A 144,179-nucleotide genomic window follows, 5' to 3' on the forward strand; every position below is an offset into this window, starting at 1 on the left:
TAATGTAAATCAATGTACTAAGTATGCCCTATATGGACATACATAGCATAAAACATAATGAAATCATGTATTCATAGTGTACTAATGAACATAGCAAGTATATGATTTGAAAACATGAAAATCACGAAAGTAACAAGTAGGCACATGTGTTTCACCCCAAAACATTTGAAAAACAGTAAAAGAAGGGACTATGTACTCATTTGAGGGTGCTTAAAAGCCTTGAACAACAACCAAGCAACGCTAGAGGGATCACGGAATCAAAGGACACCTAATATAGGTAACTATGTAATAACCGACCTAAATCGGGAGATTGGATAGAATGAGGTCTCGTAAACCAAATGAGTGTGGGGACAAACATGATAAGGTTTAACAAGGCCTACATACTAAAAGGAAACCTAACCTAAGTGCTTACGACCCATTACGACTGGTTTAGGTAGCTTATGCTACTTTAACGCGCCGTTCGCGTAAAACGCGTTCGGACCGCTTAACTAGTCCTATGACAAGTAAAATATGCCTTAACATGTCTACTATAGTTACCTAATCAGTTTAGATGTAAAAATTTTGGTTACATATGCTTAAAATGAATTTATGTATAAAAAGGGTATTTTGGTAATTTTCCTAAGGCATATAAACTACCTATCATACAACTACTTAAACAACATGACCATAAGGTATAACCTTGGAAGGTTATTCCCTATATAACTATGGTCACCTAATGTGTTTGGTCGGAACCTAATGATCGACCAAATGGGGTTGGTTCGAAAGTATAAGCGATTGATTAGATCGCTTACCTTTACGACCCTATATAAGCACAAATCTAAAAGTGACAAGTTAAACATGTTAAAAACATGTTTAACGAGATTTGAAAACAAGTTTGGTATCAAGACAAAGGGTCTTGATACCCAAAAGTAGTTTGGTTACAAAATACGCAAGAATACGCAGTCTGGCCGAAACTACGACTCGTCACTAAGCCTAGATAACGTGGTAATCAGTAGGTATAGTCACTAGGGACTATAACCATTGCGATTACGCTCACGTTACGAAGTTAAAAAGAACTTCACGTTGACCATAAACTGGTCAATGTAGAAAGTCAAATGCAGTTTGACTTAAAAACACATAAAAAGAACGAAGGAATACTTACAAAGGGTCCCCGCAAGTTTTGATCCGATTTACCCTCAGGTATGAAGTGTATACTCCAACTTAGAGGGGCAAAATCAGATCAAATGTGGGTTTGAAAATGAAAGGGGTGGGGTTTATATAGGAAAGCCAAGACCGTCAGGATCGTTCCTTGGAAACCGTGCTTATATCTTAGCCATACATGTGCACCCCTTGTTTTATTAAACCATAGGAGCCCCTAATATGAGCCCATGGTATTGAAAATACCATTAAATACCAGCCCATGGTTTTGCAAAACCATGGGTTAAAACCATTAACACTTTAAAATTTGACTAGGCTCATTGAATCTGGTCAGAAATTTCAAAAATGGTCCATGCACTTGTAAAACTTGATTTTTGGCACTTTTAAGCCCCGTTTGTCACACCCCCAAAATTCACACGCGGAGTATCACCGCTTGGGAGCGTGACTGACCAGGATCAAGCCACCAATCATATTGAACATGTAATTAATATTAAGTAAAATAAATGTAAACCATCCATTCAATACGATAGGTGTTCAAAACATAACTATAGTTTCAAAGTGTAGCGGAAGCATAGTAAATAAACCAACAATAGTTAATAGTTTTAAATGTCATAATAGTTCAACGTAGAAACCACGATCCTTGCCCACAACAACCCGCTTCTCCAGTGCAAGCTCCATGTACCTAACGATCTGCAAGGCATGTAACAGAATGATCAACAAACTAGTTGAGCGAGTTCACAGTAAGTAAATGCGTAACAGTAAGTAACGGGTGGCTCTACAGGGCCAATAGTAAGTTATACAGGTGGGGGCTTCCCATGTTATGTGACCACTAGACTATTCGTATTATCCCTGTTCTTCGTCCGAGAACAGTAGCGCGTATGGGGTGTGCGTAGGTTTTACGCACGTATCCTTCATAACCGAGGATAGAAGTAAGTAATGCGTACACGTAGGTTTTACGTGCGTGCCTGACATCCGAGGCAGTAATTGGCATGTGACCACGTAGGTGTTATCCCAACCTACGGAACCGTCCTGACATCCGAGGACCATGATAGGTGATAGTCTAGGAAAAGCATATATACGTTCTCAGTCAATGATAACCTTTAACCCATTCCCACGACCCGGGAATCCCATGCCTTAGTAGGAGTGTGAACTCACCTTGGTTTGCTCGGTATGCTAGGTTATGCACTCACAAGTAATTAATCACGTCCTATTGTATGCACGTATAACAAATCAGTTCATGTTCGCAATGATACGCATGCAATCTAATGTCACATAGTGCTTGATAGCCAATATCATGCGTCAATCATGTATCACATAACAGTCAGTTTGCATATCGGCACAACACGTATCATTTCACATTTAATCATCAGCTAGTGTACACGAATACAAATGTTAACATTCATCACCAAGTATGGCATGCCAAATAAATCAAGCATACATTCCATCATTCAAAGTATGTTTATAACCCCCGATTATCTTTCGACCCAACTGTTATCTTTCGACACAACAGTTATCTTTCGACATATTAGTTATCACAGTTATCTTTCGGACCAATTGTTATGTTTCGAACCAAATGTCATCTTTCGACCACGCTGTTATCTTTCGGTCAACATAACTATGTTTCGGTCAATGCTATCCTTCGGTCAACACTACTATGGTTCGGTCAATGCTATCCTTCGGTCAACACTACTATGGTTCGAAGGACAAGTATCTTTCGGTCACAACTATGTTTCGAATAACTAATATCTTTCGATCAATATCAGTTACGTTTACTCAAAGTTTCCAAGTTTATCCGTGATTATCAATTAACACAAATTCAAGTATTCGGTTACCTCAGAATCGATCAAACAGGGAGTTTCATATGAAACCTCATGAACCCTAATTTAACCACATGAACAATAATAACACTTAATCATATTATGTTCCGGTTCCATGAACAATAAAAATTCCGAATTGCATAATATCACAGCCGATCCACAAAACATTATCATTAAACATCATCACAACAGATCCGATTAACATACATATCCGATTAACATCCATATCCGATTAACATACATATCCGGTTAACATACAAACAACATATTGCAAGCATAACATCAAGGAATATTGCACACGATGTCATTGAACCAAAAAGAATACAATGGCCGAATACTATGATGTCAATAATTATCAAATACCAATAATCATCACAGACGACACGCAAGAACAATATTCAAATAAATGTTTTAAAACACATAATCGGATAATGATTTGCACTAACCACAATGAACAAGGAAGTAATTTCGATCGATCTTTGAGGGTCACGAAGTCACAGGGCTGCCGTCAATAGGTGAGGGGTTCTAGGGTTTTTGAGGTAACTGTCGACTTACATGCATTCACGTATATAAACGTATCACCGGAATGGGCCAAGCCCATTAGAAAGACTGGGCCGAAAGATGTCGAAGGATAGAGTCCTTGGTCGAAGGATATGTTTCGTGATCCTTCGAACCGAAAGTTGATCCTTCGAACCGAAGGTTATCTTTCGTGATCCTTCGATCTGTAAGTCATGTTTCGTGATCTAGACTAAGCGTTTTAATAATAATTCTAATATTATTTTCTACCACAGCAAGTAATCACATATAGGCAAAACGACAATACGTTTCATTAAAACACAACGCGTACAATTTCAAGTCCACAATCCAAACAACTAAACAGTCAAAGTCAACGCGCATCTAATGCGAAAGTGAAAGTCAGAAACTCGAGTTGTCACATTATCCCCAACTTAAAAGAAATTTCGTCCCGAAATTTGGTACGCACTCACTGAGGAAGCTAGGTAAGTTACATCGTTCACTGGTTTTCCTGGGGTGTCACATCATCCCCCCGTTGATTTGGAATTTCGTCCCGAAATTCAGTAGTAGTAGCTTCAGCCTCAGAAGTGGATGCATTGGTTTCGAATAGCTGGGGGTACTTTTCTTTCATCTGGTCTTCGCGTTCCCAGGTATACTCTGGGCCACGCTGGGAGTTCCAACGAACTCGAACAAGAGGGATTCTCTTGTGTTTGAGGACCTTAACATCCCGGTCCGTGATTTCAACTGGTTCCTCGACGAACTGCAACCGCTCGTCGATAGTGAGTTCCTTAAAAGGAACTATAAGGGTCTCATCTGATAGGCATTTCTTTAAGTTCGACACATGAAAGACATTGTGAACTGCTCCGAGTTCAGCTGGTAAGTTCAACTTGTAGGCTACTTTGCCAATCTTTTCTAAGATTTCGAATGGTCCGACGTACCGCGGATTCAGTTTGCCCCTTTTGCCAAAACGTACCACACCCTTCCAGGGTGAGACTTTCAATAATACCCGATCCCCGACCTCAAATTCCAATGGCTTTCTACGCTTGTCCGCGTAGGCTTTTTGACGGTCGCGTGCTGCCGCCATGCGTTGTCGTATCTGCGCAATCTTTTCTGTGGCGTCCACTACAATCTCTGGACCCGTAATTTGACTATCCCCCACCTCTGCCCAACAGAGAGGTGACCGGCATTTACGTCCGTACAATGCCTCGAATGGAGCGGCTTGAATGCTGGTATGATAGCTGTTATTGTATGAAAACTCCACTAAAGGAAGGTGCTTTTCCCAGCCGTTGCCGAAATCGATAACGCACGCTCGAAGCATGTCTTCTAGAGTTTGGATAGTTCGCTCAGACTGCCCATCCGTCTGAGGATGATATGCTGTGCTCATGTCTAATCGTGAGCCGAAGGATTTGTGCATCGCTTGCCAAAGCTCTGACGTGAATCGTGCATCGCGATCCGAAATAATAGAGGTGGGCACTCCGTGCCTCGAAACAACTTCTTTGAGATAGACGTCTGCGAGAGTGGAGAACTTGTCCGTTTCCTTGATCGGCAGGAAGTGTGCAGACTTGGTGAGTCGATCAACTATGACCCATATTGTATCGTTCCCACGCTGAGATCTAGGTAGACCTGTAACAAAATCCATGGAAATTTCTTCCCATTTCCATTGTGGTATCCTGGGCTGTTGAAGTAGGCCTGCTGGTTTCTGATATTCAACCTTGACTCTCGCACAGGTTAAGCATTTTCCAACGTACGTAGCGATGTGAGCCTTCATACTAGGCCACCAATAAGTAGTGCTGATGTCGTGGTACATTTTATCCGACCCTGGATGTACCGAATAACGAGACTTGTGAGCTTCATCCATTACAAGTTCGCGTAAACCGCCATAAAGTGGGACCCAAATACGCCCCGTTACATAGTAGGCGCCGTCTTCCTTTTGTTCCATGCGTTGCCTTGAGCCGCGTAAGGCTTCAGCTTTGACGTTTTCGGGTTTCAGTGCTTCTAACTGAGCAGCTCGTATCTGTGCAGGAAGACTGGACTGAATCGTAAGCTGTAGCGCTCGCACGCACTTAGGTAGAGTGTCTTTCCGACTGAGGGCATCAGCCACAACATTGGCCTTGCCTGGATGATACTTGATGGCGCATTCATAGTCGTTTAGAAGTTCAACCCATCTCCGTTGACGCATATTCAAATCCTTTTGCTTAAGAATATGCTCGAGACTCCTGTGATCGGTGTAAATCGTGCACTTGGTACCGTACAGGTAGTGTCGCCATATCTTAAGCGCGAAAACAACAGCTCCCAGCTCTAAATCGTGCGTCGTGTAATTCCGTTCATGAACCTTGAGTTGCCGCGAAGCGTAGGCAATAACTTTATCCCGCTGCATCAATACACAACCAAGCCCCTGTATCGATGCGTCACAATAAACCACGAAGTCATCCGTGCCCTCTGGCAATGAGAGAATAGGTGCGCTGCAAAGCCTATCCTTTAAGTACTGAAAAGCGGTCTCTTGCGTATTACCCCATCTGTAAACGACACCTTTCTGTGTTAGCATAGTAAGTGGTTGCGCGATCTTTGAGAAGTCTTTAATAAATCGCCTGTAGTAACCCGCCAAACCCAAGAATTGGCGTATTTCTGTCGGTGTACGTGGTGCTGGCCAGTTTCTGATCGAATCAACCTTGGATGGATCGACATGAATCCCATCCTTGTTCACCACATGGCCTAAGAAGTGGACTTCACGAAGCCAGAAGTCGCATTTTGAAAACTTTGCGTACAATTGCTCTTTTCGAAGAAGTTCCAAGATAAGACGTAAGTGCTGCTCGTGCTCCTCCTGACTCTTGGAGTAAATCAAAATGTCGTCGATGAATACGATAACAAACTTATCAAGATAAGGTTTGCACACCCTGTTCATAAGATCCATGAAGACTGCAGGCGCGTTCGTAAGCCCGAACGGCATGACAAGAAACTCGTAATGACCGTAGCGAGTTCTGAATGCTGTCTTAGAGACGTCCTCCTCGCGGACTCTCAGCTGATGATAACCTGACAGTAGGTCGATCTTGGAATAGTAACACGACCCTTGCAACTGGTCAAATAAGTCGTCTATGCGCGGAAGGGGATAACGGTTCTTCACCGTCACCTTATTGAGTTCGCGGTAGTCGATGCACATTCTGAACGTACCGTCTTTCTTCTTCACAAATAACACTGGAGCTCCCCAAGGCGAAGAGCTTGGACGAATAAAGCCCTTCTCCAAGAGCTCTTGTAGCTGCTTCGACAGTTCTTCCAGTTCGGTTGGAGCTAAACGATACGGTGCGCGGGCTATTGGTGCTGCTCCAGGAGCTAACTCAATCTGAAACTCGACTTGACGATGAGGAGGTAAACCAGGTAAATCTTCAGGAAACACTTGAGGAAAATCACGCACAACTGGTATATCCTCCAGCTTCTTTTCCTTTGCTGATGCGTCAGTGACAAGTGCCAGAATGGCAGTATGTCCCTTTCGTAAACATTTCTGCGCCTTTAAGAAAGAGATGATGCCAACCACAGCACCACTCTTGTCACCTTGTACTTCGAGAGGTTCTTGACTGGAGCGAGGAATACGAATAACTTTTTCTTTGCATAAGATCTCCGCGTGATGTTGGGATAACCAATCCATACCGATGACGACGTCGAAACTACCCAAAACTATGGGTATGAGATCAATCGAGAAAGTCTGACCCGCTAGAACAATACTACAACCCTTGACTACCTGTGCAGCTTCTACACTTTTACCATTGGCTAGTTCTACGACGTGTTTGGTGTCTAGGGGTGTTGGTGTACGTTTTAATAGTTTACTCATTTTCAATGACATATAGCTTGTATCAGCACCCGAATCAAATAAGACAGTAACATAAATATCGTCGAGAAGAAACTTACCCATAACCACATTGGGATCATTCACTGCGTCACCCCGACCTAGCACAAAAGCACGACCCCGAGCTTCGTTGCCATTGTTGTTGTTGTTTCCCCCGTTATTGTTGTTATTGTTCCCGTTGCCCTGATTGTTGTTGTTGTTCTGGTTCCTGTTTAGCTGAGGGCAGTGTCTCTTGATGTGACCTTCAGCACCACAATTATAGCACCCCTTGTTGCCCTGTTGCTGATTCTGCTGTGCCGGTGGCTGCTGCTGATCCTGATTCGCAGGACGAGGGCTTCTACAGTCTTTGGCCTCGTGACCCATCTTGAGGCATCTTTGACAACGGCCCTTGTTACACTGGCCGTTGTGGTGCCTGTTGCAGTTGTTACACTTTGGAAGGTTTCCTCGGTATCCACCCTGCCTGTGGCTACCTGACGACTGCTGGTTAGGGCTTTGATAGTTGCCAGTCTTTCGCTGCTGATTCTGGGACTGAACCGAAATTGATGCTTTGCTTGAATCCCCCTCCCATTTCCTCTTGTTGTCACTGAGGGTAACGGGAGTAGCTGAAGGAGTGACTGTAGCAGTAGCGCTGACGCGCTTAGGCAGTTTATTCTGATCCACTGCCTGATCGGTGATGCGATGAGCGAGACGCTGGATTTCCTGGATGTTGTTGAGGTTAGCCGAGGTAACGTGGCTCTGTATTTCTGGTGCCAAACCTTTGAGATACAACTCAATACGCTTGTATGGAGGGTCCACCATAGTTGGACATAGCACAGCCAACTCATTCGATCTCTTGGTGTAAGCTTCGATTTCCGAACCAACCATTTTCAAGTTATACAACTCGTCCTCCAACTTGTGAATGTCTTCTCTAGTGCAGTATTCCCTCTTGATCAGTTCTTTGAAATCATTCCAGGGTGTGGCGTTAGCAGCTGCCAACCCTAAGATCTGCACTTGTGCGTTCCACCAAGTGAGCGCAATCCCTTCAAGTGTGCCAGTGGCGAACTTCACCCTGCGAGCCTCAGGGCATTCACACATTTCGAAAACCGACTCGAGCTTTTCAAACCAGTGGAGGAGTCCAACTGCTCCCTCCGTGCCACTGAACGAGCTAGGACGACAATCCATGAAATTCTTGAAGGTGCACCCAGGTTGTTGCTGAGCGGGTTGACCTATTGTGTACGAATAGGGCAAAGTTAAGTACGAGAATTAATGTAGGATCTAAAGATCCTAGTGTCTATACTGCAGGGTATACTACCTGCTTGGGCGGCTGCAACTGCCGCAGCAACGAGAGCCTCTAGCTGGGCTTGAGTCATGTTAATTCGTGCGGCCATTGATCTTCACATCAAAGGCAACATAAGTGAGAAAGGTTCGCGAATAGTGCGATGACAGAAGAGTGTAAGCACATAAGTATTCTCATGCAATGACAAGTTGTGAGCAAGGTAATGTAAGCATACTACGAGCAAAGTTCTATGCAAATTCTAGCATGTAGGCAATAAACATAAACCTTATTACCTAGGAAGTTGAGTCTTGCACGTGGAGCGAAGCGTCGTTGTGGATCGTTGAGAGCACTGTTCTGGTTATAGTCTGGTTTTAATAAAAACGCTTTTCCATATTAAAACCAAGTTCTCTATAACCAATGGCTCTGATACCAATCTGTCACACCCCCAAAATTCACACGCGGAGTATCACCGCTTGGGAGCGTGACTGACCAGGATCAAGCCACCAATCATATTGAACATGTAATTAATATTAAGTAAAATAAATGTAAACCATCCATTCAATACGATAGGTGTTCAAAACATAACCATAGTTTCAAAGTGTAGCGGAAGCATAGTAAATAAACCAACAATAGTTAATAGTTTTAAATGTCATAATAGTTCAACGTAGAAACCACGATCCTTGCCCACAACAACCCGCTTCTCCAGTGCAAGCTCCATGTACCTAACGATCTGCAAGGCATGTAACAGAATGATCAACAAACTAGTTGAGCGAGTTCACAGTAAGTAAATGCGTAACAGTAAGTAACGGGTGGCTCTACAGGGCCAATAGTAAGTTATACAGGTGGGGGCTTCCCATGTTATGTGACCACTAGACTATTCGTATTATCCCTGTTCTTCGTCCGAGAACAGTAGCGCGTATGGGGTGTGCGTAGGTTTTACGCACGTATCCTTCATAACCGAGGATAGAAGTAAGTAATGCGTACACGTAGGTTTTACGTGCGTGCCTGACATCCGAGGCAGTAATTGGCATGTGACCACGTAGGTGTTATCCCAACCTACGGAACCGTCCTGACATCCGAGGACCATGATAGGTGATAGTCTAGGAAAAGCATATATACGTTCTCAGTCAATGATAACCTTTAACCCATTCCCACGACCCGGGAATCCCATGCCTTAGTAGGAGTGTGAACTCACCTTGGTTTGCTCGGTATGCTAGGTTATGCACTCACAAGTAATTAATCACGTCCTATTGTATGCACGTATAACAAATCAGTTCATGTTCGCAATGATACGCATGCAATCTAATGTCACATAGTGCTTGATAGCCAATATCATGCGTCAATCATGTATCACATAACAGTCAGTTTGCATATCGGCACAACACGTATCATTTCACATTTAATCATCAGCTAGTGTACACGAATACAAATGTTAACATTCATCACCAAGTATGGCATGCCAAATAAATCAAGCATACATTCCATCATTCAAAGTATGTTTATAACCCCCCATTATCTTTCGACCCAACTGTTATCTTTCGACACAACAGTTATCTTTCGACATATTAGTTATCACAGTTATCTTTCGGACCAATTGTTATGTTTCGAACCAAATGTCATCTTTCGACCACGCTGTTATCTTTCGGTCAACATAACTATGTTTCGGTCAATGCTATCCTTCGGTCAACACTACTATGGTTCGGTCAATGCTATCCTTCGGTCAACACTACTATGGTTCGAAGGACAAGTATCTTTCGGTCACAACTATGTTTCGAATAACTAATATCTTTCGATCAATATCAGTTACGTTTACTCAAAGTTTCCAAGTTTATCCGTGATTATCAATTAACACAAATTCAAGTATTCGGTTACCTCAGAATCGATCAAACAGGGAGTTTCATATGAAACCTCATGAACCCTAATTTAACCACATGAACAATAATAACACTTAATCATATTATGTTCCGGTTCCATGAACAATAAAAATTCCGAATTGCATAATATCACAGCCGATCCACAAAACATTATCATTAAACATCATCACAACAGATCCGATTAACATACACATCCGATTAACATCCATATCCGATTAACATACATATCCGGTTAACATACAAACAACATATTGCAAGCATAACATCAAGGAATATTGCACACGATGTCATTGAACCAAAAAGAATACAATGGCCGAATACTATGATGTCAATAATTATCAAATACCAATAATCATCACAGACGACACGCAAGAACAATATTCAAATAAATGTTTTAAAACACATAATCGGATAATGATTTGCACTAACCACAATGAACAAGGAAGTAATTTCGATCGATCTTTGAGGGTCACGAAGTCACAGGGCTGCCGTCAATAGGTGAGGGGTTCTAGGGTTTTTGAGGTAACTGTCGACTTACATGCATTCACGTATATAAACGTATCACCGGAATGGGCCAAGCCCATTAGAAAGACTGGGCCGAAAGATGTCGAAGGATAGAGTCCTTGGTCGAAGGATATGTTTCGTGATCCTTCGAACCGAAAGTTGATCCTTCGAACCGAAGGTTATCTTTCGTGATCCTTCGATCTGTAAGTCATGTTTCGTGATCTAGACTAAGCGTTTTAATAATAATTCTAATATTATTTTCTACCACAGCAAGTAATCACATATAGGCAAAACGACAATACGTTTCATTAAAACACAACGCGTACAATTTCAAGTCCACAATCCAAACAACTAAACAGTCAAAGTCAACGCGCATCTAATGCGAAAGTGAAAGTCAGAAACTCGAGTTGTCACACCGTTAAACCCATTTCAAAGCTTTAAAATGATGTTAAAGTATAGGGAACTTAAAATATGCTCAAAACATCTCGGATGTCGGTTCGTTTGGTCGTACGGATGCGTTGTTCGGTTAATTACGACGGAAGTCGTAACGAACGCAAAAACGATCCAAATTAAGCGACAAATGGAATTTTATCATGCCAATCACTAAAATAAAATATTTTAATGATTACATAAATTTTTGGATGTCCGGATGTATTCAGAACGTAAGATATGCGCGAAAATGCAAACTTATGCACTTTTTGACGCTTTTAATCCCTGAATGAGCATAAAGTTTATTTTAGCACACCGAACCCCTTAAAGCCTATTTCTAAGCTATGTGAAGGATATTTAGGGTGTATTTAACTTATGATCGTGTTCCGGAATGTCCGTTACAGTACAAATTGGCATACTTTCGCAGTTTGTCGAATTTAGTCCCTGTAAGCGAACAAACTTGATTTCGGCATACCAAACCATCCAAAACTTATTTCTAAGTTATGTAAAGGTTATTTAAGTTATGTTAAGCCTATGTCACTGTTCTGGAGTGTTTGTTGCATTAAACTGGTTATATTTACGCATCAGATCGCGTATAACCTTCCAGAAAGCGATTTAAAGCCCGAAATCGAACAAGAATTGATATGTGCAATTAATACACATATTTATACAAATCCCAAGTATGAAACACAATATTTCATTGGTTTGGTATTTGTTTGATAGCGAGGAGGCACATGTGGCACAGTCTCCCCTACTTCAGGAAATTTCGTCCCGAAATTTATTTAGAGGAAACTTGTGAGGGCTTGAAACATGAAGTTGAAAAGATCAAACAACACTGGTTAGGGTTCTGAACTTCTAGTGACTTTTAAATAACATCACGCTTTCAATGCGAGAGGGACACTTATATACAGGTATATAAAGCGTTATTGGTGCGTCCACCGTACCTTCATTGCATTGTTCACGTTCTGTCACTGTTGCCACTATAGGTTCTTACACATGATAAATCTTACTTGGGTTTCCGGGCACTGAATTTCATATTTATGTATGCATCCATAATCACGTAATTCCTTGCACCGTCCATACAGTTGATCTTATACTGTGTAGGGGAAGAAAATTAAACGAGTAATCCTGTGGTGATTTAACTAGACTACAATAGAGTCTCTTTAACTAGGTCACCAAAGGATCTTTTTAACTAGATCAACGAACAATCTCTTGAACTAGACCACCCGAGGGCCTCTTTAACTATATCAACACATGATATCTTTAACTAGATTGTCGAACCAATCTCTTTAACTAGATCAACGAATGATCTCTTTAACTAGACCACCAGAGGGCCTCTTTAACTATATCAACGCATGATATCTTTAACTAGATTGCCGAACCAATCTCTTTAACTAGATCAACGATTGATCTCTTTAACTAGACCACCAGAGGGCCTCTTTAACTATATCAACGCATGATATCTTTAACTAGATTGCCGAACCAATCTCTTTAACTTAGATCAACGAATGATCTCTTTAAGTAAACTACCCAAGAGGAATCTTTAACTACATCAACGGAGGATGTCTTTAACTAGATTGACGAATCAATCTCTTTAACTAAACTACCCAAGAGGAATCTTCAACTACATCAACACATGATGTCTTTAAACTTTGGAATAGTACTTTATAATCCAAGGGACTTAACTACAACGTAGAAGTCCATTAAGGATTTAAGATAGTACCTTTGGATATCCTACTACGAATCCCTTATACGAAGATATGGAAGATTCTACGAGGATTTGGATAACAAAAATTTGGATTACACAAAAACATAAAAGGGAACATATAATCACATAATTGTTTAATTTGACCTTTAATTTGTTATCTTTGGACACGGATATTTAAAGCACACCAGGAATCCAATCCGTGGATTTCATTTGGCACTTTAATCATTTTCAAGAATCTATCTATGAAGATAGGAATATCTTAATAGGAATTCGGCTTTGTCCTTATTGAATTATAATGTACGTATTGAATTATACAAAGAATTCAATTAAGGACTCCGATGAACGTTACCCATCCACAAGGATCTAACTATGAGGATAGAAAGATCCTATATGGATTTTGGAATTTGTGTAATGAGAGGTGTTCCGACACCTTGCACTAGGCGTGCTTAAGTCGATACACAAGGTAGAAAGTTCATGAGGTTGAGGCGCTAGATAGGCCAAGGCGACATATGAAGCAGAATTTGAAGGTTGAGCAGCAGCAGGATTTGTAACATCTTTGCTTTGGATTGCAAAGCGGCACATGTTAACCAAATGTTCCCATCGTCCACCGTGGGTACATTTGAAACAGGGTATTTGATTCGGATGATGACGATGGCATTGATTACACCAAGGAGCAGTTCCCTTATACAACTTCATCCCTGAGGCGAGTCATGGTGATAGCTAAATCAACGGTCCTCTGGAGTACGACACCTATTCGCTGGGTAATTTGCAGCACCTGGTAAGGACATTTGAGTGTTGTTGCGATGAAGAGGTATCTTGAAGACAGTGGAAGGCATAGGAGGAAACAAGCGAAAGATAATCAAAAGAGAATGACAACGTGTGAAGATTGTGACGATTTGTTTGTTACCAAAGGCAAACAAATGAGACGATGACTAATCAAAGTAAGCGGGTCAATATAATGTATCGGGAAGACATGCTCGCCTATAAGTAGACACTCACCCTAAGAGTTCCCAGGTAAGAGTGACTGGTCCGATACTACGGATTTGTACGAACACTCTAGCCTTAGACAGAAGACCCAGGGTACAGGCACCCACCCTTCCAGTTTGCACGTGTTCACATTAATGAGACCCATACTTTGACGACATCTTGAAAACTTTGAAGGTTCAAAACCTTATAATAAATCATCCTAGAACAGATGATTAGTTTTCAAAGCAGATTCAAAATTTATGTTCTTGTTGTGGTTGTCACCTAAGGATAAGTGACGGTATTGTTTTATGAATAAACGCAAGTAAACTTGCGTTAGGGTCCTAGGAAGGTTATAGACTAGGTCAAAGCATTACTAATAACCTAATTCCCTATAACCATTAGCTCTGATACCAACTTTTCTGTCACACCCCGGCCACGTAAAACAACAAAACGTGGCGGAAACGTCGGGGAGTGTTGTAACAGAATCATTGTTTCACAACCATGGATTTAACAGTTTCGTTTTATTGAATTAAATGAGTTACAATGTCTTAACAACAAAGAAACATAACATAATTAACTAGTCTTGCATCTTTTAATGTCACTAAGGCCTCGTCCATCCCTATGTGAGCATACACCAATATCATCATCATATATCACCAACTATTGTACCTGAAACACATGTGAAAATACGTCAGCATAAAAATGCCGGCGAGTGCATGGGTTTTATGTGAGTGTCAGATTCATGGCTCGTTTTACATGGTGCAAAACTTATTTAAAAACCTTATTTTGAAAAGTATAGTATTGCGACATAATTAACCAACTCAAATCAAGTTGATTATAATTTATAAAATCTCGTAGCCATGATTCTTAACTCCAAAACATTTGTTTAATTTAACCCAGATTGGAAATCGTTTTTGAAATAAAAACTCGAATAGTATAAATATATATCGTTAGGAAAACCTTGTAATATAACTTTGTTTTGATAACAATTGCCCAAGTGATCTAGATAACGCAATGACATATAATGTGTTAAAAGTACTTATATATAGGAAGTACCAGCGGCGTATCCACCATGCTTTTAACACATTACACCCGCCCTGTTACCTAATCACTTCCCTTAATCCCAATGGTTCAAATAGTTACAAATGGTTCACATAAATCAAAAGGTTACAAATGGTTCACATAGATCAAAGGTTACAAATGGTTCACATAAACCAGTCAGCTTCAAATGGTTCAAAATGTATAAAACAATGTGCTAGCATGCTCAGTTAACATACATAGCAGAAATGTAATGTAAATAAATGTACTAAGTATGCCCTATATGGACATACATAGCATAAAACATAATGAAATCATGTATTAATAGTGTACTAATGAACATAGCAAGTATATGACATGAAAACATGAAAAGCACGAAAGTAACAAGTAAAAGAGGGGACTATGTACTCACTTGAGGGTGCTTAGAAGTCTTGAACAACAACCAAGTAACGCTAGAGGGATCACGGAATCAAACGGCACCTAATACAGGTAACTATGTAAATAACCGGACCTAAATCGGGAGATTGGATAGAATGAGGTCTCGTAAACCAAATGAGTGTGGGGACTCACATGATATGGTTTAACAAGGCCTACATACTAAAAGGAAACCTAACCTAAGTGCTTATGACCCATTACGACCGGTTTAGGTAGCTTATGCTACTTTAACGCGCCGTTCGCGTAAAACGCGTTCGGACCGCTTAACTAGTCCTATGACAAGTAAAATACGCCTTAACATGTCTACTATAGTTACCTAATCAGTTTAGATGTAAAAATTTTGGTTACATATGCTTAAAATGAATTTATGTATAAAAAGGGTATTTTGGTAATTTTCCTAAGGCATATAAACTACCTATCATACAACTACTTAAACAACGTGACCATAAGGTATAACCTCGGAAGGTTATTCCCTATATAACTATGGTCACCTAATGTGTTTGGTCGGAACCTAATGATCGACCAAATGGGGTTGGTTCGAAAGTATAAGCGATTGATTAGATCGCTTACCTTTACGACCCTATATAAGCACAAATCTAAAAGTGACGAGTTAAACATGTTAAAAACATGTTTAACGAGGTTTGAAAACAAGTTTGGTATCAAGACAAAGGGTCTTGATACCAAAAAGTAGTTTGGTTACAAAATACGCAAGAATACGCAGTTTGGCTGAAACTACGACTCGTCACTAAGCCTAGATAACGTGGTAATCAGTAGGTATAGTCACTAGGGACTATAACCATTGTGATTACGCTCCCGTTACGAAGTTAAAGAACTTCACGTTGACCATAAACTGGTCAATGCAGAAAGTCAAATGCAGTTTGACTTAAAAACGCATAAAAAGAACGAAGGAATACTTACAAAGGGTCCCCGCAAGTTTTGATCCGATTTACCCTCAGGTATGAAGTGTATACTCTAACTTAGAGGGGCAAAATCAGATCAAATGTGGGTTTGAAAATGAAAGGGGTGGGGTTTATATAGGAAAGCCAAGACCGTCAGGATCGTTCCTTGGAAACCGTGCTTAAATCTTAGCCATACATGTGCACCCCTTGTTTTATTAAACCATAGGAGCCCCTAATATGAGCCCATGGTATTGAAAATACCATTAAATACCAGCCCATGGTTTTTCAAAACCATGGGTTAAAACCATTAACACTTTAAAATTTGACTAGGCTCATTGAATCTGGTCAGAAATTTCAAAAATGGTCCATGCACTTGTAAAACTTGATTTTTGGCACTTTTAAGCCCCGTTAAACCCATTTCAAAGCTTTAAAATGATGTTAAAGTATAGGGAACTTAAAATATGCTCAAAAACATCTCGGATGTCAGTTCGTTTGGTCGTACGGATGCGTTGTTCGGTTAATTACGACGGAAGTCGTAACGAACGCAAAAACGATCCAAATTAAGCGACAAATGGAATTTTATCATGCCAATCACTAAAATAAAATATTATAATGATTATATAAATTTTTGGATGTCCGGATGTATTCAGAACGTAAGATATGCGCCAAAATGCAAACTTATGCACTTTTTGACGCTTTTAATCCCTGAATGAGCATAAAGTTTATTTTAGTACACCGAACCCCTTAAAGCCTATTTCTAAGCTATGTAAAGGATATTTAGGGTGTATTTAACTTATGATCATGTTCCGGAATGTCCGTTACAGTACAAATTGGCATACTTTCGCAGTTTGTCGAATTTAGTCCCTGTAAGCGAACAAACTTGATTTCGGCATACCAAACCATCCAAAACTTATTTCTAAGTTATGTAAAGGTTATTTAACTTATGTTAAGCCTATGTCACTGTTCCGGAGTGTTTGTTGCATTAAACTGGTTATATTTATGCATCAGATCGCGTATAACCTTCCAGAAAGCGATTTAAATCCCGAAATCGAACAAGAATTGATATGTGCAATCAATACACATATTTATACAAATCCCAAGTTTGAAACACAATATTTCATTTATTTGGTATTTGTTTGATGGCCATGGAGACACAGGTGTCACAAAAAACATGGTTATTTGTTTGTAAATCACTTCATTAGAAGATTTAGTCATTTACAACTTGTAAGATGATTTTTCTAAAAATATTTATTTTGTATTTTTCTTGTTACTCACATGTTTCTAGTCTTGTTTAAACACTAAAAATATGGTTAGTTTATTTAGAAATCATGACTTTGTAAATCTTGTAAATAAACTTGGTTTCTTGGAAAAATTATTCTTGTAATCATCTATTTACAAGATTGGTATTTTGTTTAAATCATCTTTACATATGAAGATCACTTTCATTATTCAAGTTCATGAAGACATATAGTATGATGATCTTGGTCTTTCACAAGATCACCACCTTAACTTACTAGATCATGTGTTTAATCACAATCTAGTAGGCTCCATATGTTGTCTAACATTACTAACACTAATAACCAATCAACAAGAAGCAAATCAATACATTTAATATGTATTCTTATATTTTTAAGCTTATGTTAAAGTATCATGATCATGTTCTTTAGTGTTCTTGTGTTTAACAATATATATCATCTTTTAACCAACAACATATGAAGTAATAAGAGATCATGAGGGCCTCACCACTAGCAACAAGGCTAGGGAAGAATACTAGAAGTTGAAGATGACAAAAGTGTTGGATAAAAGCAATCGGGAGAGGTCCTTGAAGTTCCAAGACCACCAAGCTTGCTTGAAGACCTTCTAACACCTTGAGATGAACTTGGAATTGGATGAACTTGAGTTGAAGATGGTGGTGGTGTTGATGGTGATCTCGGTCGAAGTGGAGGGAAGAGGGAGGGGGAGTGTGGTGTTGAGTGGTGTGATCACTCATGCTTACTTATAAGTCCATGTTTAACATTTATCCTTTGTGTATTATGTCTTGAAAGTACATGACAAATCTCCAAATCAAATCTAGGGAAATCAAGGAAGATTATGGGAGATCAAGTGAGATTATGGAAGATCAATTGAGGATCTTGGTGGGGGCCACTTGGTGACCGTCCCAACCCAAACGGGGGGGGGGGGGGGGAGTGTAAGTTTCATTTACTAATTTCATAGATAAGTTAGGTTTCAAGTATAAAGTTTAGGGATTTAATGTGTTATTTCATTATAAGAGGTGTTATGGTGTTCGGGGATCATAACTAGCTCAGAAACATTAAAACAATGCTTCTAGTAATATTTTGATGTGCCGGGGAATGTCCGGTTGTTCGGTTAGATACCGGTTCGTTAAAGTGCTAAATTTCACCGTTTAGTGTCCTTTATGTATCCTTCTGTGAAGCTTTCAATTCCCGACACTTACGAAAGCATTCTGGACCAATTAGTCATATTTATATATGTTACAAACTTGTTACAATGCTGAATTTTGCTGAATTATATGAAATTCAGCATTTAAAGTGTGCTTCGGGTACTTTTTAGTGCGTATTTTAGCTTCTGGAAAGTCTATATGTTAACCCTTGTATGTACTCTTGGGTTTTTTTGTATTCTTGACGTTGACCTACACCTTGGCCCCAATTCTATTGTCTGACTGCTTTCTGTAGATTTGTTGACACTATGTGTCTTACGGTGAGTTTACTAGTATTTCTGACGCAACGCTATCATTAATGCAATAAGCAATATTTTGTAGTATAAAACGTGCATAAATTCACTTGTATAGTATGTAATCAGACAATGTTGACATTTAAGCACATAGTTGCAGTCATTAAATAATAATTAAAGTGTACGGAAATTACCGATTGGGTGCCAGTTGTCACAGTCTCCCCCCGTTAAAAGAATTTCGTCCCGAAATTCAGGCTGAACTAACTCTCGCAGGAGTCTTCTTGAACAGGTGGGGGTACTTTTCTTTAAACTGGTCTTCACGTTCTCACGTGTATCCGGGTCCGTGCTTAGAGTTCCAACATACTTTGACAAGTTTGACACTGCTCCTCCTAGTCTTGTTGACTTTCAAGTCTGTAACCTCAACGGGTCGTTCTGTAAATCAGAGGGTGTCGTAAATATGCACTTCATCCGCAGCGATGATCATTGTTTCTTGGTTTGGACTCTTCTTGAGATTGGACACATGAAATGTATCATGTACTCCGTTAAGTTCTTCCGGTAATTCCAACTTGTAAGCCACGGTACCAATTCTTTCCAAAATCTTGAATGGTCCGATGTATCGTGGATTCAGCTTTCCACGTTTTCCGAATCTTACTACTCCCTTCCAAGGTGAGACCTTCAACAAAACCTTGTCTCCCACCTCGAATTCTAATGGTTTTCGTCTTCGATCAGCGTAGCTCTTTTGTCGATCTTGACCCGCCTTAATGCGCTCTCGGATCTGCATAATCTTGTCGGTTGTCTCTTGCACAAGTTCAAGACCAACCATACGTTTGTCTCCAGCGTATGCCCAACATAAAGGCGAGCGGCACTTGCGGCCACACGAAGCTTCGAACGGTGCGGCCTTTATGCTCGAATGATAACTGTTATTGTAGGAAAACTCAACTAAAGGTAGGTGAGTATCCCAGCTGCCACCTAGGTCCATAACACATGCGCGGAGCATATCTTCCAGTGTTTGTATGGTTCATTCGCTCTGGCCGTTTGTTTGCGGATGGAAGGCCGTGCTTAGATCTAGCTGAGATCCAAAGGCTTCCTGAAAGGATTGCCAGATTCTTGAGACAAAGCATCCATCTCTGTCTGAAATAATTGAGATAGGCACTCCATGACGTGCCACGATTTCTTTTAAGTATATCTTAGCAAGCTTTCCAGTGCTATCCTTCTCTCGGATCGGTAGGAAATGCACAGATTTCGTCAATCGATCAACTATCACCCATATCATATCGTGCCCTCTAGGGGTCTTGGTAATTTCGTTATGAAGTCCATCGAGATTTGCTCCCACTTCCACATGGGTATCTTTGGTTGTTGTAGTAGCCCGGACGGTTTTTGATATTCAGCCTTAACCTTAGCACAGGTTAGGCACTTTCCCACGTAAATAGCAACATCGCTTTTAAGCCTCGGCCACCAATAATATTCCTTTAAGTCTTGATACATTTTGTCCGATCCTGGATGGATCGAGTATCTCGACTTGTGAGCTTCATTAAGGATGACTTCTCGAATGCCGCCATAGAGCGGAACCCAAATGCGCTTCTTAAAGTATAAGGTTCCCTCTTCATTTGGTACCATATATTTCAACACACCCTAGAGGTATTCAGCTCTACGATTCTCTCCCTTAAGGGCTTCTTGTTGTGCGTCACAAATGCGTGTAGTGAGGTTCGTTCGAATAGTCATTTCCAATGCTCGAACCCTTAGGGTCTTAACCCTTTCCTTTCAGCTCAACGCGTCTGCTACAACGTTAGCCTTTCCAGGATGGTACTTAATTTCACAGTCATAATCGGTCAGCAACTCAACCCATCGTCGCTGACGCATGTTTAATTCCTTCTGATCAAATATGTGTTACAGACTTTTGTGATCAGTGAAGATTGTACATCGAGTACCATATAAGTAGTGTCGCCAGATCTTCAAGGCGAATACCACTGCACCTAGCTCTAGGTCGTGGGTGGTATAATTTCTTTCATGCACCTTCAACTGTCTTGAAGCCTAAGCGATGACTTTTTGGTGTTGAATGAGCACGCAGCCCAAACCTTGACGTGAAGCGTCGCAGTATACCACGAAGTCTTCAGTGCCTTCGGGTAAAGATGGTATCGGCGCATCACACAGCTTATTTTTGAGCAGTTGGAAGGCTTCTTCCTCCTTATCACCCCAGTCGTACTTCTTGTCCTTCTGCGTAAGGTTTGTCAGCGGTTGAGCTATTTTTGAGAAATTCTACCGTCGGTAATAGCCCGCTAAGCCCAAAAATTGTCGAACTTCAGTTGGGGTTTTGGGGGCTTCCCAATTCTTTATTGCTTCAATCTTGGATGGGTCTATATAAATGCCCTTATCATTCACAACGTGACCAAGAAACTGTACTTCGCGAATCCAGAATTCGCACTTTGAAAACTTTGCATAAAGTTTCTCTTTCTTCAGTAGTTCCAAAATGGTTCTGAGGTGTTGCTCGTGCTCTTCTCTCATTCGCGAGTAAATCAGGATATCATCGATAAATACAATCACGAATTTATCGAGATATGGTTTGCAGATGCGGTTCATCAGATCCATAAATACCGCTGGCGCGTTCGTCAGTCCGAATGGCATCACAAGGAACTCGTAATGCCCATAGCGTGTTCTGAATGCAGTCTTTGGTACGCTTTCCTCTTGAATCCTTAACTGGTGGTATCCAGATCGAAGATCGATCTTGGAATAGTAGCTTGATCCTTGCAACTGATCAAATAAGTCATTAATCCTCGGTAGTGGGTACCGATTCTTGACAGTGAGCTTGTTCAGCTCTCTATAGTCGATACACATCCGCAGTGTTCCATCCTTCTTTTTCACGAACAATACTGGAGCTCCCCAAGGCGAGAAGCTTGGCCTTATGAATCCTTTATCCAACAACTCTTGGAGTTGTGTAGATAATTCTTGCATTTCGGATGGTGCAAGCCGATAGGGTGCCTTGGCTACAGGAGCGGCTCCTGGAACCAAGTCTATATGAAATTCGACTTGTCGTTGCGGAGGTAGTCCTGGCAGATCTTCGGGAAAAACATCAGGGAATTCCACCACAGGAATATCTTCGAGTTTCAGCTCCTCAGCCTTCTTATCTACAACTTGTGCTAGGAAAGCAACGCATCCTTTCCTTAAGCACTTCTGTGCCTTCATACAACTGATGATTCGCAGAGGCGCGTCTCGTTTTTCTCCATGTACGATGAGAGTTTCATCATTCACCAAAGGGATGCGAATGATTTTCTCATGACAAATAACTTCAGCTTTGTTCTTGGACAACCAGTCCATTCCGACCACTACATCGAAGCTACCCAATTGAATAGGTAAGAGATCAATGCTAAATCTTCGTTCACCAAGTTCTAATGTGCAGCCTCTAACAACTTCGCCCGATTCAACAAGTTTACCATTGGCTAGTTCTATGGAATAAGGAATATCTAATCTACTAGATTCTACTCCAAGCATACATTTAAATTCCACATACATGAAGCTATAATCGGCACCAGTGCCAAATAATATGGATGCAAAGTGATTGTTAACGAGAAACATACCGGTGACCACATTAGGGTCCTCACGTGCGTTCCTTGCTCCAATCACAAATGCTCGAGCCTCAGCGTTGTTCCCCTTTGGGCAGTCTTTTATGAAATGATCCTTGCTTCCACAACTAAAGCATCCTTGGTTCTGCCCAGCTCCATTACCATTCTGGTTACCATTGCCATTGCCATTCCCACCACCGTTTCTATTACCAGCACCGTTGCGGTTTCCATTCCCGTTTCTATTTCCTTTTCCCCAACAATCCTCAGTATGGTGACCCAATTTTCCACACTTGTCGTATTTTGGGATGCGACAAACCCCTTCGTGATGACGCTTGCACTGGTTGCACATGGGCAGAGCGCCCAGGTATTTTTTGGTAGGAGCGTCATTCATGGTTGCAAGAGTTTTCGCCTCCTGAGGCGGGTTGGGGTCGCGCTTCTTGTTGTTGGAACCCTTGTTGTTACGAGTCGCTTGATTCATGTTCGAATGCTTCCTTTTCTTGTCACCAGATGACTCAGTATGCGTCTCGGTCTTTTCAGTTGGGTTCAGTGATAACTCCTTCATATGAACAACATCTTCAGTAAGACTGACAGCCAGAGTTACAGCCTGAGTGATTGTTTTAGGTTTTGCTGCAGTCACCAAGCTGCGAAATTCTGGAGCCAATCCCCAGATGTAGCGTTCAATGCGCTTAAATTCGGGAGTCACCATATAGGGGATCACTCTCAACAAATCCTAGAATCTTCAGGTATAACCAGTAATGTCAGCACCTTCCATGGTTAAGTGCAAGAACTCAGTCTCCAACCTTTGGAGTTCAGCACGAGAGCAATACTTCTCTCTCATTTTCTCCTTCAGCTCATCCCAAGACATGCCATACACAGCATCATCACCCAGAGTCTGGACTTGCAAATTCCACCAAGTTAAAGCTTCATCAACAAACAACCCCGTAGAAAAAGTGACTCGCTGATCCGCGGTACACTTGCTCATACGGATAGTGGCATCAGTCTTTTCCGTCCATCGTACATAAGCCACTGCACCTCCAGTGCCGTCGTAGTTCAGTGGTTTGCAGTCGAGAAACTGCTTGAAAGTGCAGCCTTGAGCTGTGTTTCCTCCAGACGAATCTCCATTCCCATTACGCCTGGCATTGCTTGGTCCTCCACTTTGTTCTGTGCGGTTTGCCTCGTATTGGGCGATAGCTGCGGAGATTCTTTCTTCCAGTAGGGCGTTCAGTTCTTAAGTAGTCCTTGGCAGTGGGGGAGGAGGGGGTTGATCACGGGCGTTCACAGCTCTCCTAGGTGCCATGTTCTGTCGGAACATAACACAACAGGGTTAGACATTTGTTTGATATCGTCCTACGAGATAGTAGTAGTATATAAACAGACATATACCCACATAAGTGACATCAAACAATCCGCCAAACGTATAAATCAATTCATACAGTAACAAGCATGCATAAATAGATAAATATTGATGTGTCATAAGATATTCACCATGTCTTCACACATATCAGGGCAACTTGTTACGTTATTGTTTGCGAAGTAAACAAATACATAGGGGTTACATCTCCCCAAGGTACAAGTTTAATATATGTAAAAGACAAAATATCTTTCTTCAGATTGGCGGTTCTTGTCTTTATACCCTAAATCATTACTCCAAAAGAGTATTTAATAGGCTGGGGGAGGGGTGAGGGTATTTACGTTTGACCTTCTCTTGTATTGAAGGAATTCTTATGGTACGTGACAAGACTTGCTGTGGTTTCTGTGCACTGAATTCCATAAATATGTATGCATCCATAATTACGTAAGTCCTTGCAGAGTACGCATAGTTCGTTTCATCCTCGTATCACTTCCTTCAGATAGGCCACCATTTTCAGGTAAAGTCACGAGTACCTGAGATGTTCTATTTCTAGTATATGTATATATTAATTATGACACATAGTTGCAAGTAATTTCTAGTCAAAGACAAGTGCTACTCCAGTGCACCCTAAGTCTCGTAGTGTCTTTTCTTGACTCTTTGTAAACAGTTTCAGGTAGTGGATGTCGTGGAAAGTTTTATGCAATGAAAACTTTTTGGAAAAATTGTTTTCATGAAAGGATCCTACAGATTGTAGACTAGACTCGAGAAGGAATCCTGGTTCTCTACAATCGCAGCTCTGATACCAATCTGTCACACCCCTTTCTTAGGCGGAAGCACGAGGTGTGATCATGAAAGGTTCTCATTGCATACGAATGGTAAACATACTACATGCTCGTAAAAATTACTTCAAAGACCAATAACATTACATAACTGGGAACATAGTTTAAGTTGGAGTTTATATCGCATCATAAAACGTTGTTTGAAAAGTTTACAACATTATTCAAAGACAACCATAGACGACATCCATGAGCAAGAGTAAGACCGCGTGCACATCCACTTTAGTTACCTGAAATACATGTGAGTTTTTGCAAAAACGTCAACATAATGTTGGTGTGAATTCATGCAGTTTTTGTATTAAACGTTTGTATACTTTGTATGAAAACATGGTATGTATCTTGTATAAATCAACTATTCATGTAAGTATCGAGATTGTTAATGGGTTGCAAGGCCATTAACATGTGACACGACATAGGAAGCATCCAAACCATAGGCATTTTTCTTGTTGTCGATTCACGGCTGAGATACAAAAGCACCACTTGGTACTAGTTATCACCAAGAGTGTGGCTGCCCGAAAACCCATTAGATCTAACCTTTTGTTCTGCGTTCTTAGTATGTACACGATTAATGGTGCTTCTGGTACCCTATTCGTGACACGATTTCAAGTATCATTCCTTAGTTCTTGTATCCATCATACCATAACACATGTATTTTCCCCAAGTTTAAAAAGTATGTAAAAGTTTAAAAGTGGGGACACGAACACACTTTTCTGTAAACATTTAGTAACATGTACTTCACCCCCGAAGTTATAAAACTGAAAACAGTTAAAAGAAAAGGGGGAGCATGAACTCACAACTTTGCGTTTCTTGCGCCGTAAACTTCACTGGGTTTGCTTATATAGCGCCGTGACCTATATGTGTTTTATTAACGTTAGTCACTAGACTTGTATCGCACAAGTACAAGTCACCATCTTTTATGTATGTATTCTTTGTGTGTTAAAAATAACTTATATTTTTAACTATGTATCTTACTTATATTATTTTCTCCAAAAATAAATATAAGTATCTTGTATTTTTCACCCGAGTTATATATTTTTTCCAAAAGGCGTTTTAAGTTCGTAACTTGTTCAAGTTACATAATCTTTTAAGAAATATATTTTCATAAATATATTTTCTTGTATTTGTCTATGCATGTTGTATGTGTATTTTTGTATTTTTACTCCTTGGGAGTACTTAGTGTATTTTCAAGTCCTAATACACTATCACGCATAATACATACTACATACACTTAGCACAAATTTAGTGATCAATAAATATATATATTTTTCTCAAAAAATACATATTTAATATCAATTTTTATCTTGAAGAAATCATCATTTCTTAACTTGAAGTTTACACAAAAATTAGGGAAACCTTGGTAAATATTTTAAGGTGAATTTTTAGGTAATAAGTTTCACCAAAACTTATATTTTTCTAAGTGTCAAAATTCTATAGAAATTTTGACATGGTTTCCCCTATAAATGGAGGTTTCCCATGTTTTCAAAAAATGTGTTTATTTTCTTTTAAATCATCATCAAACATCAAAACTCATTGAACACTTACCGAGTGTCAAAATCAAGTAAATTACACTACATCATGAACTTGAAGTTTTTGTAAAAACTTGTAGTAACTTACTATGTTATTTAGTAGGTTTAGTTACCCTTAAAAACATGGTTATTTGTTTGTAAGTCATTTTATTAGAAGATTTAGTCTTTACAACTTGTAAGATGATTTTTCTAAAAATATTTCTTTTGTATTTTTCTTGTTACTCACATGTTTCTAGTCTTGTTTAAACACTAAAAATATGGTTAGTTTATTTAGAAATCATGACTTTGTAAATCTTGTAAATAAACTTGGTTTCTTGGAAAAATTATTCTTGTAATCATCTATTTACAAGATTGGAATTTTCTTTAAATCATCTTTACATATGAAGATCACTTTCATTATTCAAGTTCATGAAGACATATAGTATGATGATCTTGGTCTTTCACAAGATCACCACCTTAACTTACTAGATCATGTGTTTAATCACAATCTAGTAGGCTCCATATGTTGTCTAACATTACTAACACTAATAACCAATCAACAAGAAGCAAATCAATATATTCAACATGTATTCTTATATTTTTAAGCTTATGTTAAAGTATCATGATCATGTTCTTTAGTGTTCTTGTGTTTAACAATATATATCATCTTTTAACCAACAACATATGAAGTAATAAGAGATCATGAGGGCCTCACCACTAGCAAAAAGGCTAGGGAAGAATACTAGAAGTTGAACATGACAAAAGTGTTGGATAAAAGCAATCGGGAGAGGTCCTTGAAGTTCCAAGACCACCAAGCTTGCTTGAAGACCTTCTAACACCTTGAGATGAACTTGGAATTGGATGAACTTGAGTTGAAGATGGTGGTGGTGTTGATGGTGATCTCGACCGAAGTGGAGGGAAGAGGGAGGAAGAGTGTGGTGTTTAGTGGTGTGATCACTCATGCTTACTTATAAGTCCATGTTTAACATTTACCCTTTGTGTATTATGTCTTGAAAGTACATGACAAATCTCCAAATCAAATCTAGGGAAATCAAGGAAGATTATGGGAGATCAAGTGAGATTATGGAAGATCAAATGAGGATCTTGGTGGGGGCCACTTGGTGACCGTCCCAATCCAAACGGGGGGGGGGGGGGGTAAAGTGTAAGTTTCATTTACTAATTTCATAGATAAGTTAGTTTTCAAGTATAAAGTTTAGGGATTTAATGTGTTATTTCGTTATAAGAGGTGTTATGGTGTTCGGGAATCATAACTAGCTCAGAAACATTAAAACAATGCTTCTAGTAATATTTTGATATTCCGGGTAATGTCCGGTTGTTCGGTTAGATACCGGTTCATTAAAGTGCTAAATTGCACCGTTTAGTGTCCTTTATGTATCCTTTTGTGACCCTTTCAATTCCCGACACTTAGGAAAGCATTCTGGACCAATTAGTCATATTTTTATATGTTACAAACTTGTTACAATGCTGAATTTTGTTGAAATATATGAAATTCAGCATTTAAAGTGTGCTTCGGGTGCTTTTTAGTGCGTATTCTAGCTTCCGGAAAGTCTATACGTTAACCCTTGTATGTTCTCTTGGGTTTTAATGTATTCTTGACGTTGGACCTACACCTAGGCCCCAATTCTATTGTCTGACTGCTTTCTGCAGATTTGTTGACACAACGTGTCTTACCGGTGAGTTTACTAGTATTTCTGACGCAACGCTATCATTAATGCAATAAGCAATATTTTGTAGTATAAAATGTGCATGAATTCACTTGTATAGTATGTAATCAGATAATGTTGACATTTAAGCACATAATAGCAGTCATTAAATAATAATTAAAGTGTACGGTAATTACCGGTTGGGTGCCAGTTGTCACACTAGCAACTCTTGAAGTTGTGTAGATAATTCTTGCATCTCGGATGGCGCAACTCGATATGGTGCCTTGGCCATAGGAGCGGCGCTTGGAACTAAGTCAATATGGAATTCGAATTGTCTTTGCGGAGGTAATCCTAGCAGATCTTCGGGAAAAACATCAGGAAATTCCTTCACCACAGGAATGTCTTGGAGTTTCGGCTCCTCAGCCTTCTTATCTACTATGTGCGCCAGGAATGCAAGACATCCTTTTCTTAAGCACTTCTGCGCCTTCATACAGTTGATGATTGGCAGAGGCATGTCTCGTTTCTCTCCATGCAGGATGAGTGTTTCATCATTCGCAAGAGGGATGCGAATGATTTTCTCGTGACAAACAACTTCAGCCTTATGCTTGGACAGCCAGTCCATTCCGACCACCACATCGAAGCTACCCAATTGAACAAGTAAGAGGCCGATACTAACCTTCGCTCACCAAGTTCTAATGTACAACCCTTAACAACTTCGCTCGATTCAACAAGTTTACCATCAGCTAGTTCTATGGAATAAGGAATATCTAATCTACTATATTCTATTCCAAGCTAAGCATACGTTTAAATTCCACAGATATGAAACTATAATCGGCACCAGTGTCAAATAGTATGGATGCAAAGTGATTGTTAACGAGAAACGTACCGGTGACCACATTAGGGTCCTCGCGTGCGTTCCTTGCTCCAATCACAAATGCTCGAGCTTGAGCGTTGTTTTCCCTTGGGCAATCTTTCTTGAAATGCTCTTTGCTACCACATCCAAAGCATCCTTGGTTCTGCCAGTTCCATTACCATTTCTGTTACCATTACCATTGCCATTTCCATTACCGTTTCCATTACCAGCACCGTTTTGGCTTCCATTTCCGTTTCTGTTACCACCTCCATTTCCTTTTCCCCAACAGTTCTCGATACGGTGACCCAGTTTTCCACACTTGTCACATTTTGGGATGCGACAAACTCCTTCATGGTGACGCTTGCACTGATTGCATTTGGGCAGAGTGCCTTGGTATCCTCTGGTAGGAGCGTCATTCATAGCTGCAAGAGCTTTCGTTTCCTTGGGCGGGATGGGGTCACGTTTCTTGTTGCTGGAGCCCTTGTTGTTGTTACGCGTTGCTTGGCTCAGATTCGAATGTTTCCTCTTCTTGTCACCAGACGACTCAGCATGCGTCTTGGTTTTCTCAGTTGGTTTCAGCGATAACTTCTTCATACGAACAACATCCTCAGTAAGGCTGATAGCTAGAGTTACAGCCCGAGTGATCGTTGTGGGTTTAGCCGCAGTTACCATGCTGCGAAATTCCGGAGCCAATCCCCAGATGTAGTGCAATGCGCTTAAATTCGGGAGTCACCAGATAGGGGATCACTCTCGACAGATCATGGAACCTTTGAGTATAACCAACAATGTCCACACCTCCATTGACAAGTTCCAGAACTTAGTCTCCAACCTTTGGAGTTCAGCACGAGAGCAATACTTCTCTCTCATTCTTTCCTTCAACTTATCCCAAGTCATACCATACACTGCATCATCTCCCAGGGTTTGGACTTGCAAATTCCACCAAGTCAAAGCCTCATCAACAAACAGCCCAGTAACAAAAGTGACTTGCTGGTCAGCGGTACACTTGCTCATGCGGATAGTGGAATCGGTCTTCTTCGTCTGGGGCACAAAAGCCACTGCACCTCCAGTGCCGTCGTAATTCAGTGGCTTGCAGTCGAGGAACTGCTTGAAGGTGCAGCCTGGAATTGATCCAACCAATTCACACGTGAGGAATCAATGAAATAATGAAACAAAGACCGTTCATAAATTTCATCATGTTTTAGCAAATCAGCTTAAGGTTACCTTGGGTTGTGTTTCCTCCAGATGAATCTCCATGTCCATTACGTCTAGTACCGCTTGGTCCTCCACTGTGCGATAGCTTCAGAGATTCTTTCTTCTAGCAGGGAGTTCAGTTCCTCAGCAGTCCTCGGCATCGGAGGATAAGGAGGTTGATCACGAGCATTCACAGCTCTCCTGGGTGCCATGTTCTTCCAAAATATAACACAACAGAGTTAGACATTTGTTTGATATCATCACACAAGACAGTGGTAGTACATATATGTATAAACATACACATAAGCAATATTAAACAATTCGCCAACATATAAATCAATTCATACAGCAACAAGCATGCATAAACAGATAAATACTGATGTGTCATATGATATTTCACCGAGTCTTTATACATATCAGGACAACTTGTTACATTATTGTTTGTGAAGAAAACAAAATGCATAAGGGTTACATCACCCCATAGTACAAGTTTAATACATATAAAAGACAAAATATCTTTCTTCACATTGGCGGTTCTTGTCTTCAAGTTGTACCCAAGCGCTGTTGCAGTCTTCATACCCAAAAACACTGCTCCATCAAAGAACCTGCAACGAAAACCTAATAGGCTGGGAGAGGGGGTGGGGATGTTGGGAAGATCAAACTATGAAGATGAGTCACTTCATCCTCAAGCTCACGAACTCGATGGATGAAGGAGCTGATCTGAGCAGGAGTGTGGGGAGGTGTTGAGACACGGGTAGGAGTGGATGGTACAACAGGCATTGTGTCATCATCATCACCAGTCAGATAAACTCTCAGTCCAGTAGCAAAAAGATCCGCATATACCACCGAATCGAAGGAATCGGCGTCAGACACAAGATCAGAATCGGAAGGGTCATCGGCAATGGGCACAATAGGAGTCGCCACATCATTATCCAGATCATCAACGAAAGACTAGTCCTCGTCAAGGATGGCGGTAAAAGGAATAGCATGAATGGGAATTGGCTCAACGAGATGTTCACCATCAGGGTGTCCTATGATAAGCTAGCCACGTAGGGGTAAAGGTAAGGCTAAGACATCGTCGAGATCATCATCATCCGCTATCATCTCAGGGTCAGTCTTGAAGTAAGACGTGAAAATCTCCGGAGGTGAAGCAATCTCGTCGTCGGAGACATCCGTCATCGGGTCACGTTCTTCGGATAGGTTGCTGCTTTCAGACGAAGTCATGTGTACCTGTAATATTCTATTCATAGTATATGTATATATTAACTATTACTTAATTAATATACAAATAATTATACACCTTGTTGCAAATAATTCTCAGTTATAGATAAGTGCTACTCCAGTGCACCCTAAGTCTCGTAGTGTCCTTACTTGACTCTTTGAAAACAGTTTCAGGTAGTGGATGTCGCGGAAAGATTTATGCAATGAAAACTTTTGAAAAATTGTTTTTGTGAGAGGATCCTAAAGATTGTAGTCTAGACTCGAGAAGGAATCCTGTTTCACTACAATTGCAGCTCTGATACCAATCTGTCACACCCCTTTCTAAGGTGGAAGCACGAGGTGGGATCTTGAAAGGTTCTCATTGCATACGAATGGTAAACATACTACATGATCATAAAATAACTCCAAATGCCATTACATTACATAATTAAAAAACATAACATAAGTCAAGCATTTACATCACAAGATAACATTTTGTCTGAAAAGTTTACAACTTTATTTAAAAGACGAACATCAAGGTTTTGATTCTTATATCACCACACAAGATGGAATATAATAACCAAATCCCACAAAAACAAGCATCGGAGTCTTGACACAACATAGTTAAAAACATAACGACATCCCGGAGCAAGAGTAAGACTGCACGTACATCCACTTTAGTTACCTAAAATACATGTGAGTTTTGGAAAATCATGAACATAATGTTGGTGTGAATTCATGCAGTTTTGTGTAAAACATTTTAGTATTCGTTGTAGAAAACATGGTATGTAATTGAATGAAACGAGTAATTCTGTAAATGTAAGGAATACGAGATCGCTCATGGTAAGCTAGGCCATCAATATCTGTAACGACATAGGAAGCATCCAAACCATAGGCATTTTTACTTGTCGATTCACGACTAGAGACACAAAAGCACTTCTTGGTAAAAGAGTGGCCAAGAGTGTGGTTGCCTGAAACCCATTAGATCTAACCTTTTGTTCCACGGTCTTGGTATGTAACTGATTAATGGTGCTTATGGCACTCTATACGTCACATGATCTATAGTATCATTCCTTTGTTTTTGTAATCAACATACCATAGTACATGTATTTTCCCCAAGTTTAGAAAACAAGTAAAAGTTTAAAAGTAGGGACATGAACTCACAACTTTGTATATCCTGCACCGTAAACTTCACCGGTTAGTTTTGTAGCGTCATGACCTATACGTGTTCTATTAATGTTAGACACCAGACTTGTATCATACAAGTACAAGTCACCATCTTTAGTTTATGTATATGTTCTTTGTATGTTCATTCTTAGTGAGGGCCGTGCCCTTGTTTGTCGGGTCTTGCCCGATGAGTATATATTGTTTATTTGTAAATATATATTTCCGTTCTCAAATATATATTCATTTATAAAGTCTTTTGGTCAAGGTAATAAGTTGTTAAAAATAATTTATATTTTTAACTTTTCAAGTATGTTACTTATATTATTTTCCCAAAAATAAATATAAGTATTTTTTGAAATAATATTTTCAATATTATTTTTGTACAAGTATTCTTAGGAAAGTATACTTGTATTTTATGTAAATACTTATGCATTTTGTACTTTTCTCCAAAAATCAATACTTTGATTTTTATTACTTTCCGGAATTATATTTCTTAAAAATAATATATTTTTAAGACTTGTATGAAATATATATATATATATATATATATAGGTCATGCTATAAAATATATATATGGTTATTCTTGTTATCCACCCAATTTTTGTATAATTTCCAATACTTGGTATAGGTTATATATTTTTGTCCAAAAATATATATATTTAAGTCCACAACTTGTCCAAGTTTAATAATATGCTAAGAAATATATTTTCATAAATATATTTTCTTGTATTAGTCCATGTATTTCGTTGTGAGGAATTTTTGTATACTTGTATACTTATGTATTCTCATGAATTTGTATGTGTATTTTTGTATTCATACTCCTTGGGAGTATTTAGTGTATTTTCAAGTCCCTAATACACTACTACATATATTACACATAATATACACTTAGCACACAATTTGGTGTTTACTAAATATATATATTTTCCCTAAAAATATAAATACTTAATATCAATTTTAACTTGAAGAAATCATCATTCTTAACTTGTAATTTTACACAAAAATTAGGGAAAACTTGGTAAAAATTTTGACATAGTTTCCCCTAAAAATGGAGGTTTCCCATGTTTTCAAAACATGTGTTTATTTTCTTTTCAATCACCAAAACAATTCTCAACAATAATCATCAACAACATACACCAATATTTCATGGTGAACTTGTTTCTTGTTAAAAATGTGTAGTCTTTTAGATCTACACTTAACATATTGTGATCTTTCCAAAAATAAGTGTTCTTGAGTATTTTAAACAAACTTATGTGAAACTTTAATCCACTAACTCAATCATCCATGAGTTTTATGGTTTCAAAACTATGTAAATCATGTTCTAAAATCACTTTTATGTCCATTAGAAAGATCATTATTTTTATCATCATGTTTGACCATGGATCTTTCAAGATCCATGCTTAATAACTTTAGATCTTTCAAAAATAAGCTTTATGTTAAATTTTTAACAAACATTCCATGAGTTTTAGCTTCAAAAATTAGTTCTAAACACACTTTATTACTTCAAGATTACAAGATTATGCATCAAAATCCATTTTCAAGTTCACATCATGCTTCATGCTTCATATGTTCATCTTCAAGTTTAACCATGGATCCATGGTTAAACTTGTTAGATCTAAGCTTTAACATACTTGATCTAAACATAAACACAAGACATAACATCAACAACTTCATTACATACACTAAAAATTCATGTAATCACTTGATTTCTTCATAAATGTGTTAGATCTTTTCATTTTTATCATTAAGAGTTAAGTTGTTTAGATGGTGAAACTTGTACACAACATAAACATGACTTATTTTAGTGATCAAGAAGCTTACTACTAGCTCTAATGGCTAGGGAAATGGCACAAAAATGAAGATGATGAACAAGGAAGAAATCAAGTGGTTAAAAGCTCCAAAGTGAGGTCCTTCCACTTCTAGCACCTTACACCTTCTTAGATGGCCTCCATACACCTCTAGATCACCTTAGATTGTGAGGTTGAAGCTTGAAAATGGTGGTGTGTGTGACAACCGGTAATTAACGGCTTCTAATTTCGCGATTAGCGAGTGTTTAAGGAGATAATAAATAGTGTTTAAGCCACGAATTAACTTAACCTGGCTTGTAGAATGCCTAGGAACGCTTGTCTGACTTTGTAGTGCGCGTATGAAGATTTTCGGGAAATCTATTGAATATTAAGCGATAACGAACTGACACTGTACAAACTACTGACAACGCCGACAAATATTAAACTTTTTTTTATGATATATTTTGGCGTCGTAATTAAATTTAATATCCGTAGTCGAAACCGGATCGAAAACGGTTTAAAGCGATAAACGACGCGATTTTACGCGAATCATACTGTAATCGACGATCGATCGTACATACGACTACCGGTCATGTTTTACGTGTTTTAATACTAAAAAAAAAAGTTATATTTTACGACGTTCTGTGGAGCTCGGGTTCGTAAATGGATCTCGTGGATGTAATGGGCCACTTAAAACACGGGGATCGGGCTTGTGGGCCTTGGGCCCAAGCCCATTAACACAAACTTTAACCTAACTATTTAAAGGTCACAAACCCTAGTGTGACTCATTTTCAAACAGCCGCATATGAATATCTTCTCTCCTATCCCTTTTGAGATCCCTACAAATGTTATCTTCTACACATAAACACATAGAATACATGGACCTGCCTTTCAAATACACACATTAATTCATTGCCAACCAAACCCCCTACCTCTCGATTTCCCATACTGGTGAAGCTCAGGGAACTCCGCTGGCTGCTGGCGGTTCATGTGTCAGGCGAGACCCCCCCCCCCCTCATCAGATGTCGATTACTCCGACTCACCCCCCCTCCACACAGCCGACCGACCAAACACACACCTCTGGCGACGATTCAGGTGGTCCGGCGAAGGTATGGTGGTGGCGGTATAGACCCAACGAGTCGATTTTAGAGGAAACCACCACCACAGCGGCGGCGCTGTGGTGGATGGCGTCAGGTGTTGCGTCAGACGACATAGAGAGAGACGGAAGCTTCACGGTGGTGGAACTCCGATGACACAGCGGCGGTCGCTGATTTCCTCCGATAATCTTTTCGGTAAACCACCCTCCTCACTGTTTCCTATTAACGTTGAAGACGATTTGATGTTGACGATGATGGTGGTGACCGACACCACTACCGGCGATGGCTTGGGTTCTGGTTCGGGTTCTTCAAGTGGGTTTTGAGTTATAAACGGCCCAAATTTGGTTCGGGTTAGTTGGTGATGCGAGTTCTAATTTCGGGTCAACAATTGTTTCGGGTCAGTTGGTGATGCGGGTCAGACTTCGTGCTTCGGTTCAGGAGGCTGGAGTTTGGTTCAAATAGATAAGCCTTGGTTCAACTTGGATTCGGGTTTTATTTTCGGGTTTTGGTTCTGTTCGGATCTCGAGTTCGGGTTCTGGTCAAACTCAGGCAAACTTAGTCAAAGGCTGGTCAACGCAAGACCCGGTCAGCTTAGGACCCGGTAAAGTTTAGACGTAGCAAGTTATTAATTCGTTATTTCTAGATTAGTAGTTATACGTGACCCGAGCTTGAACCGTTTTGTTTATAATTTAGTTTACTTTTTGAAATACTTGACGAACATTTTATATATACATTGTTGGCATTGTTGAAAATTGTTGCGTTTCGAAATTTTATCGACACGTTAGTTGTCGGGTTATCCTAAAAACAGAGGAAACTCTGTCCGATTTCCGTTAAAAATCCGTTACACGAAACAATTATAATTCCTAAACAATGCCCACCGAATGTCAAAAGTATATATATATATATATATTTTTTTTCAAAACAAATATAAAGTGTAATATTTATTTTGACGACGTATAGATTAACGAAACTTGATTACTTATACAAAATAAATACGATTATTTATATTTATTTCAAAACACCAATAATTCGAAATACTAGAACATTTTCATAAAATAAAAATGAAGTTTCTATTTACTTTAAACGTCGACTTTTCGAAATAGTTGAACACATTTATAAAATAAATATAAGGTTTATATTTATTTTAAAAAGTTGATTTTAAACTTTCTTACGAACTAAATATAGTTGTTATATTTAGTTCAATTGACTGAATTCTAAGTTTATATTTCAAATATCACGACTTAAAATATATGTATATATATATATATATATATATATATACACACACACTTTTATTTCCATCTTACGACGACACGAACCGCTATCCACCTACGTATTTCTATTCACGACAACTAACACGACATCGCAAGTATATATTTATATTTAAATATATAAATATATATATCTTATAACACTCGAAAACTAAGTCGATTTCGTGACTTAGTTTATCCCGGTTATGAACGGGATTAAATAACCTTAGATTGGTTATTTCACAATCAAAATGATACCACCTTCGAAGAGTCGTTTATTTACGACTCGGTAGAGCTCGGACATGTAGTTTAACTACGTCTTTAAACTAGAAACTGATAAGTTATTCCCTGTTAGGAATACTATAGATGCACGCTAGCTACATCACATTCGTGGAATGATACTACGGAATCACGCTAGGCTAGCTTTGCACAGGAATGTCAAGGTGAGTTCATAACCCCCACTTTTTACTGTTTTACATTTTTTATAAATGTTTTCGGGGGTGGAAAGACATGCAAGTTTTGCAAAAATAAACAACTTTTCGATGAACGAAAACTCATATTTCTAAACCGTGTTGCGAATGAATTTCAAGGAACTTAAATGGTTTACGAACGATTTCGATCAAACATACCGGTTTTACAAAACGCCTTCATATTTACGAAACGTGCATGATTTTCTAATGGGTACGGGCGACACAGTCGAGGTGATTCGACACAGTCGAGGTGATTCGACACAGTCGAGGGGATTCGACACAGTCGAGGTGATTCGACACAGTCGAGGGGATTCGACACAGTCGAGGTTATTCGACACAGTCGAGGTGATTCGACACAGTCGAGGGGATTCGACACAGTCGAGGTGATTCGACACAGTCGAGGGGATTCGACACAGTCGAGGTGATTCGACACAGTCGAAGTGATTCACACAGTCGAGGTTATTCGACACAGTCGAGGTGATTCGACACTAAAAACCGTCTACACAGGTTGAGTACTTCCTATGTCGCCGTATACGTTGATGTCCTCGCGAAACATTAACGATCAACCTGTTCATAGACGCTTTACATACCCATTTAAAACATTAAAACTTTCATATATTCATAAGATTCATTTGATGGAAACTCACAAACACATGAATTACAAACTTTGGTTACGTTTTTCAAGTTATACCTAAGTAAGAGGAAGCGCTGATCCTGCTTACAAAGGTTCGTTTGGGCTTGGCCCATTCTCTCTCGTGCAATGCACAAAGACTCTCGTGGGCTAGACTCACAGTTCTCATATATTATGCCAAGAAAATGATTTTACTATATTTTCTCAACAACTTTAAACCGGTTACCAAAAAGATTTATTTTAAATCTTTTCAAAGCAAACTATGAACTCGCTCAACTTTATGTTGACTTTTTCGCATGTTCTTTCTCAGGTTGCATTTTCCAAAACTATGGAACGGTTGGAATAGGATAACCCACGGGATTTCGAGTACTTAGCAGGCGTTTAATTTCTAGAAGTCTTAGCTTATTTGCTTCCGCTGTGCAATGAAGATACCGGTCCAGTCACGCCAAGCTCTGATATTTCGGGGTGTGACAGATTGGTATCAGAGCTATAGGTTTCAGCGAATTAGGTTTCTGTAGAGATACCTAAGCTTAAACCTCACTATCCTCTGGGGACTTAGATTATTAAGACGTGAACACATACAGAACGCCTAGGACTCGAATATGGGTTCCAACCGTTGCCGAAAACAATGAGTCAATTGTTTTGATTTTAATAATGCACAAGTGTTGTTTTGATACACGGTTCATGAAACATATTCATACATAAAGCAAAACCTTGAGAGTTTTGATAACATGCATATAGGACCTTTGGAAAACTCTTGATGAGAAGCTTATGTTGAAACTCATTAGAGATTCTCACTTAGAAACCGTGGCTAACAACTCGGGTAAACGCCATTATCTATATTGTCTGTGCTATTTTAATTATCCGAGCAGATAATCTACGTGGAACGAAACGCTAGTGCGCGAATACACGTGAAACTTAAACTATACGTTAGCGGACGTTGAAATACATCACACACGACTTTCGAGGCAAGGCCTTTGGAAAACATGATTGAGCATGACAACAACGATGCTAACCCCGTCAGTGGGAGAACTACTGATCGAAAGCGGCAAATTGGCAAGTGATCCTGCAAACGACACGAATCACACTAAGGTACGCTTAAACAAGATTTCATAACGATCGATGCTTAGTCTAAAGAGACTCACAATTGTTGGCGCTGCAAAAGAAGTCACACATCTTCGCATTTCCCCTACTTCGTTATGGCGATTACGCTATGTTCGACATTCCATGGTAATGTCATGTAACAACCAGTCATCACACGAAATTCCAGGTAAGTTCCTTAAATTTCTTTTACTGAAATTCCGACTTTTGCATCTAGTGAGTAGATTTTTTTTCATTTCTACTCCCCCTAATGGCTATTGCATCACGAAGACTTTATTTCATGATAATGAACACTTAATTGCTTCATTCTTGGCAAATTCTTACGCTACACATGCATTGTTTGCTACGCATGTGGTTTCACTTCGAATGGTTGTTTTGTCAACATCTCATATATTATTTCGCTATACTAAATCTTCGCATTGTATTCTAGACGACCCGTATTATTGCAAAATGTTGACTCTTTGGTATCGAGTCAACGGAATTCTTGGAAAACTCATTTTCTTTCGAGTGGTATACATGGTTTTTGTTGTAACCATGTCGAAACTTTTCTTATCGAGATACGAATTCATTGTTTGATTTTATTTCAGCCAAGTTCAATTGATTGAACTTGCTCGTAATATATATTCGATTCAAAATTCCATATGATGGATTGAGGCCATCATATTCGAAATAATCCCAACAAGCGCTTCATTTGCTTTGAACCATAACATGCTTGTTTGGTCTTCGACTTCATTGAATCGTTTTCTTTGATCACGATCACCTTGTGGTGGCGTTTTCACAAGTTTGAAGCTTGCGCTAATCTCTTTGCTTAACTCATGTACGGATTTAATTATTTATTTAGTTGTTTATTGATATTAAATCCGCTTTGTTAATTATCATGTTAAAACAGTCTTAATACAATCGTGTGTTAAGATAATGGTACACAAGTTCATGTCGTATTTCGGTGTACCTCTTAACAGTTCTTTCAGCATCGATCGAACATTTTGTGATATTCATTGCTTTTTCATTTTCGATCAAAAACATTATTTCCTTGTTTCATTTTCAATTGAAAATCCTATGAGATTTGTTTGAAACAAACATTCAAATTTACTTTGTTGAACCTTCAGTTGAATTCAACTACGGTGAACTTCTTTGATCACCGTTGTTATTGAAATATTTCAATCACTACGACACCTTGTGGTGTCGGTATAAACTTGTAGCTTGTGCTAATCATGATCAGTCGTTTCATGCGAAACTATTTATGCTTTTGGTTTGACACATCATCTAAATAGTCTTAATGCAATTACGTATTAAGACGATGATACACCAGGTTTGGTTGTATTTCATTTCGGTGTATCCTTGCAACTCTATAACATCAACACGTTGATTTTATACATTTAATGGTTCGATAATTAACAAATTATTTTTTTTATTCTATTTATTTGAACTTATTGAATTTGAGTTTCAATCATACAACAACGTATGCAAGTTTCCGTTGGTAGTAAATTCTATTGTTTCAAAATTGATTTGTATATTGTGAATGTTCATTTGGAATTCTATTGGTTGAAACTCCTCTTTTGTTGAACCCCGTAAACTTGGTCACATTGGAGATAGTATCACAACACTTCGTTCACTTGACATCGATTTTCGAAACAAACTCAGTTGAACCGTTGGGTTCTTATTGATGCAAAATGTCCTTTCACTCACGCAATCTGAATAAGTCTTGACTTGATTATGCGGTCATTCACTTTGGTATTGTTCGGACTTACCTGCGAAACGACACAACTCTGAGGAGATAACATACTCTAAATTTCGAGGACGAAATTTCTGCAACAGGGGGAGAATGTGACAACCGGTAATTAACGGCTTCTAATTTCGCGATTAGCGAGTGTTTAAGGAGATAATAAATAGTGTTTAAGCCACGAATTAACTTAACCTGGCTTGTAGAATGCCTAGGAACGCTTGTCTGACTTTGTAGTGCGCGTATGAAGATTTTCGGGAAATCTATTGAATATTAAGCGATAACGAACTGACACTGTACAAACTACTGACAACGCCGACAAATATTAAACTTTTGTTTTATGATATATCTTGGCGTCGTAATTAAATTTAATATCCGTAGTCGAAACCGGATCGAAAACGGTTTAAAGCGATAAACGACGCGATTTTACGCGAATCATACTGTAATCGACGATCGATCGTACATACGACTACCGGTCATGTTTTACGTGTTTTAATACTAAAAAAAAGTTATATTTTACGACGTTCTGTGGAGCTCGGGTTCGTAAATGGATCTCGTGGATGTAATGGGCCACTTAAAACACGGGGATCGGGCTTGTGGGCCTTGGGCCCAAGCCCATTAACACAAACTTTAACCTAACTATTTAAAGGTCACAAACCCTAGTATGACTCATTTTCAAACAGCCGCATATGAATATCTTCTCTCCTATCCCTTTTGAGATCCCTACAAATGTTATCTTCTACACATAAACACATAGAATACATGGACCTGCCTTTCAAATACACACATTAATTCATTGCCAAACAAACCCCCTACCTCTCGATTTCCCATACTGGTGAAGCTCAGGGAACTCCGCTGGCTGCTGGCGGTTCATGTGTCAGGCGAGACCCCCCCCCTCATCAGATGTCGATTACTCCGACTCACCCCCCCCTCCACACAGCCGACCGACCAAACACACACCTCTGGCGACGATTCAGGTGGTCCGGCGAAGGTATGGTGGTGGCGGTATAGACCCAACGAGTCGATTTTAGAGGAAACCACCACCACAGCGGCGGCGCTGTGGTGGATGGCGTCAGGTGTTGCGTCAGACGACAGAGAGAGAGACGGAAGCTTCACGGTGGTGGAACTCCGATGACACAGCGGCGGTCGCTGATTTCCTCCGATAATCTTTTCGGTAAACCACCCTCCTCACTGTTTCCTATTAACGTTGAAGACGATTTGATGTTGACGATGATGGTGGTGACCGACACCACTACCGGCGATGGCTTGGGTTCTGGTTCGGGTTCTTCAAGTGGGTTTTGAGTTATAAACGGCCCAAATTTGGTTCGGGTTAGTTGGTGATGCGAGTTCTAATTTCGGGTCAACAATTGTTTCGGGTCAGTTGGTGATGCGGGTCAGACTTCGTGCTTCGGTTCAGGAGGCTGGAGTTTGGTTCAAATAGATAAGCCTTGGTTCAACTTGGATTCGGGTTTTATTTTCGGGTTTTGGTTCTGTTCGGATCTCGAGTTCGGGTTCTGGTCAAACTCAGGCAAACTTAGTCAAAGGCTGGTCAACGCAAGACCCGGTCAGCTTAGGACCCGGTAAAGTTTAGACGTAGCAAGTTATTAATTCGTTATTTCTAGATTAGTAGTTATACGTGACCCGAGCTTGAATCGTTTCGTTTATAATTTAGTTTACTTTTTGAAATACTTGACGAACATTTTATATATACATTGTTGGCATTGTTGAAAATTGTTGCGTTTCGAAATTTTATCGACACGTTAGTTGTCGGGTTATCCTAAAAACAGAGGAAACTCTGTCCGATTTCCGTTAAAAATCCGTTACACGAAACAATTATAATTCCTAAACAATTCCCACCGAATGTCAAAAGTATATATATATATATATATATATATTTTTTCAAAACAAATATAAAGTGTAATATTTATTTTGACGACGTATAGATTAACGAAACTTGATTACTTATACAAAATAAATACGATTATTTATATTTATTTCAAAACACCAATAATTTGAAATACTAGAACATTTTCATAAAATAAAAATGAAGTTTCTATTTACTTTAAACGTCGACTTTTCGAAATAGTTGAACACATTTATAAAATAAATATAAGGTTTATATTTATTTTAAAAAGTTGATTTTAAACTTTCTTACGAACTAAATATAGTTGTTATATTTAGTTCAATTGACCGAATTCTAAGTTTATATTTCAAATATCACGACTTAAAATATATGTATATATATATATATATACACACACACTTTTATTTCCATCTTACGACGACACGAACCGCTATCCACCTACGTATTTCTATTCACGACAACTAACACGACATCGCAAGTATATATTTATATTTAAATATATAAATATATATATCTTATAACACTCGAAAACTAAGTCGATTTCGTGACTTAGTTTATCCCGGTTATGAACGGGATTAAATAACCTTAGATTGGTTATTTCACAATCAAAATGATACCACCTTCGAAGAGTCGTTTATTTACGACTCGGTAGAGCTCGGACACGTAGTTTAACTACGTCTTTAAACTAGAAACTGATAAGTTATTCCCTGTTAGGAATACTATAGATGCACGCTAGCTACATCACATTCGTGGAATGATACTACGGAATCACGCTAGGCTAGCTTTGCACAGGAATGTCAAGGTGAGTTCATAACCCCCACTTTTTACTGTTTTACATTTTTTATAAATGTTTTCGGGGGTGGAAAGACATGCAAGTTTTGCAAAAATAAACAACTTTTCGATGAACGAAAACTCATATTTCTAAACCGTGTTGCGAATGAATTTCAAGGAACTTAAATGGTTTACGAACGATTTCGATCAAACATACCGGTTTTACAAAACGCCTTCATATTTACGAAACGTGCATGATTTTCTAATGGGTACGGGCGACACAGTCGAGGTGATTCGACATAGTCGAGGTGATTCGACACAGTCGAGGGGATTCGACACAGTCGAGGTGATTCGACACAGTCGAGGGGATTCGACACAGTCGAGGTGATTCGACACAGTCGAGGGGATTCGACACAGTCGAGGTGATTCGACACAGTCGAAGTGATTCACACAGTCGAGGTTATTCGACACAGTCGAGGTGATTCGACACTAAAAACCGTCTACACAGGTTGAGTACTTCCTATGTCGCCGTATACGTTGATGTCCTCGCGAAACATTAACGATCAACCTGTTCATAGACGCTTTACATACCCATTTAAAACATTAAAACTTTCATATATTCATAAGATTCATTTGATGGAAACTCACAAACACATGAATTACAAACTTTGGTTACGTTTTTCAAGTTATACCTAAGTAAGAGGAAGCGCTGATCCTGCTTACAAAGGTTCGTTTGGGCTTGGCCCATTCTCTCTCGTGCAATGCACAAAGACTCTCGTGGGCTAGACTCACAGTTCTCATATATTATGCCAAGAAAATGATTTTACTATATTTTCTCAACAACTTTAAACCGGCTACCAAAAAGATTTATTTTAAATCTTTTCAAAGCAAACTATGAACTCGCTCAACTTTATGTTGACTTTTTCGCATGTTCTTTCTCAGGTTGCATTTTCCAAAACTATGGAACGGTTGGAATAGGATAACCCACGGGATTTCGAGTACTTAGCAGGCGTTTAATTTCTAGAAGTCTTAGCTTATTTGCTTCCGCTGTGCAATGAAGATACCGGTCCAGTCACGCCAAGCTCTGATATTTCAGGGTGTGACAGTGTGTGTGTGGGAGTAGTGAGCCGAGACCAAGGGGATACAAGGAAGAAGGTGAAGTGAACTTTGTGAAATGGAGGACAAGTATACTACCTTAAGGTCTTTATCAAGGGACCAAGTTAAATAAAATAATCAAGGGGAAGTGGGGCCCATAGGGCCGGCCAAGAGCGGGGGGGGGGGGGGTAAAGTGTAATATTTTGGGAAGTTAAGGGTTTAAAGTGCAAACGATAAGGTTTAAGTTAGTTTAAGTGTGTTTACGTGTTTTCATGATTTTTAAGGTGTTCTAGCACTAATAATAGTTTAATATCATAAAAACATTACTTCTAGTCAAATTTTGATGTTCCGGGTATTGTCAGGTTGTTCGGTTCATTACGGTTCGTTAAAGTGCTGAATTGCGTAGTTTCACTAAGTATGAAGCACCTTTTGTGGCAGTTTCGATTCCCGACACTTTGTATGTTATTTTGGACAATAAAACATAGATTCTGTATGATATTATGGTGTTAAATAGTTGATTATAGCTGAATTATGGCTGTTTTATTAAAAAATTATACATTTAAAGTGCGTTTCGGGTGCTTTTTAGTGCATAGTTTGGCTTCCGGAAAGTTTATGTAACACCCCGAAAATGGTTTTGGTAATCAAACCACGTTAACACTAAAAGACGGGTAAAATACCGTTAGTGGTAAAATTTACCCGGTAAATATTAGGATTTAAATAAATAAACCTAATGTTAAATAAAAAGGGGCGAAAGAATGTTTATACGAAAATAAAGTTACGAGAAGCCCGAGTTAACGGGACCTAAAATAAAATGGGTTATAACTTCCCCGAACCCACCAAGTAACTAGGAACATCAACCTAGTTAAATATGTGTCTTAAAACAATGAAGAAAACTTGGGTAATAACCCTAGTTTATAAAGTTACAAACTAGAGGGGCCAAAAGAGGAGGATTGAAACTTGATTTTTATTAAAATCAAAACACTACACACACACACTAGTGGGTGTGTGTGTGCGTGACCACGAACAGGAGCAAGCTCCCATGGAGCCAAACCATAAATTCAACAAAACCTTCAAATTGGAGGATCAAACGAAGGCCAAATTCAGATTTGAATACATAGAAACGCTCACCAAGTCAAGGGGATCGTAAGGTATGTCAAATTTCTAACATTCATGAAGTTGTGAAAATTAGTTAACTTTGCATGATGCGATCTATGCATTTATCGTAGAGGCTATGGCCGAATTAATGAAGTGTGATTGCTTAGGAACAAACCCTAAGTAGAAATTTGAAGTAAAATTGCTATGATTTGAATTATTTGATGATTTACCACACTTAGACAAGTGGGTTTTGATTATGTAGTGAAGATGATGATATACACATGTATAAGATCATCATATTTGATAGTAGAAACTAGGCACTCAAGCAAATTACATGATTTGGGTACTTGTTCATACATGATCGATATGGATGTTAATGTTAATCTTGGTAAAAATGACTAGTTATGAACTAGTTAGTAAATGTGTAAAATTATGCCCATTAGGTGTTTGATAAAATGCCTAAATGAAAACTAAAATGTTGAAATTTCGAGTGAAACACATTTGAATAATATGGCAAATTATGCGAAATATGAAAAGATAAGATTTCTAAATATCATGTTGATTTAGACTTAGTTATGTAAACCATGTGATTGAAAGTAGTTAACTTTTGAGAAGTTAAGTTAACTAATGAGGAAGTCGAATAGTAGTTTCGACATAGAAAATAAGTAAGGTGGAATACTCGTGATTGTTAAAGACTAAACTAACCACCTTGTAAATGATGATGATAGTTTGACGCTAAGCGAGCTAGGTGGCGGCTTGGGAAAAGAAGCGGGTCAAACGGCTTGAAAACACGGAGAAAGAGCGCAACCGAATGAGAAGTAAGTATTTACAATTATTTACAATTTACTTAATTGCAAGTATTGTATATGAATCGTCCATATCATTCGTATAAGGGATTCATAGTAGGATATCCAAAGGTACTATATTAAATCCTCAATGGGCTTTTACGTAATAGTAAAGACCCTTGGATTATATTGTACTCTTCCATAATTAGACCCCTTGAGTGGTCTAGTTAAACAGATTGATCCAAAAATCTAGTTAGGAATATCATGTGATGATATAACTGAAAGGACTCCTTGGTGGCCTAGTTAAAAAGATCATCTGTCGATCTAATTAAAAGGACCCAATGGTAGTCTAGTCACCCTCATCACAAGTTTGATATTCTTCCCCAAAACATTACAAAACAAACTGTGCGGACTGTGCAAGGAATTACGTAATTATGGATGCATACATAATTATGGAATTTAGTGCACAGAAACCACAACAAGTTTTATCGTGTATCTAGAGTTAACCCTGTTCATTTTCGTATCTGAAGAAATTGTGGAAAATGACTCATTCCGTTCATTTTCATATCTGAAGAAATTGTAGAAAATGACTCATTCCGTTCATTTTCGTTTCTGAAGAAATTATGGAAAATGACTCATTCCGTTCATTTTCGTTTCTGAAGAAATCGTAGAAAATGACTCATTCCGTTCATTTTCGTTTCTGAAGAAATTATGGAAAATGACTCATTCTGTTCATTTTCGTTTCTGAAGAATACCCATTAAGGAAAATGACTCATTCCGTGCATTTTCATTTCTAAAGGATACCCATTAAGGAAAATGACTCATTCCGTGCATTTTCGTTTCTAAAGGATACCCATTAAGGAAAATGACTCATTCCGTGCATTTTCGTTTCTAAAGGATACCCATTAAGGAAAATGACTCATTCCGTGCATTTTCGTTTCTAAAGGATACCCATTAAGGAAAATGACTCATTCCGTGCATTTTCGTTTCTAAAGGATACCCATTAAGGAAAATGACTCATTCTGTGCATTTTTCGTTTCTGAAAATTTTCCCTCGAAGGGAAATGAATATCCCTGATCTTTCCTTCATTTCCGTTTCTGAAGAGTCTCCGTTAAGGAAATGACAGGATATTGCCTTGCATATCTTTGGTGGCTTTTTGACACAAAGTCACAGATAGACTCCTACGAATAAATTTCGGGATGAAATTTCCTAAAGTAGGGGAGACTGTGACACCTGTGTCACCACCACCATCAAACAAATACCAAGCCAATGAAATATTGTATTTCATACTTGGTATCTGTATAAATATGTGTATCTTTTGCACGTATCAATTCTTGTTCGATTTCGGGCTTTAAATCTCATTCTGGAAGGTTATACGCGATCTGATGCGTAAATATAACCAGTTTAATGCAAAAAACACTCCGGAACAGTGAAATAGGCTTAACATACCTTAAATAACCATTACATAACTTAGAAATAAGTTTTGGATGGTTTGGTATGCCGAAATCAAGTTTATTCGCTTACATGGACTAAATTCGACAAACTGCGAAAGTATGTCAATTTGTGCTGTAACAGACCTTTCGGAACTTGATCATAAGTTAAGTATGCCCTAAATATTCTTTACATAGCTTAGAAATAGGCTTTGAGGTGTTTGGTGCGCAAAAATAAACTTTATGCTCATTCAGGGACTAAAAGCGTCAAAAAGTGCATAAGTTTGCATTTTCGCGCATATTTTACGTTCTGAATACTTCCGGACTTCCAAAAATTTATGTAAGCATTAAAATATTTTATTTTAGTGTTTGGTATGATAAATTCCATTCGTCGCTTACTTTGGATCGTTTTTGCGTTCGTTACGACTCCCGTCGTAATTAAGCGAATAACGCAACCGTACGACCAAACGAACCGACATCCGTGATGTCTTTGAGCATATTATAAGTTCCCTATACTTTAATATCATTTTAGAGCCTTGAAATGAGGTTAAAGGGGTTTAAAGGTGCCAAAAAAAATCAAGTTTTACAAGTGTAGGGACCATTTTTGAAATTTCTGGCAGATTCAATGAACCTAGTCCATTTTGAAGTGTTAATGGTTTTCACCCATGGTTTTGCAAAACCATGGGATGGTATTCAATGAACATAGTCCACATTAGGGGCTCCCATGGTTTTTGAAAACCATGTGCCCACATGTAAGGTCTAGATCAAATCACGTTTTTCGACGAACGATCTTAACGGTTCAAGGAAATCTATAAATACCCCTCACCCATTTCATTCTTCCTCACATTTGAATCTGATTCTACACTCTCTAAGTGGAAGTATATGCTTCCTACCTGAGAGTGAATCGGGTTCGAATCTTGCGGGGACCTTCTGTAAGTATTCTTTCGCGTTTTTCATTCGTTTTAGCGTTAAAGTCAAACTGCGTTTGACTTTCTGCATTAACCAGTTTATGGTCAATGCGAAGTTCGTTTGAACTTCATAACGTGAGAGTAATCACGATGGTTATAGTCCCTAGTAACTATACCTACTGATTACCACGTTATCTAGGCTCAGTGACGAGTCGTAGTTTCGGCCAAAATGCGTTTTCTCGCGTATTTTGTAACCAAACTACTCTAGGGTATTAAAACCGTTTGTTTTAATACCAAACCTGTTTTCTAACTTTACTAAACATGTTCTAGCATGTTTAGCTCGTCGCTTTTAGATTTGTGCTTGTTTAGGGTCGTAAAGGTAAGCGATCTAATCAATCGCTTTTGCTTACGAACCCGACCCATTGGTCGATCTTTAGGATCCGACCAAACACATTAGGTGACCATAGTTGTATAGGGAATAACCTTTTGAGGTTATACCTTATCGTCACGTCGTTTAAGTAGTTGTATGATAAGCAATTCTTATGCCTTAGGAAAATTACCAAAATACCCTTTTTACGCATAAATTCATTTTAAGCATATGTAACCTAAATTTAGACATTTTAACTGATTAGACAATAATATTAGACATGTTAAGGCATATATTACTTGTCATAGGACTAGTTAGGCGTTCCGAACGCGTTTTACGCGAACGACGCGTTAAAGTAGCGTAAGCTACCTAAACGGGTCGTAATGGGTCGTAAGCACTTAGGTTAGGTTTCGTTTCAGTGTGTAGGCTTTGTTAAACCATATTACATAAGTTCCCACACTTATTTGGTTTACGAACCCTCATACTACCCGATCCTCCGTTAGGTCCGTTTATGAATATAGTTACCTATATTAGGTGCCGTTTGCTTTCCGTGATCCCTCTAGCTTTGTTTGGTGGTTGTTCAAGACTTCTAAGCACCCTCAAGTGAGTACATAGACCCCTCTTTTACTGTTTTTCAAACATTTTGGGGTGAAACACATGTGCCTACTTGTTACTTTCATGATTTCATGCTTTTATATCATATACTTGCTATGTTCATTAGTACACTATTAGTGCATGATTTCATTATGTTTTTGCTATGTATGCCCATTGTGTGCATACTTAGTACATCGTTTTACATAACATTTCATGCTATGTATGTTCATCATACTTAGTACATTTTACATCACATGCTATGTATGCCCATTGTGTGCATACTTAGTACATCGTTTTACATAACATTTCATGCTATGTATGTTCATCATACTTAGTACATCGTTTTACAAGACATCTTATACTTGGTATCATGCTATGTATGTCCATCCGTCGCATACTTAGTACATTGTTTGTGCATTCTTACCTATGGTTTGGTTGTTACATATTTCACTTGCCATACATGACATTTTGTTTACAAAATACTTGATTGACATTTGACAACGGTTTAGACATGGGTAATTTACATTGGTGGTTTATGTGGGTAAGTGATTTGAGTAACGAGACGTGTGTAATGTGATACAAGCATGGTGGATACGCCGCTGGTACTTCCTATATATAAGTGCTTGTATTATATTACATGGCGTAGCGTTATTTAAATCATTCATTTGGATTTATACATTTTTACACAAATAACATATTTTTCACAAGACATTGTTTTACAAAACAGTTTGTTTTATACAAACTCATTTTTACTTGGTTATTCATTTAACCTTACATCATTCTTTTAACTATACATATCTATCATCGATTTTCAAACGTTTTATAAAAGCAAACACTTAAACTGGATTCATGACAAGTTTTTGGTTAAACATTTTCTTAAACCTAAGTCATGGATCCTATTTTTCATAAAACCTATGTACTCGCCGGCATTTTTATGCTGACGTATTTTCACATGTGTTTCAGGTACAATAGTTGATGATATTTGATGATGATATTGATGCACACTCACATAGGATTGGACGAGACCTTAGTGACATTAAAAGATGCAAGACTAGTTAATTTTTGTTATGTTTCTTTATTGTTAAGACATTGTAACTCATTTAATTCAATAAAACGAAATTTGTTTAATCCATGGTTGTGAAACAATGATTCTGTTACAACACTCCCCGACGTTTCCGCCACGTTTTGTTGTTTTACGTGGTCGGGGTGTGACATAAAACCTGAATGCAAGGGCCAGAAAATTTTCTACATTAAAAATCCCTGTAAACCCTGTTGATACAATTAATTCTGATAAATTAGCATCTAAAATGTGTTTGTCAAGAATTTGATTCTGCAGGTGACCCACATTCATCATCAACAGATCTTGGACATGATACTAAAATCATTTCCATCATCAGAGCAGCAGATGTACAAAACAGCTGTTAAAGCTCATCCACTGATGTACAAACAATGTTTGATAAAATTGCTTTCTAATTCTCTACCACTACTTCACCAAACCACTGTTGATAAATATTCATAAAAAAATGGATAAAAATTATCAGTGTGCCAAACTCCTCCTTCAAATCCTTTCACATCCATTTTAAGCCACTGCTGGATCATCAAAGTCACCAGCAGTGGTTAGCTCAGATGATTCACATCTGCAGCTCCACCTATTAAAAACATCAATCCTCTTTAAAACTCAACCATTTCACCATTTTCTTGGCAAACATCAATGAAAAGGATTCTTTCAAAAAGGCTATCCTAAAACATGTGTCTTCTTGCTGACTCTCTACCACTCCATCAACAAGTCAAAATGCCATAAAGCATTGAAAGACAAAAAGTTGGGTAGTTGTATTCTAAGAAGAGCTTCAGCAGTTCAGTGAGAACAAGCTTGTAAAACTTGTGCCACAGCCAAAGGTTGAGAATCCTTTCGGCAAAAAGTAGGTCCTCAAAGAACAATGCATATGCTAGAAGCATAAATTGTCAAGACTCATCATACTCAAACAAGTACAGATACCAAGAGTGTGAAAAGATTACATCAGAGGGATATCAAGTCCTAGGCAATAAGCTTAGTGTTTTGACTGTACACATGCAGCAGATGTTTCAACAACCACTGATTGAAGAATATTATGATGCTGCTGTTGTTGCTGAAAAGTCCAACTGATTGTATCATCAAAATATGTTATTGGATTTTGATATAAATTGCTCAAAAGACTTCTTTATGCAGGAATGTCAAGTAGCTGAAATATATCATCAAAAATCCAGTATCTCATTCATCCATCATCACTTGTCATCAGACACAACTTTGTGGGGGATTACTATAAAAAGGTTTGATTTCATTTTAACATGTCCATCCTAAAGATCAGTTGGTAGATGTACAAACTTGATCCCTATGATTGGAATGCTAAACATGGATTAAAGCAAGCTTTCTTGTGATTCCATGTGTAAATAGCATAAAAATGTTTTTAGAAAAATAAAAAATAACCTTAAAAAATAGTTTAAAATTGAATTTTTCAATAAATCCTCAAAGTCTGTTTCCAAAACACAAGCAGAGGTGCCGGAGCAGAATTTAGCAGCAACCACTGCTCCTCAGGTATCTGCTGCTGAGCCCACTCCTCAAGGTGATCACAACAGCAAAACAACTACTGTGAAACCCACACCAAAATCCACCAAAAGACCAAAACAAAAGAAAATTCAAAAGCCCCCAAAACCTACAATAAAGGCAACTCTGGAAGATGAGATCCCAGAGCAACTGCCAGTGACAACACAAAAGTCACTAGAAACCACTGCTGCTACTTCCTCACAGCAGATGGTAGAAAGGTCTCAACCCATGCCTCAAACTCCTCCTGCTTCTTCTAAAAAAGAACAGGTTGTAAGAACAGGGACACCAAATTATGATGCTCTGGAATCACTTGATTTCATCATCCACAGTCCACTGCCCGGGACAAATTCACTTTCAACTCCCATCATCATTTCACAAAAATACCACCATCAATAATGACTTTGTTGCATGCTTTGGATATAACTCAGACATAAATCAGTTCCTCTCAACCACCTATCACTGAGGGTATACTCCAACAAGTGACTGAGTCTGATGCTTATACCTCTGCTATCCCAGCAACAACTGAGGAGGTTACACCCCTTGAGTTACAAGTAACTCTTGGTGGTAATCCAAGTGAAGCAGCCACTACAAGTGCTGAACCCACTGGTTTGCATTTGGACAGTGGTTACATCAATAAGACTTCCTTGGAGGCAATTCCTTCTATAGAACCTCTGACATCCACCAGTGGATCTGTTTTGACCACTGGCAACATCAAAAGGTTGTCAAGTGTTGAAGGAAGAAGACCCCAGTACCAAGAAAAAGGGGCATCAGTGGTTAATGTTTGGAGTACACTCCCTACCTCAACCACTGATAAAACCACTGTTAGTGGGAAATCAAATGATCCCATTAAATTGGGTGATGGTTTAAGGTACCTAGAATTGACGGATAGAATTGAGAAACTGGATACCTCTGTTGCAGAAATCTAAGAAATGCTGCATCAGTTGTTGAAAGTACAAATGGTGCAACCCACTGCTGTTCCAACTTAAGCACTTGCTCCACCACAAGCACCTGCTGCAAATGAGCTATGGAATTTATTTCAACCCCTGCACTTATCTTCGAAAGAGTTGATGATGCCAAAAAAGGGGGAGAAAATGACTCTGAGGAAAATCTCTCAGTAACTTTTGCTGAAACATCTGTCAAAGAAAAGGAAAAGGAAGGTGATGAAACCCTGAAATTTCAAGCAGATGATGAAGATACACAAATGAGGATCGTTCAAAGTCAAGTCAATTCAGCTGGTCTTAAAACCACTGCTGATATTAAAAAGGGTAAGGGATGAGAGCAGAGCTTTGGTTGAGAAAAAGATAGTTCTGCAAAAAGAAAAAGAAGAGGTTGGTACTTCATTAAAGAAGAGTCCTGTTAGAAAAACAAGGCAATCAACCACCACAGCTTCTAAAAGTTACTATTTCAACCACAACTCCTGTTCCCACAAAATCACTTGCACCTCCACCATTAACACACACCACAACCACTGCCATCCCTACTAAATCAACCACTGCCACATCTAAAACATCATCATCATCACAAACACCACCTGCGGCCATCCTTTATCAAAGAAGGAAACAAAGCAGATGGATGCAGAAATACCAAAAGAAGACCAAGCTTCAGAGAAATATAGCATAAAAATGGTTCTTCAGACAATTAGAGCAGAACTAAAAGAAACAGCAAAATCTCAAGACACTGCTCAAAGTTGTCATTACCAGGCATCATTCTCCAAACTCATCATTCAAATAAACCTCTCCCAAGAAACCCATTGGATTCAAAAATACTAAAGTGGATGTCTGATCAAAAGACCCACGTATTGACTTTGCTTAGATCTAATGGTGAGGTGAAGCATATATCAAGGGAAAAAGCACTTGGCCTGGGTGTAGAAGATTTACAAGATCTCCTTGAGCTTACACTGTGCAGGGATGAGGGTGATAAGGATTCCATGAACTTTGAATTACAATTCAAAGGTCAAGTAAAGGAACTTATGATGAGGCAATAAAGATCCCGAATAATGAAGTGTTTTGGCATCATCTGTTCCAGGGGGAGATTGTTGGGATTGAACCCTACCAGAGGAACAGATGATGTAAAGCCAAAACTGGTTCACAACAGTGGATTAATCATAAACAGCAGTTTACACTAAACTTTTCCCTTGAAAGTGATCCTAACATCTGATATGCTCCAAGTACTGCCCTTATCAACAACTACTGTTCCTAGAAGCTGTTGATCAACACAAAGACTGATGAAGACTAAAAGCCCTGCTGTTCAATCTGCTGCCTTGAGTCAAGCACTGCTGATCATGACAAGTACTGTTGGGTTCACAGCAGTAGAATGATGCAGCAGCAGTTCTATGTTTGTTCTATGTAATGTAATGCAATATCAGTAGATAGCAAAGCAGTAGTTGTATAGATCAGTAGATAGAGTTTGTTAGGTTGTTAGATGTCACTTTCATGGTGACGTCAGCTGAGATGCTTCAGTGGTTTGGATTGTCTATAAATGTAACAGTACTCTGTACTGTTACATTTGATTCGTTTTGAGTGAGTTCGCCTCCTCAATTCAATCCTTTCATCTTGTGCAACCAACTCTGGTGTATCAGGCTGAGGGGGAGTTTAGATTGTAAGCTTGCATTGTAATCTTTTGCTTTTATGTAAATCTTTTGACTCAATGAAAAGCAATTGTTTATCAATCTATACTTTCCTTTGATTGTGTTTACAAAGTTTGCTACTCATTTCCGCTGCACTCATATCATTTCATATGTTCTGATTAATCGTTTTATGCAAACAAACACAATCATGATGGCCCCAGATCCTAACAGTAGGAACCGGGTAACGGTAAGCGTATGACAAACCGACGTGTAAGTGACGTTAGAAGTCATAGAGTCCGAAGCATAATTCGAAAGAAAATAAATATAGCCTTAGATTACGGTCAAGGTCGAATGAAACCCAAAAGCAAAAATAAATGTTTCTAGACATAAAAAGGGGTGCCTTGACACCATACGCGTATATAAACGTATATACATTTGTATAAAGACTCGAATAAAAGATGGTCTACGGGATCATCATAACCTTCGGGATAATAATTAATGTTAAGTCTACGGGACTAAAAGACAAATAGAAAGAAAAGAATTGTAGGGGTCTCACCTTAAAAAGGGTAATAAAAAAAGAAGGGTGGAAATCTTAGGAGAAAGCCTGCGAGGCTATGTGAAGGAACCTACGGGTCAATACTGTAAAGCGAGGAAGCTTGTTGCAACTTCCCGCGTAAAATAATATCGACGAAAAGTAACGTTAGTATAAAAGCGATAGGTTTCGCTAAGTTAATCGAACTGGTTTAAGCGAAGAGGTCACGAAGAGTCTGGTTAACAAAAGTGAGGGATTTCACTAAAACATTTAAACGGGCTTAGATTACAAAAGAATACGCAATTATTTAAATGGTGTTACGTCACAAAAAGGGCGAAGTCATTACGGAAATGACAACGGAAGGGGATAAATCCTTGGACGTAAATTCTTTGAAATTGACATGGGTTAAAGAGAAAACGTTAAATAAAATACAATTTTAGTGAGAAATAACGTTTTAACAGATATAAAAATTATGAGAGGAATTGGAAAATAGAAAAACACTAAAAGAATTGGGTGCGTTGAAAACGAAACCTGGTTCGTTTGATCAAAGCAATGAAATACATAAATAAGGTTTCGGGGACGAAACCTCTTTAAGGGGGTAGACATCTAACACCCCGAAAACGGTTTTGGTAATCAAACCACGTTAACACTAAAAGACGGGTAAAATACCGTTAGTGGTAAAATTTACCCAGTAAATATTAGGATTTAAATAAATAAACCTAATTTTAAATAAAAAGGGGCGAAAGAATATTTGTACGAAAATAAAGTTACGAGAGGCCCGAGTTAACGGGACCTAAAATAAAACGGGTTATAACTTCCCCGAACCCACCAAGTAACTAGGAATATCAACCTAGTTATATATGTGTCTTAAAACAATGAAGAAAACTTGGGTAATAACCCTAGTTTATAAAGTTACAAACTAGAGGGGCCAAAAGAGGAGGATTGAAACTTGATTTTTATTAAAATCAAAACACTACACACACACTAGTGGGTGTGTGTGTGCGTGACCATGAACAGGAGCAAGCTCCCACGGTCTAGAAGGGCTGTTTCTTTGTTTGGGCTGCAGCGTGACCCACGGTTCAGACCGTGGGCTACGGTCTGGAGGGGCTGTTTGTTTGTTTTGGGCTGTAGCGTGACCTACGGTTCAGACCGTAGGTCCCATTTACCTTGTTATAACTTGATATTAATCTATCAAAACTAACTTTTATGATGGTTTTGATCATAGGTGATTGTTACGGGCTCCGGATGAGGATCAAGCGTGATACAAGAACCGAACACATAGTTAAATGAAGCTTCCGCACGTTGCTTCGTCGTTATTTCTAAACGATGAACTTATACATTATCTTGTATTCTTTTTATTAAGAAAAGTTTTAAATAAATCCGTATTTTCCAACGTAATTGTAAATATAATTACACGATTATATTCGTGATCTAAAACTAAATCCGCTTAAAAATAGTAAGGATGTTACAGTTTATATGTTAACCCTTGTATCCACACTTGGGTTTTAATGTATTTTAGATGTTGGACCTACTCCTAGGCCCTAATTCTATTATCTGGCTGCTTTCTGCAGAATTGCTGACACAGTGTGTCTTACCGGTGAGTTTATTAGTCTTTCTGATGCAACGCTTAAGGTAATGCATAAAACAATATTTGAAGTATAAAACGTGCATGAATTCACATATATAGCATGTAATCAGACAATGTTGACATCTAAGCACATAATTGCAGATAATAAATAATAATAAAAACTGTACGGAAATTACCGGTTTTGTGCCAGTTGTCACATAATTCTTAAAAGGTAAGAACCCGAGCTAAAGATTTTGAGTTAAATACATGGGCGTATGCTCTATGACTATTTAGAAACAAGTTTGTGGTTTTAAACATGAACGGGTCAAATGTGTTGTATTTGAAACGTTAGAAACGCTTAAAATGACAATATTCAATAAAGCATAAAGTTGTAAATTCTTATATTGAAGAAGTTGCTGAGCTTAAACGTAAAATGGCTGAGTTAGAACAAGATAATAACAAGTTGCATAGTTATCATGCTTCATCATTTGTTCTTGAACATATTTTCAATATAAAACCGGATGATAAAGATTCTGAAAGAAACAAAAAAGGTATCGGTTCAGAATATCATCAGGTTCCGCCACCGTTTGAGAAAAATTCACATTCTATGATGACGAGAAGGTGGAAAAGGCTTTCAACATGGTTGATTAATTGCCAGAAAATATTGACGTAACCTATTCCAAATCTGATGATACTGGTGATTCAGAGGTGGTGGGTAAGGTCGTTGAAAGTGTTTTGCAAGATGTTACTACCAAAACAGATAAGTTTGAATCACATGATGAAAATGAGGGAAGTTTCTATGAAAGTTATCTTAAAAATTCAAAATCTGAGAAAAATGCGAATGAGGATTCGATAGGATTGGCTTATACCATGATTGGATCGGACAAATTATTCTCAGATATTGAAATTTCGATTCAGAATCTGATTTCGGAAAAGATTGACAAAGTTTTCAAATTGGTAGAGATTGAGAAGTCTGAAATTGAAAAATTTGCTGGAAAGAGCAAGAAAACTTTCTATAACAAACCTAGTTACAAGAAGAAGAACATGAAGGCTGGGTTGGGTTATAAAAAGAATCAAAACCAAAAGAAACGTTTTGAAAAAACAAAGTATCAGAAAAAGATGAATTTTGTTCACGGAACAAGTTCAGAAGAAGAGAAAGAACTCCAATTTGGCGACAGTCTAATGAAGAGTTCTATGCTCAAAAGAAACAACAACAGGTTAAAGATGTTTCCAAAAGAACATGTTTTAAGTGTAATCAATTCGGACATCTTGTTCGTAAATGTCCAAATCTGAAACCTGTTGATATTAAACAGAAGTCAACAAAGTTTGAGTCAAAACAAACTTGGAAACCAAAACAAAGACATCTAAGTTTGAACCAAAACAAATCTGGAAACCAAAAATTTATTCACGATTTTATCAACAAAAGAATTTAACAGGTCAAATTTGGGTGGTCAAGAAAAAGACTTCTGAAAATGAGAAAACTAAAGAAAATGTTTTTGAAGAGAATGACAGAAATTATCCAGTTTTACCTGGAAGAATACATGTTAAGCTACCTGAGTCGAAGCAGGCTTGAGTTGCTTTATTCAAATGATCGAGTTGAATGAATGTGCAGGTGCTCTAGATAAAAGTTGATTGTCTAGTTGAAGAAGGGAGCAGCCTGGCACCAGAGGAGGAGGTTCCCTGCAACTAAAAACAGAGAGTTTGTTTGTTTTTGTACATAAATAAACCATAATTAAAAACCTTAAAAATAGAAAAATTTAAAAACCAAATATATGGTTTTATTTTTTTCAAATATTGAAAAATGAAAAAAATATATGTTTGTTTTTAAATTTGTTAAAAATAAAAAAAATTTGCAAAAATAGGTTGACTGAATATGCCAAAACCCTCACGGCTGAACAAACATGATTATTTCACAAGTGATTGAAAATGGTTTTATCATTGTTAAAAATTAATGTGTTGTAAATCATGGGGGTATTTTTTGCAAAACAAAGTATGTGAAGCAGAAAATGGATGGCGAGACAAAACTATCTACATTGGATTGTCAAATTTCTTTAAATGTTTTGAATTTTAGGAGGAGTAAGAATTTTGTAGAAAATACAAAAACATTTGAATATTTGAAAAAGCAAAAAACAATATCTTACAAATGGTTTGAGATTTGCAGATATTAATCCAGATTACGATCCTGATAGCTGAGGCTAAGAGGGAGTCTCAAGACAAGCTCAAAGCAAGGGGGAACATGTATTCAAAGAGCAAGATAACTATCCTGGAAGAGCTTGTAACCAGGTGTCAATCCTAGCAGCTGAAAGCACAGAAGCTTAAAGCAAGGGGGAACCTGAAGAAAGAGATCAACGAAAGGGGGAGTTTGTTAAAATAAAGGGAGAGTCTGTGGTGCTGAAAATGTCAACACTTTAGGAAGACTCAGAGAGAGACAAAAAGCTACGAGATTGACTATAGTAATATCTAAGGGGGAGTCTGTAAGTGCATAATGTCTATCACTTCCGTCAATCACGTATCGTAGCTTAAACAAATGAGACAAGTCTAATGCTCAACAGATCAGATCATAAAGTTCACTAATGTTGAAGCAGCTTCGTACGAAGGAAGCATTGGATGGCTTCGTACGAAGTGACCACCTTTGTACGAAGGGAGACTTTCCAGCTTCGTATGAAGCCGCTAGCACGATATATAGTTGATGAGACTTGTTCATTTGTGACTTTTTATTGACTTTGAGGCGAAGCTCTGCCCGTTTGTTTTCGTGGTTTTGTTACTATCAAATATCAGTAGAAAACAATTGATAATTACATCTTTGTGTTTCATCCACACACATGATTGGATTCCGCACAACTTACGTGTTCGTACGCATTCAACGGTCAAGGAATCGATCCTCGGAGCGACTCCACAGCTAATCCGAGTTCCATTGTATCTAGAAATTAGAACTCATAACCAGGGGGCTCCTAAACTAGAAAATTTAGTGGTTAAGATAACTTAATAGTTAAGAAAACTTAGTGGCTAAGAAAACTTAATGATTAAGTAAACTTAGTGGTTAAGTAAACTTAATGGTTAAATAAACTTAATGGTTAAGATAACTTGGCGGTTAAGAAAACTTAATAGCTAAGAAAACATAATAGGAAAGGAAACTTAACAGCTAAGTAAGTTAAACAATTAAGTAAGATATTTTATTAATCAGTTAAGTAAGTTACTTAATTAACTAGGTAAAGTAAATTAATTAGTTAAACAGCTAAGGTATATATGGGTAGATAACATATAAGGAAGGTATATATGAGGAAGATAATTTCTAAGGAAGGTTTTATCTGGGGAAGGTGTATATGTAACTTCCTAGAAAAGTATATGTAATTTCCTAGAATGTATATAGGAAACTTCCTAGAAAATGTATATGTAACTTTCTAGAAAAGTATATGTAATTTCCTAGAAAGTATATAGGAAACTTCCTAGAAAATGTATATGTAACTTCCTAGAAAAGTATATATAATTTCCTAGAAAGTATATAGGAAACTTCCTAGAAATGCATACTCCTTACCTATAAATAGGAGCATATGACTTCATTCTTCCTTGCTCATTTCTTCTCTTCTTCTCTCTATACGTTGGTGTTCCAACCAATAATCACCAATACAATATTTTATCCGATCGATCCGAGAACTAACTAACGAATGCCAAAGTGTTGTCTAAATAAGACTATACTTTGTTGAATTTCGTTAAGATTCTGATCTCGTGACCATCGTTAGGTTTGATTTAGTTTTACACTAAAATGCATTCCACCCTGTTAAACTAAATGTTTAACTATCAGAAAACTCTGATCCATAAACTACTATCAAACAAGATGTTTAATCATCGGAAGATTCAGAACTATAAAGTAGATGCTTAGTTACCAGAAGGCTTAGAATCAAGAGGTCTGTTAAATCAAGAACTATAGACCTATAAGGTGAGTCATTCTCCTTTTTCTCACATTATTGTGAGTCATTCTCTTTTTCTCACAGTTTATGAGTCATTCTTTTTTTTTTTATCAAGTTGTTTTGCAAAACCATAAATATTTCCAGTTATACTTACAGTGATCAAGTCTTTGTAATCTTAAATTACTGCCAGTACGTGGGGTTTTGTATACACTACTTGTCAAGTGTCACTTTTGGGTGAACGGACCCAATAGTGATATGACTGATGTGTGTAAAATGCAACATATAAATCACATCAATTAAGGCATAAAACTAACCCTTTTTTAGTACTAATGTTGGAAAAAGAGTGTTTTTGTCTTCCTTTTGTATTTTCAGGATGAAATGAGCTCAAAATCACAAAAGAAGCAAAAAGACAACTAATTCTAGCATAAATACAAGAAAAGGAACAAAAGTAGACTGCCCGGACCCTCAACGGCACCTCCCAAGGCAAAGAAGAGAAAACAGAGACTGAACACGCCCCGTGTCCAGCGAACACGGGGGCGTGCCCAGGAAGCAGCAGAAAAGACAAACCAGTAGAAGCTTCCATTGCCCACCACGGGGCCGTGTCCAGCGGGCACGGGAGCGTGGTGAAAGTACAGCAGGCGCATTAATTGTAATTGCGAATTACAATTAATGAAGAGAGAGAATGTCAGACGGGCACGGGGGCGTGTCCAGCGGACACGGGGCCGTGCCCAGCCTTCTGTTCAGCCTATAAATCGGGGTGCTTGGCTTCATTCCATTTCATCCCTTGGCACACCACCTCTCTCACACTTCATCCACCACCCACCACCACCATAACACCATCATCCACCACCATCATCCATTGTCCATTGTAGAGTGTGTGAGTCGTCTCGGGATCCAAGATTGATCGTAAGAGTTCTTGACAATCAAGGCCATGTTTGCCTAAGTCTCTTACATCACTTGGTGAAGACAAGTGTTTAGTATAATACTTTTTATTTTTAATCTTTTGCACTTTTTATTTGGTTTTGTATTAATGACTTTAATAACTAGTTACTTATGTTGAAGGTGATCTTTCCTTATCGTTTGTCCGTGGTATCTTGGTGTTATTTTACTGTCTATATAAAATAAAAGATTTTCACCATTCATATCTCCACGGTCTATATGGAGGTATGTTGGCTACCTGGTCGGGGGTTAAGGGAACGGTTTGGTAAGGGTCTTGCCCTTGTTCAGCGTTTAGAGGTCCTGCTTGGGACCTGGGTCAAATTTAGTAGGATCTCCTTCAATGCCCATAGGTATTGGATGGCGGGGATCCAAACTCTTTGACCCCCTCATAAGTTAACTACTATTAATACTATAACCCGGCTATTTAGGACTGTATCCCTGCTGACTCAGACTACTTAGCCGAGGGTAACGTCACCGCCGAAAGCGGGGCCTACCACAATTTGCATTAATAACTTAATTCATTATCTTTCAATAATCCGACCCTTTAGGATTGTATCCTTGCTGACTCAAACTACTGGGTTGAGGGTAACGTCGCCTTCAAAAGAGGGGCCTACTACAATAACTAAGATAATCTCTTAAACAAGTGCAAAAGTGCGAAAATAATCAAAGGTTATACTAATACACGTGTCGGATCCAAGTGATTCATCTTGTCTATTTGTTTTTATTTTATTTTATTTTTCAGCATTTAGTTAGTTTTTATTTTTCTTAGTTTAAAACATTTTTTCTCACTTTTTGATTTGGTTAGACGTTGAGGATAGACCGGTATTAAAAGCTCTTGTGTCCTTGGACGACCTCGGTATCTTACCAACACTATACTACGTCCACGATGGGTGCACTTGCCCATATGTGTGTTTAGTGTTAGTAAATATCGTGTTTTATAAATTTAAAACTTGACTAAAAGTGTAAAAAGGGGCTTAAATATATATCTAAAATATATTACACTACACACGCATCAAGTTTTTGGCGCCGTTGCCGGGGACACAAGGATTTTAAGAAAGTTAGGAATCAATGGCCTAATCATATTTTTATTTTTCTTTAATTTTTTAGGATTTTTTCTTAGATTTTCAGCTTCTGCAGAGCTCAACACGGGGCCGTGCCTGCTGAACACGCCCCCGTGCTCAATCATTGGAACTGGCAATCCTGTTTTAAGTCAGACAGTAAGCTGAACACGGGGCCGTGTCCACTCAACACGCCCCCGTGCCCAAGATTCAGTTACTGAAAACAGAACCGTTAGATCCCGGCGGTTGGTAATTTCTGACACAAACATGAGTGATAGTAATTCTTTTTACTTTCGGCACTCTTATGGTTTGTGGTGTCGATTATGTGGAGGCGAACATGAGGAATTAAAATGTTATTTTCTCAATTATAGGCCCCACTATATAGACCCACCGATTCCTTGTAACCTTAAGAGGAGCGAAAGTAAAAATAAGCACTATCACTCCCTCGAATGCGCCCAACCAGATATTCTAGGAGAAATGCTCCTTGACGAGTTATTTCAACTAGAAGAACTAATTCTCAATTGGTCAAAAGAACTTAGGAAGGATTTTATAGATCCGTCCCAAGATAATGACCATGAGGAAATGTTGGAACCGCATTCCGACAACCTCGTTGCTCCCGAAAATACCTTAATACCTAGAAAAGACGTGGACGATAGTCGTCCCTGTGTCGATTGTGCCGTGAAGGACTCCCCATCGACTTCGTTCGGTGCATACATAGACCTGAGCGATTCGGCATACACCTTCTTTAACGAGAGCCCGGAAAAGGGTTGGACTTGTCCACCTAGAATGAAAATAGGAATTACCCTCACCGATAACCTCTTGCGTTCTCGCCTTAGTATAGGACAATTAAGGTATCTTAGGCACTTTGGGGTTGTTCCAACAAATCAAGAGCCACCCGATATAAATTAACTCCTTAGTAAGCAACAAAACTCCATGAAACAGCCTACCGACACGGGGTCGTGCCCGGTCAACACGCCCCCGTGTTCCTCAGAAGATTCTCTGCTGATTCTGTCAGAATACGGACAAAATGTGTCAGGATTTTCTCTGCACACGGGGCCGTGTCCAGCGAACACGGGGCCGTGTCCAGTGTGCTGTCGTTTTCTTTAAATGCAGCCTGAATCCTGCTCATTTTTGACCACTTCACCAAGCAGAGATTCCTGGGATCTTCACATATACCATCCTAGGTAAGTGCTAAAAGAAGGTTCCTAAGGGCCCTCTTGTCTTTTCCACTTTTGTTTATTTCTCCTTCTTCCAAAATTTTGCAAACATCCCCTCCATGGAAGCTTGGAAACCCATGATTCCAATCTTCTATGTAAGGTTTGTAGGATTTTTGGCTACGGATTCTTGTCTAAAGTTAGTTCTATAACTTTGTTTTAAATTATCTGAGCTTAGAACACGATGAAGTATATTAAAATAATTTAAAAACCTAGAAGCGTTAGACAAAAATCCTGCAGACAGCTGAACACAGGGCCGTGCTCACTGAGCACGGGGCCGTGTTCGAGGTACTGTTCTGCAAAAGTTTAGTTATCTTCGGCTTCTTTCACAGAAAATGGCCAGCAGAAATAGCGGAACATCTTCGAGAAATAACCGAAATGGAAGAAGGTCGTCCACGGCGGAAGATTCCCTAGTGAACTATGTTTACGCTCTGAGGGAAGCCATAGACGAAATGATGGGAGTAGAGGAAGCATTGGTGGACCGTATTAGTCATCTGACGGTAGGTTTGGAGGGCTGCCTGCGAGAAGTAAACCTCCTGCACCAGAGGTTAAACCTTCTCGCTTCCCCGCCTTTGGTTCCGGTGATAACCCAAAGGGCGTGGAATGTAGTACCCGAGGTCATCATTCCAGCCGAATGGCACGCCATGCACCAAGTGCCTCAACCAAGGGTGGTGCAAGGAGTCCCGGTGAGCATTCCTCCTCAAGATACAGAAGAGAATGAAGCTACCTTCTACCTCCCAAGGGAGATAGAAGAATGGCTTTGAATGACAACCGAGGAGCCATCGGCTAGAGAGTGTTACTACATCGGGAAGCTATTCCCGAAATTTTCCTAAATAAGTAGAACCCTTATGATAACCTCATGTATCCCCTAGTTATTTAGCTAACTTAATGTAATATCTCTCTATGTTTGCAATATTATGATGGTTTTTAAGATTGATGGTTGTTTTGCGAATAAAACACACTCATGGTGGTAATGGACGAAAAAGGGAACGAGAAAAATGGAACCATGCACAAGGAACAGAGCAACCCGACACAAATCTCCATCACAGAAGGCTCAACACGGGCCGTGCCCAACCAACACGGCCCCGTGCTGAGCCCCCTGCAGAAAAACACCCAGTTCAGGTAACTGGACACGGGCCGTGTTCAGCGGACACGCCCCCGTGTCCAGGCTTCTGTTTCAATTCTCTAATTTTTGTTACTGGCACTTGACCACGGGGCCGTGCCCGGTCACCACGGGGCCGTGTCCAGGATGCCAGTAACAAAAATCTTTGCTTTTTAAACCACTTTTACACATTCTAATCAACCAAAAACCTTATTTTTGGACACATTGAGGACAATGTGTAATTTAAGTGTGGGGGGGGGGGATGCTAAAACCTTGAATTTTGCAAATCCTAAACACAAGCCTTACACAAAACTCTATTGGAACCGCTAAACACCCCAAATTTTTTCAAAATTTTTTTCATTCTTTATTTTTATTTACTTGTCTTAGTTTAAGTTGGGAATAACAAGTTCTAAAAAAGGTTATATTTTTACAAGTTTACAACCGATAGCGTCGTGATAACAAAGAACCAACATAAGAAAATTATGAAACGGCATAACAAGTCTAGTTAGAAATTCGATTATACTTGATCACATTAAAAACCCATTCCCACAAAAGTGAGTTTTGAGCCTTTATTGAGCATAAAAATATACATATTTAGACTAAATGCTCATTTTTCGTTTCTTGTGTGAATAGCCGCTTGGTTCTTACAAATCTAGAACTTGCCACGACAATACATTCCCGGTCATTACCAACTTAAACCCAAGTAAGTAAATGATGGAGGCATTAGGACTAACCATTTTTCTTTCAAAACCATTATTTTTCATTTTTTTTTACCACCTACCCAAAATCCCCCTAGATAGCCCCTTTGAACCTAAACCTTTCATTTCATTACCCCAAAACCCTTTTTACCCACTAAAAAAACCCTTTTTATTTTTCACCCTTTATTTTAGTAACAAGCTCGGTTTTTCGTAAACTCGCCTTTTTATGTGTTGAAAAAAAAATGATGAAGTCAAAAAACAAACAAAAGCTATATAAAAGCTTGTTTGGAGAAATACTTCAAAATAAAAAGTCGCTAAAGACAAGGTATTTTACGAAAACCGACGCTTTTTACGATTTTCGCCCTTTTACTAACCACTAACCCAACCACCCACCTTTAACCCAAGCCTAACCCTTCACCCAAAAGTCCTCTTGATATTTACAAAGGTAAAAAGTTAAAAAGGAGGAGGATTGATTGCTTGGCAAGCCTATGGAAGGCGTAAGTTCCATGCCGCTCTCGAGTGATTCACTAAAAATATACACATTCGGCCGAGTGTTGAGTGATCCCCCGTGAGGTATGTGAACTTGTATATAAATGGAATTTTAATAAGGCATGCTATGCCCAAATAAGTAATTTATCTTATGAAACGTTCAAAATAAATCATAACGAATAGGATTGTAAATAAATAAAAATAAAACTTACAAAGACCTTGGATTCCCGACACTCTAGGACAAGCTAAAAACTTTCTCTTCTACCTATTCCATTTGGGAGTGTAAGCCACATTTAAAGAGTTTTGCTTGAGGACAAGCAAACGTTCAAGTGTGGGGGTATTTGATGTGTGTAAAATGCAACATATAAATCACATCAATTAAGGCATAAAACTAACCCTTTTTTAGTACTAATGTTGGAAAAAGAGTGTTTTTGTCTTCCTTTTGTATTTTCAGGATGAAATGAGCTCAAAATCACAAAAGAAGCAAAAAGACAACTAATTCTAGCATAAATACAAGAAAAGGAACAAAAGTAGACTGCCCGGACCCTCAACGGCACCTCCCAAGGCAAAGAAGAGAAAACAGAGACTGAACACGCCCCGTGTCCAGCGAACACGGGGGCGTGCCCAGGAAGCAGCAGAAAAGACAAACCAGTAGAAGCTTCCATTGCCCACCACGGGGCCGTGTCCAGCGGGCACGGGGGCGTGGTGAAAGTACAGCAGGCGCATTAATTGTAATTGCGAATTACAATTAATGAAGAGAGAGAATGTCAGACGGGCACGGGGGCGTGTCCAGCGGACACGGGGCCGTGCCCAGCCTTCTGTTCAGCCTATAAATAGGGGTGCTTGGCTTCATTCCATTTCATCCCTTGGCACACCACCTCTCTCACACTTCATCCACCACCCACCACCACCATAACACCATCATCCACCACCATCATCCATTGTCCATTGTAGAGTGTGTGAGTCATCTCGGGATCCAAGATTGATCGTAAGAGTTCTTGACAATCAAGGCCATGTTTGCCTAAGTCTCTTACATCACTTGGTGAAGACAAGTGTTTAGTATAATACTTTTTATTTTTAATCTTTTGCACTTTTTATTTGGTTTTGTATTAATGACTTTAATAACTAGTTACTTATGTTGAAGGTGATCTTTCCTTATCGTTTGTCCGTGGTGTCTTGGCGTTATTTTACTGTCTATATAAAATAAAAGATTTTCACCATTCATATCTCCACGGTCTATATGGAGGTATGTTGGCTACCTGGTCGGGGGTTAAGGGAACGGTTTGGTAAGGGTCTTGCCCTTGTTCAGCGTTTAGAGGTCCTGCTTGGGACCTGGGTCAAATTTAGTAGGATCTCCTTCAATGCCCATAGGTATTGGATGGCGGGGATCCAAACTCTTTGACCCCCTCATAAGTTAACTACTATTAATACTATAACCCGGCTATTTAGGACTGTATCCCTGCTGACTCAGACTACTTAGCCGAGGGTAACGTCACCGCCGAAAGCGGGGCCTACCACAATTTGCATTAATAACTTAATTCATTATCTTTCAATAATCCGACCCTTTAGGATTGTATCCTTGCTGACTCAAACTACTGGGTTGAGGGTAACGTCGCCTTCAAAAGAGGGGCCTACTACAATAACTAAGATAATCTCTTAAACAAGTGCAAAAGTGCGAAAATAATCAAAGGTTATACTAATACACGTGTCGGATCCAAGTGATTCATCTTGTCTATCTGTTTTTATTTTATTTTATTTTTCAGCATTTAGTTAGTTTTTATTTTTCTTAGTTTAAAACATTTTTTCTCACTTTTTGATTTGGTTAGACGTTGAGGATAAACCGGTATTAAAAGCTCTTGTGTCCTTGGACGACCTCGGTATCTTACCAACACTATACTACGTCCACGATGGGTGCACTTGCCCATATGTGTGTTTAGTGTTAGTAAATATCGTGTTTTATAAATTTAAAACTTGACTAAAAGTGTAAAAAGGGGCTTAAATATATATCTAAAATATATTACACTACACACGCATCATGACCACAGCCACAGATCCGGTCGAGTGACAACTAGGCCAGATAATTAAGATATAAACAAATGTAAAAACTCTTAATGTTGTAATTATAATAAATGTGTCTTTTTGTAAAACTGAATGAACTCACCAGTATTTCCTGCTGACCAAATGTTTTTTTAAAAAGTGTTTCAGGTGATTACAGTAGATTGGAAAAGAGTTGTGATACGGTACCGAAAGGTTTAAAGAAGTGGCTTATTTTATAAATTAAACTAAACTAAGAAACATTGTTTATATAATCGGGTTTATCCCATATTAAATATACCTTTGTAAAACATGGGTTTTATTCCCATCTGTTTAATAAATAAAATCCGATGTTTCTAAAGTCTGAATTTTTTCCTAAGTCACAGTCCTGATGAAAATTTCCGCTACAATGTTTTCAAAATAACCACCAGTGCCACTTGACTGCTCACGGCTCCTGTCCTTGGTGTGGTCGGGGCACGTGAGATGGGAAACTCAAACAGGCAGTGAAATGATCGTACCTTCAAATCTTCTTAACCAAAAGCAAGTTTTCTAGAGAGAGAAACATTTCTAGAGAGAGAATGTGGATATGATTGTGAAAATGGAAGAAAACAGATGAATAAAAAAACCGCACGTTGAATCTAAGATAAACAAACTCAAATGATAAAGCAAACCTTCAAATGGGAAATACAAACAAGCAGTGAAATGATCGCACCTTCAAATCGTCTTAATCAAAAGCAAGTTTTCTAGGGAGAGAAACATTTCTAGAGAGAGAATGTGGACATGACTGTGAAAATGGAAGAAAACAGAAGAACAATCTAAGCTAAAAAAAGTCATAATGATAAATCAAACCTTCAAATGGGAAACTCAAACAGGCAGTGAAATGATTGCACCTTCAAATCTTCTTAACCAAAAACAAGTTTTCTAGAGAGAGATGTGGATATGACTGTGAAAATGGAAGAAAACCGAAGAACAAAAACCCTACATTGAATCTAAGCTAAACAAAGTCAGAATGATAAATCAAACCTTCAAATGGGAAACTCAAACAAGCAGTTAAATGATCACGCCTTCAAATCTTCTTAACCAAAAGCAAGTTTTCTAGAGAGCAATGTTTTTCAACCCGGACCGGGCCGGCCGGTCGGGCCTGGATCCGGTGACTAAAGCGGGTCGGGTCAGTGGTTTTAGCCGTTTCAACATTGGGTCAGTGGTCGGGCCGGTAGCCGGCGGTCGGACCGGCGGGTCATGGGATTGGGTCGGACCAGTCATGTGTATAATCAAAATTGAATAAGCAGATCTGAGACCACTCGATGTGGGGCTCGGAAAGCCGTTTAAAATTGACAGAGGGGTTTTGTTTGGGATCGAAAAATGAGTGGAATGGTGGAAAGAATTACCGCTAATGGTGTCGAATTTGACGCCGGAAGGTTCGTCGGAGTTCCCACAGTGGACGGCTGGTGGATCTAGTTCTACCAGCGGAGTTCCCACAGTGTCGAATTACCATTAATGGGATTTTTTCTGGCAAGAAGCAGTGAAGACAAACAACTGAAGAGGCAGCGGAGGTAGTTTTGAACCAGATGAAAATGAGGACGAAGAAGAAGACTAAAAGTTAAATGGATCTTCTTTTAATTGTAAGCCACATGTATATAATATATTATTATTGTTATTCTATTTGCTTTTCCAAAGTCACGTGAAGTTGAGTTAAAAAGCATCTTTAAATTAAACTATCATCAAGACTTATCTAATTTTCAAACATATTTTTTTAACGGCAATTTTCAAACATATTAAAAAGAACTGGGATTACGTAAAAAGAACTATTTATATTTATGTAAAAAGATTAACCAAAAGATGGATATAAAAGAACTGGGATTATGTAAAAATCGGATTATATTTTTAAACATATTAAATTAGGTTGAACCGGTTGGACCGGTCGGACCGGTCCGACGTTGACCATATAAGACGACCTGGTCGACCTCCGGTCCGGTCCTGAAAACATTGCTAGAGAGAAAAACATTTCTAGAGAGAGAATGTGGATATGATTATGAAAATGGAAGAAAACAGAAGAACAAAAACCCTAAGTTGAATCTAAGCTAACCAAAGTCATAATGATAAATCAAACTTTCAAATGGGAAACTCAAACAATAAGAATAAGTAACAAGTAGTAAAATGATCGCACCTTCAAATCTTATTAGCCAAAAGCAAGTTTTAGAGAGAGAAACCTTTCTAAAGAGAGAATGCGATTTGATTGTGAAAATGGAAGAAAACAGATTTGGGGGAAAGAAATGCTTCAATCCAGGGGACTGAAAACCTAATCCACATGCTCAGTAGTCACAAAAACAAAATGGAGCTGGTTATAATATGAATGTACTAGGAGCACAGAACAATATGATTGGTCCGGATGCTCGTTGCTTTTTAACATGCATACTATAATTTGTTTTTTAACGTGACAAGAAATACTAAATATAAAATTTATATTTTCAATTCACTCGACAACCAATAATGATTTTATTTTATTTTTTTTAAATATGTCGAACTAAACTACAACTTTTAATGTTAAGCAATATTTTTAACTTTCCTGTTCTATAAGTGATTCAAATTTACCTAACTTTAGTAATTGTGGCCAAAGAATTATATATATATATATTTTTATTTTCATTATTATCATGCAGCTTAATCCGCTATAATCATACTTTTCATCGTGCCATTTAATTCGTGGTGGACCTAGAGATGTACAAAAAGCTGGTTTTTTTACTGAAATCGAAAAAAAAACGAAACCGTTTTTTTTAGAAACCGGTTTTTTTGTAACCGGTTTGACCGGTTATGGGTCGGTTTATGTTTTGGGCGAAAAAACCGAATGAAAAAAATAGTAGATTTGGTATATTAGATTAGTAACCGGTTCAGTTATTAACCGCCGCGGACCCACATAGAGCGGGTCGGGGTCCCGGAACCCAATGTTTTAAAAAAAATAGTAGATTCGGTATATTAAATTTTATAAGGACCCCATAAATAAAATTAGGAGGACACCATAAAAAGAAAAGGATGGCTGGTGTGGTGGTAAATCCCTTTCTTTGCCAACAAGAGGTTATCGGTTCAATCCTTGTATAGCCTTTTTTCTGTTTTTTTAATCTAATTCAAACTTCGCTCTGACCCGACCCGAAAATTTTAACGTTTTGTTATGAATTATTTTGAACCCCGAAAAAAATGGACTCCATTGAAAAAATATTCTGAGTCCGCCACTGGATATCAATAATGCAACGACACTCGGTACGGTAAGCGAAAGAGAAAACTAAACTAAAACAATGTCGTTATATGCCTAAGGCCATCCCCTATTTGTGGCCTAGTGGTAGGAGATTTGGGTTTTCCAATGAAGACTCAAGTTCAATTCCCACTTATGTAATATTAGGATGGATATAACCCTGGGCTTATGCTTAGTGGTTGGGCAATGATGGTGACAAACCCACCGAGAGTGGTTCGATCCTGAGCCGCACCTCGGTTTTCATCCGGCTGTTACTTTAGCGAGGCAACTCGTATAGAGGCAGTACGGTTTCCAGGGGAATGTTGTAAACAAGTCTGACCAACCCAACGCGGGCCCGGTTAAGAGAACGTAGTCTGGGCAGATCTTGGCTAGGGCCGCTATTTAGACGGTGTGACATTGGGCCACTTAAAAAGAAAGTCACCATTCAAAAAAAATGCCTAAGGCCCTAAAGTCTTATCAACGCCCATTTTACAATGACTAGGGCTGAAAATGAACCAAACGTTCAGAGAACAGATCGTGAACCGTTCGACGGGAAGTTCGTTTTTGTTCGTTCGTTTATTAAACAAACGAACACGAACAACAAATTTCGTTCATTTAGCTAAATGAACAAACATGAACAAAGGTCGCGTTCATTCATTTATGTTCGTGAACATTTGGTAACATGTTCATTTGTGTTCGATAGTTCATTAGTTTTTGTTTTTATATTTTATTTAAATATTACAGAATCCTGACAAATAAAATATTTAAAAAGTGTTAGTGTATTATATGATCTACTCATGAATGCGTGTTTGTGTTTGTTCGTTTGCATTTGTGTCCATCAACGTTCGTTTTCCTTCGTTGCCTAAAATTAACAAACAAACACAAACGAAATGAACAAGTTTATTTCCTTAACAAACGAACACAAACATAAAATATTGTTCGGTAAGTGTTCATGAAATGTTCGTGAACACATATATTCTTTAACAAACGAGCACGAACCACTACTACAAAATGTAGCATTAGACGGTGTCACACCCCAACCGATGACGGAATCATCGGGGCATGGCACTGAGCGAAACAGATTGTCCAGAAGTTTCCATAACAATTATCATCACTATTCGGTTTAAATAACACGTCCCATACCGTGTCCCAAATAACAAACAAATTATTACAGATAACAGCCAGTCAAATATTCTGTTCCGACAAATCAGATTTAAATAAGACAAATAAATATAGTTCAAGTGCTCCTAAAGACCCAGCCTGACAAGATCTACTGACAACTATGCTCTAGTTGCTTTTTCCTGACAGACAACTATTTGTTGGGGGGCCTCTAGAGCTTTATTCTAGCCTCGCTTTTGTTGGTGTACTACATCTGTCGACTTTGTCTTGTATCGAGTCTTACATTGAATTGTATAGATTAGGGCGCGTTTTCCGAGAAAATAGGAAGAGTATTGTGTTTAGTGAGCTGATTTCGCTCATAGGGACATTTGCTAGGGGTTTCGCTTATTTGGACTAGATGATTTCGCTTATATGTCATATGTGATTTCGCTCATATGGACATATGTCCCTTGGAGCGAAATCTCTGGCCTATATATATGGTCCCATGAGCGAAATCACATAAGATTGCCTTGTATTCCATGCCGAAGTGCTGTTGGTGTGAAGATTGAGCTGTAATCATTGTCAAATCAATACAATCAGTAGATTAAGTGAAGAATAAGTTGTTTCTACCTTCGTTTCTTGTTATTCCGCACCTGAAACGAAGTAAAACTCCTCTGAACGACTCGTTCGGGTCAGATCCCGATCCTACAAGTGGTATCAGAGCTCAGGAGGAGGAGTTCTGCAGAGATTAGCTGGAATTTATCGAGATTTCTTACTTCTACACCTTCTTTCATCATTTCAGAAAGTTTTACCGGTCAAAATTCGCTCAAAATTTCACAGATCATAAACAATTGGACATAGACAAACCCTGGAAAGTTTGACACTGAAATTCGGACTAAAAATGGATCAAATTACCTTCGGATTAGGTTTCGCTCATACGGACATTTTGTGATTTCGCTTATTGATCATCAGAGGATTTCGCTCTTGTGAACATTAGGGATTTCGCTCTTGTGAACATCAGGGATTTCGCTCTTGTGAACATCAGGGGCACCCACAACACCTAATTTCGCTTATCTGTCACTGATTTTGAAAAACGTGCTAAGTCATCATGGATACCGAGTTCTACAACGCGTTTGCAACACCGTCTGGTCCATCTGCTATTGTTCAAGCTATGAGTTTAGAAAACGAGACGGGAACCACCCAAAAGCCCCCAAAATTGATGGGTATTGAAGAATACTACGGGTGGAAAGATAGATTCGAGAACTGGGTTCAGGCTAACCATCTTAGGTCGTGGGAATGTATCTTGAAGAAATACGTGTTGCCTCGAACAGATTTGCAAGTTGTAAAAGAGTTATCAGAATTCAGTGAGCAAGAAAGAAATATGTATAAAGCCGAAAAAATGATGATCAGTCTGCTTCAACAAGCGATCAAAGAAGATATCTTTATCCTGCTACAGCATGACAAGACATCAAAGTCGATTTTGGATGCTCTTCGTATAAAATTTGAGGGTAGTGAGAATATGATTAAAAGCAAAAAGGCACTGCTAAAGAAAGAGTTTGATCTGTTCAGTAGCTTACCGGGAGAGGATACGAAGAAGCTGATTGAACGTTACTGCCACCTAGTGCGATCAATGTCGATGTTGAGTATACCAAAGATCGTGAAGAGTGGGTAGACAAGCTAGCCGATGCGTTACCGCAGAAAGAGTGGGGAATGTATTTGATGATTCTGAAGAATACGGGTGTTTATGATGGGCTAACTATCTCACAGTTTATTGAAAAGATCGAGAGTCAGGATCTGGAACAACAGAAGATCGCTAGAATGAACAGTCCGAGTGGTCAACAGGACGTAAAAATGTACTACAAAGGCAGTATTTCAGTTCCAGAAGCTGAGAGAAGTCCTAAAATCCAGACTGTGTTTAGTGCTGGGGATTCAACAGAAAAGGTTGATCAAGATTCAAGCAAAAGCAGCAGTGGATTCTCATCATTTCCAAATGTCAATCCTAAAGAGTCAAATACAAGCTTTCAGTCTCAGAGCACAAAGACAGGAAATGGTTACGTGATTCAGTGCAACATTGCTTTAAATCTTCCAGAAGGTCAAAGTTTTTCAGAAGACACTGCTAAAGACCACATGGCTCTACTTGGTTCAGTGTTACTATCTTATGAAGGATTAGTAGCTGGAAGGATCAGAAATCCTATGCTCACAAAAGAGGATTACGATCAGATAGACGCCAAAGAGATGGAACTGATGGATATCAAATGGTGTCTTGCTAGTGTTCCTAGACGTGCTGAAAAGTTCAAAACGATTACCGGGAGAAATGACTTTCTTGATGCTCATGTATCTACTTTAGGTTTTGATAAATCTAAAGTTACTTGTTTTCATTGCAGGGAGAAAGGCCATTTCAAACGGGAGTGCAAGAACAGGGAAGCTAGGGGAGCTCAGAATCCATTCGGAAAAGGCGATTACTACCGGAAAGCCATTTATTAGCAGGTTGGTTAATCACAAGATTCACAGACGGCTCATGGTAGGAAGATTGAGGATTCAAAGAAAGCATGTTTGGTAGACTTCAACTGGAACAACTACATATCATCTGAAAGCAAAGCATGTATAGTCGATCAAGATGATAAAAGACTACTTGAAGGCTTCAGCTGGGATATGTTCGTTGATGAAAAAGGAGAATACAAAGCCTCCATCGCTAAGATTGTCAGAGAACCAGACATGTTTGCCACATGGATGAAGTCTAATGGAGAGACTGTGAAAAGTGTGGATGAAGAGTCTGTTACATCTGTTGAAAGTTCAGAAAGTGTTGATGAAAATTCACAGAGTTCAGATGAGAGTGTACAAAGCGATGTTAACTCAGAAAAGGAAGTTGTTTTTGATCAAACACCATCTGATTCTGTTTTATCAGCTGCTAGTTCTGAAAAATCTGTACAGTTTGATCAGTCACCTCCAGATGGGAGCAGTGATGATGAGGAGGAAAAACACATTAATGTTGCTAAAACTCATCTTTCTCCTGAAAGTTTTCATTTCTATTTTGCAGATCGCTTGGAGAAACTGAAGGAGAAAAGAACTGCAAAAGAACAACAAAAAAGGAATACTGAAGATGTTGTTCAAACTGAAAAAGTAGAAAGTGTTGCTGAGGAGGTAGCTGAAGCTGAGAAGGTGAATGAGACAGAAAAGGTGGTTGAAGTAGTGAAAACAATCGAAGTTGAAAAGATTGTTGAAGTTGTCAAGACTTGCACAAAATGTTTGGAAGCATGCAAGGAATGTGCAGCCAAAGACAATATAATTGCTGAATATGAGAAGAAGAAGAAGGAGCAGTTGCTGTTCAACCTCAACTATGTGAAAGAATCTTATGATGTCTTGAACAAAACAGTAACTGGTCTCCAAAAGACAAATTCAGAAAGAGAACAAGCACTAACGATGATGAATGCTGTTATGATGACAAAGCAGAAAGCGATAAATTTTTACATTGAAGAGAGTGCTAAATGAAAGCAAGAGTTAGAGACAGAGAAGATTGAGAATGAGAGGATTAGATGTTTACTGCAAAGTTATTCTAGTTCTGATTATCTCATTGATCGTATTTACCCAACTGTTGCAGGTATGGAAGCTTTTCAAGATGAGAAGCCAAAGAAGAAGAAAGATTGTGGTAAGAAACCGACTGTTAGCTATAACAAGTATCCGCCTCCAATCTGGGAAGGGTATTCTCCTAGAAAACCAAACGAGGAGAAACTTGAAAAAGTAGTCAATATAAAGCTAAAAACCGACACAACTAACGTTTTACCAGATAACATTGATGTCACGTTTACCTCGTCCGATACTGATCATGAGTCTGAGTTAATAAAAAAGGTGGTCGATCAGGTGTTGGATACTGAGGAGGAATTCGAGTCAAAGTCTGAGTCTGGAGGGTCAAATTCGTCAGTTAACAGTCCAAAGTCATCGGTCAAACGGTTTTACAGTAAATAATTTTTATTATCGAAAGCAAATTTGGATGATGAAACATTTGAAGTTGCATATACTTTAAATGATTCGGACAAATTATACTATGACAAAGAATTTCCAATAAGAAGTGTTCGTTTTGACATGATCAAAAAGGTTTTCAAAATGACAGAAATTAATATTTCTGAAATAAAAGATTTAAATCTTACTGAAAAACCTAAAAAATACACTTCAAGGGTTCAACAACGTTTAAACAAGAAAAAAGGTTACAATTCTGGTTCTGGTTTTCAAAAGAAACCTAACCAAAATCGTAACTACAAAAAGAAAGGTTTAGGTTTTGTTCCACCAGAAAATCATAAAAATATGAAAAATTCTAAAACAAAAACTGAATTTGTGTCAGGAGGAAGTGCAGAAGAGGAACAGAAGAAACCATTCTGGAGACAGTCAAATCAAGAGTTTCTTGCTGAAAAGAAGAGGAATGGATCTTAAGTGTCACATCAAAAGGAAACGCGTACTTGTTACAGATGCAATGAAGTTGGTCACATTGCATGGAATTGTCAGAAAAACGTCAAAACAAAACAGGGAGTTTCTCAAAAATTGAAAGAAAAAGTTGTAGATGTTGAACCACCAACCAATAGACTTAAAATTTTTGAAAATTCAACTTATGAGGTTGGTGAGGGTTCTAAAAAGAATTTTTACAAAAAGAAAGAGAAAGACAACCAAGTGTGGGTTGTTAAAAAGGATGATGAAAAAGTTGGCAATGAATCTGGTTCCACAAAGCCAGAAGAGCCACAGGGTGAGGTGAAAATTTCAGTGAATGATGATGAGTTTCCATCACTGAAATTTGAAGAAGTTAAATAGAAAGTGGGTAAGGTTGATATCTCGAATAAGTTTTATACCGAGAAAACTAAGTTTGATGTTGAGAAAACATTCAATGGGAGTGTTAAGAAAATTTTTGGAAAAATGTTGAATGGGAAAGCAAAGGGGGTTAAGGATTTTTATGCAACTAAAAAGGCAACTTACAACCCTACTGCGCAAGAATTGAAAGCCATCAAGTCTAAAAAGACTTGGATGGAAGTCTGTTTCCCTTGAAGTCTTAGGACTATGCCGGAGATCCCAAGTTTATATCGTGGATCAGGAATCGATATCATTCATGTTTTAGGAGTTTGTATGAAAGTTTTTGAAAATAATTGAATGATTACAGATTAAAGGACTACGCCGGAGCTTCCAGGTTGGTAAGTGTGAAGCAGGAATCGGCATCTTTGTGATCAATCCTTCAAGTGGTAAAATGGTTATGTAGACGTAACATTCCTATAGTTAGAATTGTGTGTATGTTTACAAGTGGTACTGTTTTAAGTGTACTTACATGTAGTTCAGAGGTTGCTGAACTGCAAATGGTAAATCAGGGACATTAAGTTGTACTTGATTTACTACATATGTGTCTGATAAACAAGATGATGAACCATATCCCCAAATCTAGTGCTAACCTACAAGTAGTAAAAACAAATTCATTTTCCGGAAAAAACATTTTGATTAAAACAAACTTAAGTTTTTTGAAATCTAAATAAGAAAATGGTCTGTTGAAAGGGGGAGTTCAGATTGTTTACGCCTGAGTGGATGGAGATTTGATGTGATCTGATGTCAGTTGTCAAGTTTCTGTATAGTTTGTGTTACATTTTATGTTTCATGTAGGTCAAGTGCTTAGTTGTTTTCAAGTTTTCTTTAATGTGTTTGCATTTTAGGGGGAGTAGATATTTCTGAAAATCCAAAAACATTAGAAAATTTGAAAAATACAAAAACATGATAAAATCAAAAATGAGTTTTATTGTGAAAAGAGGAAATGATAGTACATCAGTAGACTGTCACAACATGCTAAAGAGATGTAAAGATAAAATGTGATAAACAATCTCGCTGCGGATATGTCAGTAGGTTTTTACACATTTAGTAGATCGTGACGAGATTTAAACTAAATTTCAAACTTGCTTGTTCTGTGGGTTAACAACTTCTTGGATATATAGGTAACCCCTGAAATCTTGTTTGAAAGGTCCCTTATTCTGAGATACTAGGTCTTTATGCTCAGTGATATCTAGGGTATTATCCCGGGACTTCTGCTGTATGGAAGTACTGACCTAGTCCCCGGATAATGCTTTCCGCAAAAGCTTGAAACATAGCTTCGCCCTCAGCATGCTGATGAAACAATAAAATTGATAGTCGCTGCTATTGAAATCAAAAAGATCCTCTAAAGGGGACACACCAAAAGTCGAAGCAGTCATCTCTCTGCGTATACGGAAGTATCGACCTGAGCTCTCACGGCCCTCGCATCTAAACCCTAAACAGATATCAGCTGTGGTATATTCACCTGTAAGACTGAATATTGGGATCTGGATACGGGAGTATATTCAAGTAGTAGGACACACGAATAAGTTAGTATCTAAGACATTAATATCGTAATTCGAATCAATTGAACTTTGTGTGAAAATTTTAGTGGACCAATATACTGACAATCTAGGTGAATTGTTTAGAACTAAAATGTAATCAAGCTTAACGGTGTTAGTGACATGTCTCATAAACTGATATGATCCTCTTACACGAACTCACAAAAATATATCTGTAAATATTTCATTTCTGCATCTTGTTGTTTCTACAAGCGGTGTTAGTTACTTTCTTTTAGAAAATCCAAAAAGATTTTGTGTGTGTTTTAGCATAAATTTTTGAAAAAGTCAAAAAGATTTTCGACAACTGATGTTGGAAAGCTGATTTTCAAAATTCCGAGTGCTAAACATGATGACATTATTGAGAGGGGGAGTATGTCTTGAACATCAAATGTATTTCTTTTAAAATCAACAAGTGGTTCATCATAAAGAAAGTGGTTTGAGGGAGAGTTGTTGTTGGTGCATATGTTTATGAGAGGGAGTCAGTTTTGGTGCATTCGTTTATACTCAAATTGTTAAATTTAGAATTTTACTTCTGGGTTAAGAATGTGCAAGAATAGCCAGGTTTCGATTCTGAACCAGAAGATAGAGTGCCAGGTTTCGGATTCTGTGGACAAAGTCAAAGCCAGACAATGATCCTGAAGCAGATGTTGCTGAAGAACAAAGAAATACCAGCAAATCGAGAGGGGGAGTCTGAAGATATTCAAGCAGATATTGTTAAAGGAGAGTTTGTTGATGAAGATAGAAAGAGAGAAAAGCCAAGAGACTGATCAAGACTGAAGAAGTGAAGACACAGTATTGTCGTGACTCGATAGTCGACTCGTCAACATCTGAGGGGGAGTCTGTTGGTGCACTATATCTGTTGACTTTGTCTTGTATCGAGTCTTACATTGAATTGTATAGATTAGGGCGCGTTTTACGAGAAAATAGGAAGAGTATTGTGTTTAGTGAGCTGATTTCGCTCATAGGGACATTTGCTAAGGGTTTCGCTTATTTGGACTAGATGATTTCGCTTATATGTCATATGAGGTTTCGCTCATATGGACATATGTCCCTTGGAGCGAAATCTCTCTCTGGCCTATATATATGGTCCCATGAGCGAAATCACATAAGATTGCCTTGTATTCCATGCCGAAGTGCTGTCAGTGTGAAGATTGAGCTGTAATCGTTGTCAAATCAATACAATCAGTAGATTAAGTGAAGAATAAGCTGTTTCTACCTTCGTTTCTTGTTATTCCGCACCTGAAACGAAGTAAAACTCCTCTGAACGACTCGTTCGGGTCATATCGCGATCCTACAGCTTTCCTAGCAAGCAAACATCTTAAACACCTGTCACATACGTTAAAGTAAAGTCAATACATATAATGTAAAGGTTTGCATACAAGTTTGATAATAGCATATAGAGTTCGAAATAGTTTACGCATAACCAGCACGTACACAGAGGAAAACGAAGCATGTTAATTATCGACATGGATCTATCGATACCAATGACTGCGGGTTGACTGTCCGAGACAGTTCGCAATACATGATTACCACCGTAATCCATGCAAGTAATTGTCCTTAACAACCCCCGTGTGAACAGGTGCTGAGTCCAAACTATAGTACTACGTCGTTAAGGCAGGTAGACAGCGTTCCACGTGTAAACACAATAAACAAGCATTCATTTGGTCACGTAATACATGCGAATCGGTTAGTGTTCAAATAGTTTGAGTAGTTTGATCGATTGTGTTTTGATAAAAGTAACGTATGTAACACCCAAAAGTGCTAAAAGCAAAAAGGGATCGAGTATACTCACAGCGATTGATTGATGGATTGAAGGGAGCGCTTGAGAGTAGGGTTAGCCTGAATAGTTCGATAGTATAACGATAAGCAATACGTAAAATGGAACACGTGATAAGGGGTCGAACAGCCTGGTCGATCGAACAGCAGGTTCGATCGGACGGGTTGTTCGTTCGGTTAGACAGTCCGTTCGGACTGTCTGTTCGATCGGCCGGTAGGCTCGATCGGCTGGACAGTTCGAGTGGATTGTTTCTTCCTTTGAGTGAGATGTGTTTGTGTATGATGGTTTGACCTTTTGAAGTTTTTGTTGTAGTATTTGAGAACACTGAAGTGTTCTTACCTTTCAGGTCGATCGATCGAACGGTCTGTTTGATCGGCCGGCTTAACCGATCGGTTAGGAACTTCAGTAGTGGTCCTCAACAGGATGTCACTCGATCGAACAGCATGCTCGATCGAACAGCATGCCCGATCGGGTGGCATTCCAATACGTCAAACGAATTGAAAATCGACTAAGTGTTGAAGCATAGTATCTCATGATCCGAGGAGTAATGTTATCAAACAGCTCGTTCGATCGAACATCACCTCGTTCAATACCATACTTCATGAAATTGTCAAAGTGTGGGGCCATATGCTAGCCGATCGGCTGGACTGGTCGATCGGCTGGCATGTCTGATCGGTTGGGCTGTTCGTTCGAACAGCCTAACCGTTCAGCCAGCATCCTGACCTGGTCGGCGTGTTCGTCTAACACTTGGTTGTTCTGATTATTTGACGTTATATCGAGGTAGTTTGACAACGAGCTTAACCAGGGAACCTTCGTTCTTACTTGTTTCTCCTGCTCGGACAGGAATCACCCAAGTCCGGCCGGTGAACGGTTCGGAAATGCGGTTTAACGTTTAACCCGAAGTCGGTGAACCTCGTAGATAGAACCCGGATCTCGAATCACACAACCATTGGAATGATTAGTGAGTTGACTCAAGCTCCGTTTCTACCAGTTTGGAGGCATTGAGTGTAAAAGAGTTGAAAGAAAGTTAGAATCCCTTCTTTCAGTCCTTCACATCATGTAAATGTTTAGATCTTTGATAGATCTTAACTTGTTTATATGGAAATCGGTTAGATCCGAGCTATTCATGGTGGATTGAGGCCAAAACATGATGTTCTTGAAGAACACCATGATGACATCATCCTAGAATGCTTAGATCTTGAGGATTTCACGGTTAGAAATCAAGATTTGAAAGATAGAAAGGTGTAGGAGTGTGCATTGATCAAGAAAGTACAAGATTTAAGATGAAAACTTACCGGAATCGGAAGAAATCTGAGAAAAGGAGAGGAGCACGAGCTGGTTGGTCAGAGAGTTTCCAAAAGTGGAAAGAATGACAATGACAGCCCTATTTATAGGCTCCAAAAGAGGAAAGGGCTGGCCGATCGGCCAGGCATCCCAATCGGACAGCCTGCTCGATCGGACAGCCTGTCCGATTGGCTGGGCTGTTCGATCGGCTGACAGCCTGATCGATCAACAGCCTGGTTCGAGTGTTCGGCGCGACGATTTTTTGATATTTCGATTTCGATTGAAGACGATACGAATACGATAGAGTTTCCTATTCAAATTACTTTCAGTCCCAACCACTATATCTAACATACAATCATCTATATTCCACACTATCCTTACGCTACCATTCGTCATAATTCGATTTCGATTGCATTCGATTTGAGATTCGAGTTTCGATTCGAGTTTCGATTGATTGGATGGAATACCACACCAAAACATAAAGTAAGCACGCACAGGTAACACATAAGGCACACACACGTATAATAACAACCAAAGTTTCGCGTAATTCGAGATTCAAGTTCGATTGATGATTTGATTAGCTTGACTATTGATTGATTAACTTTATCGCATTGTTACTTCCTACTATTCACAGTCGTAAGTCGGTTCGCGTCGATCAAACATTCGATTACTTCGATTCTTTCTTGATTACAACACTTACTCCACATAATACAATAAAACATAAAATAGACTAATTATAGTCAAAGAAGTCAAAGTTGACTAGGACTTTGACTTTGACATTCGAAAACACGGGGTGTTACAGACGGTGTCAAGGATTTGTTTTAGACGGTGTTAAAGTAATAACACCGTCTTAAAACCAAATACCAATATGAACGTTAAGCTCTTTTAAATAAAATATTCAATAAAATTCAGAAGAACACCATCTAATGCTTAAACACTGTCTTATACTAATTTCTCCAACCTTTAAACGGTGTTGTCTCTGAACACCATCTTATAAATATTCAGTAAAATTCAAAAGAACCCCGTCTAATGCTTAAACACCATCTTATACTAATTTATGTATCCTTTGGACGGTGTTGTCTGTGAACACCGTCTTATAACTTGCTTTTATTTTATTACTATGATTCACCTAACTATTCTATAACGCTAATTTTGTAGCGACCATTGTCTTTGTTCATCATTGCCCAACACATAGGACATGTATATATTTTGGATTCAACAAAGATAAAAGGCGAAAAAAATGCTTTTAACTATCGTCTTTCAAGCCTAATTCCTACCGCCTTAGGATCCGAGTTCAACTACACGATGGTTGATGTATGTGTGTTTGCTATTTCTAAGTTGTTTGATTTTCTTTACTTTTAAATAATAATTTGTTAATTTATTACAGTGTAAGCAACAAAAGGGTGGATGAGAATGCGGCTACATGGTTCTCCAACATATGTTTGACTTTGTCAATTTGTATCAAAACCAATTTCCCGATGAAGTAACTAAAATATACTTGTTTATCAATTTATTACTTAACTATTTATTTTTTTTTAAACTTAGAAGGTTTAATATATAGATAGCTTTATTGCCAATGTTATTATCGATTTTTCTCTTTGCCTTTAGATTTATTCTATAATATTTGTAATAACTCTTTCTATCTACTTTTATTTTAGATGTGGCACGACACGAGAGAGGCTACGGATAATGAAATAGATGTTTTGTTGATGACGTTGATGCCGAAGTTTTTTAGCGAGTTAGGTATTTCGTTAGATTAGCTTATGTAGTTTATTTATATAATTTAACGTAGTTTGTTATGCATTCACAAATGATTGTAATTTGACGGGTTTATTTCCAAATTGGATATCTACGGGTTTGTTTTGGATTTGAATGTGTATTGTTTTGGTTTGATTTGATGTATTTCTGGAAAACCTTTTAAATGGTTTTTGATTAACTTTATCGCATTGTTACTTCCTACTATTCACAGTCGTAAGTCGGTTCGCGTCGATCAAACATTCGATTACTTCGATTCTTTCTTGATTACAACACTTACTCCACATAATACAATAAAACATAAAATAGACTAATTATAGTCAAAGAAGTCAAAGTTGACTAGGACTTTGACTTTGACATTCGAAAACACGGGGTGTTACAGACGGTGTCAAGGATTTGTTTTAGACGGTGTTAAAGTAATAACACCGTCTTAAAACCAAATACCAATATGAACGTTAAGCTCTTTTAAATAAAATATTCAATAAAATTCAGAAGAACACCATCTAATGCTTAAACACTGTCTTATACTAATTTCTCCAACCTTTAAACGGTGTTGTCTCTGAACACCATCTTATAAATATTCAGTAAAATTCAAAAGAACCCCGTCTAATGCTTAAACACCATCTTATACTAATTTATGTATCCTTTGGACGGTGTTGTCTGTGAACACCGTCTTATAACTTGCTTTTATTTTATTACTATGATTCACCTAACTATTCTATAACGCTAATTTTGTAGCGACCATTGTCTTTGTTCATCATTGCCCAACACATAGGACATGTATATATTTTGGATTCAACAAAGATAAAAGGCGAAAAAAATGCTTTTAACTATCGTCTTTCAAGCCTAATTCCTACCGCCTTAGGATCCGAGTTCAACTACACGATGGTTGATGTATGTGTGTTTGCTATTTCTAAGTTGTTTGATTTTCTTTACTTTTAAATAATAATTTGTTAATTTATTACAGTGTAAGCAACAAAAGGGTGGATGAGAATGCGGCTACATGGTTCTCCAACATATGTTTGACTTTGTCAATTTGTATCAAAACCAATTTCCCGATGAAGTAACTAAAATATACTTGTTTATCAATTTATTACTTAACTATTTATTTTTTTTTTAAACTTAGAAGGTTTAATATATAGATAGCTTTATTGCCAATGTTATTATCGATTTTTCTCTTTGCCTTTAGATTTATTCTATAATATTTGTAATAACTCTTTCTATCTACTTTTATTTTAGATGTGGCACGACACGAGAGAGGCTACGGATAATGAAATAGATGTTTTGTTGATGACGTTGATGCCGAAGTTTTTTAGCGAGTTAGGTATTTCGTTAGATTAGCTTATGTAGTTTATTTATATAATTTAACGTAGTTTGTTATGCATTCACAAATGATTGTAATTTGACGGGTTTATTTCCAAATTGGATATCTACGGGTTTGTTTTGGATTTGAATGTGTATTGTTTTGGTTTGATTTGATGTATTTCTGGAAAACCTTTTAAATGGTTTTTTTTTTTCAGCAAATGTATTTCTAGAAAACATGTATTCCATTCTAAATATTTTTTTTCCAGCAGTTTATAAGATGGTGTTAAAAATATTTGTTTTAATAAAATATTAATAGACGGGGTTCACTAAGTTTATAAGACAGTGTTAAAAATATTTGTTTTAATAAATATTAAAAGACGGGGTTCAAATTGAACACCGTCTAATAAGACTTGATTTTAAACAAGTGTAGTTTAAAACACCGTCTTAAAACCCATATCACCCCGTCTAAAGCTCTGTTTTGTAGTAGTGAACAAGGTCTTATTCGTGTTCGTTCGGTTTATTTGCAGCCCTAACAATGATCGATAACAGTTCCGACGTTGTTCAATCGGTATCGCCAATTCGTTTTGTTACCGGTACGCTATCAAAAATCAATATATATGACATAAAAAACATTATTTTGAACTCAACTCTTTTTTTTGAACAGTTGAACGCAACTCTTGTGATATATAAAAAAGGTTGTTCACAACGGTTTCATCACCCAAAAGTTGTTTGATATAACCCAAAAAATAAAGTCGTTTTTTTAAATCGAGCAAAAATCATAAAAATAAACGTTAATATTATTTACGATAATACTATTACTGACGATGTTCAGTTAGTATCGGTTCCGTTCATCATGATACCGGTATGACACTGTCACTCGATGTAGTATACGATACCAAAAAGACAACTCAAACAAAACTAAAAAAAAATAACTGGAACATCGAGAAAAAAAAAACTTAAATGCAATCATATTAAATAAAAAATTTAAGCTAGTGAACACAAGTTATCAGGAAAAAAAATTCATACAAAAAAATTCAAAAATAAAGTTGCATGCCCAAAAAGATATCGACATATTTTAAATTTTTCATAAACAATAAAAGCGAACATCGATACCGGTTCCAATAACATTAATAACGTTACTGACGTTATTCGGTTGGTACCGATCCGGTTTGTTTCACTACCAGTACGGTACCAGAAATTGGTACAGTTTATGACAAAAACTATATTATTTTGAAAACAACTCGTACAATAAAAAAATTGTTTACTTTTGTCACACAAAAGTTGTCTACTGTATCCCGAAGGATAAAGTTATCTAACCCAAAGAATAAAATCGTGTTCTAAATCAATCAGAAACCATAAAAAAACAAATACCGGTGGGGATGAGCACAGTTCCATTCAGTGCGATTATGATCTTTCACCAAAACCGAAAACACTTTTTTTTTGAACGGCGTACAGGTTGGATGTCGTTAACCGGGTTAGTAGTTAGTATCACAAAGTTAGTATTAAAATCCCACCTTGCCTGGATTTGAACTCAGAACCTCCAACAGAAGCAGCTTCCCACCTCCTCCTTGACCACTAGGCCAAGAAATCATTGGTCAAAACCGAAACCGCTGTTTTTGGTTATTAAAATTTAGGGGTGAGCAAAAGGAAAAACCCAACCCTACCTGACGATTACCTGACTCGACCCGAGAACCGATCAAACATAAAATACAGAACCGATTCACTACCCTAAATATAGGGTCGGTTCTGGTCCATAGGTCCAAGTCGAGTTTCACCATGAAAAGAACCGAGAACCGACCCGACCCGACCCTATTTTATGTGAAAATTTAGAACCGATCTAAATACCTAGGTACATGGGTTCGGGTCAGGTTGGGTATATTTTCGGTTTGGTTCTCGGTTATTTTCGGTCCGGACTTAAACTTGCTCACCGCTATTAAATTTTCATGACCGATCACTTTGGCAATTGTTGTTTTGGTGCGGTTATGGTTATTAATCGTTTTTTTTGTGCGGTTATGGTTATTAATCAGTTTCTTTTTCATGGTTGAATTTTATGTAATTGTTTATACATTAGCTTAAGGCTGGTGGGTATGGTGACGGAGGGAAGGCCGGCGACGGAGGGAAGACGGAGGGGGCGGCGTGGGAGGACTGGCGTCGCGGGGGGTGGCCCACCTGTTTGGTCCGTCGCAACCAGCACAACTCCGACGAGGAGGACGGGACGGAGGGGGACGGAGGGGGGGCGGCGTGGGAGGACGGTGGTGATGTGGCGGCGCCGGAGAGAGGACGGGGACCATACCGAGTGGCCTAACATGAAATTCCTTAAATTGTTTAATATGCATAGGGTTTTACACCTATTTTTTTATTAGTGTAATGGGTGTAGTAAACTTGGGTTAAACTTTATGGAGTGGACCTTGTTGTACATAATTCGATTCGATTGGGTTATTATATATCGGTTGTGAACATAAGCATGGTCGAAATCGAATCGCAAAAATTGGTTCTCAAAAATCCATAAAATCGCATTTTCAGTTATTTTGGTTATATTCGCTTAATTAGGTTTTATACTCATCCTTAAATACCAATACAAGAATAAAACTAAAGATTAATAATTACATGCGTATATGATATATGGTATCGGGGTAAAAAATTAGTTTTATTTAAAAAAAAAACTCTCAGTCGCAACCGTATTAAATAACTCAAAAAGTAAATTCTTAATATGCCAAAAGGACATCGACACATTTCTATATCAATCGAAAAATATAAAAACAAAAAAAATGTTACCGATTCTGATAACATCGATACTGATATCCTCAACGTTTTAATCATCTTGATTAGTAAATTAAATTATTAACGTTGAATCATAATTATGATTTGTTAATTAAATTATTAACATTGGATTATAAATTGAAAAACTTATAAATTAAAGATATACAATGCAACTTAATAATCATAACTTTGTTTGGACATTATTAATGTTATAAGAATAAATAAAAAAATATATTTATGTATAAATATGTAAACTAAATAATTTATTGTGATAAAATCGTTTTCATTTAATCTTATATATAAATATATCACCAGTACACCACATCATAAAAAAAAATATAAATAACACGTAGTTGATTAATGCTTGTAAAGAAATCTTTCACAAATTGAAATGCATGAGGGTAAATCTTACAAAGAAGAGACAATTGATGACCACTTATAAATTACTATTGTTCACCAACTAGTGGAATGTCATGCGCATGTTTCAGGACGCTAAACCGAATATTTCTCAGTTTGATAGTACGTACGTTTTTGCTTCAGGTACTTGTACATACTATTCATAACGCGATCTCAATAAAATAACATGGAGACGTAGATAAAAATACCATCGTCAAAGGAAAAAGCATTTATGAACTTTAGGACCTATAGAGTAACTTTATTAAAGTCTAAATCAAATTAGATTAATAAAGATTAATAATTAGATGCATATATTATGTATAGTATAGGGGTTAAGAATCGAGAGAAGAGTATGAGAGAAAGATTAGGGTTTTTGTTTGGGGGATGAACAACTGAATGAGGAAGTCGGATACAAAAGAATTATAAAGGATACGAATTGTTAGACTTGGGTCATGTTAATCAGGTTCGGATCCCGCGTTTCTGCATATGAAAAGTCAAAATTCAAAACGCTCGTCCGCGTGCCGTCTAGTTATCTTGATTCACTATGTTGGCTGGAACTCAGGTATTTATAATAATAACCAGCCTGGGATTCTCCTTCCTGAAATGGGTTGAGTTCTTACAGTTGAAACAAGTTGGATCGTAAGGAACGAGTTGGGTGTTGTGTTGTATGATTGATTGATCTTTAGGTGGAGTATCTAGTTAGACTTATGGTCTATTCATAAGTTGTGCGTTTGGCCAAGCAAGTGAAGGAGTCACAAGTAGGTAATTTTGATAAAATCCTAGGTTGGTCAACTTGAGGTTTAAGGCGTCGGTCAGTGTTGACAAAGTGGCCATAACGCTCACAGTAACTGCCGTAACGGCACAAGGAGTTGACTGAATGATGGTATCGGTTCAAATAAAATCCCGAAACTCATTGAGGGAGTTTTTATCACATATGCTAATACGAAAACAGTTTTTATCATACTCAACATAATTGGCTTACTCCTACTAGCTACTGTCAGTACGGTACTAACAAAACCTAAGTTTGCAAAGCTAGTTTTGGAAATGAAGAACATGAAAAAACATACCTACAGGCATTTCAGCAAACTTTTAAGTTGCATTGCATTTCTCTTTTTACAAGAAGTTTAATAATTAGAGGCATATCTTCTATCTTCTAAATCTAATAAAAAACTCCAACTAATGCCAGATGGCATTTTCTTATTCAAAATTTCAACTAATGACACATGTCATTTTCTTATACAAATCATTAATAATATTATTTAATAAATATCTAATTCTAATTAATGACTATTATTAATAATAATATTATGCTATTGATATTTATATTAATTAAAATTCAAGATTGATAATTAAAAAAAATACTTAAAGTTTTTATTAAAAGAATACTTCAACTTTTCTTTTAACGGCGGTTATCTATAATTTTAGAACCTATGATTTCAATACTTTTTAAAATGAATAATTATGCTTAAGTTTTTTCATATGATCTATAATTTTCATATTCCACATATTAGTTGTGGTTTCCGATTTATTCTTGTATTTTACAATAATTTATGCTTCAGGTGAATACTATGAACTACTTAGTTCAATCACATATTTGTAATAGGATTTTTGTTTCTCTTTTAATGGAAAGTGTTTGAATCTTATTTATCATTCTTTTCAGGTTGTAACGAGTTCATGTCAAAACGGGTGATTTTTTACGGGTCAAAAGGATATGAGTCATGTTAGGCCGACGTTTCAACAACTTTTGCGCATTCTATTTTTATATATAGACATTTTGTAATGTTTGATGTATTGTTAATGACTAATGAAAACATATTATCAAAAGTATGACATAGGATTTCTTTTTAATAAAACGATAGCATTCAAATACTTTTGACACATTTGGTCATTTTAGTTTTTTTGTTTTTTTTAAATGAAACATGTTACTTAGTTGAATCTTTTTGATAAAATACGACTCTAATTGTCCGTTTCCACTATCATATATAGAATGTAATTTCAGTTCTATGATGTATTTAGAGATTTATAATATATACATATATACAAACAGCCGTATAATACGCGGGTCTATAGCCTAGTGTTATATATAGTATAGGGGTGAAAACTAAAGGTTAATAATTAGATGCATATATTATATAAGTATAGGGTGAAAAATAAAAATTTAGTTTTATTTAAAAATATGTATGACATGCTTTATACTTATTACAAAATCATAAAATAAAAAAGAATACTGATACCGAAGGAAATAAATTAAAGATTAAAACATACATTATATATAGTGTTAAGTCTGAGTATACAAGGTTTATAAAAAAACTAACAGTTAAGCTTAAATAATATTAAATTGTATAAAAGATAAGCAATCACAAACGAGAAGTCATCATCTGTGCAAATCTAACATTTGTTCTAACTAACCTAAATACTGATACAATATAAGTATTGTTACATTAGGAAACATCTGTTTGGACTATTCTTTGTTGCTTTGATCCAAACATCTGTTTGGCCATACAGATGTTTGGTCTTCTTCATCAGACCTTTGCTTTCAACAGACTTTAGGCTTCTACAGATCTTGTTTCTTCTTGAATAGCGGTTCCAAGGCTTGATTAGATGTTTGCTTTGACATCAACATATGAACTGATTTAGGTGTTCAATATTCACTATCTTTGGGGAGAATCTAGTTCAAACTTCTGTTTATTTCTTGATCATTTGATCATGTTTTGGCTTTTGAATATCATCTATTGATGACTGTCGTTAGTGTCATGCAAAAACCGAAATAAACTATAAAGATAGAGTAAGTCGGATATCGAGCCAGAGGAGGATTGTGGAAAGTGTGTAATGCTCAGTTTTAATTAACTAATATAGAAAAAATAAAACTCAGTTGTGGATTTGAATGATTATCTAAAATTACGAACTAAAAAACGAAGTTTAAATCAATAGAGAAACAATGGTTCCTCCAGATTTCAGGTTTTGCAGCTAGATTCAACTATATGTTTAATCGAAACACTTACATAGACATAAGTGTTTAACCTAATTAACCAATTGTGATAACCAACGACTAAGTACTCCGGTCAATACATAACGGGAGGTTATCGAATGATTATAAATTACAATTACCAACCCTAATCCCATGACAAATATATCCCAATTACTAGAACTCTCGGGAATTGAATGCTTAGAAATCAAGGTTTAGATAAAATGCAATTGTTTACAATCAATAAATCAAATCAAGGTGAAAAACACCGAATGCTTAGATCACCAAATCAAAACGATTATAGCAAACACATAGTATCATCTAACTTACAAAAACCCTCCATCTGGAGGAAACCATAAAAGTTTAGCCGCTCATCTCGCACACAAAGTCAACAAAAGCTTGAATTGATGATGAATTCATGATCGGATGAATGATCCGGTGAAGATAAATGATGGATTGGAGGTGAAAAGCCTGAGTCTTGGAGCCCTTTGATGCCTTTGAGTCATCCTAGGTTATGAGATGTCCCTTCCAATAATAATAAACCCTGATATATCTCATAGAGCCCAATCCACGCGTTTTTTTACCTCTACGGACCGTAAGCTAAGTTTGGGAACCGTAGCTTACGGTTCTCAAACTCTGCTGAATTTGTGTAAACCATCCGTAACCTACGGTTGTGAACTGTAGGCTACGGTTCACATGTTTTGTCCAACATATGCCAGCACCATCAATCTGTAAGTTATGGTTCACAAACCGTAGCCTATGGTCGCGATTACATCCTCCTTTCTCTCTTCACAATAACTTTCACATAATGACTGGTGTGTGTAAGGTATGTTATGTTTTTTTTCGATATTTTAAGCCCATTTTACACGTTAGTCAAGTTTTAAATTTATAAAACACGATATTCTACTGACACTAAACACACACATGGGCAAGTGCACCCGTCGTGAGCGTAGTATAGCGTTGGCAAGATACCGAGGTCGTCCAAGGACACAAGAGCTTTTAGTACCGGTTTATCCTCAACGTCTAATCAAATAAAAAATTTTTAGAAAAGGTTTTAAACATGAAAAATAAAAACTAAAAATGCTGAAAATAAAAATAAAATAAAAACAGATAGACAAGATGAATCACTTGGATCCGACTCGCCTTTAATGTATCCTTTGATGATTTTCGCACTTTTGCATTTTTTAAGAGATTATCTTAGTTATAGTAGTAGGCCCCTCTTTTGAAGGTGACGTTACCCTCAACCCAGTGGTTTGAGTCAGCAATGATACAATCCTAAAGGGTTGGAATATTGGAAGACAATTAATTAAGTTATTAATGCGAAAAGTGGTAGGCCCCTCTTTTGAAGGCGACGTTACCCTCGACTAAGTGGTTTGAGTCAGCAGGGATACAATCCCATGTAGCCGGTTTAATGTATTAATAGTAGTTTATATATGAGGGGATCAAGCCATTCGCACCCTCGCCATCCAATACTAGTAGGTATTGAAGGAGGTCCTAGTAAGCTTGACCCAGGTCCTTGTAGAATCTATACACTGAACAAGGAAAGAACCTTACCAAACCATTCCCTTAACCCCTGACCAGGTAGCCAACATATCTCTATATAGACCGTAGAGATATGAATGGTGAAAATCTTTTACTTTATATAGACAGTAAAGTAATGCCAAGACACCACGGACAAATGATAAGTAAGTTTCACCTTCAACATAAGAAACTAGTTATTAAAGTCATTAATACAAAACCAAATAAAAAGTGTGAAAAGATTAAAAATCAAAAGTAATACATTAAATGTTTGTCTTCACCAAGTGATGTAAGAGACTTAGCCAAACATGGCCTTTGATTGACAAGAACTCTTACGATCAATCTTGGATCCCGAGACTACTACACACACTCTATGGTGGATGATGGATGATGGTGGTGGATGTGGGTGTTGTAGTGGTGGTGGAGTGGTGGCAAAGTGGGAGAGAGGTGGTTTGTTAAGGGATGCCTTTAAAGTGAACCAAGCACCCCTATTTATAGCCTGAACAGTAGCCCGGCCACGGCCCCGTGTCCGCTGGACACGCCCTCGTGGCCATCCTTGCATTAGGATCCACACGGCCCCGTGTGCAGCAACGTATCTATACTATCAAGATTTGCAAGATTCTTCAAATTTTAGCGTTGACCACGCCCCGTGCTGAGCTAGGTACGCCCCCGTGGTGGGCTTAGAAGCTTCTATGGCTTTGTTCTTTCTAAAGACACTTGACCACACCCCCGTGTCCAGTGGGCATGGGCCGTGGTCAGCCTTCTGTTTCTTGTTTTTGCTTGGGAAGATGCTGTCAAGGGGTCGGGCATGCCACGTTTATTCCTTTTCTTTGTATTTATGTTAGTTTTTGCTGCATATTTGTTCCTTTTGTTCATTTGAGCTCGTTTGGTCCTGAAAATACAAAAGGAAGACAAAAGCACACTTTTTCCAAAATTAGTACTAAAAAAGGGTTAGTTTTAGGCCTCATTTAATGTAATTTATATGTTACATTTTACACACATCAAATACCCCCACACTTGAATCTTTGCTTGTCTTCAAGCAAAACTCTTTATTATGTGGCTTACACACCCAAATGGAATGGGTAGAAGAGAAGTTTTGGGCTTGTCTTGAGTGTCGGGAATCCAATATCTTTATTAGGTTTTATTTTTATACTATTTACAATCCTATTCGTTATGATTTATTTAGAATGTTTTATAAGAGAAATTACTTATTTGGGCATAACGTGCCTCTTTAAAATTCCATTTATATACAAGTTCACATACCTCACGGGAGATCACTCAACACTCGGCCGAAGATGTATTTTTGTGAAACACTCAAGACCGGCATGGAACTTACTTCTACCATATGCTTGCCAAGCAACCAATCCTCCTCCTCCTTTTTAACTATAAACCTTTGTAAATATCAAGAGGACTTGGGGAAGGGTTAGGCTTGGGTTAAAGGTAGGTGGTTTTGGGTTAGTGGTTAGTAAAAAGGGCTAAAAGCGTAAAAAGCGTCGGTCGTCGTAAAACTTTTTGTTTTTGTGACTTTTATTCAAACTAAGCATTTTCAAACAAAGTTTCTTTGAGGACTTTGTTTGTTTATTGCTAGACTTCATTTTTTTAAATAAGGAAACGTCACAAGAAAACCGAGCTTTTTACTAAAACAAAGGGTTGAAAAAGAAAAAGGTTTTGGTGGGTAAAGGGTGTTTGTTTTGTGGGTTCAGAAATGAAAAGGTTTAGGCTCAAAGGGGTTAAATAGGGGGATTTTGGGTAGGTGATAAATAAAATGAAAAATAATGGTGTTGAAAAGAAAATGGGTTAGTCCTAATGCCTCTATCATTTACTTACTTGGGTTTAAGTTGGTAAGGACCGGGAATGTATCGTCGTGGCAAGTTCTAGAGTCGTAAGAACCAAGCGGCTATTCACATAAGAAACGGAAAATGAGTATTTAGTTTAAAGATATATGCTTGTATGCTCAATAAAGGCTCAAAACTCACTTATTGTGGGAATGGGTTTATAATGCGATCAAGTATATATAATCAAATTTTAACTAGATTTGTCATGCCGTTTCATAATATTCTTATGTTGGTTCTTTTTATCACGACGCTATCTGTTGTAAATTTGTAAAAATATAACCTTTTTGAACTTGTTATTCCCAAATTAACCCAAGACAAGTAAAAAAAATAAAAAATAAAAAGTTTTTTAAAAAAATTTCGGGTGATTAGCGGTTCCGATAGAGTTTTGTGTAAGGCTTGTTATTAGGACTTGCGAAATTCAAGGTTTTAGCATCCCCCCTACACTTAAATTACACATTGTTCTCAATGTGTCCCAAAAATATGTTTTTAGGTTGACTGAATGTGTAAAGAGGTGTTAAAAACAAGGTTCGGTGTTACTGGGCACTTGGACACGACCACGTGCTGGGTGAGCACGACCCCGTTGTCAGAGTGCCAGTTACATTAACTTACAGAAGGTGGCCACAGGGGCGTGCCTGGTGGACACGGCCCCGTGGCGGGCAGTTTTCAGGTAATCAGCAGGTATAAGGTGATGGACACGGGGCGTGTTGGCTGAGCACGGCCCCTTGGTGACAGTCTACAATCAATGAAAACAGGTTTTTGGTTCTGGTTTCCGGGCTCGTCTAGCACTAATACTTAGTGCTTCCTAGCTTCCTAGGTACCTGTTTTGCTTAAATACCACACAACACAACAAATAACAAACATCCTAACATACCAACGTTATCATCCACATCACAAACTAAAAAAAACAAAGTGTTGAAAATTAAAAGTCTTAAAGGACGCAAATTGTTCAAACTTTGGCACGCAGGCCACATAATTGTTCGTGGGATAAAGGGTTAACCTGGTAGAAGCTGCAACCATGTCACATCACCTTCAAAGCCTCCACCTCAATCCATGTCTTCATCTTCATCATCTCCTCCTTGATTCCCCATGTGCTCCCGGATGTAGCTGATGTCATCTTGCATGTCCGAGATGTTTCTCTCGATTGCTCCGACCCGGGTGTAGGTATTCCTGGCCATGTTGTAGGTGTTCCGGGTGCACAAGAGGTTTTCCTGCAAAAGATCATGTAAGCTTTGAAGGTTAGGAAAACCACCCCCTTGAGAAGAGGATGAGCCCGCATGGCCATGAAACTGAGGAGGAGGGCGGATTGGCGCGACGTGAAGAACTAGAGCCTCCTGTGGGTTCCAAACATGTCCCTGAACCATTTGAAATCGAACTGTCCCGTCACCCGCCTCGTTGATGATTCCCATTGAGCGGCATATGACGAGATCCACTTGCCCGACCGTGGACCTTTACGGAAGTATCTTGGCATCTTTTGCACAAAGTTCTTGTAAAGGTGGTAGATCCATCCCCCAAAGAAGATAGGGGTCGGGGGATTGGCCAGTTGGTTCAGATGCATGTTTCGGAGGAATAGGTGTGGGATATCAAGAGGCACACGGATGTGGATGTAGTATAAGACCGTCAGATCCCTTAGGTTGACAACACCGGTACTGTCACACCTTTGGTTGAGGGAGTTGCTAAAGACCCTATGAATGTAGCGGTATAGCGGGTCCTGCAACTGGGTGCTTTTGGTTTGACTTGGATCGTATGGTCCCTCCCCTATTTGAGACCATGCCATTTGACGTAGGTTTTGCGGGATTTCACGGAGACCTCCCGTGTTTTCTTCGTTTCCGGCATCCTCTTCAGCAAACAACTCAATAATCGCCCCAAACTGTGCAATGGAGATTGGAAGTACATTTCCAGCATAGCGAAATTCAACCCCCTCCACATCAAACGGCTCTGCTTTATCTTTGAATGCAAACGTGCTATAGAACTCCATGTTGTATTCGTGGACCTAATGGAGTCTAGTGTAGAGGGCCGCCCTAAGTAGACCCGTGACTAGGTTGTTGAAACGATCAATCTGCCCCACTACTTCTAGGGTGTCTAGGCATACTTGTTTGAAGAACTTCAAATCGGGCTCGATAGTTCCATTCATTCTGGTTGAAGCGTGTGAATTTCTTGGCCATCTGAAAGAAAACACAAAATAATTAGCACGAAACACTAAATATTCGAAGAAAACTGAAAACAACAAGCTGAACACGTCCCTGTGGCCACTGGCCACGCCCCCGTACTCGTTGAGCACGACCCCGTGCTCAGGCTCTGTTTTCCAAAAATCCCATTTTTCGACCCGGTTTCGAAAACTTGAAAAAGTTTTGATGAGTAGGGGCGGTTTTCCCCGAAAATGAAACCCCAAGTGCTGTTTTTCCAAAAACAAACCGTTTACCCCTTCAATTCCATCTTTTTCGGTTCAAAAATAAGAGTTTGAGGTTTTTGTTAGAAATCGGGCAAATCTACAAACAATTCAAGTTGATTTACTCCCTATAACATGCAACTATACTACTACTAACAGATCTAAGCAAAAATTTGAGGTTTGATTTGGTTCAAGTTGAAGAACCCTAGATTTTCCCCAATTTATGATGTTAAACTACATGCAAATCATTAATCCAACTAACTATGATGATAGAATCATACCTTGACGTTGTTGAACAGTGGAAGAACGTGAAAATCTGCAGAAATTCACGAAGGAACCAGAGAGTTTTCAGGGAAACGAGTCGTGTTGAAGTGAGAAATGAAAGGAAAAAGGGGTTTTATCCTCGTCAGTTAGCCAACCACGGCCCCGTGTCCAGCGGGCACGTCGTGGGCAGGTAAAAACTTATAACAACCCTCCAAAATTATTTTCGACACCCCAAATATATTTAGAATGTCTCTAGACGTCCTAAAATACAACCCGTATACGAGAAATGGCCCAAAATACCTTATATAATTAAAAATTGATTAAAAAACAAAATTATATAGTCTGTAGCGGCCCGCAAAGGACACACCACAGGGTTACGCGGGGCGCGACGGCCAGTACACCAGGCCGCACCAGAGTGTGCCACGTGTCCGACGCATGTGGGGTCTAGAAGTTGACTCGGCAAGCCTATAACGGGACACGTAGTCCCTGGCGGCCCGCGAAGGCTAAGCCTTAGGGCGCCGCGGGGCGCGACAGCCCTGCTGTTCAGCCCTATAAATTGAGTCGACGAGCACCGTCCACAAATCGTTCAGTCTTTCAATCTCTCTCTCAATTTCTCTATAGTAGGCACTATACCCAGGCATTATACCCACTACTTAGCGAAGCCCTGCCTCGTTGTAAGTATTTTAACCCCCGGTTACGTATTAGATACGCTGCCCGATTGATCTAGGATTCCGTAACGGCTGTCGAGGCTCTGCCCGACGTAGTCGTTGGAGTTCCATATCGGGGAGGGTATTACTAATGTAAATATTGAGTTATTATACTAACGCATGTGCTTTGTGTAATTAATAGATAATCACCAGGAAATTACAAAGGAAAACCCTAAGATAACAATGTGAGTAATCTCCTTTTTGTGAACCTTTTTGCAAAACCTCAAATGTTTTATATTATATTAAACAGTGATTGAGTATTTGTATTCTACAATTATTGTCGGTATGTTGGGGTTTTGTATACAAAATTTGTTACTACACTGTGAGTAGTAACATGACCACAAGTTAGGTTGACAGTACCCTGGGTGGTAATTAAAGTAGAAAATAAACAAATGTAATTGCGCGACCGCCCTCAATGCTGTAAACGGTTTTACCTGTCTTGATTAAACTGGGATTCACTCACCAGTATTTCCCATTGACAAATGTTTTTAAACGTGTTTCAGGTAACAAAATGTGAAAGCCCAATAGAAGCCAGCTGGACAGCACTGAAGGCTTGGAAAAGTGGCTATAAAAGTTACCTAAATAAAGAGATGTTTTTATTTAAATAAAATAGGGTTTATCCCTATGAAAATGTGTGTACTAGAAACTTGGGATTTCCCCATGTTTTTAATATTATAAAAGTATGGTATTTTACTCTAATAAAATATTTTCTAACTACGGTCCTGATGTAAATTCTGCTGCCAAACTGATAAACACCGATACCACCGAAACTGGTCGCGGCCGCCCGTTCCCGGATAATTAGGGGACGGGGTTCCGACAGAAGGTGGTATCAGAGCTAAGCCACTAATTCAGCCACATAAGTGTTCTGTTGACACCCAAAATATTATTCAATATGTTAGGAAATAATTTACATGGATACGTGCATATCTGTATATTATTGTTGTGTGTTATTTGACAATTTGTTAGTTTACACTATGAGCGACCAAGGACCTTCAGACGCTTAACGTCAGTTGTCCAGCTCACCTAGGGACGAAGGCACCTCTTCGCAGCCTGCCCTCTCAGGGTATTCGGCTGACAACGAAGATGGGATTTTCGTGTTCAAGGCACAATCTGAAGAGCCATTCCCTCCTAAGAAGAGAGGATGGTTCAGCAGAGGAGCTCATGAATGTAGAAAGATGATGAAAAAGTTACAACAACAGCGAGCTTTAGCAGCCGCTAATAGAGAAATGAACTCACAGGATATGATCAATAGGAGACTGGCAAACTTCCACATCCTAGCAAGCACAGCTGCCGATCCGAATTTAGAACAACTCATAGCATCCCAGCCGTTACTATTTCCCACACAACCTATGAAAATTGAAGCCAACCCAGAAAACCAAATCCCAAGGCCTGCTTTTGACTCAACTGAGATTCCTAGAGTACCAGCACCCCATCCCCCAGATATGACCCATGGTTTGACGACCATAGGGGTTATGAACAACGCTACCCAATACCAGACGAACCCATGCAGATCCTAGTAGGACCCTACCTAAACCTTGACCCTCTAGACCCCTATTATGATAATGACCAATACATCAGGGAGATTCTAGAAAATCCGTACCCTTACGAAGAACCCATGCCCCAGTTCCCAAACACAATACCAGCACCCGCACCACCCATGAGCATTGAGAATGTGCAAGAACTCCGAACCTTTGGTGAGGAGATTTTAGAAGGAAGTGAAAGAATGCGACAAATAGGTGAAAGGCTCGTCTGGAAATATGACGAGCGTAATATGGAATTTTGGATGAACCCGTACCATTAATAGTAATAATATATATATATATATATATATATATATATATATATATATATATATATAATATGTGTGTATTGATATGTCAATAATATGCATAATAATAATAATACATATTATCCCCCATTTTATATATTTTTGGTTACAAATTCGATTGAATCGATACTTAATTGTGTTTTATTTGAATATTGTAGTTTTGCAAAGCTTGTTGGTAATTCGTTGCGGAAAACTCAAGAAAAAATGAAGTTTGTGGAAAATTTGCCCAGACACAGCTGTGTTGGTTATCTGAGTACGATGTCACACAGCTGTGTCAGCCTTGGCCATACACCCTGATCTCAGCAACAAGCAGCAATGGTCTACACAACTGTGTCACTTAACGACACAGCTGTGTGCGGCGCCAAATCTGATATAACCTAATGTTTAGCTCTCATTTCATTTGTCCAACTTTGGGGGGCCAAACCCTAGTTCTCAAAGTCCCAAAGAAACTCTGGACATTTTGGGAGCGATTCAGGCAATTTTCAGGCTCCGGAGGCATCTGCTTTCACCCGGATTCAAGCCACATTGTGCCGATAAGCTTCGTTATCTTCCAGATTCTTAATCTAGTGCTTGTTTATGGTTTGGTTTTCTAATCTTTCCAGAATTTTGTTAATCTTTCAAGCATTTAGATTAATATTTATGTATTATTGTACCCTTTGGGCAAAAACACAACAATCCCTTGCTTGATTATAGCCATTAGTATGTTAACCTTTGTTTGTAATGACACTTGGAAGTATTTTCTATGATTATCTTTGATGATTAATTTGCAACCTTGTTATTGATAATGATTTCTTGATTATAAGTAATTGTGTTGGATGATTGGTATTTGGTTAGTTAAGATAGTTGAAAAATGAAGCTTAATTAATCTTGTATTGGTAAACTTTAAACTTGGTTAACTAGTTTAGCTTGGTTAAAATGTGGGCACCATGATACTAGAAATGGTTAGTGGTTTAATAAAATGTAATTATTATTAATCAAGAAAGCTTGCCGTCACGTAAAGACCTTAACGGGTTAAATGGTGTCGTTATAAATTCTTGCCATGATTTGTTAGCTTAGTTAGTAGTTTAGGCCAAAATTGCTATCTTGGTGAATTTATGTGCAAGATTTGTAAAATGAACTCGGTTGTGATTTAATCTAGTTTATGCTTGTCTCGGTGGTTGCATTGTGTTTATCGGTGTCGCTTTCCTTGTTTAAGTGAGGTTAGAAAACTCCTAACGGATGACTAACTTATTTTTAAGAGATTTTCATAGACATTTATCAATTGCACGTTAAAGAACAATTTTAGGTTGTAACACCACGTAAAAACGTGTCCAATTATACATAGACACGTGTCCCAAACTCCGGTTATGCGAAAGATTGAGTTTAAGGGACTAAAGTTGACAACAAGTGAAAATATGCAAACGAAAGGACTAAAGGTGTCAATATGCCAAACTTGGGCCTCTGAATGACCACACGTGAAAGAAATATTCTTAAATGGGTGATTGATTGGGTATGCGAAGCCGTTTGTGAAAATAATCGGAAGATTTTAAATTACATGGGTTAAAAGTGTCAGTATGTCAATTCTGACCTCTGAGTAGCCTTTTAACAAAACCAAGGCTTCGTAATATTCAAATATACTCCCGAGAATGTGTGATAAAAATTTCACGTGATTCCGAGATCGTTAAGCATGTTTTCCAAACTTTGGGCTAAAAGCGTCAACTTGATGAAACTTGCATTTACAAAGGAATTTAACGAACCCGAGTCTAACGAAGTTTGTTTATACCTACTTGGGCTCCAAGAAATTAACTACAAGGGCCTTGGTTGACAAAAATGGAGTTAAAAAGGATTATAAACGAGCAGGGACTGAAATTGCCAGCTTTTAAAACTTGTTGGGCTGGTAACATGGGTGGTCGCGTAGCGCGACCATGGGACCTTTTGTCGTCGCGCTACGCTACGGTCTTCAGTTAACAGCAAAGGTTTGCCAGGTGCGGGTTTGGCCTGTTACACCGCCTTACTTCGTTTATAACGACCTAGGGAGCTATAAGTCGGTTCAATTGAGTAGCTAGGACACCTGGGGTGATCCCAGGGCCTCCTAAAACACCTGGAAGCAATCAAGATCCATAGAAATCCCTATATAAGAGCACCTCCTCTTGTGTTCTTGACTCACACTTGCACATTTCATTGTGGGACTTAATCTGGAACTTCCAGCAGTAAGGAGAAGACTTTCAAGTGTAGAAAAGATTGCTAGGACCATTAGTAAGCCTCTAATTACTTGTTTAGTTATTTAATTTAGCTTAATTGCTTAAAAGTCAAACTTAGTGCTTAATCAGTTTGACTTTCGTTTTATTTACATGTGGCTTAACCACTGATCAAATTGAAAGTGGTTATGAAACCACATTAGTATAGGTGATTAACCCCTAAAAGGGTGTCTCCTAATTATCTCGTTTGACTGGTTAATTGTCGGGTCAAAGTAGTTTGACAAAAAGTCAAACTGGGCAGAAATGACAAAAATGATTCTAATTAATAAACCAGAGGTTCTAAATTATATTATAACATTCTAATGACTTGGTAATGATTATATAAACATGTTTTATCAGTCCTAATCCGACAATTAATAGTCTAAGGTCAGTTTATAACCGAAAGTCGCAAAAGCTTGACTTTTGCTATGACTTTCAGTTCTGACCCATTCAAGCTTAATTCTTCCATGTTTTAAGCTTCCATTAGGACCACTTTACATTGTAGTATAACCCTCTGGAGTTATATTGCATGGTGCCTAATCGTTTGTAATTTATGCTCTTGATCGTAATTATGCTCATTAATGCCTAAAACGCCCTTTTTGCATAAAATCGAGATTTTTAGCAATGTGAATGAACTAAAACCTTTGCTACTGATATTTAGGCATGTCCCGAAAATTTGACATCAGTTTGGGGTCTAGAATGGGAGTTATGCTCAATAGCGTAATTAAGGGACTTCTTAGTAATTAGAAAGCGTAATTAGCATAAGGCCCATCTAAACCCGATTTTTATTACCAAACTTGTTACCTACTGATGTTAAATAATATTTTGGGATTTTTAAAGATTTTTATTTATTTTTAAGCTGAACTTAACATAGGATTATAGTCTAGTTTCGGTAATTACCAATTTTACCCTTTTCATGCATAAAATGAGTTTTACATAACTTTTTGAAACCAAACTTTTTGCTACTGATCCTAAATGATAAATGTGTTATTTTGAACCCTATAAACTGACCAAAATATCAGATTTCCTATCTTTACCATATTAGCCCTTTAAATCGCATATTTAGCGTTTTTAGCACCTAGTATGGGTCAAAACTATATTTATCATATAAAACTCATAACCTAATGATGTTTTAAACTAATTTACATAATATTACAGTAAGCTAATGTTTTAAACTCAGAAACTTATTTTTAACCCCTAAAAGCCTATGTAAAATTACCAAAATGCCCCTACGGTGCATAATTGGTTATGAAAGGTATATTTTCCATATATTAAGTATCCTACTGATATAACTCAATAAAATACATGTTTTTATTAATCTAATCAGACCTGGAACTCAGTTTTATAAATAAATTCTTTTATGAGCATCAAAATTGCCAAAATGCCCTTATGGGATTTATTTTGGTTTAAATTGCTTTTTGGGCATAAATGTTGATATACTACTGATATATTGACATATTATGAGCATAATAATGATTAAGACCTGTTTATAGTTTGTCCGGTTACCCGTTACGCATTTACGCGTTCGGATCGGTTTACGTGACTAGTTTACGTAAAATAGCCGAAACGGGCTTAACCTAGTCATTAAACCTCTTTTTCCAGAATGTGTTTAGTTTACCCATATTATACAAGTATCTAAGCTTGTCGGGTCTAAATCACATTCTATTCCGGTTTCCGTTTAATCTACCGGTTAGGTCCGTAAGGTTTCTTTCTAGCTAGTTGGTCTAAGTCTTCGACTTAAGTAAAGACCCATTAGCATCCTAATAGATAATTAAACCTTCTATACAGATTTATAGCTCTCGGTAAAAAGTATCTTTCAAGAATCTTAGGAATTTACTGCTACATCAGGTAAATACTTTTAACTTATTTTCCCTATACGGGCTTGGGATACGGTATATTAATACCGCTTGGTCGGGTATGGGATTATTATGTCGGATTGTGATTTAATAAATCCACATAACCCATTTTAATCTGTATTGTTTGATAACATAAACATTTGGGGGTTAACGACCGTGTCCTGGATATCCTTGGCTCATTTAAGTTATTAATGGCCACGACCCATGCACGGGGTGCAGGCATGCACCCGACAGATGCAAATGCTAAATATTATTTTACCCACAAGTTGGGGATAACTCCTTTGTGGGTTCTATAAGTGGTGAGTCAGTTAATCATGTCCGGCTTACAAACCGGCCCCACATGTATGACAAGCATGTAAAACTGTATACAAGATTTTAATAAGATTGTCCCAAGTTATAAAAGATTTGTGCCTTGTGCATCTAAACCAATTTTCTTAAATGTTTTCAAAACGAGTCAGTTAAATTGTATTTACCAGTGTATACTGACGTATTTTCCTGAAGATTGATTTGACAGGTACTTATCGAAATAGGCTGGAGCTATAGGGTGTTGTAGAGGATCTTGCAAATCCCATAGATACCCTGAGTCTGTAGTTTTTGTTTCTTTGTACTTTATGATCCGCCTGTGGATCTTATTACATTCCAGTCTGTATTTTCTTGTATTCGAACATCGACAGACAGTATGGTTTGTAATAGTTTATTTACCTAGCCTTCCGCTGTGCTATATTATTGTGTGTGTTGACAATGATGATATCAACTACGTCACGATACTCCCCACCGGGCCCACCGGTAATACGTGGAAATATTGGGGTGTGACAGGTTGGTATCAGAGCCAACATTGAGCGAATTAAACACTAACCTTTTGTGTTTAATCTCAATGACACAATAAGCACATTCCTTAGACTCTCGAGTCTAGGCAAATGACCTAGGATGCATCTTTATCTTTCTTTTATTACTTTTATGTTTTGTTTTATTTTGTTCTCTTGTTAAACAGGAAGTTAACCATCATGCCTCCAAGACTAAGAGGACGTGGCAAGGGTCCCATGCGTGGAGGACCGTCATCTGCAGGACCATCTCACAGACGCACTCCATCGGCGTCTTTTTCCACCTCCGACTCCCGCGATATGTGGGGTCAACCTTTCGAGCCGGCAAGACACTCGGTCTCGCTTAGCTCTTCGCCATCTTTTCATCCGTCTTTCGGACCATTTGCTCCAAATGAGCCCGAACACTCTCACCATTCGGACCAATCTCACCACTCGCATAACTCTTTGCAATCTCATTCATTTCATCATTCCGAATCCCCCTACTCTCCAAGACAATTCAACCCAGCCGACTATGTGAACGACTTCCTTGGCTACAACCCGTTGGGCCCTGAGGACCATTTCTCTCAGGAAATGGAGATGGATGACGACCCTGACCCGGAGATGCAAACAGGAACCCCGGGCCACCCTATGAGCATATCTAGTGGGTCACCATTTCAGGGATCTCCTTATCGTGGACCCGACTCCTTCCAAGAGAAGATGGCTACCTATGACTGGTTCTTTACCCCATCTTATCATAGCTCTCCGGCTCAACCACCTTTAGATGATCCTCAACTTCAAGCTGTCTCACCACCACCACTTCCGGTAGAGGAGCCACCGCAGCAGCCACCACAACCACCTCCCGAGCCTCCGAGGCGAAGGAGGAACGCTCGCATGTCCGTTAGAGGAGGACCCCGTTTTAGTTCTCCTCGAGGGTCGAGTTCCTATCCCCGTATTCCCGAGGACCCTCAAATGGGTGGGCCCTCGAATGCGGCACCGGAGGCTGATCCTCCGCAAGCTTCTTATGCACCACCTATGCCGCCTGTGGGATTTGATAACCCAATTCCGACATACCCAGGTTCTTCCGGGTATAATCCTTATGGAGACCCGTCGGGATATCCATTGGGCTACGGAACCCATGACCCATATCTTACGACTGCGCAGTATCACCACCTTTATCCTTCTTCTTACCCCCCTGTGCCTCCAACTGACTACCCTATTCAGGGTTATCAGTATCCTCCGTATCAGCCACCTCCTTCCCAGCAACTACAGCAGCAGCAACAAAACCAGGAAATCTTGGAGAGGTTGGACAGGGTTGAGCAGAAGACCAAGAAGAACAAGGAGAGGCACATTAGCTTCATGAAGGGCCTTGCCAACCTTATCAAGGGGAAGAAGAAATAGAGGGTTGTTTTTGTTTCTTGTTTATTGTAATAATGTCCCTGCGTGGACATTTGTTTGATTTCTGTATCAAGTCCCTGCGTGGACTTATTTTCATTCCTGTTTACCCCTGCTTGGGTAGTTTGTCTTTCTTAAGTCCCGTTTAGGGCAATTGTATTCGTTTCTTTTCGTAATGAAGTTTAGCTTTGGTTTTAATTGTGTATTTTATTACACCATGTTATTTCCTTTCAATTTATAATTGATCTGCCAAAGAAATTCTTAGAGGTATAACATAGCCAAAGTATTAATTAGCTATGATGGTACAACCTTTTTAAGAAAATAAATCTCTGTTAACATCTGAAAACATGTTAACACTCCTAGCTGTGCGGTACGAGAAACCACACAAACTTCCAAAAAGGTACTTGGACCCTTCCAGGTCATATAAAGCCAAAATGATCAATATGAATCCTGGCTAGAAAATATCAGTGTGATGAATACACCAAGACATCCATTTGAGATGCATGCTTTAAGCAAAGGTGTAAAATGACAATGAATGTATGATTCATAAACTTCTTGTCAAAAAAGGCGATGAACTTGGTTCAGACCTTAAAAAGATCACTGATATTTGAGATCATTAATTAGAATCTCAACTCGTTTTTGTGACAAGCTTTTAAGCCATTTTAAATGTCCTTTGAAACGAGTTTAAAGATAAATAAAATGCCTTCTATGACATGGACAGTTGTGAAAATTTCTATCTTTTCCCTGTCTAGTAATATGTAGAAACGCATTATGTAAACATTCAGTTATATTATAAAATGGTCTAAATGGTTTAATAATACCATGACCAATGAATCATCAATGTGATGAACTTATATGTAATTTAAATTACTATTATTGTTTATATTATAACATCCTGAAATGGCTGGCTCCGACGAAGTAAATAGTCATCCAGCACAGGGCAATACCAGAATTAACGTTACTGGTGCAGAATTACAAGCTATGATCACCACTGCGGTCTCTCAAGCGGTTGATGCTAAATTTAAGGAGCCGAGCATCGTTCGGTCACAAACTCACTCTAAAGCTCATTCTAAATCTCACACTCATAAGAAGAGTGAGTCAGTGCATTCGTCTAACCAGGGTAGTATACCCAAAAGACAGATAGATCTTGAGCCGACCCCTAGGTACGCCAAGGGTTGTACCTACAAATATTTTGTTTCCTGTAAACCGAGGGATTTTACGGGAGAAAAAGGGGCGATAGATTGCATGAAATGGATTGATGAGATGGAGACGGTGATAGACATTAGCGGCTGCGCTAAGGAAGATGTAGTCATGTTCGCCTCCCAATCTTTTAAGGGTGATGCCCTTACGTGGTGGAAAGCACTCGTGCAGTCCACCGGGAAAGTCCATTTGTATAACCTTTCTTGGGAGAAGTTTGTCGATTTAGTTAAGGACACTTATTGTCCTCAACACGAAGTAGAGCGTGTGGAGACTGATTTTCTCACCCTCGTGATGAAGGATCTAGATTGTAGATCCTATGTGACTAGTTTCAACTCCATGTCTAGACTGGTACCGTATTTAGTCACACCTGAGCCCAAGCGCATTGCACGTTTTATTGGTGGTTTGGCTCCTGAAATTAAAGGAAATGTGAAGGCTTCTAAGCCAACCACCTATAGATCTGTTGTGGATCTGTCATTATCCCTCACTTTGGATGTGGTGAGGAGTAGGGTGAAGAGAAATTCTGAAGAGGGGAAGAGGAAGAGAGAGGATAATCAGTCCTCTCAGCCGAGTAAGAAAGGAAAAGGGAACTCTGGTTCCAAGAAAGGGCAAACTGATAACAAGCCCAGGTGCAAGAATTGCCATAAGAGGCATTTTGGCAAGTGTAACCAGGAATCACAGGCCAAACCATGTGGGATATGCAAAAAGAAGGGGCACAAGTCTGTTGAGTGCCGAAACATCAAGGATGCAACCTGTTATGGTTGTAACGAAAAGGGGCATATCAAGACCAATTGCCCCAAGAATACGAAGAAGCCTGAAGAGGCTAAGAAGAACAATGCCCGAGTATTCCAGATGCAGGCAAGGGAAGCGGTGACTGATGATAACGTCATAACAGGTACCTTCCTCATCAATAATATCTATGCTAGAGTCTTATTTGATTCCGGTGCTGATAAGTCCTTTGTAGATCATAAGTTTTGTAAGCTTTTGAATTTGCCCATTAAGACTCTAGACATAAGATATGAGGTAGAACTTGCTGATGGTACCTTAGAATCTGCTTCAACTCTCCTTGATGGATGTTCAATATCCATTAAGAACCATTCTATTCTGCTATCCCTCCTGCCAATGAAATTGGCTGGTTTTGATATAGTTCTAGGCATGGATTGGTTATCCTATAACCAAGCTCAAATTGCCTGTGATAAAAAGCTTATCATTATCAAAACCCCCTCCGGTGAGTCAGTCACTATCCAAGGAGACACACAGTACGGGTTGCCCAGCAATGTGTCTATTCTTAAAGTATCCCAGTGCTTGAAGGGTGGATGTGTCATTTACATGGCACAAGTGACTGTTAATGAGCCGAAGCCGAAGATCGAAGATATTCCAATCATTTCAGAATATCCAGATGTCTTTCCTGACGAGTTACCTGGATTACCTCCTGAGAGGCAAGTAGAATTCAGGATCGACATTCTCCCCGGATCTGCCCCTATTGCACGAGCTCCGTATCGCCTACCGCCTACCAAAATGAAAGAGCTCAGAACTCAACTGGATGAATTATTGGAAAAAGGTTTCATACAACCCAGCTCTTCGCCTTGGGGAGCTCCAATTTTGTTTGTAAAGAAAAAGGATGGATCAATGCGTTTATGCATTGATTACCGGGAACTAAACAAGGTAACGATCAAGAATCGTTATCCTTTACCCAGGATCGATGACTTGTTCGATCAACTCCAAGGAGCGAGTTACTTCTCAAAAATAGATTTGAGATCTGGGTATCATCAACTTAAGGTTCGAACCGAAGATGTTCCGAATACGGCATTCAGAACAAGATATGGACACTTCGAATTCTTAGTGATGCCTTTTGGGCTCACTAATGCGCCTGCAGCATTCATGGACCTCATGAATAGAGTCTGCAAACCATATCTAGATAAGTTTGTCATTGTCTTTATAGATGACATACTTATCTACTCGCGTAGCCAAGAGGAGCACGAAAAGCACCTTCGATGTATTTTAGAACTGCTTCGACAGGAGAAGTTATATGCCAAATTCTCTAAGTGTGAATTTTGGCTTCGCAAGGTCCAGTTTCTTGGACATGTGGTCAGTGAACACGGTATTCAAGTGGATCCTGCCAAAGTAGAGGCTGTAATGAATTGGGAAGCACCTAAGACACCTACAAAAATTCGCAGCTTTCTGGGTTTAGCAGGATATTATAGGAGATTCATTGAGAACTTCTCAAGAATAGCTGCACCATTGACTTCCTTGACCCGTAAGAAGGTGAAATTTATCTGGGGTCCCAAGCAGCAGGAATCCTTCGAGACTTTAAAGCAAAGATTGAGCAACGCTCCGGTTTTGTCACTACCGGAAGGAACTGAAGACTTTGTTGTTTACTGCGATGCTTCACACACCGGCATGGGGTGTGTACTTATGCAACGAGGCAATGTGATTGCCTATGCATCGCGACAGCTAAAGGTGCATGAAAAGAACTACACCACTCATGATTTGGAATTGGGTGCTGTGGTATTCGCACTAAAGTTGTGGAGACATTACTTGTATGGAACAAAATGTGTAATCTACTCGGACCACAAAAGTCTCCAACATCTGTTTAATCAAAAAGAACTCAATATGAGACAACGTCGTTGGATGGAAACGTTAAATGATTATGATTGCGAGATTCGCTACCATCCCGGTAAGGCGAATGTGGTCGCAGATGCTTTAAGCCGGAAGGAAAGAGTTAAGCCAATTAGGATCAATGCAAAGAGCATTGAATTAAAGAATAATTTGAACGAAAGACTGTTAGCTGCACAAAAAGATGCCATGTTGGAAGATAATCTTTTAAATGAAAAGTTAGGTGTAACTGCTGAACAGTTGACACCTGGAAAAGACGGAATTCTTAGGATGAATGGCAGAATTTGGGTTCCTATTCAAGGAGGACTACAGGATGTAATCCTTCAGGAAGCCCACAATTCTAAGTATTCGGTTCACCCGGGAGGTGACAAGATGTATCAAGATTTAAAGGCCAATTATTGGTGGATAGGTTTAAAGAAATCTATTGCCGCCCATGTAGCTAAGTGCCTGACATGTGCTCAGATTAAAGCCGAACATCAGAAGCCATCAGGACTTCTACAACAGCCGGAACTTCCCACTTGGAAATGGGAAATGGTAACCATGGACTTTATAACCAAGTTACCCAAAACAAATCACGGAAATGACACTATATGGGTTATTGTTGATAGACTGACAAAGTCAGCTCATTTCCTGCCCATTAAGGAGACTCATAGCTCCGATAAGTTAGCCCAGTTATATGTCGATAAGATTGTAGCTCTTCATGGAGTACCGGTGGCAATTATCTCTGATAGAGATACTAGATACACCTCTCACTTTTGGAGAAGTTTTCAACAATCATTGGGCTCACGTCTGAATTTTAGTACTGCTTACCATCCTCAGACCGATGGTCAAAGTGAGCGTACTATTCAGACCTTAGAAGACATGCTTCGTGCATGTGTTATGGATTTGGGTGGTAGTTGGGACGACCACCTGCCTTTGATTGAGTTCTCCTATAACAATAGTTATCATACCAGCATTCAGGCTGCGCCTTTTGAGGCACTGTATGGTAGAAGATGCAGAACACCTGTCTGTTGGGCCGAAGTGGGAGAAGCTCAAATATCAGGACCTGATATAGTCCTTGAGACAACGGAAAAGATTATTCAAATTCGAGATCGCCTAAAAGCGGCCAGGGATAGGCAGAAAAGCTATGCTAGTTTGAGACGAAAGCCTCTAAAGTTTGAAGTAGGCGATAAAGTGTTATTGAAAGTGTCACCTTGGAAAGGTGTAATGCGTTTTGGTAAAAAGGGGAAGTTGAGCCCCAGATATATCGGACCATTCGAGATCCTCGAATGTGTTGGCAGTGTAGCATATAGGCTAAGACTGCCAGAGGAGCTAAGTGGAATTCATGATGTGTTCCACGTTTGTAATCTCAAGAAATGTCTAGCTGATGAATCTCTAGCAATGTCTCATAAAGACGTGCAAGTTGATAAAAGCTTGAGATTCATTGAGAAGCCTATAGCAATTGAAGATCGGCAAGTCAAGAAGCTCCGAAGAAAGTATGTACCGATAGTAAAAGTTAAATGGGACGCTCGTAGAGGTCCCGAATATACGTGGGAAGTTGAGTCCACTATGAAACAGAAGTACCCTCACTTGTTCCAGTAAATCTCGGGGTCGAGATTTCTTTTAAGGGGGTGAGGATGTAACACCACGTAAAAACGTGTCCAATTATACATAGACACGTGTCCCAAACTCCGGTTATGCGAAAGATTGAGTTTAAGGGACTAAAGTTGACAACAAGTGAAAATACGCAAACGAAAGGACTAAAGGTGTCAATATGCCAAACTTGGGCCTCTGAATGACCACACGTGAAAGAAATATTCTTAAATGGGTGATTGATTGGGTATGCGAAGCCGTTTGTGAAAATAATCGGAAGATTTTAAATTACATGCGTTAAAAGTGTCAATATGTCAATTCTGACCTCTGAGTGGCCTTTTAACAAAACCAAGGCTTCGTAATATTCAAATATACTCCCGAGAATGTGTGATAAAAATTTCACGTGATTCCGAGATCGTTAAGCATGTTTTCCAAACTTTGGGCTAAAAGCGTCAACTTGATGAAACTTGCATTTACAAAGGAATTTAACGAACCCGAGTCTAACGAAGTTTGTTTATACCTACTTGGGCTCCAAGAAATTAACTACAAGGGCCTTGGTTGACAAAAATGGAGTTAAAAAGGATTATAAACGAGCAGGGACTGAAATTGCCAGCTTTTAAAACTTGTTGGGCTGGTAACATGGGTGGTCGCGTAGCGCGACCATGGGACCATTTGTCGTCGCGCTACGCGATGGTCTTCAGTTAACAGCAAAGGTTTGCCAGGTGCGGGTTTGGCCTGTTACACCGCCTTACTTCGTTTATAACGACCTAGGGAGCTATAAGTCGGTTCAATTGAGTAGCTAGGACACCTGGGGTGATCCTAGGGCCTCCTAAAACACCTGGAAGCAATCAAGATCCATAGAAATCCCTATATAAGAGCACCTCCTCTTGTGTTCTTGACTCACACTTGCAACATTTCATTGTGGGACTTAATCTGGAACTTCCAGCAGTAAGGAGAAGACTTTCAAGTGTAGAAAAGATTGCTAGGACCATTAGTAAGCCTCTAATTACTTATTTAGTTATTTAATTTAGCTTAATTGCTTAAAAGTCAAACTTAGTGCTTAATCAGTTTGACTTTCGTTTTATTTACATGTGGCTTAACCACTGATCAAATTGAAAGTGGTTATGAAACCACATTAGTATAGGTGATTAACCCCTAAAAGGGTGTCTCCTAATTATCTCGTTTGACTGGTTAATTGTCGGGTCAAAGTAGTTTGACAAAAAAGTCAAACTGGACAGAAATGACAAAAATGATTCTAATTAATAAACCAGAGGTTCTAAATTATATTATAACATTCTAATGACTTGGTAATGATTATATAAACATGTTTTATCAGTCCTAATCCGACAATTAATAGTCTAAGGTCAGTTTATAACCGAAAGTCGCAAAAGCTTGACTTTTGCTATGACTTTCAGTTCTGACCCATTCAAGCTTAATTCTTCCATGTTTTAAGCTTCCATTAGGACCACTTTACATTGTAGTATAACCCTCTGGAGTTATATTGCATGGTGCCTAATCGTTTGTAATTTATGCTCTTGATCGTAATTATGCTCATTAATGCCTAAAACGCCCTTTTTGCATAAAATCGAGATTTTTAGCAATGTGAATGAACTAAAACCTTTGCTACTGATATTTAGGCATGTCCCGAAAATTTGACATCAGTTTGGGGTCTAGAATGGGAGTTATGCTCAATAGCGTAATTAAGGGACTTCTTAGTAATTAGAAAGCGTAATTAGCATAAGGCCCATCTAAACCCGATTTTTATTACCAAACTTGTTACCTACTGATGTTAAATAATATTTTGGGATTTTTAAAGATTTTTATTTATTTTTAAGCTGAACTTAACATAGGATTATAGTCTAGTTTCGGTAATTACCAATTTTACCCTTTTCATGCATAAAATGAGTTTTACATAACTTTTTGAAACCAAACTTTTTGCTACTGATCCTAAATGATAAATGTGTTATTTTGAACCCTATAAAACTGACCAAAATATCAGATTTCCTATCTTTACCATATTAGCCCTTTAAATCGCATATTTAGCGTTTTTAGCACCTAGTATGGGTCAAAACTATATTTATCATATAAAACTCATAACCTACTGATGTTTTAAACTAATTTACATAATATTACAGTAAAGCTAATGTTTTAAACTCAGAAACTTATTTTTAACCCCTAAAAGCCTATGTAAAATTACCAAAATGCCCCTACGGTGCATAATTGGTTATGAAAAGGTATATTTTCCATATATTAAGTATCCTACTGATATAACTCAATAAAATACATGTTTTTATTAATCTAATCAGACCTGGAACTCAGTTTTAATAAATAAATTCTTTTATGAGCATCAAAATTGCCAAAATGCCCTTATGGGATTTATTTTGGTTTAAATTGCTTTTTGGGCATGAATGTTGATATACTACTGATATATTGACATATTATGAGCATAATAATGATTAAGACCTGTTTATAGTTTGTCCGGTTACCCGTTACGCATTTACGCGTTCGGATCGGTTTACGTGACTAGTTTACGTAAAATAGCCGAAACGGGCTTAAACCTAGTCATTAAAACCTCTTTTTCCAGAATGTGTTTAGTTTACCCATATTATACAAGTATCTAAGCTTGTCGGGTCTAAATCACATTCTATTCCGGTTTCCGTTTAATCTACCGGTTAGGTCCGTAAGGTTTCTTTCTAGCTAGTTGGTCTAACTCTTCGACTTAAGTAAAGACCCATTAGCATCCTAATAGATAATTAAACCTTCTATACAGATTTTATAGCTCTTGGTAAAAAGTATCTTTCAAGAATCTTAGGAATTTACTGCTACAATCAGGTAAATACTTTTAACTTATTTTCCCTATACGGGCTTGGGATACGGTATATTAATACCGCTTGGTTGGGTATGGGATTATTATGTCGGATTGTGATTTAATAAATCCGCATAACCCGTTTTAATCTGTATTGTTTGATAACATAAACATTTGGGGGTTAACGACCGTGTCCTGGATATCCTTGGCTCATTTAAGTTATTAATGGCCACGACCCATGCACGGGGTGCAGGCATGCACCCGACAGATGCAAATGCTAAATATTATTTTACCCACAAGTTGGGGATAACTCCTTTGTGGGTTCTATAAGTGGTGAGTCAGTTAATCAATGTCCGGCTTACAAACCGGCCCCACATGTATGACAAGCATGTAAACTGTATACAAGATTTTAATAAGATTGTCCCAAGTTATAAAAGATTTGTGCCTTGTGCATCTAAACCAATTTTCTTAAATACTTTCAAAACGAGTCAGTTAAATTGTATTTACCAGTGTATACTGACTTATTTTCCTAAAGATTGATTTGACAGGTACTTATCGAAATAGGCTGGAGCTATAGGGTGTTGTAGAGGATCTTGCAAATCCCATAGATACCTGAGTCTGTAGTTTTTGTTTCTTTGTACTTTATGATCCGCCTGTGGATCTTATTACATTCCAGACTGTATTTTCTTGTATTCGAACATCGACAGACAGTATGGTTTGTAATAGTTTATTTACCCAGCCTTCCGCTGTGCTATATTATTGTGTGTGTTGACAATGATGATATCAACTACGTCACGATACTCCCCACCGGGCCACCGGTAATACGTGGAATATTGGGGTGTGACATAATTAGACAAAACTCGAACGACGCGGAAAACGTTCCAATTAAGCAACGAATGGTATTTTGCATTCCTATCACTAAAATATTATATTAATGATTAAAAAAATTTTTGGTATGTCCGGATATGGTCAGAACGCAGATATGCACGCATTTTCATACTTTCGCATTTTTGACGCTTTTAATCCCTATGATCAAATAAGCGTATTTTCGCATACCGAACCCTCAAATTATTTCTAGCAATGTAATGGTATTTAGGGTATGTTTACCTTATGATCTATGTCCAAAGTGTACATTGCTATACGAATTAGCAGACTTTTTGCAATTTGTTCGCAAAATAGTCCCTATTGATCGAATAAACTGTTTTGCCATACCAAACCTTCAAAACGTATTCTAAGTTATGTAAAGGTTATTAAGGTATTGTTAAGCTTATGTCACTGTTCCGGAGTATTTCGTCGCGCTAAACTGATTTACGTTTACGTAACAGTTTGCGTTATAACTTTCTAGAAATGATTTATAGCTTGAAATCGAACTAGAATGGAAACGTTGAAAATTTTCAAACACAAATAAACAATATTGAGACCAAAACATATTGTTTCATTTGATACTTATTTTACATCATACAGTGTTTACAGAGCACAATTGTCACAACTCGACCAAATATCTACTAACTAAAAACATAACCAAATCCACAAACAACCAATACTTGAGGCTCGAACCCGAAAAGAGCGTGACTAAATGATGGCAATACCTACATCATAGTTATGAGGGAAGGGTTGATCTATGAATAAGTGAGCGATACCCACATCACATAAATTATGGGAAATGTAAGCCATGATGAGTGATGATGCTACTCAAACATGAATAGTATAAAACAAATCGTAAATGTATAACAGGCGATAACATAAACGTCCAAGTAAAGGATGAAAAACAACGATAAATTCAAAATAGTAACGTCAGGAGCGTGACAACGACACAAGCTATCAACGGTACTGATTAAGAGTTCATAATTGTATTGACTGATGTTAGTGAGAACGTCAAGGTACATAGGGGAGTTAGCAGATAAGTCGTAATGAGGGAATACCAAATGTAAAATCGAATGACAGAAGAAATGAAGTAGCAATAGTGAAACTTAACTTGCACTTAGGTCAGGCGATAATTCTTATTCGAACAAATGTAGAGGGTCCTAAATAAATTGAGGAAGCAGCTCGTATGCTCTTGATCGTTCACATCTGAAGATGCGTCTCGAGTGTTGGAGGAGTAGGAAGAGAAATACTAGTTTTACAAATAAATTTATAGTTATTAAATGGTCTCTTATTAACGTAATTTTGTTAATTCAAATCCGTTGTTGAGTATTATATACTTACTATACTTACACTTTACTAGTGTAGAAATTAGTATTTTAATTTTTTTGTGCACAAAAGCAATTTATTTTTATGTTTAACTTAATAAAATGATTAATGTGTCGAAGTGAAAAAATTATAATTTCATTAATTCAGTATTGTAACTATAACAATGCAAAAATATAGCTGTACGATTTTGACTAAAGGATATAATAATTTTATTTATCCCAAAAATATATATCCAAGTTTGATTAATATATATACTACATTATTATGTGTGTGCTATATATATATAGGTTTAGGATCCTGTACAAAGTGCTTAATTTGTAAGAAGTGTAAGAAATATTCTGAATGACAAGTGGTCCATCCTCTTAATTAATTCAAAAGGGTAGTTTTGTAATTGTACATTTTGTCATTTAATTCAAATATCAGCGATTATATGGTAACCAGCGAATTATATGGTAACCGTCATCATCTCCAAAAATCAACGAATTTCTTCTATTTTATCATAAATAGATCTATAATCAGATTCATGGCGTGGTGTTTTAAAAACAACTGGATAAATTGACTATGATGTTGTCATGGTGTTTTATATAGAAGGTTGCTGGGATTCCAGATAAAACACCATGACTTGAATCATGCGGGTGTTTTATCTGGTGACATTGTTCATGGCATAGTTAGTTTAAACATCTGGAGACAAAACACCACGCCATGAACAACGTCTCCAGATAAAACACCACGGCATGAATAAGTGTCTCCAGATAAAACACCACACATGAACAATGTCTCCAAGAAAAACACCACGATATGAACAATGTCTCCAGATAAAACACCACGCCATGAATAATGTCTCATATAACACCATGACTTGAATCATAGATGTTTTAAAACACCACACTATGAACAGAGGTCTCCAGATAAAACACCATGACTTGAATCTAGTCTTGTGTTTTAAAATCTGGGAATGTTTTGTATTTATAAAACACTAGCCACGAACATGTCTCTAGATAAAACCACCACGCCATCAAACAATGTCTCCAGATAAAACACCATGACTTGAATCTGCGATTACGTTTTAAAAATCTGGGAATGTTTTAAAGTATGAAGAAATTCGCTGATTTTTTTTTGGAGATTGATGGCGGTTACATATAATTCGCTGATTTTTAGGAGTTTGATGGTTGTGTTTGAAACGGTTACCATATTTGAAAGAATAGAAAAGACACTATTGCCCTTCAATTTTACAAAAGCCCCTTCTAATTAAAACACAATTTACATTTTAATACCCTTTTGATCTCAACCATTAGATCAAAGATCCAATGGTTTAAAACACTTCTTACACTTCTTACACTTTGGACACTTTTTACCATATCCCTACCCTATATATTATATTATATATATATATATATATATATATATATTATATATATATATAGTGTGAGGTTCATTGGGGAACACCAAAAAAATGGGGAACAGGGGAACCTATCTCTTGACCGTTAGATTAAAAATATCAAGGGCTGTTATTTAATTGATCTTTTGGTTAAAGAAAATACACGGAGGGGCAAATTCGGAAAAAGCAAAAAGTTTGACCCCGTTTCATTTTTTTCTTCCATTCATGCAGGTCCACTCATACCTCTGATTCCATGAACATCCACCGCCATCGGTGCCGTCCATCGCCGATCCTCCTTCCATGAACAACCACTGCCATCTGTGCCGTCTGCCGCCAATCCTTACGGAGTTTCTCTATTGAATAACCGGATGCTTCCGAAACACGATTTTGAACAAGCACTAAAGACGAGATCCTTACGAAGTTTCTCTATTGAAGCCCTAACTTTCCGGATTGAGTTTTCCGGCGCCAAAATCTGAAGACCTTGATGCTTCCGAAAAACAATTTTGTAGTGTTTTACGTGTACAGTTGATCAAGGATGTCAAGTTAGGGCTCTATTTAACGATAACGATGATGAATAGGCAAGTTGCGTAAACAGTTAACTTTGTAGTTGTTGTTCAGCACCACAAGTTGATCATGTTAATTTAATTTTTGTTCATTTTCGTTTTTAGTTTTGCATACATTGATTGGTTCTGAAAGTTCTACCATTAGTTATCGTATTTGATATGTTCTGTTATTGCAAGGTACGTGATGTTTTAATCAACTTTCATACATGTAATTAATTAGGATTTGCTTCTGTTTTCCTTAACTTCAATTAAGTTTTGCTAAATGATTGCACTGTAAATTGAGCGACTCCATTAGTTAATTGTTTATGTTGTAAGAATTGATACTAGATCTGGTGAAATCAATCTCGTTATCAGATGTCACCACTCACCAATGTGAAGTTTGGTAAGTATGACTCACCAGATCAATCACATGCTTTAATTTCTTCTATTCCTAGCATTATTAATAGAGGATTACATTGACTCTCAGTCGAATCAATTTGTATATTTAGAAATCAACATATGTCAATTGAATCTAGTAACAAATATATCTGCATTTGTGTATGGATCCTTTAGGTTTTACATGTAAAACAATTCAGTTTAACATGATTTATATGCAAACCTTGATGAATTGTTAAATGGTAGTATTACTTTCGTGTCTATGCTGAATTAGAACCCTAAGATTCAGTAAAATAATAGTTTACAAAATGGTAGTATCACTTCAACGCTTTCTAAACAAACAAACATCATCTCTGCAGCGTTAATTGTGAGCAAGCATCTGAAGCAAATGGAGACATTACAAGAGTAGGTTTTGTTTTAGTAAAACTACTAGTCCTATAGTTTACATGATTTTAGTTAATTTTGGAATTTCAACCTGTTTGTTTGTGAATGAGGCAATTTGGGCTTGTATTTATCTCAAACGGGTCAAATTCTGAGAAATAGCTGAAACTGAACATGTGAACTCAGCCAAACAGTTGAGAAAGATTTGAAGCTCTTGAAATCTAAACACAGTGATGACGGGGTGTTGGACAAATCACTTCACGCCAAATTATTGAACACCAAGGCAAGGGTGCTTCTTGTTAACAAAACGTCTAAATTTTATTTACTCAAAATTTATAGTTTCTCAGTGGCCCAGTTGGAGGAATTACTAAAACAGTTGCAAAAGGAAAGAGATGTCAAGTGTGAAGAGGATTCCACAGAGCTAAAGTATGTGAGATCACAAATGGAATATAATAGCTGTTGTCTGGAACAAAGACAAAGGGAAGTAGAAGCTCTTGTTGCAGAGGTATGTATTTTCAGAAATTCTTAAACGAAAAGCATTTGTAACACTTAGATTTTATTAATTATTTGAAGAATGCTTTGAGGCTAAGGGATTATTGATTATTTGAAGAATTGTATAAGTTCCAAGATTTTGAAATTTGACCGGAAAACTGATATGTTTTACATGTAAAAACTCTTTGAGTTTTTGTGTATACTATTTGACTTTTATATCTATCTTCTATTCATTTCTTTTTGTTACAGTTACACGTGTATTACCCATTTTAATATGTGGTGAGGTTGTGGGGCTGACTTCATGTTGTTTGTATGTGTAGGTGGAGCATCCATTTCTTTCCGGTTAGTGCAATAAAAAGAAGGGTTGATATTGTTGTCAGAGCAGTTCATGTTCATGTTAAGGTATCACGTGACTGCTTTTTGTTTATATATCAATTATTTATTTTTTACAACAACGTGAGTGTAACATGTAAAAATTAATCTGGTATGAATGTTGTTTTACATATTAAATCATTTTTACATAATGAAATCAAGAACACAACTTGAAAAGAATACCTCAGAAGGAGTAAACCGTCGCAAACCTCATTTTAACATGTAAAAATTTTGTTTATACATTTAAAAACCAAAAGATATGTTTTTTTTTGGGAACGGTCGTTATAGAGAGTGGGGTGAGTATTATAGGGCACGAATGAGCTAAAACTCAAGTAAGGTAAAAGATAAATGCATGTGCATCAAGTGTTTTTCTACATTAAATTGTAGGTAGCTTTGGTATCAAACAGGTCTCAAGTCCTCCATCGCGAAGTGTTACTATTACAAGAGCTCAATTTAAATTTTACAGTAGACATGTCTTCATTGATCTACTGTTGATTAAAAATGTTAATGAAATGGTGACCTCACATATGTATAATCACTTCGTGATTTTGAAAATCAACACAGGTGGTTCAAGAGTTGCATCATCATCACATTGATTTTGATGTGCTTTAGAAACCAACCAGGTTGTCAATTATTTCAACATGGCATTTGTAGTTATTACAGTACAAGATTGCTAACATGCTTATGTTATATATAGCCTCTTTTTTTGTGAAAGTATATGTTACATGCTACTTTTAGCACATTTGCAACATATATATGGAATCCATCAAAGTCTCACAAAAATAGTTTTTTTTTATTAAAATAGCTTTGACAGACATCCTTATATACAAAAGCTTAGAAAAGGATTTTGAAAAAAAAAAATATTTAACATGTTAAATATATCAGAAAAACAATCTTAACATGTTAAAATACTTTTTTCAATATAAAAAAAATCCGAGCTTCTTCTATAAATACACGGAAACCTTTTAAATAAAAAAATTCAAAATCTAAAAAAATGCTTAAAAAGAGTTTTAAATAAGTAAAAAAAATTAAAAAAATATTTTTTAGCATGGCTTAGACACGTCCTTATATGTAAAAGCTCTGAAAAGATTCTAAAAAAAAAATATTTTTAACATGTTAAATATATCATAAAAATTCAATTTAACATGTTAAAAAATTATTTAAATAGGAGCTTTGCGTATAATACATGTAGAAGTTTTTTTAATAAAAAATCTTACTTAAAAGATTGTTTTTCTAATTTCATTAAACTCTAATCTATTGTGAACAGGGAGGTCATATCACATATGTATTATCACTTCGTGTTTAAAAATCAACACATGTGGTTCAAGAGTTGCATCATACCACATTGATTTTGATGTTGCTTTAGAAACCAACCAGGTTGTCATATGTATTAACACTTCATGTTCAACTGGCATCTGTAGTTATACAGTACAAGTATGCTAATGCTTATGAATATGTTAGCTCTTTTTTGTGAAGTATATGTTAACATGCTACTTTTAGCACTTTGCAACATATATGGAATCCATCAAAGTCTCACAAAAATAAGTTTTTTTTATTAAAATAGCTTTGACTCATCCTTATATACAAAAGCTTAGAAAGGATTTTGAAAACAAAAAATTAACATGTTAAATATATCAGAAAAACAATTTAACATGTTAAAAATTATTTTTTCAATAAAAAAAATCCGAGCTTCTTCATATAAATACACGGAAACCTTTTTAAATAAAAAAAATTAAAATCTAAAAAAATGCTTAAAAAGAGTTTTAAATAAGGTAAAAAAAATTAAAAAATATATTTTTAGAATGGCTTAGACACGTCCTTATATGTAAAAGCTCCGAAAAGAATTCTGAAAAAAAAATATTTTTAACATGTTAATATATCATAAAAATTCAATTTAACATGTTAAAAAATATTTAAATAGGAGCTTCTGCATATAATACATGTAGAACTTTTTTAATAAAAAAATCTTACTTAAAAGATTAGTTTTCCTAATTTCATTAAACTCTAATCTATTGTGAACAGGGAGGTCATATCACATATGTATTATCACTTCGTGTTTAAAAATCAACGCATATGGTTCAAGAGTTGCATCATCACCACATTGATTTTGATGTTGCTTTAGAAACCAACCAGGTTGTCATATGTATTAACACTTCATGTTCAACATGGCATCTGTAGTTATACAGTACAAGTATGCTAATGCTTATGAATATGTTAGCCTCTTTTTTGTGAAAGTATATGTTAACATGCTACTTTTAGCACTTTGCAACATATATGGAATCCATGAAAGTCTCACAAAATAAGTTTTTTTATTAAAATAGCTTTGACACATCCTTATATACAAAAGCTTAGAAAAGGAATTTGAAATTTTTTTTAACATGTTAAAAATGACTTTTTCAAAAAAAAAAATCCGAGCTTCTTCATATAAATACACGGTAAACCTTTTTAAATAAAAAAATTCAAATCTAAAAAAATGCTTAAAAGAGTTTTAAAAAGGTAAAAAAAATTAAAAAATATTTTTAGAATGGCTTTGACACGTCCTTATATGTAAAAGCTCCGAAAAGAATTCTGAAAAAAAATATTTTTAACATGTTAAATATATTATAAAAATTCAATTTAACATGTTAAAAAATTATTTAAATAGGAGCTTCTGCATATAATACATGTAGAAGCTTTTTTAATAAAAAAATCTTACTTAAAAGATTAGTTTTCCTAATTTCATTAACTCTAATCTATTGTGAACAGGGAGGTATATCACATATGTATTATCACTTCGTGTTAAAAATCAACACTGGTTCAAGAGTTGCATCATCACCACATTGATTTTGATGTTGCTTTAGAAACCAACCAGGTTGTCATATGTATTAACACTTCATGTTCAACATGCATTGTAGTTATACAGTACAAGTATGCTAATGCTTATGAATATGTTAGCCTCTTTTTTGTGAAAGTATATGTTACTTGCTACTTTTAGCACTTTGCAACATATATGGAATCCATGAAAGTCTCACAAAAATAAGTTTTTTTTATTAGAATAGCTTTGACACATCTTATATACAAAGCTTAGAAAAGAATTTTGAAAAAAAAAAATATTTTAACATGTTAAATATATCATAAAAACAATTTAACATGTTAAAAATTACTTTTTTCAAAAAAAAAAAAAAATCCGAGCTTCTTCATATAAATACATCTAAACCTTTTTAAATAAAAAATTCAAAATCTAAAAAAAAATGCTTAAAAAGAGTTTAAAAAAGGTAAAAAAAATTACAAAAATATTTTTTAGAATGCTTTGACACGTCCTTATATGTAAAAGCTCGAAAAGAATTCTGAAAAAAATATTTTAACATGTTAAATATATCATAAAAATTCAATTTAACATGTTAAAAAATTATTTAAATCGGAGCTTTTGCATATAATACATGTAGAGCTTTTTTAATAAAAAAATCTTACTTAAAAGATTTGTTTTCCTAATTTCAATCTATTGTGAACAGAACAGGAGGTCATATCACATACATATTATCACTTCGTGTTTAAAAATCAACACATGTGGTTCAAGAGTTGCATCATCACACATTGATTTTGATGTTGCTTTAGAAACCAACCAGGTTGTCATATGTATTAACACTTCATGTTCAACATGGCATTTGTAGTTATACAGTACAAGTATGCTAATGCTTATGTATGTTAGCCTCTTTTTTGTGAAAGTATATGTTAAACTTGCAACATATATGGAATCCATGAAAGTCTCACAAAAATAAGTTTTTTTTATTAGAATAGCTTTGACACATCTTATATACAAAAGCTTAGAAAAGAATTTTGAAAAAAAAATATTTAACATGTTAATATATCATAAAAACAATTTAACATGTTAAAAATTACTTTTCAAAAAAAAAAATCCAATAATAAAAACCGAGCTTTAATATAAAAAAATCTCTAAAAAAAATGCTTAAAAAGAGTTTTAAAAAGGTAAAAAAAATTACAAAAATATTTTTTAGAATGGCTTTGACACGTCCTTATATGTAAGCTATAAAAGAATTCTAAAAAAATATTTTTAACATGTTAAATATATCATAAAAATTCAATTTAACATGTTAAAAAAATTATTTAAATCGGAGCTTCTGCATATAATACATGCAAAAGCTTTTTAAAAAAAATCTTACTTAAAAGATTTGTTTTTCTAATTTCATTAAGCTCTCATCTACTGTGAACAGAACTGGAGGTCATATCACATATGATATTATCACTTCGTGTTTAAAAATCAACAGACGTGGTTCAAGAGTTGCATCATCATCACAATGATTTTGATGTTGCTTTAGAAACCAACCAGGTTGTTCATATGTATTAACACTTCATGTTCAACATACATTTGTAGTTATACAGTACAATATGCTAATGCTTATGTTTATGTTAGCCTCTTTTTTTTTGTGAAAGTATATGTTAACATGTACTTTTAGCACTTTGCAACATATATGGAATCCATGAAAGTCTCACAAAAATAAGTTTTTTTATTAGAATAGCTTTGACACCCTTATATACAAAAGCTTAGAAAAGAATTTTGAAAAAAAAAATTTTAACATGTTAAATATATAAAAACAATTTAACATGTTAAAAATTACTTTTTTCAAAAAAAAAAAATCCGAGCCTCTTCAATATAAATACATGTAACTTTTTAAATAAAAAAATTCAAAATCTAAAAAAAATGCTTAAAAAGAGTTGTTAAAAAAGGTAAAAAAAATTACAAAAATATTTTTTAGAATGGCTTTGACACGTCCTTATAGTAAAAGCTCCGAAAAAGATTCTGGAAAAAAAATATTTTAACATGTTAAATATATCATAAAAATTCAATTTAACATCGTTAAGAAAAATTATTTAAATCGGAGCTTCTGCATATAATTACATGTAGAAAGCTTTTTAATAAAAAAAATCTTACTTAAAAGATTTGTTTTTTAATCTTTCATTAAGCTTCATCTACTGTGAACAGAACAAGGAGGTCAATATCACATATGTATTCTCACTTCGTGTTTAAAAATCAACACATGCGGTTCAAGTTGGCAATCATCATCCACATTGATTTTGATGTTGCTTTTAGAAACCAACCAGGGTTTGTCATAATGTATTAACACTTCATGTTCACATGGCATTTGTAGTTTATACAGTACAAGTATGCTAATGCTTATGTTTATGTTAGCCTCTTTTTTGTGAAAGTATATGTTAACTGCTACTTTTAGCACTTTGCAACATATATGGAATCCATGAAAGTCTCACAAAAATAAGTTTTTTTATTAGAATAGCTTTGACACACCCTTATATACAAAAGCTTAGAAAAGAATTTTGAAAAAAAATATTTTAACATGTTAAATATATCATAAAAACAATTTAACATGTTAAAAATTTCTTTTTCAAAAAAAAAAAATCCGAGCTTCTTCATATAAATACAGTAAACCTTTTTAAAGAAAAAAATCAAATCTAAAAAAAAATGCTTAAAAAGAGTTTTAAAAAAGGTAAAAAAAATTACAAAAATATTTTTTAGAATGCTTTGCACGTCCTTGTATGTTAGATCTGAAGAATTCTAAAAAAATATTTTTAACATGTTAAATATATCATAAAAATAACATGTTAAAAAAATTATATAAATCGGAGCTTCTGCATATAATACATGCAAAAGCTTTTTAATAAAAAATCTTACTTAAAAGATTTGTTTTTGTAATTTCATTAAGCTCATCTCGTCTAGTGTGAACATAACAGGAGGTCATGTCACATATATATTATCACTTCGTGTTTAAAAATCAACACAGGTGATTCAAGAGTTGTATCATCATCACATTGATTTTGATGTTGCTTTAGAAACCAACCAGGTTGTCATATGTATTAACACTTCACGTTCAACATGACATTTTGTAGTTATACAGTACAAGTATGCTAATGCTTATGTTTATGTTAGCCTCTTTATTGTGAAAGTGTATGTTAACATGCTACTTTTAGCACTTTGCAACATATATGGAATCCATGAAATCTCACAAAAATAAGTTTTTTATTAGAATAGCTTTGACACATCCTTATATACAAAATCTTAGAAAAGAATTTTGAAAAAAAATATTTTTTAACATTTAAATATATCATAAAAACAATTTAACATGTTAAAAATTACTTTTTTCAAAAAAAAAAAATCCGAGCTCTTCATATAAATACATGTAAAACCTTTTAAATAAAAAATTCAAATCTAAAAAAAATGCTTAAAAGAGTTTAAAAAAAAGGTAAAAAAAATTTACAAAATACTTTTTTAGAATGGCTTTGACACGTCTTATAAGTAAAAGCTCCGAAAAGAATTCTGAAAAAATATTTTTAACATGTTAAATATATCATAAAATTCAATTTAACATGGTTAAAAAAATTATTTAAAATCGGAGCTTCTGCATATAATACATGTAGAAGCTTTTTTAATAAAAAATCTTACTTAAAAGATTTGTTTTTCTAATTTCATTAAGCTGCTCATCTAACTTGTGAACAAACAGGAGGTCATATCACATATGTATTTATCACTTCGTGTTTAAAAATCAACACAGGCGGTTCAGAGTTGCATCATCATCGCAACATTGATTTGATGTTGCTTTAGAAACCAACCAGGTTGTCATATGTATTAAACACTTGATCATTCAAAATGGCATTTGTAGTTATAGAGTAAAGTATGCTAATGCTTATGTTTATGTTAGCCTCTTTTTTGTGAAAGTATATGTTAACATGCTACTTTTAGCATTTTGCAACATATATGGAATCCATGAAAGTCTCACAAAAATAAGTTTTTTTATTAGAATAGTTTTGACACATCCTTATATACAAAAGCTTAGAAAAGAATTTTGAAAAAAAAATTTTAACATGTTAAATATATCATAAAAACAATTTAACATGTTAAAAATTACTTTTTTCAAAAAAAAAAATCCGAGCTTCTTCATATAAATACAAGTAACCTTTTAAAATAAAAAAAATTCAAAATCTAAAAAAAAATGCTTAAAAAAGTTTTAAAAAAAAAAAAATTACAAAAATATTTTTTAGAATGGCTTTGACACGTCCTTATTTGTAAAAGCTCCGAAAAGAATTTCTGAAAAAAATATTTTTAACATGTTAAATATATCATAAAAATTCAATTTAACATGTTAAAAAATATTTAAATCGGAGCTCCTGCATATCAATACATGTAGAAGCTTTTTTAATAAAAAATCTACTTAAAAGATTTGTTTTCTAATTTCATTAAGCTCTCATCTACTGTGAACAGAACAGGAGGTATATCACATATGATTATCACTTCGTGTTAAAAAATCAACACAGGCGGTTCAAGAGTTGCATCATCATCGACATTATTTTGATGTTGCTTTAGAAACCAACCAGGTTGTCATATGTATTAACACTTGATATTCAACATGGCATTGTAGTTATACAGTACAAGTATGCTAATGCTTATGTTTATGTTAGCCTCTTTTTTGTGAAAGTATATGTTAACATGCTACTTTTAGCACTTTGCACATATATGGAATCCATGAAAGTCTCACAAAAATAAGTTTTTTTATTAAAATAGCTTTGAACACATCCTTATATACAAAAGCTTAGAAAAGAATTTTGAAAAAAAAATATTTTTAACATGTTAAATATATCATAAAAACAATTTAACATGTAAAAATTACTATTTTTCAAAAAAAAAAAATCCGAGCTTCTTATAATAAATACATGTAAACCTTTTAAATAAAAAAATTCAAAATCTAAAAAAAAAATGCTTAAAAGAGTTTTAAAAAAGGTAAAAAAATTACAAAAATATTTTTAGAATGCTTTGACACGTCTTATAAGTAAAAGCTCCGAAAAGAATTCTGAAAAAAATATTTTTAACATGTTAAAAATATATCATAAAAATTCAATTTAACATGTTAAAAAAATTATTTAAATCGGAGCTTCTCATATAATACAGTGAGAAGCTTTTTTAATAAAAAAATCTTACTTAAAAGATTTGTTTTTCTAATTTCATTAAGCTCTCGTCTACTGTGAACAAAGGAGGAAATATCACATATGTATTATCACTTCGTGTTTAAAAATCAACACAGGCGGTTCAAGAGTTGCATCATCATCGCATTGATTTGATGTGCTTTAGACACCAACCACGTTGTCATATGTATTAACACTTGATATTCAAACATGGCATTTGTAGTTATACAGTAGAAGTATGCTAATGCTTTTGTTTATGTTAGCCTCTTTTTTGTGAAAGTATACTGTTAAACAATGCTACTTTTAGCACTTTGCAACATATATGGAATCCATGAAAGTTTCACAAAAAATAAGTTTTTTTTTATTAAAATAGCTTTGACACATTCTTATAAACAAAAGCTTAGAAAAGAATTTTGAAAAAAAATATTTTAACATGTTAAATATATCATAAAAACAATTTAACATGTTAAAAATTACTTTTTTCAAAAAAAAAAATCCGAGCTTCTTCATATAAATACAAGTAAACCTTTTTAAATAAAAAAAATTCAAAATCTAAAAAAAAAATGCTTAAAAGGAGTTTTAAAAAAAGGTAAAAAAAATTACAAAAATATTTTTTAGAATGGCTTTGACACGTCCTTATATGTAAATAGCTCCGAAAAGAATTTTGAAGAAAATATTTTAACATGTTAAAATATATCATAAAAATTCAATTTAACATGTTAAAAAATTATTTAAATCGAGCTTCTGCATATAATACATGTAAAGCTTTTTTAAAAAAAATCTTACTTAAAAGATTTGTTTTTCTAATTTCATTAAGCTCTCATCTACTGTGAACAGAACAGGAGGTCATATCACATATGTATTCTCACTTCATGTTTAAAATCAGCAGACGCGGTTCAAGAGTTGCATCATCATCACATTGATTTTGATGTTGCTTTAGAACCAACCAGGTTGTCATATGTATTAAGCACTTGATATTCAACATGGCATTTGTAGGTTATACAGTACAAGTATGCTAATGCTTATGTTTATGTTAGCCTCTTTTTGTGAAAGTATATGTTAACATGCTAATTTTAGCACTTTGCAACATGTATGGAATCCATGAAAGTCTTACAAAAATAAGTTTTTTTTATTAGAATAGCTTTGACACATCCTTATATACAAAAGCTTAGAAAAGAATTTGAAAAAAAATATTTTTAACATATTAAATATATCATAAAAATTTAACATGTTAAAAATTACTTTTTTCAAAAAAAAAAATCTGAACTTCTTCATATAAATACAGTAAACCTTTTTAATTAAAAAAATTCAAGATCTAAAAAAATGCTTAAAAAGAGTTTTAAAAAAGGTAAAAAAATTTACAAAAATATTTTTTAGAATGGCTTTGACACGTCCTTATATGTAAAAGCTCCGAAAAGAATTCTGAAAAAAAATATTTTTAACATGTTAAATATATCATAAAAATTCAATTTAACATGTTAAAAAATTATTTAAATAGGAGCTTCTGCATATAATACATGTAGAAGCTTTTTTAATAAAAAATCTTACTTAAAAGATTTGTTTTTCTAATTTCATAAGCTCTCATCTACTGTGAACAGAACAGGAGGTCATATCACATATGTATTATACTTCGTGTTTAAAATCACACAGGCGGTTCAAGAGTTGCATCATCATCACATTGATTTTGATGTTGCTTTAGAAACCAACCAGGTTGTCATATGTATTAACACTTGATATTCAACATGCATTTGTAGTTATACAGTACAAGTATGCTAATGCTTATGTTTCTGTTAGCCTCTTTTTTGTAATCACATCAAGAACAGTGATCATTTAAGTTGGACTCCACGCAGAAGTGAAACAAGCACAACAATCATCCTGTATAAACAAATGGGTCAAACATGTAAAACGAAGAACTTAGCTAAAATTAAAAGAAACGGGTCAAATATGCCAACATGATTACATAATTTCTTACCTGACCACCTAGGATGAGTGAAAGAAGCCAAAGGACATGCTGATACGACTTGTATTTAGGTTTCGCTCCAGTTCTTGAATAAGCAGGCACGCATCTTTGTTTCACTTCTGCGTGGAGTCCAACTTAAATGATCACTGTTCTTGGTGTCATTACATGAGTTAGCATGCTAATTATCTGTACAAAATATATAAATGTAGGAAGTATTTGGAAGAACTCAACCCAAATCATTTTGACGAGTTACTTTGCCACCTCTAGAATTTAGCCTACACAGTGTGGCTTTGGCAAAACCAAGTGACAAGGTATGGCATGGGGCTGTAAGGGAAGCGTCAACATTCTGTGTGGGTTCGGAAACAGTGGCATGCAGCAAGCTAGACCAAGGATGTGTTGCTCATGCCATTTGAAATGTAAATGTTGGGGATCAAATTTGGACCGTTGGGGTAGGGGTTGGGGTTGGGTTTAAAAATTGGTTGCGGTATGTAAAGCAAATCCATTTCTATCATTGGCAAGTTGGGCTAGTGGAAACTAATGTGGATGACAGAGAGAGTTAAAGCATCGAAGGCAAACATACACTCCACCCTTACACTTGTGTTTCAATATATTTACATAATACCTACAATATACAAGGTAAATTCTTGAAGATCACTTAAAAAATGACAATGCTTCGAGAATCCTTGAACTCAACAAGATTTGGCTAAGTGAAGTGCAAGGTTCTCTAAATCACTTACATGATGTAACTGGCATATCCAAGGAGTAGTCTTAAAGTCATGAAAGTGAAGTTCATATCTTCTTTGTTAAAAAACATGATGCTGGTTTCATTTTTCACTAGCAACCATAGTACCATCATGCAAGGCTATTAAGTTTGTCCTTTAATATCCCTTTTAATCAGCAAAACATATTCCATCTAAACTAGCAAAACATATTCCATCTAAACTAACTATAACTATGTAAAACAAAATAAAAATAGTTTTTACCTTGAAACAGCAAATGTCATAAGCTCTTGGTCAAGTCTCCAATGAAAATCAGGGTCCCTTTGAAGAGTGGAGGCCCAAAGCAAGGACTTGACTTTACTCCCTCAAGAGTCGTCCCTGTATTCACAACGCATGTTGATAATGCATTTCCAAACACTGCAGCAAGACCGTCCTACGTTCATATTTATGTAGTCTCATTGAGTCGCTGACAGTTAAACAAACCTATTCCTATTTGTTAACTTCAACTCTTCAATTATCATTAGTCTTTTGGTTATATGGAAAAGAGTAATAACCATACTATCAATATATAAACTCTTTACAAATATTCAAGTCATTCAACATTGAATTTCATGATCTTGCCAATCTAGTGAGGTAATCAATTTAATATGTTAAACTGTAATGATTTTAAAATGTTCAACATTAAAAGGCTCTTTTATTTACATAATATTAACATGCTAAATTCTTTTTAATTTTATGTTTTACTAATGTATGAAAATCAATTTGAAATAAAAGAATTTCATTCCCAATCCGAAAATACTGGAAAAAGCACACATATTATAAATAAAAATCTAAAAATTATCAGTAAAATAATCTTCTATAATTGTTCAAAAATTAACGTGCAAGTAAAATAACATTTAACATTCAATTTTTTCAAAGTAGAAGTGAAATGAGATTACGATTTACCTTATTCAAAAAAACGGTTGTTAGAAATTTGAACGAATTCTGATTTCGTAACCTCGTCAAAGCAGATTGATCGGAAGTTTCATCGAAAGAAGACTGATCGGAAGAGTAATCGGAAGTTTTGATTAAACTGGTTGTAGCCTACGTCTCCGTCGTGAATCTCCGTCGTAGATTGCTCATTAAATTGGTTGTAGGCTATGTTACTCCGCTGTGAATCTCCACCGTTATCTGCCCTAGGTTTATTTTATCACAGGAGCGAACTTTTTAAAATATTTGGACAAAAATACCCCTGGTTCCCTAGTTCCCCACTTTTTTGTTGTTCCCCAATGAACTCTCCCCTATATATATATATATATATATATATATAGAGAGAGAGAGAGGTTGAGTAGGAATACAGTTAAATAGCAATTTAGTCCAAACTCATGTCAAATATAAAAGCAAGTCTAAAATAATTATAGTATGTAAATTTATGGATTCATAAAATAGGTTTTGTTACCAATATGATCAATACAAGATACGATATTTTTATATATTGTGATAAAATTACATATTTAATTCATAAGTCTTTCTAGGTAATTTATAGGACAATATATGGTGTCAAAATATATAACAGTGTTTGTAACATCTAATAGTCAAAATTTGCCTGAAGGCATAAGTGTGTGTATATATATATAATATATCCAATTTGTCAAAAATCATTCATGTCTAAATGAGTTTACCTTTATAAATTAGCCAAATAACTTATAAAAAAATATTAATTAATTAAGTCTTAGATTAAATACGTTGTGTCTAATTCATCCAAAATCGAAAGGCCGTTTATATAGATTATAATATTCCATAAGTTTTAGTATTATATTATAATATATATATATATATAATTAAATTAATAAAGTATACAGTATAGTTCTCAACAATAATCTAAAAAAAATTAACAATAATATTACTAACCTAAAAAATTAAGATTGATGATATGCAGTTGTATGCTCACTTATGCTATGATTGTTCATCGGCTGTTTCCAAGAAAAGAGAAGAAAGAATAAAACATAAATGTGTTGGAACAAGAATATGGAGAGAGTGATGTATAGATAAAATAATCAATGGTGAAAGTGTATGAAAATGTGGGTGTTATCATCTCAAATGCTATATGATTTGAAGTAACAAAGTCTCAACATTCATTTCCTTTACATTCATTAACATTCATCATCGATTAAAACTTATAAATAAATATGTATGACCATTTTTAATTAATTGAATTTGTAGTACTAATTTTTTTGAACTAGTAATTTAAATAAATGACAATTTAATAATATTTAATATCAACCTATAAAGTCTAAGCTTACATATGGCTTTATGAAGTTCTAAGAATTCTAAAGTTTTCTACCATCATTATTAATATTATTTAAAACACCCATAATGTATATAATAAAACATTTTGTCGATTTCGATAACATCTAAAATTTATTCCTTTAATGACAATAATTGGCTTTGCCATATTTGTTACGTAAGAAACTATAAAACATGTGAGTTAACCATTAATATTTATTTAAATATCATTGCTATTTAATAGCTTAAAATATGTGGTACTAATTGTTTTCTTTTTAAATTCCAAAGTGTTTTGTGGATCAAGGTAAGGGTACAAGTACAATAGAAAAAGAATGAAAAATTTATAGGTGAAATTTCCTGGATGTTACAATCTCTTCTACTTTTGAGAATTTCATCGCGAAATTAGGAAGAAATCTGTCCGTGTAGGATAGTGTGTAAGGTTTTTCGTAGGCGTAAGCGATATCGGTTGGATTCAATAATAATACTAGAAACTCGAATCTTGGATCAGAATTGTTTCATAGGAATGCCTAGTAAAGATGCTGAGGGTACACTCAAGCTAAGATATATCAGGAGTAAGGTTTAGATCTGTTTGAGGCGGTAACGTTCCTGTGAGGGTTAAACACCCAGATCGCTTTTAGTGCCAGGGATGCAGGAGTGAAAAGCGTTAATGATTATGTAGAAGATAGCCGGTCATAGGCGATATGATCATTACATCGTGAATTCCTAAAATGGCGTATCAAGGATTGATTGCAGCTTAGGAGAAAATTATGTCCCATCGATAATTGTGACACGAGAGAGCTTGCCACTGAGTCGTAAGGTGAACTCATGATACTTGCACTACAATCGGTGTCACGACTTGAGATCTGGAGAAAAAAAATTCACTTATAAAATGCCACAATGATAGAGTTAAACACGCCAACTCATAGGAAGTACCAGAGGCATATCCATCATGTCTCTACCAAATTTTCATCCACATCGTTATTCGAATCATGATTGACAACACAAATACAACTTACATAGAACTTCTCTTGACCAGTCTAACAAGGCTTTTGATAGTTTGACAAGAACATTTATATATAGAGAGGTACCAGCGGCGTATCCACCATGTCCTTATTAAATTTCATCGGCTTCGTTAGCGGTTTTGATTAGTTCTATGCGACGACTCGACCTAATACCTACTAACTAAAAGACATAACCAAATCCACAAAACAACCAATGCTTGAGTCTTGAACCCGGAAAGAGCGTGACTAAATGATGGCAATACCTACATCCATAGTTTTGAGGGAAAGGTCGGTCTATGAGTAAGTGAGACGATACTCACATTACATAAATTATGGGGAAAGGTAACCCGTGATGAGTGATGATGCTACACAACATGAATTAGTAATAAAACAAATCGTATATGCATAACATGGCGATAACATAAAACGTCAAAGTAAAGGATGAAAACAACGATAAATTCAAAAAAATAACGTCGAGAGCGTGACAACGACACAAGCTATCAACAATACTGATTAAGAGTTCATAATTGTATCGACTGATGTTAGTGAGAATGTCAAGGGTACGTTGTGGGAGTAGCAGACATAGTCGATAATGAGGGAAAACCAAATGTAAAGTCGAATGATAGAAGAAATGAAGTAGCAATAGTGATCTTAACTGCACTAGTCAGGCGATAATTATGATTCGAACAAACGTAGAAGGGTCCTAAATAAATTGAGGAAACAGCTCGTATGCTCTTGGATCGACCATTTGAAGATGCGCCTCGACTGATGGAGGAGTAGGAGAGAAATTCTAGTTTTACTAAGAAATTTATAGTTGTTAAATGGTCTCTTATTAACCATAATTTTGTTAATCCAAATCCGTTTGTTGAGTATTGTGTACTTAACTATACTTACACTTTACCTAGTGTGTAGAACATTATTTTAAGTTTTTTTTTTTGCACAAAAGCAATTGATTTTCAGTTTAACTTAATAAAAATGATTAAAGTATTGAAAGTATAAAAATAAAATATCACTAATTCGTATATAACTATAACAATGCAAAAATATAGTTGTAGGATTTTGACTAAAGGATATAATATTTATTTATGCCAAAAATATATATCCAAGTTTGATTAAATATAATATACTACATTGATAAGTGTGTGTATATATAGGTTGACTAGGAATACATTTAAATAGCAATTTAGTCCAAAATCATGTCTAAAATAAGAAGCAAGTCTAAAATAATTATAATATGTAAATTTATGGATTCATAAAAATAGGTTTTGTTACCAATATGATCAATACAAGATATGACATTTTTGAAGGCTAAATATTACAGTTTATATATTGTGACAAAATTACTTATTTAATTCATAAGTCTTTCTAAGTAATGTATAGGACTACATTTGGTGTCAAAATATATAACAGTGTTTGTAACATTGTAGGTCCCTAATCCATCTGCATCTTAACAGAATCGTCGACCCAACCTAGATTGGGTAATCCTCTAGATCGGATTTTAACAGAAACGAGTAGAAACAGAGATCACAATAAACCCGATCTTTATTGATTATCTATCAAATGATTACAATCAATCAAGATGTCCAAATTCGTCCAGGCCTCTTGCTATTACGAATTCTCTCTCTAAAAATGCTTAAGGTGATTAACCTAAACCCTAATGCAAAGCTTTGTTTATATAGGACAAGCTTGCAACATGGGCTAGGTCATGGGCTGCGAATTGGACAGGCCCAATTCCCCTACCATTCCCCCAATGAGGGTTTGTTTTGCCCCAATCACTCTTAATTAACTAATACAAAGCTAAACCCGGTAACCGTTTATCATTTCACAAATTACAAGATATCTAAGGACCAAATCTAAAAGTTGTTGTCACAAATATGCACCAACAACTCCCCCTTGATAATAGCTTCATAAAATAACTTTGTCTTCAGCCATCTTGCATTGTCTTTGGACTTTGGATAGCTTCATCTTTCATAGCTTCTATCAGCAACAGACTCCCCCTAAGCTGATGCATCCAATCACCAAATCTTCAAAAACATTAGAACTTGAGTAAACTCCAGTTCAGCATTTGCATAGCTATCTTCAAACTCTTCAACTTTGTTTGCAAAGTAGAAAGGAGGTTCTACCATGCATCCAATCAGACTCATCTTCTCAACACTTTAACTTCTCGGCAACACACACTTCAATCTGTATACTATAAAACAAAACATCTCGAGAAATCATAAGAATTTTCAACAAAGTTAAAAAATTATTATTATTATTTTCTGAAAGCAAGTAAATAACAAAAGCAATAAACACTCTGTTTTTTGTGAGAATCGGTAAGAAGATCATATCAGCAAAATCTAATTGTTTTCACACTATTAGATAATTCTTTACATAATTTTCGTGAAAAGCAGTCCAAGACGATTACCAGTATGTTTATCCACTTAAACAAAACACATGAACATTTCAAGTACCTTTACCTTGTGATATGATTAAGGTAATATTACTCTGATGTACTAGTGTGTCCCACTTCACGACATACCCCCGCGATCAAGGTATGCACAAAGGTTCCTCGTAGTAGGTGAATATACTGAATTCATTCGATTTGTTTTACAACGATAGATAATTGGTGATATAGTACTTTCGTACAACAAAGAGACCAATATCTAATGAGGGTTAAGACAAATACCATTTTTGGTACGATTTATGCATTTTGCACATTTGAATGACTCTCTAGGAGAGCTTCTTCAATTTTTAGGTTTTGGCATTTTTAGCTCTTTTAAGATTTCCTGGTTGTGCCTAGCTCAGCATGTATCTGGATGCAGTAGAAGGACAACCCTGATATCCCCGCATGAAATAACAGTATAAAGACCCAAAACCTCAGATTTTGGAAATCTATCAACGCAATATTTAAGGTCATTAAACCATACGCCACTGATGTTCCCTACTCATACTCAGTTCGTTAGGTTTATATCACATTGGTAAGTTGATTATTTCATACTTTTTGCCTACTGGTACATCATATGATGAAGTCGCTATCACACTTAAGCAATTTAATTTAGTTTCAGGTGTGACAGTCTAACTTGCTGATGTACTATCATTTCTTCTCTTTCACACAGTGATAACCCATTTTAGATTTTCAAAATTTTTATGTTTTTCTTTTCCAATTTTTGGATTTTGTATTTTTTAAGAAAGCAATAAAATATTTACAATTTTTTTTATGAAAAACCAGTCATTCAGGATTTCTCATCCCGTTGAGGTTGACTAAATGTTCAAAGCGAGCTCTATCAAAAGCTTTTGTGTAAGGGAATAGTGCCAGGCAGCTGCCTGGCACCCCCATTTATCCAGCCAAATTACAATTTTGCCACGTTTAATTTTACAGTTTTATCACTGGTTTTGTTTTTCTTCTCCTAGTCAAATTACGATTTTTGCCCTCAGCTTATATTTATATTTTTGCCATTGTTTTTTGTTTTTTTCCTTGTAAAATTACGATTTTCTCTCTAGTGTAAAATCAGTTTTAATGTTTTTTTTTCAAAACTATGGTAGTGTTTTGTTTTAATTGGTTGGCTCGATATAATTGTTGTCGTGCCAAGCAGTATTTTTTTCCGTTGGTTTAGTTTTTTTTAGAAAAAGTATGTAGAATTTTGTTTTAATTGGTTGACTCGATGTAATTTTTTGAGATCATGTTATAAGTAGTATGTACAATAACCGAAATACAGACGTACATGTTATGAGAGAGAAATATAAACTAACATGAACATGGAAGGGAATAGTGTCACGCAGCTGCCTGACACTTCCCCATTGATTCAATCAAATTACGGTTTTGCTCCGTTTAAATTTAAAGTTTTACCGTTGATTTTGTTTTTTTTTTCTTCTATTAGCCAAATTTAGATTTTGCCCTCAGCTCAAATTTATAGTTTTGCCATTGTTTTTGTTTTTTTTTCTATCAAATTACGATTTTGTCCCTAGTGTAAAATTCGTCTTAGTTTTTTTTACAAAACTATGGTAGTGTTTTGTTTTAATTGGTTAGCTCGATGTAATTTTTTTGTCGTGCCAAGCGATAGTTTTTCTATCGTTTTAGTTTTTTTAGACAAACTATGGTAGTATTTTGTTTTTATGGTTGACTCGATGTAATTCTTTTGAGATCGTGTAATTAGTAGTATGTACAAGTAATCGAAACACAGACATACATGTTATGAGAAAGTAATATTCGGCTTAGTGCCCCGTAATAAAGGCGAGCAAAAACTAGTTCTATATATCGTCGTGTTTGTTCAAATTCTATATTTTAACACCTTTCTTTCTTATTAGCTTGCTATACTTTGCTTCTTTGACCAGTTTCATTTTAATATGCTGTATGTTTTACCCGTTTATTTTGACCCGCATGACATCCTCGTTTCTCTAAATTCAAACTTTTTATTAAAATCATTGTTCCTAGAAATTATATATTGAAAAGTATGCATCTTTCCTATACTTCGACCATTTTTCAATTAATTAATAGCCAGCTAACTAAAACGAATAAATTATTTTTGTTGTAAATCAATGGTCTATTAGCAACCAGTATATAACTCTAATAAATATGCAAGAACAAGACTATAAAGATCATCTAGGTAACAAGAATATGGAGAATAAGAGAACATGAATTCTTATACATTAAGGTATCATCATGCAATACAAAGAAACCTATATATATAGGGTTCTTATATTAATACAAAGAAAATAAAGAGATGGGAGTTAGGATATGGATAGTCACCATAATATAGCTTATTTATAACACTCCCCCTTGACTATCCATGTGATAAAAGAAAACAATGTATTATACGCTTGGTGATGCTGCCTCGTTAAAAACCTTGCTAGGAAAACCCAGTGGGACAAAACCTCAGCTAAGGGAAAAAGAGTGCAGCGCGTATTTTCTCCTCTTGATACTTTTGGATCAGGTATGTTGCCTCATTAAAAACCTTACTAAGAAAACCCAATGGATAACTTAGTGAAGGGAAAAAGAGTGCAATTTGTGTAATACTCCCCCTCATTTGAACATGTATTCTTCAAGTGACTAGTGCCCATTTTTGTTGAAAGTTGCTCAAAGTTTTTGTAGTAAATGATTTGCCGCTTGATCCCTTGATGTGCAATTCTTTATGTTCGCAATGTTGTATATCTTCATATGAGCTTTCTAGTGCCTCTTTTTTTACATAAATATCATAAGATCCACAACTGTGATTTGTTACATTCCCTGCATTTACAAAACTAACACCAAACTTGTTTTGACAGGTTAGTAAAATATAAATTCATATCTTACATACCTTAGATGCATTGAAATAGATGTTTTCCTATTTCAATATTTCGTCGTTTAACACATGCTATATCAAATCGATAAATTCAATAAAGATATATAAAATCATGAATAGATAGCAAGAAATACTAATGCACAATTGCACTTAAAGATGGTACCTCTAGACCAAAAATTTCAATTTCTTTCATATGAAGCTATAACAGCCATTTTATATATCAAGTAATTGAACAACCTTTAACGTAGTTAAAGGATAAACTTTGTCCATGGTAAAACGCGTCAACCTCTAATAGATATAGTTTGGTTGATTACACATATACTCGAACTACAGATCGAGCGATAATTACAATGTGTCAAGGTCATTTAAAAATTCTCCCTCTAAAAGCTCGACAGTTCTCTCGATGGTGCCTAGACATCATCACTGTAAACTGCGATTATAGTGAACTTTTAGGATATGAATTTTGATAAAGATGGATACTATTATCAAACTCGTATTGCTTTTTATCATAATATCTCATGAGTTGTACAACACTCAATCCAACTATTTTATCCATACTATCTTTTTAAGTTTATAAAGATACATTCATGAGGTTTTGAAATCAATGCTTCAGGCATTTACAATCATTCACTTACTTCTTTCCACTTTGAAAACAATGTATGTGCATACACTCTTTAAGAGTTCTGTTACATAAACCTCCTTATTGATTCTATATCATATGCTAGGATGTCTTGAACACTTGCTTCCTTTGTATAATACATATTGTACCATGCTTATACACTGTACATGAGATACCATAATCACCAAGCACGGGTATTCTAAGTATGTTTATTGGTGCACAAGAATTACATCCATAAGATGTTTCCACTTAACCTTATAAGCACTTAGATGCTTTAGGATACTCATCAAGAGTTCCAGTTATATTCAATGTATTCAAATATGAATCTGTATACAACGGTCATATCGTTCTCGAGAACTTATTTTTACATGATTTTAATAAATTAACTCCTTGAGGGACTTTCATGTAAACTTTTAGTATCCAGTGATTCATAACTTTCATAAGACACATATCAATTCTCTCTTTATATTACCAGACTAATTAAATACTGGAAAGGCAATACATCCACCACCGGAGAATGCGTCTCCTCATAATCAGTCATAGGTCTTTGCGCAAATACTTGTGCCACCAATTTTGCCTTATATCACTTTATTTAATTTTCACATAATTCACATAAAAGACCCATTTGTATCCAACATATTTTACATTTTCAGTTGTATGGACTGTTGGACCAGAAACTTTCCATGTTATTACAGAGTTCAACTCTGTCTTATTTGTGTCTTTCCATTTTGGCCAATCATTTATATGTTTTCATTCATAGGCAGATCTTAAATCTTGATCCTCGACACTTCATCATTTCAAGCGCTGTATTATATACAAAAGAATAACGACGTGGATTTTATTTTTGATTCCATACATATCTTAGACATGATACAACTTATCGAGATCCTTTATTTTCAGGTACCTGAGGTTCTTCTTGAACCATCATGTCTATTGTCTCTTCAAGAGACCATTTTAATATAACCTCGACTTGACCATCTTAATTAGTTGCTCCAACTTTCGAGGAATTTTATTGTTGGAATCGACTGGTCTACCACCTTCATACGTGCAATAGACTCATTACAAACATGTGGTGATTGTCCTTCTGGGACACTCATCTTAATTGGAGCATTAGCAGTTGGTATATGTGACATAGTCACCTTTTTATGGTCAGTGAATGCGTCTGGTAATAGATTCGCTAATCTTTGTAAATGAGTTATTCTTGAACTTCTGGTTCACACTTTTAGTTTAAGGATCAATGAAATTCATACCAACTTCATTTCTTTTCCAACTGCTTTTTTCCCCCTGATGTTGGGAATGTTAATCCATTTAGATGGATATCAATTAATTGAGCCATAAATAAATATCTCGTGAAAGATTCTATTTGTTATCATATATTCCCAACCACCTTTTAAGGTTCCATCTTTGTGCGTAGTGGTGGATCAATTTCAATATATACTGCACAACCAAAATCTTAGAAGGGATATATTTGGTTCCTGACTAAAACCAACTATAATGGGGAGCAACTATTACAACATGTTGGCCTGATGTGAATTAATGTTATTGCATGTAAAATTACATGTACTCATATATAAACATGAACTTGCTCTCATGATTATTTGCTTTGCTGTCAATCATAGACGTTCAGTGATCGTCTTAACAAAAGCACTTATACGAATTTTTTTAAGTGCTTAGGAATTAAATTTACCATTATTACCAAAATAAATACGTAATCTGGAATATTGTGGTTGTTATCTCATTAGCTAAGCCACATATCACACAAACTTCAAGTTGTGAATTTGATAACCATTTAGACGATGCATCGATTTAAAACACTAAATGGTATCATGTTTGGATATGTGTATCCTTCAGACTTCCAGAATATTTAGGGATACACACCCTCCTTTATTTGGCAAATATAAATTCCGTTGAGAGCAACATTACATATCAAATTATCAGCTTGAAGAATCTTCTACTTCTTCATTATGTTTCACATCATCATTGACTCGGTGTGGTCTAACCAGTCATGCCAATTAAGTATCTAATCATGATACATAAACTTTTAGTTTTACGATCGTATGTGTAGTAGTTGCAATTACGCGAGAGAAACAACGTGTTATCATTGCAAACTATTTTGTTATATGACTTTTTTTCACATTTCTGTTTTGTTATATGATACATAAACTTGTGGTTGATTTCAATTATTAACATGGTTGATCTCACTATCAATATAGGATCATTATAGTTTTCTCATTTACCATGATCACTGACCTTTATAACGATCATTGTATAATCACCACATAATTAACATAGTTTATATCATTATTAACATGAGCATAATAACCAAACTTTCATGGTGGCATCATTGTAATTTCCTTTGGTCATGATTGTGACCTTTACACTGATCATCATCATATTCACTTATGCAATGAGATAGAATCCGAAAACATTCATGGATTCTCATTCTTTGTTCAGTCACATGGGTATGGAAATCATTTTAAACTCATACTTTGTTAATCGTATCACTACTTTCATGAGCATATCTCAGGTGTGACAAATGAACATCTTTTATCCAGATTTCATTAAAAGACAAATCTTCTTTCATATATTATAAATTGAGAAATCGTTACATGACCGAGTCATGTAGTATTACCGGTCTATAAATCTTATGACCTTTTATAAATTAATAATCATATTCAGGGAGTATGAAAACTTCTGATGTCATATTAAGCATATTTATACCTTAGAAACATAATTGAGGGACAAAAAAATTTGTTTTATCTGATTTCTCTTATAAATAAATTTCTCTTCACATAATATCAATCGAGAAGTAATCGTATGGTCCGATTATATAATATTATCGGTCTGACATCTTACGGTCTTTCATAACTTGATAATGAGAAACGTGAGTATGACACTTCGTGTCGTATCGAAGATAGTTTGTATTCTTTCATGATAGTAATAATAGATCATAACTTTGGTTTAGTTGTTCTCTCCGTATCATCTTTGTAAATAAATGATATCAAACCAAAATATAAGAGCATACTATAAAATCAAACTATACAACATATCACCATATAATAGAACTTTACATATAAAATGTCTTGCCCATCCACTACAAACAAATATATACTTTATGTATAATATATAAACAATCATTGGTTTATCTTAATACAAATATATCTCACTCAACTTTAAACAAAAAATTTTCTTTATCAAGTTCTCAAACACATGATTATTTATTAGTTCAAATAAGTCATTTTTTATAATAATTAATATGTGGATCAAGTTCCACATATAAGACACCATGAGATTATACATAAATTATAGTCATATATGTACTAATCATATTAATGCAAATGTAATCAAATGACATAAATTTTCGATTTTTCATTTAACAAAAAGGATACATACTTTACATATTAGCTTATCACGATATAAGCGAACACAAGTATATCTTATCTTGTATAAACATATGTGTTACTTTAACTGAAATATCAGCAAATATGTTAACCACATGAAACGTTGCTACAATTTCCAATTCAAGAATGTTCTCATTTAATGCCACACAATATATATATATATATATATATATATATATATTAATATATATATTATATATATATATATATATATATATATATATATATATATATATATATATATTATAGTATATACACACACTCAATAAGTTAGAATAGCAAATCAAAACAATTAATTTTGTAGTTTATTACTACACTATAAGAACAGAAGATGGTTATACTATAAACAAATGCTTTCAATTGTACATACAACTTTTAGCCATAAATATTTGACTACTATTAATATTTATAGATATTTTTCTTAAAACTTTTAGAACATTATGCAACAATATAAGCCATAGTAAAATTTTATAGATAACATTTAAGAGAGGCTTTAGTTTAATGCGAAGACTCCTAACTTCCTCTATTTTTTTTATATTCTATTGTTATTAATAGGTTTTGCTTCATGTACCTAAAAGTTTAATTACCGATATTTCAAAACAGTGTAACTCCCCAATTTAAATCTCATTTATAAGATGAGCCAAAACCTTTTTAAATAGATATTTTAGAAACATCTCATAGTTGGTGGTTCACATAATTTGTGGTCAAGCTTCGTAATAGGCTAACACCGACCCATTGAACGAAATCAAATAGGAACAAATCAATTTGCCAAAAGACTAGTATAACTCAAATCAAATTAACAAGAATGAATTATAAAAAAAATCATATGCCATTCGTTTGAATAATATAGTTGATCTGTGAGACACCACACCACATGAAGTATAACTCAAATTAAAATATGATTTTATTTTAACCCACTAGAGTAGACAAATCAATTGACTTTTAATTTCTAGACAATACATTCTTTCTTTTATTATTTACCTTTTTAAATGCCGTCATATATATATATATATATATATATATATATATATATATATATATATATATATATATATATATATTATATGCAATGCAAAATTTAAAATAGTAGCATGCACATGTTTAATATATCATAATCTAAGAGGATTTTTATAAGGTTACCTTTTTTCTCAGATTAGGATCCTTTTGCAAGGTGTGGATTTCACATCATCCAGAAAAAGTGACCACCGTGTTTACAATCCTTA

This window comes from Helianthus annuus, chromosome 4 (assembly GCF_002127325.2).
Source record: "Helianthus annuus cultivar XRQ/B chromosome 4, HanXRQr2.0-SUNRISE, whole genome shotgun sequence".
In the NCBI taxonomy this organism is placed as follows: domain Eukaryota; kingdom Viridiplantae; phylum Streptophyta; class Magnoliopsida; order Asterales; family Asteraceae; genus Helianthus; species Helianthus annuus.